Source organism: Medicago truncatula, chromosome 7 (genome assembly GCF_003473485.1).
Source record: "Medicago truncatula cultivar Jemalong A17 chromosome 7, MtrunA17r5.0-ANR, whole genome shotgun sequence".
Lineage (NCBI taxonomy): Eukaryota > Viridiplantae > Streptophyta > Magnoliopsida > Fabales > Fabaceae > Medicago > Medicago truncatula.
In genome coordinates this window covers 23,362,820-23,506,998 of record NC_053048.1, presented here as the reverse complement: position 1 = coordinate 23,506,998, position 144,179 = coordinate 23,362,820, and the positions used below count along the sequence as shown (strand labels likewise).

General features: G+C 33.7%; 6 protein-coding genes and 1 long non-coding RNA gene across 8 annotated transcripts; 6 read left to right on the top strand and 1 right to left on the bottom strand.

The window, feature by feature from the left end:
• Nucleotides 1–37,722: 37,722 nt before the first annotated feature.
• Nucleotides 37,723–48,138, top strand: LOC25499910 (nucleolar GTP-binding protein 1). 2 transcript variants are annotated; one of them, XM_013592981.3, is made up of 14 exons: nt 37,723–37,881; nt 37,997–38,127; nt 40,703–40,823; nt 40,907–40,971; nt 41,089–41,202; nt 41,375–41,449; nt 41,850–41,888; nt 41,965–42,036; nt 42,236–42,349; nt 43,199–43,270; nt 43,359–43,395; nt 44,184–44,296; nt 46,545–46,751; nt 47,663–48,138. In XM_013592981.3, the coding sequence occupies exons 1-14, from the start codon at nt 37,809–37,811 to the stop codon at nt 47,738–47,740; spliced, it is 1,311 nt and encodes a 436-aa protein (XP_013448435.1). In that variant the 5' UTR covers nt 37,723–37,808; the 3' UTR covers nt 47,741–48,138. The 2 variants fall into 2 exon arrangements, with proteins under 2 accessions (XP_013448435.1, XP_013448437.1); XM_013592983.3 differs by lacking the exons at nt 37,723–37,881; nt 37,997–38,127 and adding an exon at nt 40,166–40,347.
• An 8,746-nt stretch (nt 48,139–56,884) lies between these two features.
• Nucleotides 56,885–57,688, bottom strand: LOC120576819 (uncharacterized). The gene is made up of 2 exons (XR_005642893.1): nt 57,243–57,688; nt 56,885–57,125 (listed from the first exon to the last, which is right to left on the bottom strand). It is a non-coding gene; the product is annotated as an uncharacterized lncRNA (long non-coding RNA).
• Nucleotides 57,689–75,741: 18,053 nt separating this feature from the next.
• LOC25499908 (SNF2 domain-containing protein CLASSY 4) lies at nt 75,742–80,415 on the top strand. The gene is made up of 4 exons (XM_013592979.3): nt 75,742–76,920; nt 77,015–77,605; nt 77,786–77,941; nt 78,511–80,415. The coding sequence occupies exons 1-4, from the start codon at nt 75,742–75,744 to the stop codon at nt 80,413–80,415; spliced, it is 3,831 nt and encodes a 1,276-aa protein (XP_013448433.1).
• An 11,026-nt stretch (nt 80,416–91,441) lies between these two features.
• Nucleotides 91,442–95,441, top strand: LOC25499907 (SNF2 domain-containing protein CLASSY 3). Its single transcript, XM_039827923.1, has 5 exons — nt 91,442–92,062; nt 92,156–93,100; nt 93,316–93,450; nt 94,025–95,386; nt 95,433–95,441. Exons 1-5 carry the CDS (start codon nt 91,442–91,444, stop codon nt 95,439–95,441), a joined length of 3,072 nt encoding a protein of 1,023 aa, XP_039683857.1.
• Nucleotides 95,390–95,981, top strand: LOC120576888 (SNF2 domain-containing protein CLASSY 4-like). Its single transcript, XM_039827499.1, has one exon. It carries the CDS (start codon nt 95,483–95,485, stop codon nt 95,948–95,950), a length of 468 nt encoding a protein of 155 aa, XP_039683433.1. The 5' UTR covers nt 95,390–95,482; the 3' UTR covers nt 95,951–95,981.
• Nucleotides 95,982–106,023: 10,042 nt separating this feature from the next.
• Nucleotides 106,024–111,519, top strand: LOC25499905 (SNF2 domain-containing protein CLASSY 4). Its single transcript, XM_039827922.1, has 5 exons — nt 106,024–106,572; nt 106,663–107,625; nt 107,757–108,434; nt 108,648–108,791; nt 109,333–111,519. Exons 1-5 carry the CDS (start codon nt 106,024–106,026, stop codon nt 111,226–111,228), a joined length of 4,230 nt encoding a protein of 1,409 aa, XP_039683856.1. The 3' UTR covers nt 111,229–111,519.
• A 3,454-nt stretch (nt 111,520–114,973) lies between these two features.
• LOC25499904 (SNF2 domain-containing protein CLASSY 4) lies at nt 114,974–120,763 on the top strand. Its single transcript, XM_013592975.3, has 5 exons — nt 114,974–116,541; nt 116,671–117,240; nt 117,445–117,588; nt 118,204–120,233; nt 120,546–120,763. The coding sequence occupies exons 1-4, from the start codon at nt 115,162–115,164 to the stop codon at nt 120,163–120,165; spliced, it is 4,056 nt and encodes a 1,351-aa protein (XP_013448429.1). The 5' UTR covers nt 114,974–115,161; the 3' UTR covers nt 120,166–120,233; nt 120,546–120,763.
• Nucleotides 120,764–144,179: the final 23,416 nt, after the last annotated feature.

Sequence of the window (144,179 nt, the reverse complement as noted above, 5' to 3'; positions counted from 1 at the left end):
CGTGATTGTGCCAGTTTTTCACGATCCGCCTGTCAAGAGTATACCTTTGAAGAAGAATGCTGAGCCTTTGGTGATAAGGTTGCCTGGACCGGTACCATATACTTCAGATAGGGCTATCCCGTACAAATATAATGCTACCATAATTGAAAACGGAGTAGAAGTGCCTCTGGTGTCCTTGGCTGTGATGAACAATACCGCCGAAGGAACTTCAGCAGCCCTTAGAAGCGGAAGAGTCCGTCCACCGTTGTTTCAAAAGAAGGCCGCTACGCCTACCGTGCCACCCATTGACAAGCCAACCCCGACTGATGTTTCTCCCGTTAACAGAGATGCGAGCCAACCAGGCCGGTCTATAGAGGATTCTAATCTGGACGAGATTTTGAGGTTGATCAAAAGAAGTGATTATAAGATTGTGGATCAGCTGTTGCAAACTCCGTCGAAGATATCCATTTTGTCTTTACTCCTGAGTTCCGCTGCTCACAGAGATACCCTTTTGAAAGTATTGGAGCAGGCTTATGTGGATCATGAAGTAACTGTGGATCACTTTGGTAGCATAGTGGGGAACATTACCGCCTGCAGCAATCTGTGGTTCAGTGAAGATGAATTGCCCGAAGCAGGAAAGCATCATAATCTGGCCTTGCATATCTCCGTAAATTGCAAGTCTGATATGCTATCAAATGTGTTAGTAGACACTGGCTCATCTTTGAACGTAATGCCCAAGTCAACGCTGGATCAGCTGAGTTACCGGGGAACTCCCTTGAGGAGGAGCACTTTTCTGGTCAAAGCCTTTGATGGAACCCGCAAGAGCGTTCTCGGGGAGATAGACTTGCCAATAACTATTGGCCCCGAAACCTTTCTAATCACGTTTCAGGTCATGGATATTAATGCCTCTTACAACTGTCTCTTGGGGAGACCATGGATACATGACGCGGGGGCGGTGACCTCTACCTTGCATCAGAAGTTGAAATTTGCAAAAAGTGGAAAGCTTGTTACCATTCATGGAGAGGAGGCATACCTGGTTAGCCAGCTATCATCTTTCTCTTGCATAGAGGCAGGGTCTGCAGAGGGGACCGCTTTTCAAGGATTAACTGTCGAAGGTACGGAGCCCAAGAGGGATGGAACTGCAATGGCTTCTTTGAAGGATGCACAGAGAGCCGTCCAAGAGGGTCAAGCTGCCGGCTGGGGCAGGTTAATACAGCTTCGTGAGAACAAGCATAAGGAAGGTCTTGGCTTCTCCCCAACTTCAGGAGTTTCCACCGGGGCATTCTGTAGTGCTGGGTTCGTCAACGCAATCACAGAAGAAGCAACTGGATTTGGCCCGAGGCCTGTATTTGTTATACCAGGAGGCATTGCGAGAGATTGGGATGCCATTGACATTCCCTCAATCATGCATGTTTCTGAGTAATATACCTTGTTGCTTAAGTATCTTGTTTTTTCAAAATAACAATCCTCTCGCTCTGCCCAAAGCGAGAGTGATATTTTCTGTAAGGGCATGTTTGTTTCGGCATTGCCGTTGATTAATAAAAAATTGTCGTTTCTTTCACGACTGCTTTTTTTTAGTGCCTTTTTTTCTTGGAAATAATGGTAATGCCAGAAAAAACCAAAACATCTGTATTTTTCTTATTAATTTCAAAAATCTGCATAAAAACCCTCTTTCTAAAAATCATCCAACCATTTTACGCAGATTGAACTATAATAAACCCGTTGGGCACAGTAACCCTGCATTCCCTCCGAATTTTGAGTTCCCAGTGTATGAGGCCGAAGATGAGGAAGGTGATGACATACCATATGAGATCACTCGGTTACTTGAGCAAGAAAAGAAAGCCATTCAGCCTCACCAGGAAGAGATTGAGCTTATCAACATAGGTACCGAGGAGAACAAGCGAGAGGTCAAGATCGATGCTGCTCTAGAGGAAGGGGTTAAAAAGAAGATCATCCAACTCCTCCGGGAATATCCGGATATTTTTGCATGGTCGTATGAAGATATGCCAGGCCTAGATCCTATGATTGTGGAGCATCGGATCCCCACCAAGCCTGAATGTCCTCCCGTCAGGCAGAAATTGAGAAGGACTCATCCAGATATGGCTCTCAAGATTAAGAGCGAGGTTCAAAAACAGATTGATGCGGGTTTCCTCATGACAGTTGAGTACCCTGAATGGGTTGCTAATATTGTACCTGTGCCAAAGAAGGATGGTAAAGTCCGAATGTGTGTTGACTTCAGAGACCTGAACAAAGCCAGTCCAAAAGACAACTTTCCATTACCTCATATTGATGTGCTTGTTGATAATACTGCTCAGTCTAAGGTGTTCTCCTTCATGGACGGTTTCTCCGGTTACAATCAGATCAAAATGTCTCCGGAAGATAGAGAAAAGACGTCTTTTATCACTCCATGGGGTACTTTCTGCTACAAAGTGATGCCGTTCGGCCTAATAAATGCTGGTGCTACCTACCAAAGAGGAATGACTACTCTGTTTCATGACATGATTCACAAAGAAGTCGAAGTATATGTGGATGATATGATTGTGAAGTCAACAGATGAGGAGCAACATGTTGAATATTTGGCAAAGATGTTTGAAAGGTTGAGAAAATACAAGCTTCGATTGAATCCCAACAAATGTACATTCGGCGTCAGATCCGGGAAGTTATTAGGCTTCATTGTCAGCCAAAAGGGCATTGAAGTCGATCCTGATAAAGTCCGGGCCATCCGAGAAATGCCAGTTCCACAGACCGAGAAGCAAGTCAGAGGTTTCCTCGGACGTTTGAATTACATCTCCCGATTCATATCTCACATGACCGCAACCTGCGGGCCGATCTTCAAGCTACTCAGAAAGAATCAGCCTGTTGTATGGAATGATGAATGCCAAGAAGCTTTTGATAGCATCAAGAATTACCTGCTGGAACCACCTATCCTTGTCCCACCCGTGGAAGGAAGGCCTTTGATTATGTATTTGGCAGTATTTGATGAATCCATGGGATGCGTACTTGGTCAACAAGATGAGACTGGAAAGAAAGAATATGCTATCTACTATCTAAGCAAGAAGTTCACCGATTGTGAAACTCGGTATACAATACTTGAGAAGACTTGTTGTGCTTTGGCCTGGGCCGCTGAACGCCTGCGTCATTATTTGGTGAATCATACAACTTGGTTGATATCCAGAATGGATCCGATAAAGTATATCTTTCGAGTAAACCATTGGAATGATGTGCCAATAATCAAAGTGCAACGCCTTGAAAGACCTTCACATGTGTTTGCTATTGGGGATGTGATCGATCAGGCTGGCGAAAATGTGGTTGACTATAAGCCCTGGTACTACGACATCAAACAGTTCTTGCTGGGCCGTGAGTATCCGCCAGGTGCTTCCAAACAAGATAAGAAGACCCTGAGAAGATTGGCCAGTAGATTCCTGTTAGATGGAGATATTCTGTACAAGAGAAACTATGACATGGTATTGTTAAGATGTGTTGATGAACACGAAGCAGAGCAGTTAATGCATGATGTACATGACGGTACCTTCGGGACCCATGCTACAGGGCATACTATGTCAAGGAAGTTGTTACGGGCAGGTTACTACTGGATGGCCATGGAGCATGATTGCTACCAGCACGCCAGAAAGTGCCACAAATGTCAAATCTATGCTGATAAGATTCATGTGCCTCCGCACGCTTTCAATGTTATTTCATCCCCATGGCCGTTCTCAATGTGGGGCATCGACATGATTGGGAGAATTGAACCGAAGGCTTCAAATGGTCATCGTTTCATCTTAGTGGCAATTGACTACTTCAACAAGTGGGTCGAAGCAGCATCTTATACCAATGTGACCAAGCAAGTGGTAGCTAAGTTCATCAAGAACAACATCATCTGTCGATACGGTGTTCCCAGCAAGATTATTACCGACAATGGTACCAACCTGAATAACAATGTGGTGCAAGCTCTTTGTGAAGAATTCAAAATTGAGCATCATAACTCTTCTCCCTATAGACCTCAGATGAATGGTGCAGTTGAGGCCGCCAACAAGAATATCAAGAGAATTGTCCAGAAGATGGTAACCACTTACAAGGACTGGCATGAGATGTTGCCCTATGCTATGCATGGCTACCGTACTACTGTGCGCAGTTCAACCGGGGCAACCCCTTTCTCTCTTGTATATGGTATGGAAGCAGTTCTTCCTTTGGAAGTGGAAATCCCATCTCTCCGTGTGATCATGGAAGCAAAGTTATCTGAGGCTGAGTGGTGCCAAAGCCGGTATGATCAGTTGAATTTGATTGAGGAAAAACGTATGGATGCCATGGCTCGTGGACAGTCATATCAAGCAAGAATGAAGACTGCCTTTGACAAGAAAGTCCATCCTAGAGAATTCAAGGTAGGGGAACTTGTATTGAAAAGGAGGGTAAGCCAGCAACCCGACCCAAGGGGCAAGTGGACGCCAAACTATGAAGGTCCTTATGTTGTCAAGAAGGCCTTCTCCGGTGGTGCTTTAATCCTTACACACATGGATGGTGTAGAACTTCCAAATCCAGTGAATGCCGATATAGTCAAGAAATACTTTGCCTAGAAATATGAAAAGAACAGCGTGGTAGGTCGAAAACCCGAAAGGGCGGCCTAGGCAAAAATGCGCTTCCCGGTGGATCGAAAACCCGAAAGGGCGGTCCAGGCAAAAATAAGGGACAAAAAAAAAACAAATATGAAAAGCTCGCTGAGATTGTACACAACTCAGGCAAGAATGAGCGTCTCGATGAGCCGAAAACCCGGAAGGGCGGTTCATGCAAAAATGAGATTGAAACAAAAGGCAAGTAACTATATCTGGCCAACCACCGTCTCCCTTGGGGCATCTACAGCTGTTAATGACTATCTTCATCAAAAGCTCCTACGCTTGCGAATTCAAAGTTTCTAGGAAATGTCATGATTACTGTGTTCAATGTACCACCAACCAATAAAATTACCATTTTCCAAGCTTTGTGAATCCGTGGAGTCACGCCTTCGGCTGACCACCACTCTTATACATCAATTTGAGCTTGTGCTTTTGTTTGAAACTCTGCTTTCTTTTTACTTTCAAAGCTATATACAAAACATTTTCTTTCTATTTTGATAATGATAATGCTCGAAACAAACATTTTGAAAATTGAAAAAGTTTTTTGAAAAGCAAACCTGAGCAACAGGGTACATTCAAATGAACATGCATGAGCGAGTGTGTGTTGGTGTCTATTTCAATATATGTTACAAGCAGGTTCTCCTCCAGGATAGTCTGTGGTCAATGGCAAGAATGAAAAAAAACTGAATGAAAATGCATGAAAATGAATAGGCTCGCTAAGTTGAAAACCCGGAAGGGCGGCTTAGGCAAAAATGAGCACCCCGCTGGATTGACAACCCGAAAGGGCAGTTCAGGCAAAAATGGGGCATTGAAAAGAATTTATCTCCCCGGTGGATCGAAAACCCGAAAGGGCGATCCAGGCAAAAATGGGATAAAAAAAAATGAAAATGAATGAAAATTGAAAAAATAACATGCAAAAAGCATTGACCACAGATGCGACGTCCACGATACATCCGGCATTATTTCCAGTAGAGTCTCCCAAGATTCTGTCCACAGCAAGTTGCATAGCTACCTGCCCTCAGCCATGGTCCCGATACATCTCCCAACGACGTCATCTCCAAAGAGGATTTCCAGGAATGTGTAATATAGCACGAGCCACTACGTGCCCAATACTCCAATGTCTTGTCTGTCTCTGCGAAACTGTGTCTACAAACTGCCAACAGTCATGCATTACAAGCATTCATACATACATAATCATGCATATTACGTGCCCATGCATTTAATTGTTATATCATCCATGCATATTGCATTTCCAATGTCAACATCAGTCTCAATTCAATACTCATGTCAGGTTCTCTGTCAAAATCTTGTGAGCCAACAATATCGGTCAATTTCTACCTTTCAAATCAAATCGACGTCAAGTCAATTTCAACCTATATTTTGTCAAAAAAACTAATCCCCTGTGAATTTGTTTCTGTTCGGTCAAGTGGCTAGTTCAAATCCAAGAACAGCTTGTACCTATCAATTTGCTTATGTTATCGGTCGAGTGCCCAGCTCAATCCAAGAGCAGCTTGTACCTGTCAATATGTTTCGGTTTGGTCAAGTTACCAGTTCGCATCCAAGAACGACTTGTACCCGTTTACTTTTCAATGTTATCGGTCGAGTTACCAGTTCGAATCCAAGAACAGCTCGTACCTGTCTATGTGTCTATGATTTTGGTCAAGTGGCTAGTTCAAGTCCAAGAACAGCTTGTACCCGTCTATCTGTTTCTGTTCGCTCAAGTGGCTAGCTCGATCCAAGAGCAGCTTGCGCCTGTCTATTTCGTCTTTGTCTCCGGTGGAGTAACCAGTTCGCATCCAAGAACAAGCTCGCACCTGTCTATTTGCCTTGCTGTCAGTCGAGTGACTAGTTCGGATCCAAGAACAACTCGTACCTGTCTACCTTTTCTATGTCTCCGGTCGAGTGACCAGTTCGAATCCAAGAACAACTCACACCTGTTTGTCTGCTTTTATTTCCGGTCAAGTGCCCAGCTCAATCCAATAGCAGCTTGTACCCGTCAATTTGTTCCTAGTCTCCTATCTACCCTGTTATCTGTTATCTTGTCAATATCTACCAATCCCGCAATGGATACGACATCTTTTGTTAATTCCAGCTTTCGTTTGTCTCGCACTCATAATCCAAATGTTGCATGACATTCATGATATTTGAAAATGTACGAGCGTATTTTTACGTCCAAACACAGTGCAAATGCTAATATTTAAGTATCTTCGTCCCGTCAAGCCAAAGACTCCGTCTCTTGACCCTCCAGACAAAGAAACTTAAATAGGGGCAGCTGTTATACCCTGATTTTGGACCTAAAAATACTCGTTCAAATTTCTTTTTTAACACTAATGTTTGTCAATTCTCTGTTATTTTTCTCTGAATCTTTACTGTCTTTTTAAAACATATTTTACTGCCTCTGTCTGTCTTTTCTTGCATTACAAGTCATTTAAGAACTCTCTGAAACGTCGCATTACTTTTCTTGCATTTTATTTCAAAAAATCATACAAAAGGGTATTTTGGTCATTTCCTGCAGTGGAACCCATTTTAGTCCCTGTGTTTGCCTCTGAGTCTTTTCAATTTGTCTGTACAAATCATTATCGAGTCTTTATTAAGAAAATAATTTCAAAAATTGCATTTGAGTCAATTCGAGTCAGTCTAGTCCCTAGGGGCGTTTTGGTCTTTTCCTATTAATATTTCGACAGGGAGGTATTTTAAAATACCTCATGACATTAATTGGTTCGTTTTAGTCCTTTTGTTGATTTTAATTTTAGTTTCACTTTACGTTTGTCAAAATTACTTTTTTTAGTTCAATTTTATTTTTAAATCACAATTTAGTCCAAAACTTTTTAATTTTTATTTTTTGTCCATTTTTAATTGCTGTCCAGTCCTTTTTTATTTTATTTTTTTGCAGAAAAGGTCCCAGGGGCATTTTTGTCCATAATTTTCGCACACTTCAGTCCCAGTCCAGATGGCATTTTCTCATTGGCCCACAAATACACATGGCAGACTATAAATAGATGTGTCAGATCCAAATAAAAAAATCAGAATCAGTCACATCACAAAAACAGAAATTTCTTTTCTCTCTCCAAAATCAGTTAAATCCAAAACAGAAAATCACCAAAAATTCTCCAAGAACACCAAGAACAAATCTTCACAAAATCAACAAATCCGAACGGGATTCACTCAAAACCAACTCAAATCATCACAAAATCAACAAATCCGAACCGGATTCACTCAAAACCACCGCGAAACATCACATCAACACCAAATCCATACCGGATTTTCGAGCAAAAGCGGCACCACCGGAGCAAATCCGCGCGCGCGCGGCGGAGAGAAGAGGAGGCTCGGATTTTTTTTCTCCGTTTCACGACGACGGTAACACTTTTTTCCCTCGTTTTCGCGCATATACACATGTGAAAAGTTTGTTACGAATCAAGATTTGTAGATCTAAGCTTGTACGTTCGGATTTTTGAAATTTTGAGGCCGGATTCGGACTCTAGAGCGAAAAGGATATCTAGATCCGTAAGCTTTTTTACAAAAAGAGTGAAAAATTCCGAAAGTTCAAACGTAGATCTACGACGAATCTCTCACCCCTTTTTAAAACTAGCACCGGATTTGAGTAGAGGAGGTGGTGACGGAACTTTTGATGTAAAAATTTAAAAAAAAAAAAAGAAGTTCGAATTTTCCGGCGCGGTGGCGCCGCCGCCGGAAACCGGCTGGCCGCCGCGCCGGAATCACCACCACCACCCACCTTCGCCGGCGGGATTTTTAGAGAGAAGGGAGAGCTTCTCTCTCTAAGTGTGACTTAGAGAGAGAAGAAGAAGAAGTTTATGTGATTTTTGTGTGAAAATTCCTTTTTATACTCCCTCCGTTCCCACGCGCGCGCGTGCGTGCTCTTGTTGTGTTCCCTCGCTCTGTGAACCATCAGATCTGGATTGTTCCAAGATCTGATGGCTGCTGTGTGTTTGATTTTGAATCCTGTGTGTGACTTTTTGTGTGGAATATGGTATATCTTCTGTTTGAACCGTTAGATCTTTGATCTAACGGTCACTGTGCTTCCTGCATTTTTACACTATCTTTTGTGCTTTTTTTGGACCCTTGGATCTTTGATCCAATGGCTGTGATGAGATCTTGGGAGTTAGATCTGGACCTCTGGATTCATCCAGCGGACCAGATTAAATCCTGCTGAGCCTTTTTTTAATTGCTTTTTAATTGTGTTTTAAATACCTTTTTTACACTTTCTTGGGCATTTTATGCTTCGAAAAAAATTTCTAAAAATATTTCCCTATCATTTTGATTTTTCCTCTAAGTTTTAGAATTTATTTGCTTATTTTTGCATTTATTTTCTTTACTTTGTTCTTTTAATTCTTGCTCATTAAATTCTATATATGTTTTTGATGCATTTTTTCATATTGTGATATTTTGGCATGTGAAATAATGTGTGAAAATATCTCTAGGAATATGATATAATGCTTTGCTTGTGTGTGCTCTTATGATCCTCACATTGTAGCTTAAATTCAAACCTTTCAAAAATGGCTATAATGAGGGAATTATAGGTCATATGCATGTATGAGTGTTATACCTAAATTCTAGGTGTATTTTTACCACTTTATTTCATTTCATTACTTTTTTTCTCTCTTGCTATTCTATTCAATTTTGTTTACCTTTCTACTATTTTTATGCTTTATGATACTAACCATCTCATCTCACATTTCATTCATCCTATAGTTTTGGCATCATTTTTTCTATTCATTTCTATATCAATTGGGTTTGTAATAATCTTAGATAGATTAGTTCCTTTTAAAATTCTTCACAAAGACCATAGCATGTATCTAGGACAATGTAAAGGACTATGGACTATCTCTAATAATGTACACCGACACAAGCACCGACACTCGCACACACGTTGCATGATTATCGATTTAGGTGTATGTTTAGGAATTCGACGCTTAGTGAAATTTCTTCTTCGAAATAGGCTAAATTTTTCAAACAAACTTTGGAGTCAAAACTCCAATGCCTTTTTGTGAAATAAAAATAAAGATCAAATTCGACATTTTTCTTCTATGCCTTACGGCTTCTCTCCTCCTTTTCAAAAATCATTTTCCAAGTAAAATAAAAACCTCAATCATCTTCTCCCCTCATTCTTCACTCAAATAAAATCTCTTCTTTTCAATAAGTAGGCAATAAAAATAAAGCGTAGAAATAGACTTAGGAGAACGGTTCTTATGGAATACCATAATCGTTCCGGGTGCCTAACACCTTCCCGTAGCGAAAGCGACCCCCGAACTTAGAATCTAAGGGTTTTTTCTCAATTTTGCCCTTCCCAAGAAAAAATAGAGAATATCAAAGATTGAAAGGTTCAAGCCTAATTTATGACTTGACACCCGAAAATCGCGATAACAATAACATTCCTGGTAAAATTGATAATATGAAAGCTCGTTTGGCGGTGTTGGATGAAAAGGGAGAGGTCACATATTTAGGGGATAATGAGGTGGAGGAATTACACGGGCTATCTGCTGAGTTGCATTCTTTATCCCAGATTCATTCTAGCATTTGTTGGCAACAGTCTAGGCTTCAGTGGTTGCAGAAAGGCGATGCCAATTCAAAAAAATTCCATGGAACCATGTCAACTAGGCGTCGTGTGAATCATTTATCTACTTTAGAGGTGAGTGGTGTGTGTGTTGATGATGTTTAATCATTTCTCCGACCATTTTAAAGCCCCTGTGATGGAGCGACCTAGTGCTATGGATTTGAATTTCCGGTTGTTAACCCCACAAGAAGGTGCGATTCTGGTGAATTTAGTATGGAAGAGTTGAAAGCTGCGGTGTGGGATTGTGATAGCTTTAAATGTCCTGGTCCGGATGGTGTTAATATTGGTTTCATCAAAGATTTTTGGGAGGATATGAAATCAGATTTGTTACGGTTTGTATCTGAATTTCATCGTAATGGAAAGCTAATGAAAGGCATCAACAGTACGTTTATCACTCTTATTCCAAAAAGAGATTGTCTTTTGCATTTGAGTGACTACCGGCCCATATCCTTGGTAGGAAGTCTGTATAAAGTGTTGGCTAAGCTATTGGCAAATCGTTTGAAAACTGTTATCGAAAGTGTCATTTCTGAGAATCAGTCTGCATTTGTTAAAGGTAGACAAATCTTTGATGGAATTTTGGTGGCAAATGAGGTGGTGGACGAGGCCAAAAAATTAAATAAAAACTTACTCCTTTTCAAGGTTGATTTTGAAAAGGCTTACAATTCGGTGACAAGTTATTTGAAGAGGAAGACCTAAAAACGACGAAGATCGAAGAAATTGGGCCCTGAAGCTCACAAGAATGCGCCTAGGGCATGGAAATGCATTACTTTGCGCCTAGGGCATGGAAAAATGCATCCATGCGCCCCAAGCATCTCAAATGCAAGGGGTGCAGGCGTAATTTTATTCGTTTTTGTGGGTAATGCCCGCGTTTTTAGCCCAAACCCAGATAGAAATCTCCACTATAAATACTAGCCTTCCTCCTTCATAATTTCACGTTCAGAACCGTGGCAGTTCAAGAGGAAGGCTACTTTGGAGCTTCGGGAGAGAGTTCTAAGATGAACATATGTATATTTTTATCTTTAGTAATTTGTTTTTAGTTACCATGTGTAAGTAAATCTATTTAGGTTAGAGTTCTAAGATGAACATATGTATATTTTTGTTGGATATTTATTTAATTTAATGTCGTTTATATTTTATTTATTCTTTTGTTCGCTATTAAGTTTTCTTAGGAAATAATTTATTTATGTGATAGGTAACCCTAGATTAGGTACTTAGGTTGTGATAGGGCCTAATATTGCTATCATTAAATGGATGCTTATATTTAGATATTTATATCCTTTTACTGATTACTATATGTCTAGGAAGTAAGTGATTATTAACTAGCCAAAGATGCCATAAGAATTGTTGACCCTAGTCGTAGGTAGTTAGTAGGTTAAACTATTAAGACTGAGTGGTGCTCTACCGAACCTAGGAGTTAATTGGTTAGTAATTTGGGAAACAAGTGCCTAGCTAAAGGAAACAAGTTGCAACCTAATAGAACCATTCTCTTGAAACCCTTACTAAGGTAGACGTAGATTAGGGATGCCCGTTTGTAGAACTACTAAGAACGTAGATAGAGTTTGCTTTGAGTGTCATAAGATTCATAGATGGGCAGACCTAAGGGAACCTTGAACTTCATTGCCTTGGGAAACACTGGACAACCAATTTAAGTTTATGTTTCAATTACCGTTGAATTAGCAAGACCCTGCATGTAAGGATCACCGTACGATCGACAGGTTCAGTTAGCCATCAGATGGATAAACCAAAGTAGGTTAGTAATGTTTCAACGAACTCATCACTTGTATAGTTTACCTAAGATAAATAAACGTGACATTACTGTTACTTATTATCTAACAATATATACAGAGAGGATTCGACCTAACCGCTGCTTACTTTTCTGCAAACAAAACAGGTAAACTTACTCTATTGCAAACAGATAAAAATTGCAACCCAACTTTTATACCGTCAACTTACAAAAATAAGTAACATGAATTGTTTGGACGAAACGACAATCCCCATGGATACAATACTCTACCTATCACTTTATTATTTGATAAACAATTTGGTACATTTGTCTAATCCGCTACATCAATGCGTTAAAGTAAATATAAATTAAATGTTTTATGTTTGTTTTATACAAGCTTTGTGTGCATTCTCATTGAACTCAAGATCAATGAATATTATACTCTTATTATGTCGGTCTCTTGTTTATTTTATTTTATTTTGATTAATAATATATTCTAGTGTGTTGTAAATAATTGATTAATTGTTGGAGTGTCACTATATTTGAGTTTTCAATTGTTTATAATGATGCATTTGCATTCTAGTAGTCTTGCATAAAATAAAAACTTGTATTTGAAAAAACTATAACAATTCATGGTACAACAACACAAAACTTGAACATTTTTCTTTTATATTCTATAAATTCAATTTGAAATATATATTTCATGTTTATAACTAAAATGAAAAATTGACAAAAAAAATCATTTAGAATCACTACATAAAAAAATATGTTATTTTTACGAGATTTTTTTCCTTTAAATCAATCAATAGTATATATATAAAAGTAAGGTTTTGTATGTCACGTGTCACTTCCACATTCATTCTCAACATTTTTATTATTTTTTAAAACAAATATTTTATTTTGCATAAATATCTCAACAAACTTTTGATCTTATCCACTCAATATTTCATTTAAATTTTTATTGAATTTCTAATATTTTATGTAGCAGAAATATCTCAACAAACTACATATAATACTTTCAATGAAGTTTACATACATGATCTTATTTTTATATATAACCACTTTCTAATGCTACTTTTTAATATAACATGTTTTCATCTTTTTGTTATTTTTATTTTTTGAATTTCGAAGACAATTTTTAAAACATCTTATACACTTCAACCGATGTTTACACATACACACATACAATACCTTGATTCAATTTTGATCCCCAAATAACCAAATCATAAATTTCATCATTCTATTTTTTATTTTTATTTTCCAAAATTATGACTACAAAATTTAACTCCATTGATGAAGTCAATCAATCAATTATATATAAATAAATTAAGCTATTGTATATCACGTTTCAACTCCACGTTTATTCTCAAAAAAATTGTTAATCTTTTACTTTTATGTGAAGATTTAATTTTGCATAGATATCTTAACAAATTATTTATTCTCTCTCTCTCTACTCCATTATCTGATTAAATAATAATTTTTCATACAATTATTAAAAGTATGATTTTATCATAATTTATTTCAATAGTTTATTTTTTTTCTTTTCAAATTCAATATTTTTTTCGCTTTAACATTTGTTTTGTATATTTTAAATTTTTTAATATTATTTATTTTAATTTGATATAAATATACCAATTTACATTTTTTATAATATTATGTTTTTTATTTAAATAAATTTATTATTTTTTTGAATTTTCTAAATATTTTATTCATTGTTTTTTATGTAGGATAAATATCTCAATAATATAAAGGGTTAAATATCTTTTTAGTCCTTACATTTTGCGCCTCTTTGAAGAATAGTCCCTACATTTCATTAAATGTTTTTAAAATCCTCACATTTTATCTCCACTATCAAAATTAGTCCTTGCTATTAATTCTCTAACGGAATGCTGATATGGCAGTTAGTGGGTCCAATTATTTTAGGGTTAAATATGTTTCTGCTCCCTACATTTTGCGTGACTTTGAAGAATAGTCCTTACATTTTGCGTGACTTTAAAAGCATTTATTAAAATATAAGGACTATTCTTCAAAGTCACGCAAATGTAGCGACCAAAAACATATTTAATCTTAAAATAATTGGGACCCACTAACTGCCACATCAGCATTCCGTTAAAGAATTAACGGCATGGACTAATTTTGTTAACGGGGATAAAATGTGAGGATTTTAAAAACTTTTAATGAAATGTAGGGACTATTCTTCAAAGCGGCGCAAAATATAAGGACTAAAAACATATTTAACCCTAATATAAATATATTATATATTTTTGTTTCGTTTTTCTATATCTTATCTTTTAAAACTTAATTTTTATATTTGCCTAAATTATTTGTGACTTCTTTATATTTATCCTTTAGCATCATATTTCAATTCAAACTTTGACTATAAATTTATTTTCCTTTTGTTTTATTTCCAATTTTTTAATGTTGTTTTATTTTACTTTTATCATGGTTGATTTCAATAAATTTATTATTTTTTATTATTTTTCAAATTGTTAGTATATTTTATTTATTATTTTTTATGTAACATAATTGTCTCAACAAACTACATATAATATGTCCCCGTGAGCTTAGCTTTGTTGGTATAGACAATGCATAAAATATGCAAGGTGTGTGGTTCAAACCCCAGCCACCACAAAAAGAAAAAAAAAAAAAAAAAAACTACATATAATATATTTTTTTTCCTTTCTTTTAAAGGTCTTTGTCATATTTTATCTTTAAAACCTAATTTTTTTAAATTGCTTAAATTATTTGTTATTTCTTTATCTTTTAGCATCATATGCCAATTCAAATTGTAACTACTCACATATTTTTAGGACTATAAAATTAAGGGATTTTTGCTAAACAACTACTCACATAATTTTAGCACAAGTAGAATTACACCTTTAAAATCAACCTTTCTCATTCTTCAGGTTTGACAAATTGCACTTCTATAATTGATTTTTTATTTTTGCAGAAACTTTATTAACATTATTCACACTCTAAATACAAAATATGGAGACTTTAGATTAGGATCATTAGAATGTAAAGAATGTCGAATTTTAAAGAGATCACATTTATTTAATCGATGTGATTTTATGGATGATAGAGCATGCATAAAAATGTTTCTTCGTGAACTTTTACCAGCATGATTTCACATTAACTTAATTATTTTCCTATGCTAATATTTATTTAATTTTATTGTTGGTGATATTCTAGGGGATCAACTCTTCAATGCATTAGCGCAACCCCTTATTTTCCAAATTCATCACCGAACTCCACTTGACTCCTACGGCAATCAAATATTCCTTCACCCGGGTTCTAATTCCTCTATTAGCCATCACTCACATATCCATTCTCATGAGAATTAGTTCAAATAGCCTTCACAAATTTCAACAAAGTTCATCATCAATCACTTGTTCGGCTGTTGATCTTTGTGTGACTGTTTCTATTTTATTACGGTACGTGTTTATTGATCCTGCATCTCTCTATTTTCTTCTTACACGACTATTTGCACATCAGCCTGCCAAAATTGTTGTGAATCATTCAATTGCAGCGATGGATCCTCCTCCTCCCAAACTGGCGCACAACATTTCTTTTGCGCAAGCATTGACTGCATCATCAACTACGATTTCCAATAACGATAATTTGACGCAGCCCTTAATCCATGGTGAATCCGTAAGCATCCATATTACGGAATTGCCACAGGAGTATTAGATGGATAGGACGCTCAGGGAAATTTCTAGTGTTGTGGGCACTCCACTCCTCATTGATAATGCGACTTCCAAGCACATCTACAGTCCCTACGCACGCATACTTGTTGACATGGATTTTTCACGCAAACTCTTTCATGAGATCACGGTTGAGAGGGAAGGTTATGCGTTTAATGTGGAGGTGGCCTATGAGTGGCTTCCGGAATTTTGTACACATTGTCAAACCATAAGCCATGATGTTTCCTCATCTAGGTGGCTATATCCTCGGAAGAACAGTACTGTGCACATCGAAAAAATTGTCCACGGCAAAAAAACCAGATCCATCAACAAAGCAAAATTGGGTTCCTATCAAAGACAATCCGTCCGGTATAGGTTCCTCTCTTGCATTTGCAGAACCACAGAAGAATGTTGATTCGGTAAGTACTGAAACGGAGACACGTACCATTACGGTACAACAACAAGAAATACCAAAGGAACTAGAGTAGCACGCAACCATTGTAGTGGATAAGCCTTCAACATTCGGCCATTGAAGATGTTTCAGATGAGCAAAAAAATATGGGAGATGATTCCTCTATAATTGAAGGAAATTTTGTGCAGCAATTGGAAGACACTGTCGCGAATATCTCGTACTCTTGATGTCTCTCAAATTTCATTTAGTATGCCTCTTACAAATGTTATAGATGTTGTGTCTCGATCTGCAATTATGGTGACTCAGGAGCCTATTATTACAACGGTTGAGCCTTTAGATGTTAATTCTACCCGGGTTGATCCTGATGCAACGGTGGATCCAACGTTACAGAAGGAAATTAATTTTATGAAGGCATGGTTGGACAAGGCTGTAGTGAATGAGGATGTGCCATTTTCCCCAGTTATTTCAAAGTTTCAGAAAAAGAAATTGGAAAAGCAGAATAAGGAGCAGACTAGGGCTATTTATCTAACCCGTTCACAGGGTCTTCTCCCATCTTCTAAATGAATATTATATATTAGAACATTCATGGGGTTGGTAACAATGATTCCCGAATTGCTCTTCGTGACATGTATCGTTTACATAATCCTTCATTGGTTTTTATGAGCCCATGGTAGTTTATGAGTCCATTCCTACTTGGTTTTGGAATATTCCCTGCTTCACTGTCAGTTGATTTTGCTAGAGACAGACATAGGCTTCCTAACTTTAGATTTCCGTAGCTTGTTTTTGTCGTTTATTTATGTCGTTTCTTTTTAGTTTTCAAAGGGTTTTGGCCTAGTCCCCCTTTTTTGTACATATTTTTTCCTTTTTTTTAATAATATTACATATTTGAAGGCGGTAGAGGATGAGGGTTTCTATTGGTCGCCAACCTAGTTGGGATGCTCCAGACTCACCTTAATGCCTAACCTTTCTTTTGGCCTATAAAAAAAAAAACAACTCGTTATACTTATTATATGATATGATGATGTGAAAACTCTTTATAAGATGCATGCGTAAAATATTGTTACACTGACGAAGCATATAAATTTATTCAAAAGAAAAAACATGTATTTCTTGATGTTATTTAATTATTTGTTCAAAGCTTTTAGTAAAAAAATAAGACTTTTCAACATTATCATTTCGATAAAATATAATTACAATAAAAGAATATAATATGAAAATAAATTAGTCAACATAAAATAATTTCACAGTTGATGTACCTGCGTGCATACTCAAGGTGCATAGAAATAATTAATAATGAATCTAAATCATTTGATGTTATCATAACATTGTTCACGTGTCCTACGTGGCTCACTATCTCTTGAGCCTATAAGAACCTTTGGACCCTAATTCACTTTTGCACAAGCTCCCAATATACATTATATTCATACAATAACACACACAACAAATACTTTTTTCTAGTGAGTCTCTCTCTGTAATATGGAGTTTAATCCAAATTGCATAGAAAATGTTCCCTATATCTATGTGGTTTTCCCTCAAAATCATTACATGAAACCAGAGATTCGTACTATGGTTTCTCTTCCACCTCTTAATGAGGCTAACCATCATCGCATTATATACATCATCATAACACATAATAATCAAATCATAATCATCATCATATAACAATATAAATCATCACATCATAATCATCATCTTATAACATCGTATACTTCACATCATAAACATCATCTTATAACAACATGAAAAACAATGTTTAATAAATATTAATAGTTCACATAGTTCCTTATTAACAACTCATTGATAAATGACAACTTAACGACAACGACTATGCAACATCTACGACTTCAACTCGACAATGCAACTACATCTTCTTAATCATGCATGTGGTACCAACCAGGGCATCAAGCCCTCAACATAAAGAGCATAAATACACTCATAGGGCATCAAGCCCTTAACTTAAATAGCAAAAGCTCACAGGGCATCAAGCCCTCAACTTCAAATGAGTATGCATGTACTCAACAACGTACAACTTAAACAACTCCACAACTTATATGACTCCAATATCTTGAAATAACAACTTACAACTTTACAACTTAGACCAACACTTGCAACTTAATGGCAATAATGGTTCAACAACAACAGAAACATCAACATAAACATCTTGCAACATAGCAACATCAATAATAACAACTTGAATGATATAAACAATAATAATTTTTATATCATACATTTTCAACACCTTATATAAATATCTTAAACTAACCAACAATCATTAATCATTTGACTCTCTATAAGTCTATAACTTAATAACAACTTCCATTCATATCCCAAGATCAACTTACAACATAGGTTAAATACTCTTAAACACCTTAATTGAACTCATAGTACTTCTAGTTTTGAGGTTTGGAATTATCCCATAAGTTTTGGATTAACTTAGAAATGGTTATGCTGAATTTTCTTAAGATTTCATTAAGACCTCCTTGGAGTATTTTCATCATATCTCAAAAAATAAAAATCATTTTCAAGTCAAAACAAAGTCATTGGAAAGCTAACAAAATTATCTAAAACTTTCATGTTTACACCAAAGGCCAATTCAAAACAGAAACGTGTGAAAAAAGACGCAAGAACGCGAAACAGGGTATGTTGTCACTGTGCAGCTCGCGCGACGAGTAAGTTTACTCGCAGTGGCGAGTTGCGACAGACAACTCTACGGGAGCAGACTAGTTTTCAGCCAAAAACCCAATTTTTCATCCACCCAAACCCCAAATTTGATAGGAAACTTAACCTATGATTAATCTGCAACTTGGACACCAATTATTACCCTAATTCATCAGATTATCTACACTTAAATCAACCAATTACAACTTCTAAACCTAATTCGCAAAACATCAAAACTAACAACAACTACAAGATTAAACCCTTTTTCAGAATTACACAACCCATTATTATAGAAAGCTAGTCCCACCCTTACCTTATATTAGATGATCGGTCTCTACGAGATTGCCCCTCTTCTCTTTCTCTGACTTCTCACTTTCTCCCTTTTTCTCCCAAAAGCAGTTTGCACGTAATCCTTATTTTCTAATTCTAACTCTCCCTTTTTAAATAAATCTCTAACCTACTTATTTTCTCTTATTTCCAAATCTGCCCTCCAAGTCTCAATATTCTATTCTAATATATATATATATATATATATATATATATATATATATATATATATATATAATATAAAATATTTCTATAACAATTAACAAATATATCACTATAACAAATATATTTCTATAACATATATATTTCTACACCAGATAACATATATTTCTATACCAAATAACATATACTTTTACACCAAATAACATATATTTCTACACCAAATAACATATATATTATACTAATAAATACCAACATATAACATAACAAAATATTACTCATCACAATAAATCGACTAAATGATAAAAAGGCATCTAAACTCAATTAAAATAAATAAATAATAAAATAGAGCGTTACATAAAATATTATTACATTGACGAAGCATATAAATTTATTCAAAAGAAAAAACATGTATTTCTTGATGTTATTTAATTATTTGTTCAAAGCTTTTAGTAAAAATATAAGACTTTTCAACATTATCATTTCGATAAAATATAATTACCATAAAAGAATATAATATGAAAATAAATTAGTCAACATAAAATAATTTCATAGTTGAGATACCTGCGTGCATACTCAAGGTGCATAGAAATAATTAATAATGAATCTAAATCGTTTGATGTTATCATAACATTGTTCACGAGTCCTGCGTGGCTCACTATCTCTTGAGCCTATAAGAACCTTTGGACCCTAATTCACTTTTGCACAAGCTCCCCAATATACATTACATTTATACAATCACACACACACACACAACAAATACTTTTTCCTAGTGAGTCTCTCTCTGTAATATGGAGTTTAATCCAAATTGCATAGAAAATGTTCCCTATATGTATGTGGTTTTCCCTCAAAATCATTACATGAAACCAGAGATTAGTACTATGGTTTCTCTCCCACCTCTTAATGAGGCTAACCATCATTTTGTTTTGGCTTCAATAGGTCATTCCTCGACCGGTCCCTTTCTTATGATCCCAACCCCTTCATTCAAACCTACACACACCAATGAGACTATAGAAGGCGTTGTTAATAATTCTGACTCGATGGCCTTTGTGACAAACAATGGCAAAATGGAAGCCGTGCATGGCTACCTAAACACTAACAAAGACTTTTGGAATTGCTACCAAAACAATTCCCTTCAGTCTGGTGAAACTTCAGAATCCCAACTCCAAGAAATGATGTTTAAGCTCAAAGAACATCTTTATTCCGTTGATAGAGCTCAAAACAATCTCATGGATGTTGATCAAGGACTCGTTCTTAGTGACAAGAACCAACAAAAGAGTGATCACATCAAGAATAATGAAATTTTGACAAAAACTTCAAATACAATCAAAGGCAAATGGACTGCAGATGAGGACAGGTATAAAAATCATTCAAAATCTTGTAATCTCTCTCACAATGATTCATGATTTTTGTTAGCTATTTTTAAATACTCTGGTTATAATAGATGATTACTTTTTTATTTTATTTTATTTTATTCATTTTATCTCAATGTAGTTTGATAATTGTTTTCTTCAACTTGTTATCAATAGTTGACAAATGAAAAATAATTGATTATATTTTTACCATTTTTGTAGCATTCTTGTCATGTTCGTGAGTTTGTTAGGGCCTAAAAAATGGTCATATATTGCTGAATTCTTGGATGGAAAGACCGGAAAACAGTGTTGGGAGCGATGGACTAACCATCTTCAATCAGATATCAGGGTATCTCTCTCTCTCTCAACCATTTTTAGTCCTTATTATTTTAATATTGTTGTATTTTAGTCTTTCTCTTTTACAGACATATTCAATCAGATATCAGGGTATATCTCTCTCTCTCAACCATTTTTAGTCCTTATTATTTTAATATTGTTGTATTTTAGTCTTTCTCTTTTACAGACATATAAACCAAATAATATCAATTTTAAAAAAAAAAACGTATATCCGTAATATTTTTATTTTAACATTAAATGTCATATACTTATTCAATAAATATTTTATGCATTATTTTATAATAGAAAATGTAATTTATCGGAAAAAATTTCCACTAAATCGATATTTACATAGATTTTTGTGAAACAAATATGTAAATATATCTTAAAAATTAAAGTTCTCATATCAATGTTTGTCTTACACCTAGAAATATGTAGGGTTGACCCTACTTTCAATTTTTTTTTTTAAACTAATCATTTACTTGTGCCAAAACATATATCTTATGAAATAATAGTTCTTCACATGTAACCTGCATTAATGATTTTTATCCAAAATCTTTTGTCATTAAAACACTTTTCATGGAATAACTACGCGATTCTTTTAGTTATATGTGCAATATAAATTATCAAGATTAATTTCATATATGTTTTAGATAAATCATACATATGTTGCTTGCTTTAAAATATTTCTTTAACAAATTAAAGAGATGATAATTTTCCTCTATTCAATTTTGTGTGCATCTAATATTCACACATTAAATACAGAAGGGGCCATGGAACGAAGAGGAGGACAAAATTCTGATTGAAGCTCATAAAGAAGTTGGGAACAAGTGGGCAGAAATTTCAAAGAGATTGCCAGGACGCACTGAGAACTCCATTAAGAATCATTGGAATACTACTAAGAGGAGTCTGAAACACAAGATGAAAGAAAATAGGAGCAGAAATGGTTCAAAGGGAAAATTGCTTCAAAACTATATTAGGGAAGTCACTGTTGCTCAAGAATTTGAAAAGGAAATGATGGATAATGTGAATGAGGATTGCAACAATGACTTCAACTATGAAGATTGGACAACTCAAGAAGATGATGTTGGTGGCTATGTTGATGGTAATGAAATGAAATATGGATATGGCATAATGGATTACGAGGTTGGAATCTAGATGTTGTTTGAGTTTTCAATGAAGGACACATAGTTGAAATAAAAATCTTGTAGAAAGATTAAGGGAATAAAAGATGTCCAATCACACCCGAATAATAATATATTGCACCGTTTTTTAAAAAACTTTGAAATCTTTAAAGATATCTTGGTATATCAAATTAAACTCAGGTTTTGTTCTAGTCCCCAAAATACATGTTTTTCTTTATATTGACTATTTTAGTATATTTTGTGGGTTTTTTTGGTGATTGATTGGGATTGGAGGCACCAACGTAATTTTTATGTCTTTTCTCTATAGATGTCTTTACACCGCAATAGCCTTCTCTTAAAAAATTATAATTTTAGCCTTCTCGCCGCCGCCTCTCTCCGACATCCCTCTTCCTCTCACCGCCACCACATCATGAGGAAGAACCAACACCACTATCTCTCCTCCTTTCTTCTATGGCAAAAAAAAAAAAAATCAGCAACCCTCTATCCATTCTTTCTTCTTCTTCAAAAACAAACAACAACCAGCAAATCTCTCTCAACAGTCAATAACAACAATAAATTTCATCCCTGCAAATAACTCAAGAAGGTAGTGACAAACTAATTTAAATAAAATTATATGTTTTTTTTATTTTGAATAACTAATTTTACTTTTATTAAAATGATTTATAAAATATTTAAAATAATTAAAAAAATTAAAATTTTTAATTTTTAATTTCAAAAATGTCATGCCATGTGGACACTAGTACACAGTCAGTGTGTGCCACATAAGCATCAGATTGCCACCTATCACTTTAAATGGGCTCAGGGACCATTTTGAAAAACAAAATTTTGCAGGGATGAATTTCAATTTTTTTTTTACCAGGGACCAAAACCCAAACTCGCTATATTTGCAGGGATTAAAAGCATATTTTAGCCTAAAAAATATATTTACTTGACAAAAACATATATATCATTGCAGAAAGACGAGTAAACTATGATAGATGGTCAAAGTACAAATAAAAGGTTTAAAATATGTAAAATTTGAGAAATATGAATCATAATCTTAGTAAACTTAATGAATGTGTACAAATTTTGTTTATTTGTTATTTTGGTGTGAGAGTGTTAGTAATATTTTGAGCATGTACTAAGTAAAAGTGGACTTTGTATGTATATTTCACATATCACATTTGATTAATTAGATTTCAAAATTGAAAATCGAAAACACAAACCAATCTAGTTCAATTTCCTTCAATTCAATTTAGTTTTTTAAGTGAACAATAAAATATTGGATATTTTTTGCTTCATTGATTTTTTCCTAACCGTTCACACCCCCTACATATTAGGATGATCGAATGTTTAGTTCTTTTATTTATAATGTATGGATTTTTAATAAAGAGAATTTGCCTAATCTTATTGGAGCCAATATGAAATTATTGTTTTTTTTGGTGTAAACTTAGATGTCTCAACGTTCTGTTCGTGAAACTCAAGTTATCAACCTAATTCATTACTTTCAAAATTATTGTTCATTTTTAATGTTAAACAACACAAACGTAGCATGAGGTAAAAAATAATACATGCATTGAGTAGCAGTTGTCGTCGTTCATGCTGTCGTTGTATTGTAGTTAAGATGTATGCTCATGCCCTGTGAATGCCTTAACCATTCAAATTGAAGAGGGCTCATGCCCTGGAATGCCTTGTCATTCAAACGCATTAAATGGTACCACATGCATGTGCATTGTTGCATTTTGTTGTCGAGTCATAGCAGTGTTGTCATGTCATTGCATGGGTCGTTGTTGGTTGAATATGTTGTTAATGTTGTTGACCATGAAATATATATGTATATTGAAGTATTGTTGATATTTAGGGTGTTAGATTCAATTGATGAATTATATATCTAATATTGTTGTTTGTGAATCTCACCCCTTCTGCTTGAAAATGTTGTCCTTCGTATGGATAACTTGCAGGTGATCCAGAATAGTAGAAGTGGTGGCTCAAAGTGTTTTAGGGCTCTAATACGTAACGTGATGGGATATTGTTGCTATATTTTCATTCCTTATGTATCAATTTTTGAAACATGTTAATGGAGCCTTTTTTTTATTGAACAAATGTTGATGACTATTTATGTTGAGGCCTTTGTGCCATAATTTATTATTGGAGAATTTATTGTTGGATGTCTTATGCTAAGTGATTGAAAAATATTCCGCTGCAAAGTATTGATATTTTATCAAGGTTGATTTTAATAAATAGTATTTTATTCGATTTAAGAAATTTTGAAAAGCAGTGTGACATGCCCGTTTGTTTGTTGAACTCTGATTATTTTATTTAATATTTAGTTGTTGGGATAACGGGGTGTTACAGACTACATAATGCAATACGTAAGGAATAGAAAAGCATGCAACAAAGTTTCCATCCCGTTACGTATCAGAGCACCTAAAGACACACGTGAGAGATAGTCCACTCACGACATCAATCTAACAGCAGCTTAAACTCGATCACCTGTAAGTTACTCATACGAAGAGCAACATTTCCAAGCAGAAGGGGTGAGATTTCACAAACAATAATATTAAGCATATAATTCAACAATTATATTTAACAACATAAACATCATTATATTAATTAGTAATAGTAATTCTTCATATAATGCTTCATTAATAGTCCAATCTACTTCTAATCATCATTAACTCATAACAATTTAAACAACAACATAATCATCATCTCATGATAATATAAACAACAACATAATCATCACATCATAAACATCATTTTATAACATCATATACTTCACATCATAAACATCATCTTATAACATCATATACTTCACATCATAAACAACATCATAAACACTTCATTAACGACACATGGGTACGACACGACTTCAACTCGACAATGCAACTTAGACATCTTACACATCTTGAACCTGAAGGTGAGAAAAAACACAAGAAGGGGGGGTTGAATTGTGTTTTCTTTTTCTCTAGAAAATTCTTCTTCTGAAAATACTTTAGAAGCAGGTTAGGAGTGCTTCTGATGTGATGTTCAGAATCAGATATGCAGCGGAATAAAACAGAGCAGAGAAAAGAAAGAAAGACACAAGCAATTATCCTGGTTCCTTCCACAAAACGGAAGTAGTCCATTCCCCCTTGCACTTCCAAGGAGATTTCACTAATAATCACAAAGATTACAAATGCTCAATACTCTCTAAGTATGAGACTTCTCAAAATGCTCAAGCACGCAAGCAAGAGTCTTCCAATGCTCAAGCACTAAAGCAAGAGTCTTCTAATGCTCAAGCACGCAGGCGAGAGGCTTCTATTCAAACAAAAATACAGAGAAAAATGTTTGACTTGAACACTTGATATACAATCAGTGGTGTTCACAATACAATGCAATAAAGACTTTAGACTTGTGAATTTCTAAGATGTATCAAATCAGTGCAGAAATTCAAGGTGCTTTTTAGAATCAAATTTGGCAGAGTTTTGGCGCTTTTAACTTGTGTTGATGTCTCTTGCCAATCTTCAAGTCCTCACTCCTTTATATAGAGGTGTGAAAGAGACGTTGAGATTTTTAGCACGTCTAAAGAGTCGTTGAGTTCCTTTGATCATCCACCAGTAATCTTTTGCCTGATTTGGGTGTAGTCCTTTGAAGAATCAGCTTCAAATTCATTCCCATCTTGAAGGAACATTTCTGCAGGCATAGCTGTTGTCTTGTCTTGTAGCGTAGACAAAAACAGAGTAGTGGAGGTAGTGGTTGTACACTTGTACTTTGTCAACTCTGATGAAGAAGGACAAGTATCCAATGCGTTTCAAAAGACCGTTGATGCCTCCCTTTCAATTCTTCGTTCTCTTAGACGAGGTTGAAACGAAAAATAGCTCCTTTGAATCTTCAGTTTAAATTTACTAATCAATTGCAGCTTCTGGTGATGATATAGCTTCTGATGAAAATGTGTTTCTGATGCTCTTTTGCTTCTGATGAACTTCTGCTTCCGATGACGTCATTTCTTCAGAGGCACGTTGTTACTTCAGAAGTACTTCTTTGCTTCAGACACAGTTTTCTTCAGATGCTTCGAATTCTTTTGCTCTCCATTGTTCTTCCAAGGCCTATTGAAATTGAATGACTTTGCATATGGTCCTGTACACTTGAACAATCATTAGCAATAATCAATTGACAATTTTTAATACCTTGTTATCATCAAAACTCATTAAGGTTTATTGTGAAACACATTTTGTTCCAACAGAACCATCTAGACAAAATGCAACTACGACCTCTTAATCATGCATATGCTACCAACCAGGGCATCAAGCCCCCAACGTATTGAGCGTAAATAGGCTCACAGGACATCAAGCCCTCAACTTACAGGGCATCAAGCCCTCAACATAATATGTATAAATATACATTACAGGGCATCAAGCCCTCAACTTAAATGAGTATGCATGGACTCAACGTCTTACAACTTAAACAACTTAGACATCTCATATGACTCCAATAATTTGGATCAACATTGTAACACCCTGTTTTCCCAACATAATAATTTTTGCATAATAATAGTCAGAGTATTCACATAAACGGGATATCACATTCTTTTCTTAAAATCATAAACTGAATAAATAACTATTTATCCTTTAAAATTCAATAACAAAATCTTTAATACTTCGCAGCAGAATTTATTCAATAACTAAAACAGTCTTTGGCACGAAGGCCTCTTCATAAATGTCTCATACAAATCCAATCTAAAAACATAGTCATAAATCTTCAAAAACAATACGTAAGGAATAGAAAAGCAATAACAAAGTTCCCATCCCGTTACGTATCTGCGCACCTAAGACACACAAGAGAGAAACCTCACACGACATCAACTATTCTTGGTTACCTGCAAATTACTCATACGAAGAGCAACATTTCCAAGCAGAAGGGGTGAGATTTCACAAAACAATAATATTAAGCATATAATTCAGCAATTATATTTAACAACCTAAAATCATCATAATATTCATCATAGACAATAATATATCATATATCACATCTTTAATAATTAATATAAAGAATCTTAGCTTTATCAACTTGGCAACTTAAACATCTTTGACTCGACAAATGCGAATCCGACTTGACTATGCAACTTAGACCTCTTATATGCATGTGGTACCAATCCAGGGCATCAAGCCCCCAACGTATTTGATCGTAAATAGGCTCCCAGGGCATCAAGCCCTCAACTTTAAAATGCTAATGCATGGATTGACCTCTTAAACATCTTAAATCGACAAACTCTTGTATAATCCAATAATTTGAAACTTCATCATCTTAATCAACTTAGACCGACTCATGCAGCTTAGTTAAATAACAATCAGCAACTCAGCAGTATACAAAATAGCATGACATAATAATATCAAATGCAAGTCAGCAACGTCTCAATTATTAACATATAATTCAAGTAATGCATATACAATTATATCACAATATAACAACATCAAATCATCATAAATCAGCTTCACAGATCATTATTAATATTATATGTAATATTCATAACTACCCCATGGTTCAACTCTCAACGACTCGTGCGACAAAGATCGCAAAATCCTAAACAAGCATTCTGTAAATAGGTCACTCGCGAGGCGAGAGCCTCTACTCGCCATCGCGAGTTCAGGTCAGATTCTCAAAGTTTTATTCTAAAATCTATCCAGGTTCAATCTCATTCTACATTCTTTCCTAATCATTATTAAACATGTTCAGGCACTCAAAAGCATCTAAGGATCAACTCAAAAGTCAAAATCACGAAATTTGGATAGCTCTCTGGTCATGCTCGCTATGGCGAGCTGCGACATGCAACTCACGAGGCGGGTAAGGTTGCTCGCATGGCGAGCGATGAAGTTCATCACTCGCCGTGGCGAGGATCATAGCTCGGGAGGCGAGCGATGAATGTCGCTACGAGCAGAGGTGCAGTTTTTCACAAAAATCACTAACTCTCATGATTTTAAGTTTAATCTTGATTCCAGAATTCATCATAATCATTATCTAAGGTCTACAGACAATCTCTACATCATTCTAACAACTTTTCACCGTTTAATCATCAATTCCATCGATTTTAACCTACTTTTCAATTTCCCTAAAACTCATTCTACTTCATGTTAAACCTAACCATTGATTCACATACTTAACAGAATTGCAAAGTTAGTCTCACCCTTACCTTAACAATGAAAATCGCAGCTCTCTAGGTGCTTCTCCCTTCTCTTGGCTTTTTCTCCCTTTTCTCCAAAATTGATCGTACGTTATGTTTTTTCTAAACTAGGTCTCTCCTATTTATAAAAATCCTTAACCTACTTATTTTTCTCTTATATCCAAATCTGCCCCCCAAAATCTCAATATTTTATTCTAATATATATATATATATATATATATATATATATATATTTCTACACCAAATAAGAAATATATTTCGACACCAGATAACATATATTTCTACACAAAATAACATATGTTTCTAAAACAAATAACACATATTTCTACAACAAATAACATAATGTTTCTACAACAAATAACATAATATTTCATCACCAAATAACATATATATTATACTAATAAATACCAACATATAACATAACAAAATATCACTCATCAAAATAAATCATATAAATCACACAAATCATATAAGTATATTCTAAACTCATTAAAATAATCAAATAATTAGATAATTCAAAGAGGGTGTTACAAACATCTTACAACTTAAACAATTTAGACCAACACTTGTAATTTGATCAATATTCAACAGCAATAGAAACAGTACAAGCAATTCACAAAGACCAACATTAATGAAAAGCATCAACAACTTAAACATCATACATTTTCCACATAAGGAATATAAATATTTCACATAACCAACAACAACAACATATGCAGCACATAAACATCTCAAAATATAACAATATCAAACGATAATCAACTTCAACTTAAAACATCTTATATAATTCACATAATGCATATACAAATATTTGACATTACTATCAACATTAAATCATGTTATAACAGATTCATAGAACATCAGTAATATTATATTCAACCTCCGTTTCTACCCCAAGGATCAACTCATAACATCTCGTGCGAAAAAGATCGCAAAACCCTAAACAAGGTATTTTGTCTTACAGGAACTCGCGAGGCGAGGGACATTACTCGCTATGGCGAGTTCAGGAAATTGGCATTTGCCTTGGCGAGTAAGCTGCTCGCCTTAGCGAACAAGAACTGGGTGCTCTCGGGAATTTGACACTTTTCACCCAAAAATTCATTTTTAAACTTTCTCACATTTAATCTCAATCTAAAAACTTGATTAATCATTATTGTACATATTCAGACACTCAAAATCATCTAAAGTTCGACTTAAGGAGTTAAATCACAAAATCAGGTTTCCTCACTGGTCAAACTCTCTATGGCGAGTGATCTGCTCGCTATGCCGAGTGACTTCTGGGTTCACTCGCGAGGCGAGCGATGATCTTCATCACTCGCGAGGCGAAAGGTGCTGCTCGCTATGGCGAGCGATGAATGTTAGCTCGGGCAGATTGCAGATTTTTACGAAAATCCACCTAAACACATGGTTTAAACCTTAAAACTGATTCCTATAATCATCTTATGGATTATCTAAGGTCAATTCAACAATTTCCCACCATCTAATCATCAATTCTCACTCTTAACCCTAATTTCCAACTTTGAACATTAACCTACAATAGCTTAGAGATGGTTCAGTTCCGGAATCCGAGAGAAATGCAGCACTCTTTGCTGAGCAACAACTTGTAGTGAAAGTGCCACGTAGTGACTCTCTAGAAAATCATCATGATAGTCAAGTGGAATTAGCCTCTAACGATGGTTTGCAGCAGCGTTTTGGAGTCACAGAACCTGTAGCCGTGAGGACTGGTACGGTTTCTTCTGTTGTGCATGCGGTGCAGCCACCAAATAATAGGCGCTCTATTTCTTGTCCGACTGGTGGTGCTCGACCTATTCTCTCTGGCCCTTGGAGTTCGGAATGGTTGAGTGAGCATAGTCACGGTGCAGCGGACTTTATTTTTCGTGCTCGCAAAAATATGAGAAAAGCAAAGACAAAAGTGCAGCAATGTGAAGATCAAAATAGTGTCCATGAAATTGTTATAAAAAAAAGAAAGGTCGGGGCTTTACTTCGTCATAATGTTTCTAGTCTCAAGAAAGTGGCACGGTTATCTTCCAAAGACCGCAAGGAAGTTCTCAAAGTGTTAAAGCAACGTAGTCGTAGACGGAATGGAAAGCTTAAGGTTACGAGTTCTAGTGTTTTGGGTAGTAAAGAAGTGTCAGGTGGAGCTTCTTCCTCATCATCTGTTAATATGGATTGGCATCATTGGGTGACTATGAATGGCATCATTGGGTGACTATGAATGGTAATGTGTGTGATATTGGTAAAGCTATCGGAGTACATTTTAATGGGGACCCGGATAACATGTTTAATTTGTTGTCAGGTGTGGGTCGAAAGTCGAAGATACCTAAGATTGTGAAGGACCGTGAAGGTGATAGTGTGGTTGAGGGGGGGTGCTGATGAGATGGTTGGTTGGTGGGGGTGGGGTTTGTGTTTTTAATGAAGTTATTATCGTGGAATGTGAGGGGGTTGGGGGGAGTGGAGAAAAGATAAGAGGTTCGTAAGATGGTGGGGGAGAAGTGTCCGTCAATTGTGTGTATACAAGAAACTAAGTTGCAGTTTGGTGATAATTTTTTATGCACCTCTTTATGGGGTAGCACACCTCATGATTTTTCATATCGTCCTTCAATAGGGGCGTCTGGGGGTTTGTTGACTATCTGGGATTCGTCGGAGGTTTGGTCTTCTGTTAGTGCTGCACATGTGTTGTTGGTACATGGTCGGTTTGTTCAGTCTCATGAAGAGTTCTATCTGTTTAATATTTATGCTCCGTGTGACGGGGGGAAAAACAGCGGTTGTGGGTTTCTTTGTCAGCTCGGCTTGAATCTCTTAGGGGAAAGAAGGTTTGTGTTTGTGGTGATTTCAACGCTGTTCGAAATGTGGAGGAGAGAAGATCTATTAGAACCGCTCAGGGTTCATTGGATCATGTTCACTTTAGTCGCTTCATTGATGATAATGATCTGGTGGATTTACCGTTGTGTGGTCGTATTTTTACTTGGTATAAAGGTGATGGTTTGTCTATGAGTCGTTTGGATAGATTTTTGCTTAACGATGAGTGGTGCTTGGTGTGGCCGAATTGTATTCAGGTGGCACAATTGCGAGGATTATCTGATCATTGTCCCTTGCTTTTGTCAATTGATGAGGAAAATTGGGGTCCAAGACCCTCTCGTATGTTGAAGTGTTGGCAAGATGTTCCTGGGTACAAACAGTTCGTCACAGATAAATGGAATTCTTTCAATGTCACAGGTCGGGGTGGTTTTGTTTTGAAAGAGAAATTGAAATTCATTAAATTAGCTTTGAAGGAGTGGCATATTAATCATAGTCAGAATTTGCCGGGAAAAGTCGATACTTTGAAATTGTGATTGTCATAATTGGATAAAAAAGGGGAGGAGTCAGTTTTGTCAGAGGATGAGATCGAGGAGATGCATGATATTACTACTGACATCCATTCTTTTTCCCGGATTCACACTAGTATTTGCTGGCAACAGTCTCGGTTACAGTGGTTGCGTGAAGGAGATGCAAATTCTAAGTACTTTCATTCTGTTTTGTCAAGCAGGAAGCGCAAAAATGCTATTTCAATTATTTTCGTGGAGGGTGTGGCGGTGGAGGGGGTTAATCCTATTCGTCAGGCGGTTTTTTCTCATTTTGCGTCTCATTTTAAAGCGTTGAATGTGGAAAGGCCAAATGTCGATAACCTTCCTTTTAAGAGGTTGTCTTTTTCAGAAGGAGGGAGTTTGATTAAATTATTTTCTGTGGAGGAGGTCAAGGTGGCAGTGTGGGATTGTGACAGTTATAAGAGCCCGGGTCCTGATGGTGTGAATTTTGGCTTCATTAAGGAGTTTTGGAGCGAGCTGAAGGATAATATCATGTGTTTTATTTCTGAATTTCATCGGAATGGGAAATTAACTAAAGGTATAAATAGCACTCATACCTAAAGTTGACAACCCTAAAAAACTTAATGATTTTCGCCCAATTTCTTTGGTGGGGAGCATGTATAAGATCCTTGCGAAATTACTTTCTAATAGATTGTGTTTGGTTATTGGAAGTGTAATTTCTGAGTCACAGTCTGCTTTTGTTAAAGACAGACAGATCCTTGATGGCATTCTTATTGCTAATGAAATAGTCGATGAGGCTCGTAAGAGTAAAAAAGAGCTTATGTTATTTAAGGTTGATTTTGAAAAAGCTTACGACTCTGTTGTTTGGTGTTACCTTGATACGGTTATGGCTAGAATGGGCTTTCCGACTTTGTGGAGGAAATGGATTAAGGAATGTGTTTGTACAGCAACAGCGTCTGTGTTGGTTAACGGTAGTCCGACACCTGAATTCCCCTTAGAAAGGGGGTTGAGACAAGGAGATCCTTTATCCCCGTTTCTTTTCTTATTAGCAGCAGAAGGCTTGAATGTTATGATGCAATCTATGGTTGAAAATAATATTTTTTCTGGCCACTCTATAGGGGTGCATGATCCCATGGTTGTTTCCCATCTTCAGTTTGCAGACGACACACTTCTTGTGGGAGTAAAAAGTTGGGCAAATGTTCGTGCTTTGTGGGCTGTTCTTCTTCTTTTTGAGGCGATGTCGGGACTAAAAGTAAACTTCCATAAAAGTTTGTTGGTGGGGGTTAATGTTACAGATTCTTGGTTGAATGAAGCAGCGTCTATGCTTGGTTGTAAAGTGGGAAAGGTTCCCTTTTTGTATTTGAGTCTTTCGATTGGTGGTGATCCGAGGCGATTGTCGTTTTGGGAGCCAGTGGTGGCTAGAGTTAAAAAGAGATTATCAGGGTGGCGTAGTAAATTCTTATCTTTTGGTGGTCGTCTGGTTCTCCTTAAGTCTGTCTTGTCCTCTCTTCCTGTCTATGCTTTTTCCTTCTTCAGAGCACCATCAGGTATAATCTCAACCCTTGAATCTTTATTTATAATTTTTTTTTGGGGTGGGAGTGAGGATCAGAGGAAAATTTCATGGGTTAGTTGGAACAACATTTGTGCTAGTAAAATTAATGGTCGCTTGGGGGTGAGGAGGATGAGGGAGTTTAATGTTTCTCTGTTAGATAAATGGTGTTGGAGGTTATTAGTTGATAAGGGTAGTATGTGGTATAGGGTGTTGGTGGCGCGTTATGGTGAGGAGGATGGGAGGTTGGTGGTTGGGGGCCGGAGTGTTTCTTCGTGGTGGAAGGAGGTGGCGAGTATTCGTGATGGGTTAGGTGATGTAGGTGAAGGGTGGTTTAGGGACAATGTCGAGCGTAAGGTTGGAGATGGGGTAGACACGATGATTTGGCTGGATCCGTGGGTGGGAGATGTGCCTTTGAGTGTTCGTTTTGGGCGTTTGTTCGACTTAGTTGTCAATAAATCTATTTCGGTGGCAGATATGTTTGAGTTAGGTTGGGACGAAGGGGGGGAGGCGTGGCAGTGGCGTAGGCGGTTGTGGGCATGAGAGGAGGAGTTGTTAGGGGAGTGTAGGATTTTATTGTCTGACGTTTCCTTGCAGCTTAATACTACAGATCACTGGGTGTGGAGACTTGATCCGTCGAGCGGATACTCAATTAGCGGTGTTTATCAGATGCTTACCAGTCAACCGGTCCAGACATCCGAAGTTCTAGCGGATTTAATTTGACATAAACAGGTTCCTTTGAATATCTCTATTCTTGCATGGAGACTCCTACGGAATAGATTACCGACGAAGGATAATTTGTGTGTGCGTGGTGTTCTTCCTCATGACAACCAGCTTTGTGTGGTTGGTTGTGGTGATTTTGAGACTGCTCAACATCTGTTTCGCTCTTATCCGTTTTATGTTGCCTTGTGGGGTCAAATTCGGTCTTGGTTAGGGATCGCTACAGCTGAGCCTCTTTGTGTGTCATATCATTTTTATCAGTTTGTGTAACGCCCACTTTCGTTTAATCGTTTATTTAATCGAGTTTAGGTGATTATATTATAATTATATAATATATGCATGATTTTGGTATGTTTTGATGATTTGATTGATGACGTGATAAGTTATGAGTTTTGGAGGATTTGATTATGATATGAGATTTATTTTATTGATAAATAGAATAAAGATTTGAAAATAATATAAAATATTTAGTTGAGGGCTGTTTTGATATTTTAGATAGTTTTGGGGGAGAAAGTGAGATAAGATAAGTTATTAGAAAGAGGTATAAATAGGAGAAGACCTAATATTTTAGAAACTCATTGTACGTGAAAACTTTTGGAAAAGGGAGAAAAAGCTTAGAAGGGAGAAGAGCATAGAGAGAGCTGCGATTTCTTCATAACCAGGTAAGGGTGAGACTAATAATTCAATAATGTTATTTACTGTAATTCTGATGATTAGTTGACAAAGTTAGGATTGATTTAGAGAAGTTTTGGAATTAGGTCAAAACCCTAAAAATTGATGATCAAACGGTAAAACTTGTTTAGATTGATGTAGAAACCTCCTTTAACCTTAGAACATGTTTAGGATGGATTATGGAATCAAAATTAGGCTTTGAACCATGTTGTGTGATGGATTTTTGAGAAAAACCCTAGTCTGCCCGTGCTTCTGTTCATCGCTCGCCACGCGAGCCCCCTTCCCTTCGCCTCGCGAGTTGTTTGGTGCAACTCGCCATGGCGAGCAACCTTTCCTCGCCTCGCGAGCTTAGGCAGAGTGCATGTCATATTTCGTGTTTCGACCTTTTTAGTTGAATCTTGTATGCCTTTGAGTACCTGAACATACCTAGTATTGATTAGGAATGAATGTAGGATCAGAGGGAACCCAGAACAACCTTAGTTTGGGAGTTGAGTGGTACTCGCCATGGCGAGTAAGTACTCTCGCCTCGCGAGTACAACCAGGATGAACTTGTTTATGTGTTTATGCGATCTGTGTCGCACTTGTTGATCAAGAGTGAACCCCTAACTGGTAATGAGACCTAGTGATGTCGTTTAATGCAGACTGTAGAGTTGTTTAAGTTATATTAATATTAATTGAATATGAACTATTGTATTGTATATTCATGCAAGATAAGAAGATGTGATAATGATACAAATTATGTGCTTTGATATAATGATATCATCTTGTTATGTGACCTGTTTATGCTGCTTCCGTTATTTAACTAAGTGCATAATTATATGATGAAGTTTAGCTCCAAATTATTGGATGCATGTTGATAAGTTGATTACGATGTTTTGTTCATATGTGTCCATGCATAGCATATCATTGAGCTTAGTCCTCACCACGAATATTAGTAGCTTTGTCCTCCGCACGTTTTATAGGAGCTTTGTCCTCCGCACGATTAAAGTATATTAATACTTATGATGACGATTGGTACCACATGCATATAAGGAGTCTAGGAGCATTGTCACATTGTCATGATTAAGATGCCTTGTTGATAATGAATGAATATGTGATTATGTGATAAGTGTTTATTGATTATGTTACGTTGTTCATAATGAATTGGATATATGATTACGTGATAACTGTTTAGCATTTATGCAAAGTTAATAATGGAATGATTATGATGTTAATTTATGATTCGCAATTACATTGATTAATGTTATTTTATTATGAAATCTCACCCCTTCTGCTTGAAAATGTTGCCCTTCGTATGGGTAACTTGCAGGTGATCGTGCTTAGTGTGCAGTTGCCGTCGTGAGTGGCCTTGCCTTCACTGTGTCGTCTAGGTCGCTCTGATACGTAACGGGATGGGGTTTTATGCTATAACATGCTTCATTCTCTTACGTGAACTGCCATGAATATTTACTGTTTTGATTAACTCTTTTGAGATACTTGTTGGGCCTGCGTGCCAAAACGTTTCATGACTTATGGTTAAGATTTTCCGCTGCAAATGTTTAAGATATTGGTTAAATCATTATTTAACTGTTGGATTACGTTATATGTGATATCCCGTTGTTTGATGTTTACTCTGATAAATGTTATGTTTTTAAAGAAATTTTAAATATTGGGAAAACGGGGTGTTACAGTTTGTGTATTCCGTAGGGGCCTCCCGTACTTTTTGCTCTTTCTTGCAACTTATTTGGTTGTGCTCTGTGGGGGTTATGTGGAGTGAAAGAAACAGCAGGGTTTTCAAAAATAAGGACCATACCGTTCACCAATTGGTAGAGAAAATCAAATTACAGTCTTTCTGGTGGATGAAGACTACTAATTTTTCTATCCGTAATAATTTTCATATGTGGTGGTTAAGCCCTTTTGTTTGTTTGGGTATTGGCTAGCTTGTTCTTTGGCTATTTTTTGTCCTTGTTCTATTGGCTACATTTTGTCCTTGTAATTGCTTACTTTTGAGTTTTCTCTAGCACACCTTGTGCTTGAGATTTCTCTTTTGGTTTCTAATATATATTCCATTTTTGCTTGTTAAAAAAAAAAAAATAACCTACACATGTTAAATCTAATCATCAAAATTATCGGCTTAAGAAGATTGAATGTTAGTCCCACCCTTACCTTAATCAAAATCGAAATCGGCAGCCTCTCTTGATTTTCTTCTCTTCTCTTGACTTTTCTCCCTTTTCTCAAAAACTGGTTGTACGTGAAAATAATTCTATACCTAGTTTCTCCTATTTATAACTTCTCATCTATTTTATCTTATTTCCACCTAATCCCCTAAATTCTCTAAATTCTCAAAACAGCCCCACAACTTAATCTTATTATATTATCAAGAATTATTCTAATAAATAATAAAATAACACTACTTAATTAAATAACGTCACACCACATAATCATTTAAATCACATAAATACTAAAAATAGACTCTTAAACTTAATAAAATAATCTAATAAGTAAATATGGTGTTACAAAAACCGACCTTTTATTACTTATGGGACCAAAGCGATACTAAATAAATTCTTAAGGGACCAAAAGAGATTTAAAGAATAATAAATACATTTAAAAATTTATAGATTATCTTAAATATAATTATTTTTCGGTTAATAGTGTTTTACCTCCTTGTAATATAGGTCATTTTCGGTTGTCCATACTGTATTTTTTGTTTTGTTTTCGTCCTTGTAATTTTTTTTTTTAGGGTTAATAGTGCTTTACACCCATGTAATATATGTCATTTTCGATTTCCCCCTGTAAAATATTTTTCTAAAATTTCATCCTTGTAATTTGAAGATTTTTTTGTTTTGGACCTTCATGAAAAATTTCACTCCCTGTAATTTGAGCAAATTTAGGTTTATCCCCTTGTAATTTGAGCAAATTTTGGTTTACCCCTTGTTAATTTGAGCAAATTTTGGTTTACCCCCTGCCATATCTTCGATTTTGTACAGTCAAAATTCATGAAGGTCCAAAATCAAAAAATATTCAAATTACAAGGATGAAATTAAAAAAACCTTTTAACAGTTAAGAAATTAAGGAGATTCTAATAATTTAGAGAAAGAGAATTAATTAATTGAGGAGATTCTAATAAATGGCAAAAGTTTATAAAATTTCAGTTAATTCTCTGAAATTAAAAGCAAATTTTGGTTTACCCTAGTAATTTGAACAAATTTCAGTTTATCTCTTGTCATATCATCGATTTTGTATTTCGAATCAATTTTTTTTTTACAAGGACCTATTTCAAAATTTCCTTTTACAAAGAGGCAAAACCGAAAATCACATATGTAAAACACGTTAACCCATTGTTCTTAAATGAACCGAAAATAACATATATATTACAGTGTAAACCTTAATTTAGAGAAAAACCTTAAAAAAAAAAAAAATTAGAGAAAAGGAACACTGTTCTGTCCCTCTGGTGTTGTTGTTAGGAAGGTTTTTCTATCTCCGAAAAAATGAAAGCTCCTTCCACTCTTTTCCTCAAAACCCATTTTCCTTCTTCAATTTCACTCCTTACAAACCCCAAAGGTAAATTTCTTCGATTCTAAATAAGTTATTCCTTTTTCTTCATTTTATCGTAACAATTTCAATATCATAATGTCTATAGTTTGGTTATAATTGATGTGCGTTGATAATAATGCAGGAAAGCTTAATGCTAAATTGCTTCCACACTTATGCTTCTGTAAGAGTATTCAAACTAGTTCTTATGAAGTTGCTAAAGGAAGTTACGTTCCCACTCCTACTTTGGAGCAGATAAAAGAGAATAATATGATGGTATGTTTTGCTTTATTTGAATTACGGACACTGACACGTCGACACCAGTAAAAATTAATTAATTGACTGTAATATATGTGTTTGTGTCGTGTCAGTGTTGGACACGGGAGAAATCTTCTATCAGAAGTGTCAGTTGCTTGGCCGGTCTATTTTATATGTTCATTAGGAAATAGTGTTCAAACAAGAATTTATTCTCTATCGGTGAATTCATGATTGGAAGTTGATATTGTTGATTAGGGGAAAACATTTCTTTGTTGTTTGGTAGCTTAGTAGGATGCTTAGTTGAGGACAACCGAGCGAGGAAACCCGACTGAGTGTAGAATTTATAAAGGAGAAAACTTATACACAGTTCCATATGTGCTGTTGGAACTGTTTTTCAATAAAACGATGACAAGTGGCTTTAATCAATCCACGTCAGACCCATAATCTAATCTCCTGTTAATTCTCTTTGGCTTCCATTAATGGCGATGAAAACTGAAAACTACTACCTAGTCACCGCTTGTTACAACTCCTACAATCAACATATTAATGGTACCTTAAACCTGCAATCTGATTTTAACAAATCCTCAATGTGTTTGACATTTTGCTTCAGTTATTCGTTTTCCTTTCGGTTTGACAAATCGCTTCAGAATTTGATTTGGGTCTCTATACTTCTTTTTGCGGCTATGCCATTGCCAAATCAAACAAATTGGTTGCTTTAGTTGAGTGCCATTGGCGAAGACAACGATACCCAATATTCTCGTTAACGGCTAAAACTCACCTTCCAATACCGAGCGCATGTTAGCATCAGATTATGTTTCCAACACCAAACCATGCTCCGGCAGCGGAATCGGAAGAAAACAATTATCTCACAAAGAATGAGGATTCCGACACAACAATTGGTTTAGGTGGCGATTCCGAGACAATGGTTGGTTTGTGGTGAGTCTAGAAGTGTCAATTGGATGATATTGGGAGTTGCTGTTTGGATTAATGGAAGCAAACACGAACTAACAGAGATGACTTGACAATGGATATGACGTACATTAATTAGTCCACTTGTCACAATATTATTGGAAACAGTTTGAACAGGACCTAAAGAACTGTTTCTAAGTTATGTCTATTTATAATTTCGTTTCACCTTACAGGCTCTATGCTTGGAAGACTGCATGTCACGACTCATGTAATTGATTGGTCGAACCTAGAGCTGACATACTAGGTCAATAGGCAAAACAGGGGAAAGAGGTTTAGAGTATGTGTCTGGACGTCTGCATAGCACCACCCCGCACCGGAATATCTTCCCTCGCACTTGTGTTCAATTCTTCAATCATTGAATTCAGGAAATATCTTGGGATTTATGAGATTTCTGATTATGGGCCTTGTCCCAATATGGGTTTGACTATCAGGGTTTAGGGAGGATTTGAACACCTTGATACTACAGTGACCTAGATTTTTGGCCTTGGTCACTGATTCTGAGGATTTAAACACACGTGATAAGATTAACATGAATTGGAAGTTATAATCTGAAGACCTTATATAACATTAACTCCATATTTGTTCATGCTCTTTCGAAGCTTTGTGTCATTATCATGTTATTTCAACAATGTTTAAACTTCCTTTATACTTTGGAGGAACCTTTTAGGAAATTTGGTTTGATTTATGCCAATAATTAGCACACTTAGGAGTATAAATTACTTTTATCGCATACTTGTGGATATTAGATTATTTTGTTTATCGGGGATATATATTTTTTGTGTGTGTTTGAACTTTGAACTACTTGCATAGCTTCAGTGTTTTGATGTATCTTGTTTAATTTGTTTTAAGGTGATTGGTCATGTTAGGACATACCAATAGAAGTCTAATTGAGAACACTGGAACTGAAAGTTAGTTTGGTTAAAGGAAGTAGAGCAAGATTGAAGAAAACTACCAACACAAAAAAAACTTACTCTGTATGATTAATTGGAAATTTGATTTTCAATAGAAATAATTGGCATTGTTTGATCCTTGAAACTGACCCCACCTAATGGGATAAGGTTTCGTTTTTGTTCTCTATTTTTATTTTTTATTTTTTTTTGTCTCGATGTATACTGGGGAGTGTGGATAAATAAGAGGGAATTGTTGCCACATATGGACATTATATTGAAACAGAGAAGAAGGGTGCTCTTGGACATATCTTATTGTAAAGATTGCCGTAGCTGATTGGCCCAACTGTAAAGTTGTTGCCGCGTGACTGTAAAAAACAGGGTAAGGTTACGTACAATACACCAAAATGGTGGAACCCCTTCCCGGAACTTGCTTATGTAGGAGCTTTAGTGAACCAAGCTGCCATTTTTTTTTTACCTTTGACCGTGATCTCTTTGGCCAATCACCGGGCATGATTTTTTTATTTTTATTTTTTTATTTCTGCTTTATTTCAAGGATGCTGAGTTTTCACTGTTTCTGTTATACATCTTTTTTAGGCTATTTATGTTTGTGATATTAATATTGTCAGATTGAAGTGTCATTGTTACGTTTTGACTTTAACATTCAGACTCCATTTTCTGGGTTTTTAATCTATTATCCAATGTCTTATTCCCTCTTTCGAGTGTTTTTAATCTAGGAAAAGCCATCTAGAACATTTGAATCTGTTGGAGCATTTCAAAAGTTGCCTATAGTGATGCCATCTGTTGACATTCTGGGGTCAGCACTGAAAAAGGCGAGAAGGATATCTGCAACAAAAGGTTCTTGGTTTTTGTTCTTCAATCCCAAATAGACTTTTTTCTGTTTGTATCCTAAACGCTGTGGTTGACACTAATTTTTGTAGGAATTGTCAATATTGCAAAAAGAGAGAAAAACAAAGGTGCAAAACAACTTGACGCGTTGATGAAAGTATGTTCTTAAAATTTCTGATATTGTCATGATTGAAGCTATAATGTCAACTTCAACTTCTATTGTCCATTTTATAAAAAAGCATGTTGCAAAAGTTAATGTTAAAGCTCATCTTAGGAACTTGCTGTTCCATTGAGGACGTATGTGGAGAATTTTCCTAACAAAACACACCTTCATCCTTATGAAAGGTCTCTTATTGAGCTGACGCTTGGAGATGGGTACTATGAAAAGGTATGTCATGAGAATTGCAGCGCAGCACCTTCATTGTCCTTTTTATGATGCTTGGACGTATACTGTTTTGACTATTCATTATTCCCATTTTAAAAGGCCACGTGAATAGTTGAATACATACAAACTTGTTTTTTAGTCATTTTCTAATTGTGGATTTAAAATTGTTCAACAGGTGCTAGGGCAGGTAGATGGTTTGAGGAAGAGGGTAGTATCTGTTGGAAAGGAACATGCTTCACTTTGTGCTAAGGTTTTATTTAGCAATATACATTTTGATTTTGACCCGTTACTTTGCTGGGTGATTTTGATGTTTTCATTTAGGAAGTTTTAGTAGGAAAAATTATGAACCCTTTTGCCAGGCCTAGATGTCATTTGTTATTTGTTTGTGTTGAATCAATGAATATCTTATCTTCACATATATACGACTTTACGATGTTTCAAATTTTCAAAGAGATCTTTATATGATTTTTGTAGTCTCATTTATTTCATCCTAATGGTAGGTACCATTGCCCTTGTCAGTTTTATTTTTTCTGCAAATAAATTCTTTTGAATGGAGAGTTCTGATGTCTCTTTATGTAATTACCTTTTTACTTTGGTGAATTTTTTTTTTGTCGTCCTTTGCTCTAACTTATAACTTACCATGTGGACAGTCTTTGACAAAGCGAGAAGCAGAGGAAAGATTGACCGAGGTGAGGTGTATATCTTGTGAAGGAATATCTGGTTTCTAATTTCTGTGATTTCACAATATATGTTGATGTTATGCAGGGTCTTAAAATAATTGAAGAGAGTTTTGGTCAAGAACGGAAAGTTGTTGACGATTTGTTAAATATAGCGAAGGTAATCTGCTTTCCAACATCTGAAATCCTCATTGATCTGTCTATCTGTTTTTTTTTTTGTGTTCACCCGTGCACTTTCTGTAATATACACATCACTATGTCTAATTAGGTGGTCAGTGAATCTGAATATTTTTTCTTTCAATTATTTGCCACCCGAGCTTAATCCATATCATCTGCCTGATTGCTGATAAATGTTTCAGACTCTGAGGGCAATGCCTGTAATAAATTTGGAAACACCGACTCTCTGCCTTGTTGGTGCCCCTAATGTAGGCAAATCTTCTTTGGTCCATGTACTCTCTACTGGCAAGCCTGAGGTATGCAGCTGAATTTGAATATTTGTTTGTTAAAATCCTTCTTACACACCCTGCTTTTATTTTAAGCTTCTTAGATGGCTTGAATTGAAATATTGATCTGGCCAAGGTAACCAGTCCGTAGAAATTGTGTTTTATGCATCTCTCTCATTTTTTTAAGGGTCTTCCACAGTTCCACTCATAAAGGTTATAAAAATTTTCACCTTCTATACAATAAGTTCTTTGTAATAGGATGTAACCTTTCATTGAAAAAGCTTACTCAAACATATCTTATGGAGAAGAATCTTGAAATGATAAAGGAAATACATTTTAGTTTATTTAATCTTCCACATCAGTCTGAACCACACCAACCCAAAATTCAACCCCGAGTCAATCATGTTTCTCAACCATCTCTATCTTCTTTTGAAGCTGACTCTAAGTTAATTGGAGTCAACCTTCTCAATGATGTGTGATTTGGAAAAAATCTAGTGTACACAAACAGGTCAAAAGTCATTCCAATTACAAAATTAATACATATTCAGGTCTAAGAGTCCAGTTCAACTCTTCAAATAAGGTAACAATTTTCAAATGTTAGGCTTTACGGGATATGAAGTTGAAACCCGGACATCTTAAGATGACCTGGACCTCCCAATTGCCATTAAAAAAGAATTTAGAAATGCACCAAGTTCCAAATTTCTTCATCATTATCATCTTTTGTTGATTGTTGTCTTTATCAGATACTAGCCTAAGCTAGATTAAATTCAACAAATGTTTTGCTTTGGGCTTCAGCAGATCTACTTATTTGCTGAAGATTACGCTATCCGTATAATCTTTTCTCATGCTTACGCCTTTCCTCCCTACTTAACATTTCAGATTTGTAACTATCCCTTCACAACAAGAGGAATTCTTATGGGTCATATTGTTTTTAACCATCAGAAGTTTCAGGTTAACAATATAATCTTTGACTTATTTGCTTTTTTATCGCATAACTACACATCACATAGTTGTAATGGCATGCCTGATATGATTGTAGGTAACAGATACCCCAGGCCTGCTGAAGAGACATGACGGTAACATTTCTTTTCTTTTTTTCGTTTCCTTCAATTTTTTAGTAGTATATGCTCAACTTGTATGTCAAACCTTTACATATCCAAGGTTTTCTCAGTAGAAGATTTCTTCCTCCATTCTTGGTTTTCGAATTAGTTTTAGGATTGATTTTAGGATTAACTTGCTGTTATCTAGAATGTTAATTACTAATTATATTTATTCATTTCTTGATTACGGATTATAGTTGCCTTGCCGTAACTGATGGATAATTTTTGGAACATTTTTTTCTTTCTAATACAACAATGTTTTGTCCATTTTCCTTTGGGCTATATTGTTCTGGTGTGGTGTTTTGGAACAAAATGACTAATGAATTATCTTAGACATTCCTAAAAGCTTGCTCAAACATTGAAGAAATAACTGTTTGCAATAAAGGCCAACTGACTTCGATAGGGGTTGTTTTAGGGTAGTTTTCAGTTGATGGTAGGAGCAGGGTCTGAATGTTGATTTCAATGAACAATCAAGTATTCTAAGTATAGAAGTCCTATTACTAGTATAGGAAAACAAAATATCCCCCCCTGCTCTTACCAATAATCCCTTGATTTAGGATATTTTTACCGGTTTAACCTAATTGCAGATTGCAAACTAACTACAGATTCTTATACTATTTAATATGGGTTGTTGGCAGATGTTAGTTTTCCTGTTCCTCATAATCATTTCTAGTAAATGATAATTGATTTCTTGGTCTTTAGTGTAGTTTTAGCATAACCATTCTATCCTTATATAATTTGTTATTTGTGTTTTGTATTTGTAGATGACAGAAATAATTTGGAAAAGTTGACACTTGCTGTCCTTTCATATCTACCAACAGCAGTTTTGTATGTTCATGACCTTTCAGGGGAATGTGGGACCTCACCTTCTGATCAGGTGTGCTTTTATGACAATTGAATTCTTAAAATAAGCAAAAATTAAATGTGAAATTGATCGTTTTGTTTTTTGACAATGTGAAATTGATCTTTAAATGGCTAAAATGATTTTTTTGAATAACTCAAAATTAGCATTAAACCTATCTTCGTTAAATAGCTATCAAGAGGGTTTTCTGATTCATTTTTTAAATTTGTATTGCAAATGTGATTTGCTTTGAACAACTGAATTATAAGTCATGACCTTCTAACTGCTACAAAGTTGAATTATGTACTTTCTAGAGTATGTGGCCTTGCTCAAACTTGTGGTTGTATTTAAGTAAGACATTAATCAAAGGCTTCTATTTATGTTTGAATACAGTGCTTCTTCATTCTAATGTATTTGGGGCAGTCATCTTTTGGATATTATCCATGAAACAAGATTTCCACCTATAAATACACAATACATCGAAGTGGAACGCCTATCAATTGGTGATCCTGCCTAATCTGCATCATATAATCCAGTATTTGGGTGCTTTCATGCAATACGTATTGCCGCGTCCCAATGATCAATATAAGGCGATTGCATAAGTTGACTAACTACCCCAACTGCCAAAGAAATTTCGGGTGTGGTAATTGTTAAATAAATAAACTTTCCAACCAATCTTTGATATCTCTGAGTATCTTGATAAGCCTCTCCTTGATAAGGAAGCAACTTATGATTTGGATTCATAAGACTACCAAAAATCTACAATTTAGTATTCTTGTTTCTTTAAGGATGGCTAACGCGTACTCATCCTACGTGAAAAGACAATTCCATTCTTCGATTGTGCCATTTCTATACCTAGAAAGTATTTGAATTTCTCAAGATCTTTGGTTTGGAAGTGATTGAAGTGCTCTTTCAACCAGAAATTTTTGTATGGTCATTTCCTATGATTCAATCTAAACATAAACCACTAAATAAACATGTTTTTTTAGTAGAAGAATGCATTTTTAATGTCCAGTGAATTTAATGGTCAGTGTAGGATAGCAACCATGGCAAGAAAAAGACGTACCGAAGTAATTTTTACTACAGGAGAAAATGTATTTTCAAAGTCAAGACCATAGATTTGGGTATACGCTTTGGCCACCAATCTAGATTTGAGACGATCGACTTTTCCATTTCGACCAACTTTGATAGCATACACCCATTGGCAACCATCACTTTTCCCCCTTTGGACTGTAGATTTCGGGTCTAGCTTTGAGACAATTGACTTCTGCATTTGGACCAACTTTGTTAGCATGCACCCATCTGCAACCAACAGTTTTCTCCATTTGAACCATATATTTGGGTATACTCTTTAGCCACCAATCTAGCTTTGAGATGACCAAATTCTCCATTTGGACCAACTTTGATAGCATACACCTGTCTCCAACTAACAGTTTTCTTCCCCGGAGGAAGGGGAATCAACTCCCGTTTACAACTATGTTCAAGATCCTGTACTTTTCAATCATGGCTTGTCTTTGTCGCTGTCATGGATGATCAAGTTTCTCACAAACATCTTTAGGAATTATAACAAATGATGATGAATACACAGATTGAAACTAAGAAGAAAACCAGTAATAACTTAAAACATTATCGATAGGGTGAGGATTTCGGGTAGATCAAATATCTTTCCTTAAAGAAATGGGAAAATCAAAATTTGTGTCAGGTGGCTCCACAATATGAGTGAATGATTCGGCAAGACATGATTCTTCAGGTAATGTTGGACCAGCATCATATACTTGCCGCTCATATGTGACAAGATGAGCTTGGACCAGTGCTTGTGTTTATATAGTTTATGAAGAGCAATAATCATTTGGGTGTCTATTGTGGATTGCATTCCTTGCTTATCGTTGTCTGCTGGCTCGTATCTATGTTGGAGATTTCAGAGAAATTTGGATGCTCCTTGTTATGTTTGCAAGTTTTTTGCTTTTTTGTTTTCTGAACTTTCATGCAAATGTAGATGGGGACACCACAATGATAAATTAAATGATAATAAATTTTCTGTTTAAAATGTCTTGTGCTAATTTCATAGTATTCATTATTGTTTTTTATTTTACAATTCACATCTTATATTAATTTGAATATTTATTTTTATTTTTATGAACTATTATGTCCATTTCGTGTCCGATAATTTGTAAAGTATGTATATCCCATCTTATCCATGTACCACATCAGGTTTATGTCTTTTAGGTCTTTTTGCAAGTTGCCTTTCGTTAAGACGTTTCTTTGATGATGGTTGCTTATGCAGTATTCAATATACAAAGAAATCAAAGAAAGGTTTGATGGACATTTATGGCTTGATGTTGTCTCCAAAGCTGATCTGTTGAGGACGTCTCCTGTGATATATGCAACAGAAGATCGTGATCTCACACAGCATGAGCTGGAGAAGTACCGTAAATCAGGTCCCGATGGAGCTATTAATGTGTCTGTAACAACAGAGGAAGGAATACATGAGGTGAGAAAAATCTATACTAAATTTTCATAGAGGGTAATAGTTGGTACTTGGTATTATGTATGTAGAATTTTATTATTTTAAGCCTAAGAAATGTCCAATAAAACAGAATTCTCATACCAAAGACCTGTAGATGTGATAAGCTCATAATAACATGAATAGTATTCATAAAAGCATAGTCATATCTGACAGGAAAACAGTTTTTAGTTATTTTTAGCCTTTAAGTTCCGCATTCAATTTTTTTCTTCCATTTCATTTTCTAATAATGAAATTCCTTTGTATTTTCTTCTGATACTCATACGATGATAGATTTTCTGAAAGTTTGTAGTATCATGATGGACAATAAACTATAACCACTTTTTATTCCTATTAAATAGCCATAATATTAAGGACGGGAAATTACCTATAATACACCGCTAGATTAACTAACATTCTTTAAGGTCCTCACGAATGTTGTGTACACTGCATCCTTTTGAGGGAAAATATGGCAATAGACAATTTTTTTTAGATGATATAAGCCAGTTTCCTCCCGTGTATTCTTAACCAACTCTCTAAGATTTAGCGCCTAAAATAGTGTGATTTTGGGTTTCACTTTCGATTTAGGACTATGAAAGTGTAGCCAAGAAAGACACACTTGTAGGACTAGCTTAAAAGTCTATCAAGACTGGGACTGTAACTACATGACTTGGCGCTGAATAAAGAGAATAGAGAACTTTGAGATGTGCGATAATGGAGTGAGAGCTCCATGTAGAAGCTTATTTTTTAGTAATCTTTGTTACAAACTCTAGCAAGATGCCGATTCTATATTGAAGTTTCCTTACTTTTTTCTGGTGATTGACATTTTGCTTTTTGAATGAGGTGAAGTATAGGGATAAAGTTGATCAACTATTTCGGTTATTGTTTTTATTGTGTAGCTGAAGCACAGAGTGAATGAGCTTCTCAATTTACAGATGACAAAGATCAAAGATGCAAGCAACAACCAGGAGAACTAGAGAAGTAAAAGTTGCCACTCCAAAATTTATGAAGAAATTTTCCTGTCAAATTGGGAGGTTGAAATCTTCATTTGTAAAATAAGTTAAACAAGGTCACTATGGCAGCCTCCAAACCGGAAAACTAACAAAAGTGATTTCAAGCCTCATTAATGTCAGCAAGGAAACAGGCATTGTAAAGTAAGTAAACTGAGGAGTGACACTCTGAAACTTGCAGAAAGTTGATTGTTACAGAAAAGTATTTTGAGGGGATCTTTGGTTGTTTCAACCATATTGGACCATCTTTAAGAAACAAGAAATGCTTGTTTCTTGACTGCCTTTCAAGTCCATCTGGTTGTAATCTTGATGTATCTTAAATCCATTGTTAGGTGTCATCATTAATTTATTTTTTAAACAACAAATATTAGTATTGTTAGTATTATAAACCCACTTGGGTTGGTCTAGTGGCATTGGCTTGGGATCTGGAAGTGTGCTCCTCCTCAAGGTCTCAGGTTCGATTCTCTCAAGTGCCAATTTGGGTGGGTCAATTTAGCTTCTTCAAAAAAAAGTATTGGAGTTGAGCTTTTTTGGTTAAGGGTTGAACCCTCAAACTCCTTATGACATTAGTCCTTAACTCCTCCACTCCAATCTCCAAGTCAACGTTATAAGTTATAACTTTGAGTTGCATCAATTATTGATTTATTTAAAAATAGTACCAGTTACAAGAGCTCATTTTTTTTATCATTGTTTGCGATTGCTTTGTATTTTAAATCCATGAACATGCTAATCTAAAATAAATTTCAGGGTATATCAAATGTTAATGACGTAAAGAAAAGTTTAATTATTGGATTTAATAAAGAAATGTTCACTTTAGATAAGAGTATAATGTATGAGCAAAGATCCAAAAGAGTGGGCTATGAGAAAAGTTGGAGGTGCAACAAGCAATCCCCTATCCCTTCAAGCTTATAAAGCAACAAGTCTAGTTGCACCACCTAATTTTTTTCTACTATTTCAATCTGTTTTTTCTTTCATGAATTTGATTTCATATTATATGTATATATATAGACACACTTTTGAGTGAACCTAAAACTCATTTTTTTTGTTTGTTTAGGATTTTTAGAAAAATCATTTTATCAAAAAAATATATTTTAACCCTAAAATGAAAAGCTATTAGGATTAACTTTTCTTAAAATCTATTTTTTTCAAAAACAAGGAGGTAACACATGAACAAGTTAAAATTCATTTTTTTAAAATCTAGAGATTTTAGATTTTTTTAAAATCTCTAAATATAATCTCTATGATTCTTTTAACACAAATGGTGCGTTTGTTTCAGCTTAAAAAAAAAAAAAGATTTTAGATTGAACTCATCTAAAAGTGCTTTGTTTTAGCTTTAAGATAAATAGATCTCGTATCAGAAAAATCTAGAGATTTTTGTGAGAGATTTAAAAAAAAAAAAAAATCAGAAGCTATTTGTGTTTGTTTATTTCCAAAAAAATCATTTTTTTAAAATAATAATTTTTAACTAGTTCATGTGTTACCTCCTTGTTTTTGAAAAAAAAAATAAAAATACTAATCTTAATAGCTTTTCATTTTGGAGTGAAAATAGATTTTTTTATAAAATAATTTTTATAAAAATCATAAACAAACACTTAGAAATAACAAAAGTGATTTTTTTTTTTTAATGAAAAGAAATAGATTTGTTTTCAAAACTAATCCAAAACAAACGCACCATAAATTTCATAATGTCGATAAATATTTGTAATTAAAGTCAACTAAATTTTTGGGTTTTTTTCCTAAAAAGAAAAATTGTCTTTTGATTAGAGCTTTGGTGGTGTCCATATATATATATATGGGTGTGTGTGCATTGTCTTTATTAACGGAACTAAGCTCACAGACGTCTTTCAAATAAATAAAATAAAATAATGGAGTATATCCACATATACCTGACCTATCTTTTTTATTGTTATCTATTAAAAATTAAGCCACGAACGCGTATGACTTGCGGAAGGTATGTCAGAGATTATTAAGGACTTCAGTTGACATCTTGATTATAGGCTTCACAACAAAAATTAAAGTATTTTGTTTCCTTATTTTTCTCAACAGAGAATTTAGGGCTTCCTATTTATATGCATATTTTTTTTTTTTGAACCCTTATTTATAAGAATCTCCTTTCCCTAATAATATATTTTCTTGAGTAACGATATTTGAACAATTTTTTTGCTATAATTTTTGGGACAACCTTGTTGTGTTCTCTTTTCATTGGTCAAAAACAATGCAGAGAGAAAAATGAAGAGAGAGAATAAGAAGATAATGTGAGTATGAGAGAGAAAGTTGTACAAAAATTATACAAAAATAGTTGTACAAATATCATTTCTTTATGTTGTTGCACCAATCAATTTCTTCAAGATGGTTCCAATTTCAGAGTTTGTTGTATAGATTGGAGGGTGCTCAAAGCTTATTATGATAATGACTGCTAATAAAAACCAACTTATTGTGAGATGGTCAGAAATATTCACGGTTTATTAGAAGTCGTTATTATAATAAGCTTTTGTGCACCCTTTAAAGATTGAGTCAATATAAAAGAAATATACTTTAAAGTCTTACAATACGGTAACTTTTCTTCTTTTTATTTTTCATATTTCTATTAGAATTTGTCACTTTGATCTATGCTGTTGTTACTTAGAAAATTTATTTATTTATTTTTTTACTATTTTTCATCACAATTTGTTTCAATTTTAATATGCGTTACTTAGAAAAATCTTTAAAATATAATATAGATATAGAATATATATAGTATAGATACTAGCAAAAAGAGTGTTCGACTTTCCACTCTTTTTATTGCGTTAGCGTTTGAAAATTATGAACAGTGTTTTGTATGAAGTTTTGATTTTGATTATAATTTAAAATTTAGATGTTTGTTGCTTTTATAACAAAGCAAACTAACCAGGATTGTATATTTCAATGGCACCAACAATATAACAAAAAAAATCTAATTTTTTTAACGCATCAACCATCTTTATTATAAAAAAACTTGTATAGTTGGGAAAATTAAAAAGTAAATATACATCATCTAATTTGTTGCACTTTTTAAAGGATAAAAGAAAATACATTGACATATATATACTCATATCATGTTTGTTACACTTTTATTTTAATATTTGAATTTACTCTTATCTATTTGTTATATGTGCAATTTGTATTGAAAGTTGATTGTAATTTTGAAAAGAGAAAAATTCAGCCCAAAAGAATCAAAACATTTTTTTTTTTTTTTAGCGAAATCAAAACATGTTATTTTCTTTATATATAGTAGAGATAAATATAGTATAGATATAGATTTTATTTTTAATCTAACAAACTTTTCAAGTATATTTTCTCAAAAAAAAAAAAAAAAACTTTTCAAGTATATTTTTTCTGAAATTATATGAATTGTATCTATTATTAACAAAAAAAAAATTATTGTGAACCGAGAGTATATTTTACGAGTCTGGATCTGCTCCAGTAGTTATCTCCTCCAGTTTCCCAATCCCTTGCTTAGATGTATGACAAGTGGCACATACAAAATCAATGGTTGAGATTAAAAAATAAAATCAACCTTCCAGTCCTCTTCTACTTCTTCTCCCTGTCACGTTTTCTGCTACCCTTACCTGCTTCATCGCCGCTGCGACGACCTCATTCCACCGAGAGTCGCCGACATTGTATGTCTGTATCGTTATTTTTATGGTTTGAATTGATATTTGCACCCTAAATTGAGAAAAGGGAATATGCAATGGGACTTGAGAAGCTAATTCCACCATAAATTAAATTTGTGATGCAACGGTGATGATAACAAGCAAAATCATTAGTCTCTCGCGGTGGTCGCATGGTGGCTGTGATATGACGACGATGAAGACGACAAGCAGAGATGGTGTGAAAATTGTAGTTTTCATGAGCTACATCTCTCTTGGAGTGTCTCTGTTGTTTTTTCTTTCAGATGTTTTATGAGTAATAAGAACAAAGACACGGTGGCGGCGGATCACGGCAGAGTGATTGGTCTTCATGGCAGTCCTTAAGTCGTGCGAGGGAAGCAGAAAATGTGAGAGGGAGAGGAAGAAGAAGAAGAGATGGTACGACTGAGAAGAATGGGAACAAATGAAAGGTTGAATTTTCTTTCTTAATTTCAACTATTGATTATTTCCATGCCACGTGTCACATATCTAAGCAAGGGACTGGAAACTGGAAGAATCAAATAATGGAGCAGATCCGAACTCATATTTTACCATCTGATCAACTGCGATTGGGTTTTTAAATATTATTAATAGGATTAATATGATTAATATTATTTATATATTTTATTTTAAATATAAATCAATCAATATCTATATTTTAGAGATTAATTTTCATGGTTAATTTTTTTACACGTGCATTCAATCAAATAATAACACCGCATAAATATTTATAGAGATATTTTAATAATCATACCGAACAAATATTTTTAGAGATATTTTAATGGCAAGCCTTAAAAAGAGGCATAATGTTGTGATTTAATTGAATACGTGTATAAATTAAATTCCATATTTTATTTTCAAATTTAAGTCAATCAATATGTAAAATTAGTACAACTCCAAAGATTTAGTCTATTGATAAAAATACTGATATTCTTTGTTGAATGGTAAACTAGTAACATACCGTGCATCCGCACGGGTACTGGTTGGTCGAGGGTGAATTTGTTAGTATGAATTTTACGATTAATAATTTTTTTTTGAGTAAGTAATAAAGTAAAAAACAATCATTTAAATGAAATAATGAAGTACATTTTAAGGAAAGAAAAAAGTAAATGGTAAAAGTGAAGAAGTTGGAAATAGAAAAAACAGGTGTTATATTATTAAACTAATTTTTGGTTAGTAATATATGTTGGTTGGCCCATCGAAAGTGTTTTTATAACTTGGTTTGAAAGTTATTTACAAATTGAAATCACGTTAGAGGTTCCACATAGTATCAATTTTGATATATTTTGATCTATGATGTAAAATTAATCCAATGATGAATTAAATTTATAGTATTGCAAGTAATGTGTTTTTTAGTATTTGCTAATAAGTAGAAAATGGAATAAAGTAAAATTTGAATAATCTTGAATTGAATTGTTGGACATGGGAATAATAATAATCCATTAATGTTGTACAAAAAGATTACATAATATAATATTAAACATGGTAATCACATAATTAGACATATGTATATTATTACATGGTGCAGTACATTTAAAGCATAAAAATGTTACATGTATAACAATTATGTAATAAAAATTTGAATCTGATATAACGTCCTGGAATAAAACGGCTTCTTTTACAAAATAATTTTCATCGATATCCTAATTGTATGATTTTTTTGTTAGCATTGGTTGTAATTATATCAAACATTTGGTTATGTCCATAATCTCCACATAAAATTATTTGATTGCATACGTTGTAGCTGAGATAGTTTCCAAAATCTTCTGATAATTCCTGGATGAAAAAGGTAATATATAAATTAATCATAGATTGAGTTATTAAGAAAAATATCATAATTTAAACTTAAGGAAGAGCTAACCATTTTTGATTTGGCTAAGTGAGATCCCATTAGTTGGATATCAAAATATTTGGTTTGGTTTGGTATTAAACTTATGCTTTGAAATAAAGGTATTTTAGTAACACAATTGATGGAATTGTAACCTACATATTTAAACAAATTGAAACCAAAATATGCCAACACAACTTCAACATTATCTGGTATATTGAAGGTTCTCTGAAAATATTGCCAACCGTCAGTTATCATAGGATTAAAAATGTTATTTTGTATGTTCATTCTCATATAAGATTCATCTTCTGTTAAAATATCCCAACAATGTTCAAACCGATTTCCAAATTTTTTCACAAATGTAGGATCTACTTCAACATTTTTCTGTAAGTAAATAACATGATTTGTATCAGTTTAATGTAAGTTTTAATAAATGAATGTAAAATTAAGTATAAAAAGAAAATATGGTAGTTATGTATATATAAACCTGGTCAAATAAACTGGCTGTAGAAACGTAAGCAATTGGACCACTTAGAAGCATATCTTCTATGGAAGTCATTGAAAGTTTATAGTAGCAAGCAGTTTAATTTGATGTATTTGTAAATTGAAACTTATGTAAGAAATGGATTCGTTGCACATCCGTTTATATGTAATTTGTTAGCTCACATATTACTCTTATATATAGTCAAGGGAAAGATTAAAGAAAAATTATGTAATGAATAATGGTATAAATGTAGGGATTAAGAGTGGTTGGAAGTGAGAAATATAATTAAATGATTTGGTTGAGCAAGCTAGCATGTGTTAAATTGATGTGAGGTATGATAAGAGGTAATAGTAAATTATAGCAATTGGCAGTGTGTATATTAAAGAGGAGTGTTTTTTTCGAAAATTTTAATTTGTATTATTGAATGGTAGCATTGATTTTATTGTGACTAGGTATATAACCCGTGCGTTGCACGGGTTTGATTAGAATACATAAAATATGTTTATAAATGAGAAAAATAATAGTTTTGGTTAATTAGTATAATCACTTATATAATTTAGTGACAAAATTTGTTTTAAAATTATATAAAAAAAATAAGAGAATTGTTTAGAAGACAATGTTTATTGGTTTAGATAGTAAATTTGATAAATATATGTTTTCAAGACGATTAATATAGTTGTTCTTGGTCCCATAATTTTGAATAACTTTGGGTGATAAATATTTTTTTTATTGAATATAATAAATTTGAATATTTGATAGATCTATTGAATTATTCTTTGATTTAAAAAATTACTATTAAAATATTTTAAAATTTTTCTCACATCAATTGAATATAGAATACATGGAATAGATAAAAAATTACTTTTAACATAGACGATGTGTCATTCATTTGTATTAGAAATTAAAGTCAAAATCATAAAATAAAATAGAGATTGTAGTTAATGGTTTAAATTTATTTTTGTTGAATTGTTTTTCTTAATGAATTGTCCTACCCTATATAATCAATAAATTTTAATCTTTAGCATATACATTCATTTATTGTTTCCTACGCAAGCAACTGCATATGTGTAACTTGCATCATATTCTTCAACCATGCTTCTCTATATCTTTATTATTATTTTTTATGAAAAAATAGTTGACACTTATCTTGACGTTTATAAACTAAAATAGTGTTTTTTTATATATGTAAGATATAGTCTTCCATATTTAATTTGTAATATTTGAATGAAAACAGATTGAACTTTTACTTCCTCATGTTCTACATTGTTGATATTTATATAAAGATTCTATTTTTAGACTATACAAAAAAAAAATAGTTTTAATTTATTCCGTCAGTGAGTAAATTGAGTCATATCATAAAAACCCAAAAATAAAAGGGACTAAATTATTCAGTCACCGAGTAAATTGAATCATATCATAAAAACCAATGAATAGTCAAGAAATGAAGAATGAAAAAGAGGAGAGAAAAACTATAATATAAATATTTTATTGACTAAATATAAAATATTTTATAAAATTATATTGATCATTTTATTTTGTCATTTGTACTATTTTTCTACTAATATCGTTTTACCATTCAATATTATGTTCTATAATATTTTTCCATTCAATATCATGACAAAAACATATTCATATTTTTAGTTTTGGTTAATTAGTTTACCATTCAATATCTAATAATATTTTTCTACTAAAAAATGTAAATGACAACATTTCATGACAAAAACATATTCTTTCAAAAAAAAAAAAAAAGACAACATGAAAATATTGTCACATCCATGTTGAGGAATAAAATAAAAAAGTTAGAAAAGTAAACTAATAAGCAATATATCGATAAAAAAAAAAAAGTATAGCCAAAATATTTTTTTAATCTAAGTAATTTGAGTCTCTATCATATCATTGATTAGAAACCAATGAATAATCAAGAGATATGCAAATAAGTTAACTAATAACCAATGAATGTATATTTTGCATATTTCTTATTAGCCTAATCAATGTTATTCATTATTGATTAAAAGGCTAATAAGAAATATGCAAAATATACATTAAAAGGGGGTGTACGGTTTCACCTTTCATTAGTACAGCAACATTCACTCATTTTACTTGGGATAATGATACATATTCTAAAATAGTTAATTGAAAGTTACAATGTGAAGCAAGCAAATGAGTGTACACAATATATGAATTAAAATCCCACGTTAATGTAATTGAATAGCAACATATATACACAACAGTTAACTAAAGAATATAAAAAGTCACCAACTAAATAAGAATGAATGAGATTTTTTTGTTGCTAAGAGAAGGTGTGGAGCTATTTTACATGTGCCACATTAGATAGATAGATAGAGATCCGAAGGCAATTTCCGTTATACTTATAAAGATTATTAATTTGTATAATCTCTTCAATTTTGGAACGCCTATGCATGGAATCATTAGAACGGGGACTCTAAATCAGCCCTATATATAATAGCACAAAAGGAGATACTATACTATAATACAGTGAAATAAGAAGGGGTGGCCGATTTTCGTAACTTAAGTTTAACTACATCATTACCATCATCATTCTCCATTATTAATTATTAGATTAGATAGAATTTGAGAGGGATTGAGTCCTTTTTTTTCTTCTTCTTAAATGTTATGTAAGAAAAACAAATTAGAGGAAGCTTATGTAATATATTGACATTCAATGTTACACTAAGTAATTTAAGTGGAATGAAAAGTTTTCAAGAGAGTGGAAAGTTTTAAGGGGTGGAAAGTTGTCTAGTGTTGCAACATCATCACAAAGTTTACATGAGAATGACTCAAGTTTACTTTACAATATAGAAGAAGAAGACATGAACATATAGATAAATAAACAGAAAGAAAGGTATGGAGGATTTCAAAGCAATTCTTGTGAGGTAACAAATATTAGTAGACAAATAAAAACAATAAAACAAACAATTTTATATACTTATACATTAAAATGCATGTAATTAAATAGGTGATAAAATACAAACCTTGTTGCAAAGGAACCCTCTCATATCTAATTTCAAAAACAACGAAAAACGCATTGAAATACAGAATGTAAAGACAATAGGAGTTTTACCATGCAATGTATGGAGTGAAATATACAGCTATATCATAGACTGGGGAAATAAATAAAAGGAATGAGATAATGACTAAAAAAGTAAATATAATTTCGTTGGAATAATTTGAGATATTACAAAAAATTAGTTGATAAATATAACCATCCACCATATTACAAAATCAGCAAAAATAGTTAACATAAAAGTCAAAAGATCACCGATACAAAGTTAAACTAAAATCATAATGAAAAAACTTCTATTTTAATGTATGATGATAACCACCTTTTCACATAAGAAGCACCCTTTCAAAAACTGTCCTTTTTCGAAAACCCTACAAAGAAATGATATCCATTAGATAACAAAATATTAGAAAGAAATGTACATGAAGTTGGAAGAGAAAAATAAAAACTACCAAAAAAAAGAAATTGCTAATATAAATACGATATACCTTATGGCTTATGTATGTGTTTGAATGAAATATGGTTATCCCATGGTTATTTTATGGGATAGACAAAAATCCACCTCCTTCATTCTCCTCCAAATATTCTTCACCCTTTGGAAAAATGAGTAATCAAGTTTTTGCATGTTCTTGCAATGATTTTTATAGAAAATAAAATTATGCATTAAATTTGTTCAATTTGTAGGTTATCAATATAAAATAATGAGTAGTGGAAAGAGCTAAATAAATTAATTGGAAGTTACATAATAATTTGTAGGTTATAAATAAAAAAATGAGTAGTGGAAGGAATCACACAAATTAATTGAAAGTTACATAATAAAGAAGACAATGGAAGTTACATAATAAAGAAGGCAAAAATGAAGGAAAAAGAGAGCCACATGGTGAATGCTTAGAAAATTAGTTAGAGAGGGGGGAATTGGTGAGGTGACACATAAGCAAAGTGTAGCTTAGAATACATGTATATATATATATATAAATAAATAAATATTCTTCACCCTTTGGAAAAATGAGTAATCAAGTTTTTGCATGTTCTTGCAATGATTTTTATAGAAAATAAAATTATGCACTAAATTTGTTCAATTTGTAGGTTATCAATATAAAATAATGAGTAGTGGAAAGAGCTAAATAAATTAATTGCAAGTTACATAATAATTTGTAGGTTATAAATAAAAAAATGAGTAGTGGAAGGAATCACACAAATTAATTGAAAGTTACATAATAAAGAAGACAATGGAAGTTACATAATAAAGAAGGCAAAAATGAAGGAAAAAGAGAGCCACATGGTGAATGCTTAGAAAATTAGTTAGAGAGGGGGGAATTGGTGAGGTGACACATAAGCAAAGTGTAGCTTAGAATACATGTATGTATATATAGATATAGATATAGATAGATAGATATAGATAGATAGATAGATAGATAGTAAGTACTGGGTTCTAATATATGTACTTGAAATGAACAATGAATATGATATCTCCATATTAATTTATTGAAATGATATTACTTAGATTCCTGAAAAATTTTGCTTATGTTATGGCTACTATCACTGCAAAAGTAAAAGAAGATTCCTTACATATATTGATAAGACTTGTCAATAATAATTGAAAAAAAAATAGAATTGTTTAATAAGTTATGAATTTACATGTTATATTAATTTGTGTTAATTAAGTTTTTAGTTTCTGTAAATATTAACGATTTTGTTTTTAATCCGTACAAAATAAAATGTTATTTTTTAGTTCCTGTGACATTTTCCTTAAGCATTTGAAGGACTAAAACTGTTGGTGGAAATTTTTGATAGTGAGTAGGACTGGAAATGAGTCGAGTCGAGTCGAACTTGTCTGAGCTCGACTCGACTCGATAAGAATTGGTTCGGCTCGAAACTCGACTCGAGTTTGAAACGAATCTTTTTTTTTAACTCGAGTTCGGCTCGTTTAAAGTTCGCGAACAACTCGGTTCGACTCGTTAGGTTCAACTCGTCTACTCGAATTGTATACTTCAAAAGCTTTATTTCTTCAATTTTTTTTGGTCAAAAATACATGTATTTGACTTAAAAAATATATATATAAATTAAATAAAACTATGAAGGTAGAAAGGCAATTGCACTTACAACTGTAGCGCATACCATATTTTACATTGTACTCATTATCATCCACTTCTCTTATATATACACTCTTACTCTCTAATATTTTCAAAACACCCGATGTGGGACTATTTGTGTACAAATGTTTGTTTAAAAGCCTTCAAAAGATATTAACTTTTTTCCTCTATCATAACAATTATCGTTGATTATTAATCAAATTAGTAATAATTCCTATGAAAAAAGTACATAATTATTAGAAGAAGCTTGTAATAAATTACATATTATATAACAATATGCAAAATAATATTTTATATATATCAAGCTGGTTCATGAACCAAACGAGTCGAACCATACTCAACTCAAGTTCGACTCATTTATTTAACGAGCTTAATTTTCAACTCAAGTTCGACTCATTTGGTTCGTGAACCAAGTTCAACGAGTCAATTATCGAATCGAACCTTGAACTATTTTCGAGTTGGTTCGGTTCATTGTCAGCCCTAATAGTGAGTAAAATTGATGATGGAAATTTTTTATAGGAACTACAAATTATGATGTAAAATTTTATAGGGAGTAAAATACATGATTTTATTTTGAACGGACTAAAAACAAAAGTGTGAATATTTATAGGGACTAAAAATATAATTAACCCTATTTATTATATATTGATAGCCCTGATCTATTAATTGTTTTGAACAATATATTAAAAATTCGAATATGTTATATTTTAGCATATGCTTTGGTAAGGGTTGTAGTATTGTGAAGAGAATTGAGCATTTTAATTAACGTAGCATAGATAAATAAAAAAAGATTAGAGAAATGAAAATGTACTTATGTTAAAGACAGTGAATTATAGATAATGACGATAGTATTTAAGGAAGTACAGTTAAAAAAAATGATATGGTGAACCTATTGTAGAATTTGAGATAACAGTAACAGCTGAACTGAAATTATGACAGAAGAAATAAATAGTATAAAAACAATTAATGTTGATGTTAGTTAAGAATGAAAACATAATTAAAATCAGTATTACAAAAAAAAAGCATTGAGTAAACCTTCTCTACAATCTTCACTACTGAGAAATAATCAAGGGGGTCTTTTTTAAGTAAAGTTTTGATAGCTTCCATGGTAATGTTTTTGGAATAAATTACAATGGATTGAATTGAAATTGGAAGTAGTTGAAGTTTGTGGTTTCTATAGCATAAAAAAGCTGATGGTAAAAAAATATTGTAATGTACTTTTGTCATATAGAATCTTATCCTATCCAAATTAAATCCGATATTTTTAAAAAGTTATTTGATTATAAATTTAAAAGTGATTAAATTTGATAACTGTGTATGATACATTAGATTGTGTACCATTGATATTATTTGAATGTATAAAGTAAAAATAATCTTTAAAATGTAAAAATAAATATTATTATATTTTTTATTGAGGGAAAAAAAACATGTATTATATATATGTCATCCGTTAAAAATGATTAGGTATAACTCTAAAAGTGGTATATTAAAAAATGAAATTCAGAAGCTAGAATTTTAGTAGTTATAGATGAGAGAAATTATAGTATACCGAATTATTTATGAAATGTTATATAAATGTTAAATTTAATAATGTGTCAATGATGTTTGCAAAAATTGCCCGCGTGATATAAATTATAGAACCGACAACGTCTAAGCAATATGAAAATAAAATGTTTTGGTTCATATTATATTCAAAATAGAATTGTTAAATTGTTATGTTATTGTTGACAGATAGTTGATGTATTATTCTATATATAAGAGAAATTTGAACGTAGGAATGTTATTTTAATTGAAGCAATGTATAATCTAACATTAACATCTTAAAATGCATAAAATAGAAGCAATCCAAAAAAGTTTTTAAGTTGCAGCCAATTAGAGTAAATACCAAAGATATGATACACATCTATGAACAATTTTAAAAAAATTATATAAAAAAACTTGCGAAAATTTATTATGTAATTTAGAAGTATAACGTAATGACTTATAATTATAAGTTAGTTGTATATATTATGGAGGTTGATGATAAAATAACTTGGAACAAATTTTAGAACATAAAATTTATGAAAGAAACTAAGTAATAGGTTATCAAAACATAGAGTAGATATATGAATTATAAAGTATGAACTTAATACATTAAAAATAAAAGAGAGTTGTTTAAATGTAGCAACATAAACCGATAGGAAAGCAAGATATGAAATTGTTCTTAAGTTACACAACCATTAAAAACCAACACATAGTAATATAATTATGCACTTATAAAGTTCATCATAATTCTCTAAAATTCTTCAATCTTAGTCACTGTCATCGTTACCTGCAGATCTCAAAGCAACAACCTGAATATGAGTAGGAGGATTGTCCATTCCAATTCCCAACTTATCCCCAATTTTCAACTTCAGATTCTTAACAAATGAATACCATTATCCTCCTATTGAGTATTCAGGAGGAATTCTGTTGGATTTTTTTATTTTGCATCTAATGATCTGATCAGTTTCGTCATTGATTCATTGACAATGGATTGTGGGAAGTGCTGTTTATAACATAAGAAAAAACAAGAGATAAGAAATTATATTAAGATGATTTTATATGGAGTTTGAAATAATATGAAATACATATAATGTAACTAATCATAACACTCTTTCCTTTGGATATAGCTTTAGAGACATCAGAGAACCATTCAAACGGATACAGTAAGGGCATTAGCTCAGGATTTTGTTGTGCTTCAAATATGAGAGGATTTATATTCATATCTTGCATAGCAAATCCTATTGGAATGTACATGTCCTCTGCAGGTCTTGGTATAGAGATCAATTGAGGATGTACCTCATAATTGGCATCAGCAAGTTTTCTGGCATGTTCATTAACTGGGTAATGTAAGCAATAATATGGAACATCTTTTCCTTCATTGTCAATAATGTGCATATTGAATTGATTAAAAGCATGCTGGAAATCAAAGATAACTTGTTGTGGTTGATGAAATCCACAATATTCTGAAAGCCTAATTTCAGCGTGAATAGTGTTTTCAGATACAATGGTAGAGGTTTCAATCTCAAAGTAATTACCAGCAGGATCTACAATGCATCCATAATTTTCCTCACAGATGACACTTTTCCATTGTTCAACAAAGTCATTAGATATTTGAATTGGATCCTAATTAAAAAAAATGAATTGATATTATGCAAAAACTTATGATTTGTTATTAAAAAATAGAACATTGAAAAAAATTGTAAATTTAAATCTTGGTATTAATAATACCTGATCAGGATAAATGATAGTCTGAAAAGTGGTTGAACCTCTTGATGAACTTCCTTCAGCTCTGGACGAAGTTCCCTCAACATATTGACTAATTATACATTTAGATCAGAAAAAGTCAAATTTTGAAGAATATAATTTGAAAAACAAAAATAATAATTTTATATTAAATTGCCCTGGTAGATAAAGATTCATAACTGAAAAAAGATGAATTAAAAGTATTTATTAATTATATAAATGATTAAAAAGAATTGATCGTGGTTTGATAATTAATTTCTTTTTTTGAAAATCTACTTATAAATAAGATGAAGTAAAAAAAAAACGCATATTAATATCTAAAATTAATTGAAAATATAATGGTTATAATATAATTAACCATGCAATTGATTTATTCGATCGTTGACTCTAAAACTAATTTATAAGGTTATAATATTTCATATTGTGGAAAGAAGGGAACATTGATTCAGTTTTGTTGTCTACTACTATAAAATTAAAAAGATCTTCTTTGATACTGACTTTGATATACTTTAACATATTTTGAAGAATTGATAAAGAGGAAGAAAATGACATTGTTACCTGATTTGGGTTGAAGTAGGGACCATTGTCGCTTTCATCTACTCTTTCTTCACTGAACTGGTGTTTTTGTGTTTTAGAATGATAAGAAACCCTAGATGTAATTTGGCTTTGTAAAAAGAACGGGTCGGTTGATTATCGAACTGTATAATAAGTTATTGGGCCTTGGTTAAATAATGTTGTAGCATAGTTAATATAATATGTGGTCTAAATAGCAAAGTCTGAGAATAATAAGCTGTAATAGGAGTTAAACTAATTAATTGTGCTTATACAATACAGAAATGAACTAAAAATGTAGATTTAGGAGGAGTCAATATTGTTATGAATGTTCAGATAAATGTTGCTTTTCTAACCGCATATGAATGTTCAGATAAATTTAAATCTAATTAGTAAAAGAAATAGTTAAAATATACAGAAATTTCAGTTAGATATATAATATAATTATATTGTTGTTACATATATAGATGAAGAAGGCAGAATGGCAATAGTAGTTTATATTACAAAGACAACACAACTAAAAATTGAATAGAGTACAATTCAACAACGTGTAACAACTTATTTGTGAACAAAAATGATGTTTTTCGCCATTATTGAGTCGCACTTAAATTCCGATAGACTTTTGAAAAGAATGTCATTGTGATAACAAAATGATCTTCAACCACGGATAATAATCACTTTTCTTGTATTGGTATTGACATTCTTTTTTAATTCAAATTTGCAAATAGTTATAGTATTTGATGCTCCACAGACTCAAAGATAGTCATGATTTATGGATTGGAGAAAAACTCCAAAGTCAGGTGGTAGAATCTGAAACGTAGTATAACGACTAAGAAAATAATATGAAAAAACTAAAATTGTCAATTAAAAGTTATTCTATAAACATAACTAAAGATAGAAAGTTTACCAATTTAGAAGTTATTGGCATAGTATCTGGTATTTCAACCTTAAATGTTAGATCTTTAAGACAGGAAGTAGTTAATCTGTGATAACGTGGATATTCGTTATTTGGTGCAGAACCGTTGAAGAGTTTGATTATGAATATACTATTTCCTACATATGTGTAAGACATTAGTGGATTTGATGTAATATTATAAAAAAATTTGAACTTGTCCCAACCGGTTGTAAGGATTGGCATGAGTATAGATTTGTTAAATTCAACTTCATGAACATTTCCCAAACCATCAACCAAGGTCCATTGTTGATCAAGTTCATCAAAAAGTTCAGCAATAGTAATGGAATCTAATTCGCAAAAAACCTGTTATATAAGCAACCGATGTTAGTGCAATATAAAAAAAAATTCTAGAAAATCCAATTAATAATAAATAGTAGCATGTAAAAAAATAAATTAATTAAAAAATAGTACCAATACCTCTGTGCAAACTGCAATGAAGAAAGGTCGATTAGTTTCAGAAGTCATTAATGGAGCTATGCTGCAATTAACTGATCTTTGATTTTGTGGTAGTTCACTAATTGATGAAGAGCTTGATTCCATTGCTACTGGTTATTGGGCTACGATGAAGTATTGAAGTTGTAATTATAGTGTCAATATCCAATTAAAATTTGTATTGTCATCCCTGAATAAAAGATATTGAATGATCATTTCACATAATATAGGACCTTACATATGTAGACTTAATTGTTATGAAATAAATTAACGATCAATTTTATTAAGTAAATAGTTATTTGTCGGCATTTATATTTTAGAAAATATGATTTCTGAAGAAAAACACATCATTCATTGTTTATAAGAATGATAGTAATTTTTTTACATATTATTGTATAAAATAATCAAAGTTCTCTATTATGAGGGATAAAAATAAATAAAAAAATATTTCGTTTACACCGATAAAAAATGATATTTTTCTTAAAAAAAATAACTGATTTACCTATAAAATTGAAGGGTTGGTGTACCGGTACACTCAAATATGTGGGTGTACAGTAGAATTTGCCTAATATATTAAGGTTGATAATAAAAATTGTGACATATATTGTGAATATATATATGTCCTTTAGTCAGAACACAGGGTAATATATATTGGCAATATAAAAGTTAGCATGCTGTATGATTTGGAGTAAATAGTAGAAGAATATTAATTGTTGATGAAGTACATTTATCTTGGATGGTAGCTATAAAAAAAACTGTACTTAGATTCCAAAACTGTATATCTGTGATAATAATAAGCATGTGATTCCCTTTTTATTATATAGAAAGAATAACGTTATATATATTACTTAATTATATAAGTATGTTGATTATGTTTCGTAGTAGACGTATTTCATTTTTATAATGAATAAATGTAAAAAAAGAACTATAGATAATACAATAATACATTAAATAAGTGTAGTATAGTTTTTAGGGAATATATAAAAATAAAAAATATAGTATTGTTTTTATTCCCTATATAAACTAATGATACTATTTTGTTGGTATAAAATTTTCCGCTAATCTGATTTTGTTAGGGAATCTTTATTTGATTTGTTTTTGTATCGACTAAAAGGAAAACTGAAAGTATTTATATTAACCAACTATCATTGTTCTGAAAATATATACTGTTATTTTTTACCAAGTAATTATTACATTACATGCATTTTAATAAAACCTTATTAATTTTAGTTGCCTAACGAATGGTAAGAAGACACTGGTTAACATTCTCCATATGTATAGTATACATTATGTTACTTATTTTTTAAACTTCATACCATATATTAAATTTTACAATGAATGACCATGCAAAGTAACTTTTTTGTTGTTGTGACAATACATAAAGGAAAAAACATATGGCAGTGTGCACAACACAGTTGTATATTCTTTGTAAAAAGAGCTGGGAATTCGAAAAGCATTTACGTGAATAATTCTAATCATATGTCAGTGTGCACAATCCATGTTTGTAGGCATGCGTACATATATAATTAAAATATAGAGAAAATAAATGTGGTATTTTAGATTATATTTTATTGGTTTTTAAGTATAACCAAAGATTGAATTTATAATGTATTCAATTAATAATGTATGTGGTCTATATTATAAAGTAGAGATGTAGTAGCTATGGTTTTTTTTGTTGTACACTGGTATAAATAATTATATACTGGTAGATGTATGCGTGGTTTATTTTTTATTTGTTTATTGCCTAATAGTGTATTGGCTAGAATTCATGTAATTTAATGTGAAGAATTGGTGTGTCCAGGGTTAGAACTTAGCCCCTGCAAAAAATATGTAACTGTCTCTACTAACTTAGGTAAACAAATAGAAACATGTATGATTTTTATTATAAACCAAATTAATTAATTTAGGGTTAAATATGTTTTAAGTTTAATAGTTATTTTAGTCCCTATAAAAAAATTATTCACTAAGTATTAGTCCGGTCTCAATTAATATTTGTTTAATTTATGATTAAAGTCTTGAGTTTTTAAATGGTTTTTGACATATGTGCTAAGAACATTATTAAAAGTTATGTTTGAAAAAATTGTCGTAAACTTTTATTTAAATGTCCGGATTTTGTTAATTTGATATCTAACTTTTGGCGTTTTTAAACTTTCATATTTAATTAGATTGATGTTAAGAAATTATAAATTTAAGTAAATGAATGTTTGCCATTTCACCTTAAACACCATAGATTTTTGACCAATGCTATCAATCAATGTAACACCTCGTTTTTCCAACATAAAAATTTCATTTAAATAATCAGAGTAATCATCACAAACGGAATGTCACACTTCTTTTCTTAAAAACATAAATGGAATAATTAACTAATTTTCCTTCAAAATTCATTCAACATAATATTCAATATTTCGCAACGGAATTTATTCAACATCTAAAATAGTCTTTGGCACGAAGGCCTCATCATAAACATCCAAACTAAAACATAGTCATGTAAATTCATAATCAATACGTAAGGAATAGAAAAGCATGCAATAAAGTCCCATCCCGTTACGTATCAGAGCACCTAAAGACACACGTGAGAAGGAAACCACTCACGACAACAACTACAGCTACTTATTCTAGATCACCTGCAAGTTACTCATACGAAGAGCAACATTTCCAAGCAGAAGAGGTGAGATTTCACAAACAATAATATTAAGCATATAATTCATCAATTATATTTAACAACATAAATAACTCCAACATATTATAATTAATAATGCTTCATTAAACACTTTATTAAAATATAACAACTTAATAATTCATGGACACAACTCTTCAACTTGACTCGACAATGCGACTTCAACTTGACTATGCAACTTAAACCTCTTAATCATGCATGTGGTACCAATCCAGGGCATCAAGCCCTCAACGTATTTAAGTATTAATATACTTCAGGGCATCAAGCCCTCAACTTAATTGAGCAAAGGCTCCAGGGCATCAAGCCCCCAACATGAATGAGTATGCATGGACTCAACAACTTAACATCTTAGAAACATCGACATTTTATACTACTCCAATAATTTGGAACAACATCTTTCATCTTAGACCGACTCATGCAGTTTAATTAATAGGCAGCAGCACATTAACATATCCAGATATAATAACATCAAGTGATAATCAACAACAACTTAAACATCTTAAATAATTCATATAATGCATATACAAATATATTACATTACTATCAACATTAAATCATATTATAACAGCTTCACAGAACATTAGTAATACTATATTCAACCTCCATCCCTACCCCAAGGATCAACTCATAACATCTTGTGCGACAAAGATCGCAAAACCCTAAACAAGGTTGTCTGCCTCTGCACAGCTCGCGAGGCGAGGGACATTGCTCGCTACGGCGAGTTCAGAAAATTGGCATTCGCCTTGGTGAGTAAGCTGCTCGCCTTGGCAAACAAGAAACTGTGTGCTCTCGGGAATTTGACATTTTTCACCAAAAAATCCATTTTTAAACTTTCTCTTGTTCAATCTCAATCTAAAAACTTGCCTAATCATTATTGTACATATTCAGGCACTCAAAATCATCTAAAGTTCAACTTAAGGACTTAATTCTCAAAATCAGGTTGACACACTGATCAAACTCGCTATGGCGAGTGATCTGCTCGCTATGGCGAGCTGCAAGGTGCAACTTGCGAGGCGAATGAAAAGTGCTCGCGAGGCGAGCGATGAAGTTCATCACTCGCGAGGGCGAGGATCATCCCTCAGGAGGCGAGCGGTGAATTCAGGCTCGGGCAGAATGCAGATTTTTACGAAAATCCACCTAATCTCATGGTTCAAAGCTTAAAATTGATTCTAAACATCACCCTACGGATTATCTAAGGTCTGTAAACACTTTCTACATCAATTCTACCATTCTACATCATCTAACCATCAATTCTCACTCTTAACCCTAATTTCCAACTTTCAAAACTAACCTACACATGTTAAATCTAATCATCAGAATTATCAGCTTAAGAGAATTGAATGCTAGTCTCACCCTTACCTTAACAAAATCGAAATCGCAGCTTTCTTGGTCTTCTCTCCTCTTGCTCTCTCTTTTTCTCCAAAACTGGTTGTACGTGAAAACTAATCTGACTTAGGTTTTTCTCCTATTTATCTCTTCCCATCTATTTTATCTTATTTCCTCTTTTTCCCACAAAACTCTCTAAATTCGCAAAACAACCTGTCATACCCCAATTTTTGACCTAAGGTCCCATCGACACGCGTCGTCTAACCCTGATCAGTCTCACATTTCAGTGAAAATTTCGGCAGGGAGGTGTTTAAAAATACCTCATTTTTTCAAAATCAAGCCCTTTTCTCTTTTTATCTTATCTAATCTAATTCCATCTTTTATTCTTTTTAATTAATTTCGATTTTATCTTTTTTTATTTATTTAAGCTTTTTTTAATCACTTCGTTTTAGTATTTATCTCCTTCTTTTCTTTTTTTCCTTTTCAATGTTTACTTTTTATTATTATTATTATCCTTTTGTCCATAAGTCCAAAGAACGGTCCAAGTTCAAGCGTCTCAATCACAAACCGTCTTCTTTCATTCATCCTCATCCTCACCCAATCTACACAGCCTATCACACGACTCAGAGGCAGTTCCAATCCAGTTCACGCGCATCAGTCACAAGTTCAGGAACGGAAATACCTTTTTCTTCTCCTCAAGCCACAACTTTTATGCTCGTATTAACAAACCCTAGAATCTGACCCTCACTCTATAAATAGAGACACTGCATCGCACAACAAAAAAACGCACAGAAGCAGAGAGGAAACACACACACAGAAAGTCAGAGACGCGCACAAGAAGCATGATCACGCAGCCGGAGTCCAACCGCAAACCTACCGCGCCGTACAACATCAAAACCTTGACACAACAGCACCGGCAGCCGATTCCAACATCAAGGAGACCGTGAAACGCTTCAAAACAAGCCGATTCAACACCGTTCAAAAATCCGAATTAAAAAATTCTTCCCTTTTTAGATCTAGGTTGAACCGTGCCTGTTTTGAAAATTTCAGACATAAAATTGGAACCAGAAGAAGGAATAGAGTAGGTTTAGAAAAAAAAAAAAAAAAAAGGGTTCCGGCCCGGTGGCGCCGCCGGAACCCCCTTACCTCTGCCGGAGATGATGAAGATTCGCCGGAATCTTCATATAGGAACCTAGAAAAGAAGAACACAGATAGGAGAAAAGAGAGAGCTTTAGTGAGAGTTTTTTTTTTTTTTTTTTTAAGACAAGAGAGAGAAATTCATGTTTGAAATGAAAAAACCGGACACATCACATATATATATATATATATATATATATATATATATATATATATATATATATATATATATATATATATATATATATATATTGTTCCGAACCGGTTCGGTCCTCCTGAACCGAACCAGGCTTGAATCGGACCGGTTTAAGCCCAATTCCCCAACCGTAAGGCCCAACAGCGCGCCTCTGTTGCTTTTCAAAGCCCATTTTCTGTTTCACTTACTGCACACCCCCCTTGATGCTACCTGCACCTCCCGTTGCTGTAATTTTATTTCTCTCTTTCCAGTTAGCACTGCATTAATTATCATTCATTTTTATTTATTTAGATTTACTGTTCCGCTTTTATTTTTATTCGTTGCATACCTGTTTCTATTTTAGTCATTTATTTCATTACATGGAACTTAGAATGTGTAAATAGGCTTTAATGTAATTTATTTTTATTTTTATTTTGTGCATAGAACTTAGAATGTAAATATAGGCTTAATGTAATTTATTTATTTTATTGCAGACCTTATAATGTAAATAGGCTTTTATGTAATAGTCGTAGGTGCATGGGTGTGTGTGTGGGTGTATGCTTTATTTTTATGCTTTTTAGTTTAGGGTAATGGTCTTTGTGGTGATCCAACGTCACTACAAAGTACCTACGCTTTTACTTTCTTGCTCCGTTAGTTTTAAATTTAGTTATTATTATTAAAAAAAAAAAAACAAAAACATGCAAATAACAAAAATCACAAAAAAACTTTTTTTTACAATAAACCTTAATCCTAAATCAAGTGATCGTTTATTTTATTTTATTTTTCTTAATCAAACTTCAATCAATCTAATCATACTTTGAGCCCATTTTCTTTAATATAAAAAATACAAACAAGCTTATTTTGCCACTTGGCTTTTATTTTTAAAACCTTTTTCAAAACTAATAAAAAACACACAACCAATCAAACGTCAATTTTTACCCCGAACTACGAGGTTTTGATCCCTCACAGGTACGTAGGCAGAGGACCATGTCCTTTCAAACAATAAAAAATGTAGATATTTAGGTCTTTATTTTTTCCACTTTAATTCTTCTTTTCAAAATAAGCAAGCAAATTATAGCACATTAAATTAAATAAAATCAAGAGGTTCCCGTAGAGTACTACGGACATAAAGGGTGCTAACACCTTCCCTTTATGTAACTAACCCCCGAACCCAAAATCTTTTCAAAATGGGATAGTTTGAACTTTTTTCCCCTTTTTCTTAAAAAATTAAATGTTCAGTCGTGAAATAAATTAGTGAGTCAAAAGCTAATCAAATAGCCTTGATCTCCGAAAAATGACGCGACACAACCCCTCATCTCAATATTTATTTTATTTTCAAATCTTATTCTATTAAATAATAAAATAAGTCACAACACATCACATAATCACTAAAAATCACATAAATCATATAAATTATCTTAATAGACTCTAAACTCTTTAAAATAATTAAATAAATCAAAGCGTTACAATCAACATGGGATATTCTAGGCGATTAGTGATCCCAGCCTGAAATAATGTTGTAATACATAAGTATATAGTCGCGTAGGTGTAACAAATGTGGTGACAGTAAAAATGTAAGTGGTCTAACGCGTGCAAATTACCTCAATCATGTTCAGCCTAAACTGAGCAGCAGAAATTCCCAACAATTGAGAGACCTCACGGTCCCACATGACAAAAGTGCTTTTGGTGCCTTCATAGGATACATCTAGTTCAAGTTTGTACCTTAATAAAAATGTATTTAAGGTCAAGAACTAACTTAACAAACAGCCAAAAACATTGATTATAAATACTACAACTATCTCATTGATGGTGTTATGAAAGAACCTAACTACCTGACAATTTCTGTCTCAATGTTATGTCCGGATTCACATGTGTATGGAGGTTTTTCACCTTTGGCTACCTTGGGACACTTGCAGCAAACCAAGTAATACCAGCCAAAGCTGGTTGAGTTAACTTTTTCAACTCTAACAACAGTGACACAATATGTAATCTACAAAATATGAAGGTAGTTTATAAGACAGTTGCAATATGCAAGAAATGCTAATATGATGTTGCGTATAAAATATATGTATATAGAAATGGCAATAATTGTATGGGAATTAACCTGATCAAGCTGAATAATCTCGTACAAAGGCATGATAAGATTATTGGCAAGTATTTCATCTTCAATATTAAACTGAGATCCAGAAAAGGTTTGTGTACACATGAGCTGACTTTGTGACTGTAGCAGTTCCTGTTTAGGCAAACTAAATGTAGAAAAACTTCATTAAAATTCACAGCAAAGGTGTACAAAACTTACTTTCCCTTGAATAGCAAAACTTACTTCTCCTTGAAAGCATTGATTTCAGCAATATTGTCATTGATAAAAAGCTTTGTAACACCGTATGTGTTGGTAACACTAAGTGGGAATTTACCTAACAACATTTGTTCTTATTCGTTAAATAGATGACATAACAGAACATTAATATTAACTTGTCTAACGTTAGGTTTGATATGAGTAAATATCTAACCTTCCTCCTTGACCTTTTCATATTTCAGCATCACAATAATAGGACCAGCTTCCTTCCTTTCATTGCTGAATTTAATAAACTTTGCAGCGCAGTCCTCCCAAAGAGTACAGTTCAAAGCTATGTCACTACAGAAAAATAAATTGATATGTCATAAATATTAAGCACAAATGTATACATATCAATAAGTATTGTTCCTAAAAACTTTGTTTTTCATACCTTCCGTCTTTGAGCATGAAGTTAACTTGAAGCTTTTTTGAAGTACCCTCTTGCATTTGACAATAACCAACCTCATGTACATATCCAATGACATCTAAACAACAAAGTTTGAAATAACATTTTGTATGTATCTATATTGCAGGAACTAAAAATCAAAGTACATAGGTTGTGAAGTGTGAACTAAATACTTACGGATTAGCAGATCAGGGCACCATCTTCCAGCAGCAATTTCAGCCAAGGGCTTGAACTTCAAAACAACGTCAGGTATCTTATGAACATTGACCTGATCAGCAGTGTTCCACCGGTCCATATGAGTTTGAACTTATGTTCAGAGGCCTTGAACACCAAGTCATTCAAATGGACCTGAAAGTTACTTAAAGTATATGTACATTTTTCTTCAATGATTTTTTCGTATTGAGATTTATAAGCAGTTGGGACCAAGACTTGAATGTCATTTCCCTGTAAAGAAAATGGAAAGCATGTATGATTTATTTATAAATCTAAAAACAGGTTTACGTAAATCTATGAAAAAGTGGTTTATTAGAAAAAAAATGGTAAGTTTGAGATAAAAGAACCTTAGCATCAACAATGACCATTTCTGAGTGCTCCTTCCCATCTTTAACAACAGTCCATTTGTCCAACACCTTCACAGAAAGTTTTCAGAAATCCTTCTTGTCGTTCAAATCAGCAATGAAAGAGATAGGTCTTTCCATATCACCACCTAAATAGGAAAAAAAAATTACTTATTAGGAGTCAAATATGTATAAAATTAACGTTAGATATATGATAAGATGTAAATAAGTAGTAAGAACATTATATATGCCTGAATTTATGAAAAAATGAGTTTATGCAACTGACTAAACAGAAATGTTTTTGGCAGAATAAGAAAAATGAAGGATAGATGAATATTTTTTTTCAATATTAAAACTTACTAGGAAAATGAGAGAGGAAATATTCTGAAATAATGTAGAAACCCTAGCGATCTTTGAAAATGTAAGTTTGAATTTAGAATAGTGAAATGAGTTGGTAGTATAGGTTATAGTGATATATTGAGAAGAGTGAATATTTTGACTGATTGGGTGTCTGAAAGCGTATCATTCAGTAAAGTGAAGTTACAAAAGTTAGACCACTTAGAAAGCAAACGTCAGTTCTCAATTAGATTGCAACCTTTTGTGTGTTTTCATAAGCAAAGAGACCGAAGTATTGTAAACATTGATCATTTGGTTGAATAAAGTAAATTTAGGACAATATTTACCCTTACAATAGCGACATGTCAATCATTCATTAAAGGGCAGAAATTTATTTTCACATGTATAAGATGTTCTTATATTAAGAGAGGATGTAATTAGTACAACTTCAAAGATGCAAGCAATAAACAAGAGAAGTAAAAGTTGCCACTCTAAAACTTATGAAGAAATTTTAATTTTCTTGTCAAATGAGAGGTTGATATCTTCTTTTGTAAAATACGTTAAACAAGCAAAAGTGATTTCAGGCTCCATTGTAAAGTAAACTGAGGGTGGTGAAACTCTGAAACTTGAAGAAAATCGATTCTTACAAAAAAGTGATTGAGGGTATCTTGTGATATATCTTAAATTCATTGTTGGGTTGGGGTTGAATCCTCAAACTCCATATGACACTACTCTTTAACTTCTGTGCTCCAACCACCAAGTCAACTTTACCACCAAGTCAACTTTATAGTCTCAAATGTCATTAATCATTGATTTAATTAAAAAAAATTCCTACCAATTACATGAGTCAATTTTTCATCCTTGATTTGTTGATGAAAACAGATTCCATAAACCCAAAATAGATCAAAATATCATTTAAATCCACGAACATGCATGCAAATCTATACACAATTTTAATGTATATCAAATGTTAATCACCTAGGTATATCAAGTATTTATTTTAAACTTTTGGATTTAGTAAAAAAGTTAACTTTTGGATAAGAGTATAATCTATTTAAAAAAAGCAAAAAGATTTAGGCATGAGAAAAATCGGAGGTGCCACAAGTAATCCCTAGGACTTCAAGCTTAGTTGCCACGATTTTCAGACTATGAACCGAATGTCGAAACATCCCACCTGCTTTTTGCGCATATTGACAAGGCCACCTTCCTGATTAAGACCACATCACCTTCTTGATCTTTTTTTTTTTTGTTGATAAAATTACACCTGAATCACCATAATTATGATCATTCAACCACTCCATGCTCCACGGCCCAAACACAATATAACGAACAACCCTTGGTGGACAAGAACTCATGTGTGTTCTGCGAGGCATATTAGACCCCATACCAATATTATCCTTAGAAGCAAGTATCGAACCAACAACATCTAAAGGTCGTCTCTCATCATTAACTACCAGAGTAACATTATTCAGGCAAGGATCATTAACCTCAAGTTTTTGGCCTTCACTCTCAATCGACTGCACCGCACACGGTGTAGAGGAAGCCATATGCGATACCGTCTCAGAACAACCCAAACATCCTGGAATTACCACGACACTGACATGTGAGGCAGTAGGTGCTTAGCTTTCAGAAGCATCATGTACCTGCACCTCGCCCCTAGAAATGTGCAGGACATTTTGTTCCTCATCCGCAAACTCATCCACAATCTTTTCAACTAGGGCATCAACATTGTTACAACTTCAGGATCCCCGAGAGTTTCCTCATGTTCTGAATGAGAAGATTTAGACCCATCATTTTCTTCAAAAAGGCACCACCTTCTTGTCCCATCTCACAAGATTTGTGAAGAAATAATCAAAAAACTCTTTTGCTTCACCAACTATCGTCATAACATCCATGTATGATAAGTTGTGGATGAGACACCCCATTTGTGCCAACCTTCTTGGACCATTTCCCCCTAACCTCACCTTCCGCGAAAAGGAGTATCGACGTGATTGCCCTTGGAGGTGACGAGGGCCATCACACCTCTCTCTCTCTCTCTCTTTGTACCTCTCATGTCATTCTTTATAATTGTAATAAATCATTTAAGGCATGTTGAAGTATCAAAGATGAAAATTATATCCCGAACCCGGGCCACCACCAAAAAAAGATGAAAATTATATATTGGAAATTGTTATTATTAAAATTTAAAAAATCACTTTTCTCATTAAATATTTAATGTTTCTTAACATGTTTTTAAGGAAAGACATTATCATTTTCAATTGATGTACTTATTTTGTTTCAGATACGTTTACAATTTGCCTAAAAAATAAATTCAGATACGTTGACAATTTATATATTTAATTTAAACAGAATCAAAATTTAACTGAAACTCCTCTTTCTCTCAAGAAAAAACTGAAATTCCTAATAAATAAATAAAACATTATTTATTTCATCAATTATATCTTGTCTTGATTAAAAAAAAAAGGAGCAAAGTAAGTGAATATTGGAATTTGGAAGAGTGATCGATTCCTCTTCTAATTCTTTGTTTAGGTTGGCGCCATCATAACATAACCCTTCTTTCACACGTTTACTATCAAAACCTTTTCTCTCTCTATTTTCTCTCACTTTTTCTTCTTCTTCTTTAATCTCTTTCTGTTCTCTACTAGTAACAGATAACAGAGAAAAAACAACGTTTTCTCTTTTTCTTTTTCTGTTTCTTGTTTTTGTTCTATTTGTTTTGTTTTTCATCTCTTGTTTGTGATGGCTGGTCTTTCTAACAGAACTCGTAGCAAGAATGTTCCATTGTTTGGTAGCATTTCTCATGATGTGTCATTTTATTCGAAACCAAAGCGGCGAAAGAGTGATGAAGATGATAAAGGTATGAACTATGTTTCTGGCAGAACTCGTAGCAAAAATGTGCCATTGTTTGGTTCTCTTTCTGTTGGTGTTTCTTGTTCTAAGAAAAGGAAGGTAAATGAAAAACCTTTTGTTATTTCTATCGATGATTATGATGATGAAGATGTGAAGATGTTTGATGCTAAAGAGGGAAACTTTGTTGAGAAAAAATGTGGTTTGGATGAAGATAACCCGATTTCAATATGTTCTGATGAGTATAGTGAGAGTGATGAAGAACACTCTGTTGGTTTTGGTGGTGATAATGAAGAAGAAGAAGAAAAAGAAGGTGATGATGTTAAAGAGGGAGTAAAAAAGGATGAAAGTAAAGGTAGTGGAGGAAATGGTGATATTGATGTCAAAGATGGGAGTAAATGTGGTTTGGAAGAAGATAACCCTATTACAATAGATACAGATGAAGACGGTGAAAGTGATGAAGAAGAAGAACACTCTGTTGGTTCTGATTCTGATAATGCTGCTGCTGCTGATGATGATGATGTTAACGAAGGAGTAAAAAGCGATGAAAGTGGAGGAATTGACGAGTTTGCTGATAAAGATTCTGATGAGAGTGAGGATGGTGATTCTAGTGATGAAGATTTTAAAGTTGAGGAGCTGAATGAGATTTCTGACAATGATGATGACAGTTCTTCTGACTCTCCTTATGTTGACGAGAAGAAGGAGAAGAAAAAGGATTATAGAAAAGATTTGAATATGGTGGAGAAGTTGATTAGAGAGGTGATGGATAGACAATGTGGAATTTCTGAGAAGAATAATGAGAATAGTCCATCTTCCACAAGTACTGATGAGTTGGAACATGCAGATCATGCTAGTGTTTCCTCTAGTACCTATGTGAATGGAGTATCAGAGGCGCTGAAAGCGAAGAGTGTTGATGTGGAAGTGAAAAACATCTCTGATGAAAGCGTAAATGTTGAAGCGAATGCCAAATCCAAAGAACAGAAGAAGGAATCAGATAAGCAGGGGGAAGAGAATGAAGTGCTATGGGATGAATTGGATGCAGCCCTTAGAGAATCAGAAGTGGTATCTAAGGTAAACCTCCTCTTTAAGCACATTTAAGTTGAACTTTTCATATTCATTTTAATTTGTGAACTATAGGGCTGGTTATTCTTCTTCTTCATACCAGAATGAAATGTCAGAGGGGAAAAAAGCAAAAAGTGTAAACGTTGCTAAAGTCGAATTCAAATCCAAAGTCAAATACAATGCCAAACCTAATAACAGTGTCAATGTTGCCGACTGTGATAAAGGAAAAGAACATTATGTCAAAGGTTTAGATGTTGGAGGAGTTTCGTTGAATCAAACGAAGGAATCGGATAAAGAGAAAATGATGGAGAACAAAGGAAGGGACTATAAAGGTATAGCTAACATCCCTATTGTGAAGAAGAAGAAGGAATCTATTGATAACAATGGTTTGAATCAAAGCTTCAAAAGCTCACTTTTTATGCCGAAGGAGTTGGGTTTACTTGAACTGCTTGGTAAATGCCTCTGGGACGACAAGAATACTGTTAAGGATGATTCAATTGTGTTGGAGATGAAGGATATTGGCGTTGATCTGCAAGATATGCAGAAACCACCGACTTGTGTTAAGACACCTCATGAACGGATATGGAGCCTTAAAAAGGTGGAAAAGGTGCTAAAAACGAAGGAGCAGGAAGAGCAGGAACCGTTATGGGATGAATTGGATACATCCCTTAGAGAAGAAGATGCTGTATCAAAGGTAATCCTCCTCCTCTTTTAGAATATTTAAATTTGTAAACTATAGGATTAGTGCTTAAGCTGATTTTGATTTTTAATTTACATTGTTTATATGTTTTAACTTTGATCTAAATGATATCTATAAGATACTCAATAAGATTTATAAGGAGAAATTAGTTACATAGTGTGTTTCTATCTGCAGATTGGAAATTTTAGGACAAATGAAGCTACACAAGAAACAAACGGAAATCCATCATCTCGTTGTGAACATGACACTTTGCTTGACGAACAGATTGGTATATATTGCAAATTATGTGGTGTGGTTATTACTGAGATCAAAGATATCTCACAACTAGTGGTAAGGAAGGTTTCATTTTGATCATGTACAATAACTTGGTTAATTTTTTTTATTTTGATCTAGTGAAAATTTAACAAACTATTGTTATTCTGCAATACGCGGCGATTCATTGCTAAGTGTTGTTAATTGCGACTACAGCGGCGCTATTTTGAATATAACGTGCTATTTTTTGTGCTCCGCGATTGACTACTAATACACATTATTTTGTTTTGAATCGTGATGCCTAGATAGTACTAGTTAACTATATTCGCATTCTTTTCATTTTCTCAAGATATGTACACACTGAAGATTAAATTTGGAATTTATTACTTGTGGATCCATATTGTTTAAATAAGTTTGTTATCTGCTACACCTGATACTAAACAAAAGCAGTTAAGTAGGCATTATTTGCACCCTTGTGATAAACATGGTTTGATCATTATTATTTATATAAGAAAAATTACTTGCTTAATCTATAAAGCACCGACATAGACAAAAATACCTAAAAATGTACTGATATATGGTTATAACTAACAATGACTGTATAAGAGTCACTGAATTTTTGCATATTTGTTTTGTACATGACACAGTATGAAAGAGCTTCGAATGAAGGTTCTGGAAGAAGAGTTTCATTTGATGATTCGGTCAATCCCTCACTCTTTGATGGCTCTCAGTTCAATGTTTCTGATGGTGATTCAGATGATAATTACTTTCATAAAGAGGGCACAGTTTGGGACCTAATTCCTGGTGTGAAACAAAAATTATATCCTCATCAACAAGAAGGCTTTGAATTCATTTGGAAAAACTTGGCAGGAAATACCAATCTTCGCAAGTTAAAGAAAGCCGTTCCTTGCAGGGAGGGTGGCTGCATTATTTCCCATGCTCCTGGAACCGGAAAGACAAGGCTGACTGTAGTATTTCTCATGGCTTATTTGAAAGTATTCCCGAAATGCTTGCCGGTTATTGTTGCTCCTGCGAGTTTGTTACATACTTGGGAAGAAGAGTTCAAAAAATGGGACATTCCATTTCACAATTTGAACAATCCTGAGTTATCTGGTAAAGTGCATGATGATGTTGTTAATTTGCTTAATTGGTCTAATTCACAGCATAGTATGGATACAATGCGGATGGTGAAACTGATTTCGTGGTACAAAGAAAAGAGCATTCTTGGAATCAGTTACAGTTTGTACATGAAGCTAGCCGGAGGAGGAGGGGAATCTGACGATGAGAGAGGGGAGGATGAGAAAAAGAAAAAACAATCAAGTGTGGCGAAAAGAAAAGAAATTATGGGAAATGTTCTACGTCAAATTCCTGGTTTGTTGGTGCTTGACGAAGGACATACGCCAAGAAACAAAAAAAGTGGTATTTGGCAAGTTTTGTCGGAAGTTCAAACACGAAAGCGAATCATCCTTTCTGGAACTCCTTTCCAGAACAACTTCATGGAACTATACAACACTTTGAGCTTAGTGAAGCCTTCTTTTCCTAATACGATGCCACACGAGCTGAAAATGTTTTGCCAGAAGAAGGACCATAAAAAAGCATCTAAAGAATGGATTTGGGAACCGGTTCCTGAGGAAAAGATCAAGCAGTTAAAATTGCTTATGGATCCCTTTGTTCATGTTCACAAAGGCGCGATCCTTCAAAAGATGCTTCCCGGGTTAAGAAAATGTGTGCTGCGTTTGATGCCGGACAGCTTTCACAAGAAAATTCTTGAGGGGATTCAAAGTTCAAAGAATACACTGAGCTTTGATTTTAAGGAGACACGGGCATCGGTCCATCCGTCTCTTCTGCTCGAACGCGACCTTTTGGAAGAAGAGGAGTCTGTTCTCGACAAGGACCGGCTAGAGAAGCTTAGATTGAACCCCTACGCAGGCGTCAAAACAAAGTTTTTGGTGGAGTTTGTTAGACTTTGTGCTGCTTTAAATGAGAAAGTTCTCGTGTTCAGCCAATTCCTCAGTCCTTTACGCTTAATTATAGAGCAGTTATTAAACTCGTCTTTAAAATGGACGATGGAGAAGGAAGTCCTCTTCATTTATGGAGAGGTAAAGGACAGGAAGTCCTTAATCGATACCTTCAATGATGAAAACAGTCAAGCGAAGATTCTCCTTGCAACGACAAAAACTTGTTCCGAGGGAATCAGCTTGGTTGGAGCTTCAAGGGTTGTACTACTCGATGTCGTATGGAATCCCTCTGTTGAAAAACAGGCAATTAGTAGAGCTTATAGAATTGGGCAGAAGAAAGTTGTCTACACATACCATCTACTCACTGAAGGAACTAGAGAGTGCGATAAATTTCGCAAACAGGCCAAAAAGGACCGGTTATCTGAACTAGTTTTTTCGGCTAAAAATGACGATAATAATGAGGAGTTGAGGAGCTGTGCAGCGAACATTGAAGATAGAATTCTTGATGAGATGATTCGGCATGAAAAGCTCAAAGACATGTTTTTTGAGTGTTTGGTACAACCGAAGGAGCGAGAATTTGAGTCTTGGTATTGATTATGATGAATGTTAACTTTTCTATCAGTCCAGCCAGTTCTTTACAGGTAAGATCATTTCTGGTGGATCAGATTCATTTAGGAGTTTTGTTCTTATTTTTTGTAAGCACTCATGATGAATCAGTGAAGGATTATTGAAACATAAAAGCGTAGTTGGTCTTATGTGCACAACCAAATTAGTATTGCACCGTACCGTGAACAAACTTATTTTCCACCATTGAATCATTAAATTTCATCATATTTAATTTAACAGTGCGATTTATTGATCATATGATAGAAACAACTTTGTGCATGGTGCACCATAGACTTGGCCTCACAACTAAACAGATTGGCAAATATATTTGTACATCAATAACATAAATATTGTCATTGTTCCTTAATATACATTAGTTATAGTTTTAATTGAAATTTTTTTACTATAGTTTGGGATAATAGGGTTTACACTTTGAAGGGAAATTATTGTTAAAACAAAATTTTACCTCATCTATTATCACTGTAATCTTTTTTTTTAATCGGATTATCACTGTAATCTGATTTGAATTATGGTTCTTGATTTTCCAGGGGACTAAAATGTCTGCAAGAGCATATGGATAATGTGCAAAGCTTGATTGGATCAGCATATTCCTGCATATAACTAACTATCAGTATCTTGAAATTCAGAACAATTTGTCTTGATTGACTTTTAACTTAATGGAAATGTTAACGAGTGTCCCCGGGACTCTCTTTAAACACCTAAAGTAGTCAGATTTTATGAAAGTTTGTGCATTTATTGCATTGGAAATTGAAGAAGCAAGAAGAATAAAACCTGAAAAGGTCTTAAAAGGGTGATAAACTATTGAAAAAGGAGTGGGGTCATTAATAAGATGTGTAGAAACCTATAAAAGTGGGGCATTAATTACTCCTTATCTTATGCAATGTTGCACAGGTTAGAAAAACTATTTTTTAAAAGAATAATTTCCTCATTAGGAATGCTTAAAAAGTGCCCCGGAACACTAGTTAACAAGACCATTAACTTAATTATATATTTCAACAGTTTATGCAATTAGTTTAACAATTTAATTGCACCATAAACATAAAATTTTCCATTTTATGTTTTCTTGTCCTCTTATCTTTAAGGGATTTAAAGATAAGAATTATAACTATATATATATATAGGATTTTTCTATCATGTGCAAATATATATACCGTACTACCTAGTTATCTGTTTAAATTAGAGAAAGAGGGCCAGTTGAATTGAAAATCACTCTTGCAGTGTTTGGATAAGGAGTAATTAATGCCCCACTTTTATAGGTTTCTACACATATTTTGGTAAGCAAATATTTTTAACTTAAATGCATGCCTTTTCTCTATACTTTTGAAGTATTCATAACTTAAATTTGGAACAATCATAGTCACAGCTCTTTCTCTCTATACTTTTATCTATCTATCTATCTAGATATTGGATTTAATATTTAGGATAAGCATAAATTGATTCAAATATTACAACTTACCCTTCTTGCAACCAACTTTAATTGAAAATAAAAAAAATATTGTAAATGTTGAACCATACATACATTATTGGTGGTGTAGCTAGTGACTATAATGGATTGACAATTTGACATTATGATAAAAAAAAAAAAAGGCTACTTTTTTCAAGAGTTAGAATTTCAATGAAGATTCATTTTGGGGGTTTTTTCATGCTGCTACATTCATTTTTATTTTTAGAGTTGTGTTATTTGAACATCATTTTATATGACAATCTTTGCAACAACCAAATTTTATAAAGAAAATGAGTGATTGACACAAAAACCAAAGTAATAGAAAGAGAAGGTAAAAATATAATGTGAGTATGAAAGAGAAAGTTATCATAAAAGTTGTTAAAAAATGGTTGTTCAAATATTTTTCTCTTATGGTGTTGTTGATATTGATATGATAGGACTTTCTATTTTTCGTTTGTCATTATTACTGAGCAGTTTGCATCATTGAACTCTACTTATTGTTTACTTGGATGGTTCAAGAATATTGTAAAAAAAAATTGCTAAGGATAATGTAATAGGCAAAAACTGTCATGTTTGAAAGATAATGTAAGTTTCTTTAATCTTAATTCAAGTATATGAAACGTATATAAGATACTAACTACTTATATTTGCCGTTAAAGATCCAGCCTTAACATTTGTTACATGTTGCAATGAGAATTGAACTAGACAAGTTTATGGAGTACAAGAGTCGGGTCATCCAAACTTTCAATTTAAGGCGTATTTGATGTTCGATAAATGTCAGTGTGATTGTTGTATCTTGTGGAGTATTAGCTTTGAATCAATCGCATCAGATAACTCATACCGTGGTAAAATAGTCTTAAATCCAGTGATTTTTGTACCTTTAAGTCAAATTCGATAAATTTTACTTACTCTCTATTTTATTTTATTTTATTTAGATTTGTATTAATTTGATAATGATATTTCTTGTTGTTTATTACTTCATAATAATTATGTCTAATTTTTTCAACAATTATATTTAAATATTATTTTTTCTTAAATCGTTACTAACATCAATTTGTCTTTTTTGAACTCAATACCTCCAAACTTCTTATTTCTTAGTTTAAATTAGTTGAGCTACTCAATCCTTCAATCAACGTGTCTAATACCAACACCAACGTCTTAATTGATGATTAGTAGGAGACTATGGATTCAACCTTATTCCCTGAAGTTCATCCACCTCATTCACAATATAAACCTCTCAAAAACACATATTCCACTTTGGTAACTTAAAGTTTTGATTATGTTAATGACTTTTCTCGATCTTTCTTCTAACTAATCATTCTCTTTTATTGAAAAAGTAATTTATTTTAAGGGTCTTGTTAACGAATGCTTCACAAGGCACTCTTTAAGCATGCTAAATTAAGGGGGATGTATTGGATTAGGATTCTATGAGATTTTAAAAAACTTTTTAATTATGAAAAAGTCTTGTGGTATTCAATCAAGACTTTTTGCAACTTAAAAAAAGTCTTGTGGTATTCAATCAAGACTCTTTGTCATTTTTAAAAAGTCTTGAGGTATTCAATAAAGACTTTTCATCACTTAAAAAAAATATCGTGGTATTCAAAATCATTCAAATTTCGAAGGATTGTTTAATAAATTGGATTTTGTAGTGTAATTATAACAAGAAAAAGTCTTTCATGAAAATATGAGATTTCTTGATATTGTTTTTTGGCTTAAATATGTAAAAGGTCCCTGTAAAAAAAAAAAATCTTCGTAGCTGTCTTATTCATACATCATGTCATCGCCATGCTTGCTTTAGTATGCATCATTGTATTCCTTTACCGTCTTTTTCCTATTTTAAAGTACATGTCACATTTTGTTTCCCAAAATACACTCTGAATCTATAATGCTCTAAAGATAAAGATTTTGGATTATTTTCTATTAGACCATTCACAATGGTGAAGTCTTTACCATTTTAGATCTACTATCTAACAGATACTTCTATTGTGGGGAAAAATTTGGGGGTCTTCTAAGATCCAGAGTCTAACTTAAGACCCTCATCTTTTAGTGATCCCCACATACTTTTTTTATTAAAATAATATGTTAGTGGTGGAATGTAAATGATGAAAAGTTAGTGTGAGACCCATTTTGTTTTTTTGCCATAAGGTCTTCATTTGAGTGAATGAGTACCTATTAGATGCTATTATTAAAAAATAATTAAAAAATAATGTATATAAGTGGAATCCATTTAAAACCTTCAAGTTGAGGATCTCCATCGTGGATGCTTATTTACCTACTACTGTCTGTGGTCCTATATTCCTACGTCAATCATCAAATCTCAGCCTACATATTTGCAGAAAGTGCTAATTTAACATCCATTATTAAACAAAAAATATGTGCTAGTTAGCATTGAACATTGAGTTTGTTGGATTAATTTTTAAGTTATAAATAAATTTGGAAAATACTAACACAAAGTCAGCTAATGGTGTTTAAATAATAATTCATCTTACTCTTGAGAAATCAATTTGTTAAATGATTATTTGTAGTTGATAATTGTAACGCCCTATTTTATTATTTATTTATTTTATTGAGTTTAGATGTCTTTTTATAATTTAGTCGATTTATTTTAGTGAGTGATATTTTGTTATGTTATATGTTGGTATTTATTAGTATAATATATATGTTATTTGGTGTAGAAATATTATGTTATCTGGTGTAGAAATATATGTTATCTGGTGTAGAAATATATTATGTTATTTGGTGTAGAAATATTATGTTATTTGGTGTAGAAATATATATTATTTGGTGTATAAATATATGTTATTTTGTGTAGAAATATTATGTTATTTGGTGTAGAAATATATGTTATTTTGTGTAGAAATATATGTTATGTGGTGTATAAATATATTTCTTATTTGGTATATATATATATTATAGAAATATATATATATATATATATATATATATATATACATATATATATATATATTATAGAAATATATTTGTTATAGAGATATATTTGTTATTTGTTATAGAAATATTTTATATTATAAATATTAGAATAGAATATTGAGACTTTGAGGCCAGATTTGGAAATAAGAGAAAATAAGTAGGTTAAGGATTTATATAAAAGGGGAGAGTTAGAATTAGAAAATAAGGATTACGTGAAGCCTGTTTTTGGAGAAAAAGGGAGAAAACCAAGAGAAGAGAGAAGTCAGAGAAGAGAAGAATCTTGTGAGAAGAGGAGTAATCTTGTAGAGTCCGATCATCTAATTTAAGGTAAGGGTGAGACTAACTTTCTCTAATTCTATAAGTTGTATAATTCTGAAATTGAGTTTAGCATGTTATATGTTGTAGTTATGGGAATTTTGGGAATTAGGTTTTGAAGTTGTAATCGGTTGTTAATAGAGTAGAAAATCCGTTGAATTTGTGTAGAATTGATGTTCAGATCATGGGTTATTTTTAGTGCAATGTTTTATATTGTTTTGAGTGCCTTAACATGTATAGAAATGGTTTGACAAGTTTTTGGATCAGATTTGGGCATAGGGGAGTTAAAATTGGGAATTTGGGGGTGAAAAGTGGGTTTTTCCCGAGTTGCTCTCTGACAGCACGTCATGTTTCATGTTCTTGCGTCTTTTTCATACATTTCTGTTTTGAATTAGCCTTTGGTGTAAATATGAAAGTAGTAGATAATTGAGTTAGCTTTCCAGTGGCTTTGGTTTGACTTGAAAATGATTTTTAGTTTTTGAGAGATGATGAAAATACTCCAAGGAGATCTTAGTGAAATCTTAGGAAAATTCAGTATAACCTTTTCTATGTTAATCCAAAACTTATAGAATAATTCCAACCCTCAAAACTAGAAGTACCATCACCATGAGTTCAATTAAGGTGTTTAAGAGTATTTAACCCATGTTGTGAGTTGATCCTTGGGGTAGGAATGGAGATTGAATATAATATTACTGATGATCTGTGAAGCAGTTATAATATGATTTAATGTTGATAATAATGTAATATATTTGTATATGCATTATGTGAATTATATAAGATGTTTAAGTTGATGTTGATTATCATTTGATGTTGTTATATCTTGAGATGTTTACGTGCTGCCTATGTTGCTGTTGTTGGTTATGTGAAATATTTATATGCCTTATGTTGAAAATATATGATGTTTAAGTTGTTGATGCTTTTCATTAATATTGTTATGTTGTGAATTGCTTGTAATGTTTCTGTTGCTGTTGCATATTGATCAAGTTGCAGGTGTTGGTCTAAGTTGTAAAGTTGTAAGTTGTATTTCCAAAGTGTTCCAAAGTATTGGAGCCTTAAGTTGTTAATGTTGTCTAAGTTGTTGAAGTCGTAGTTGAAGCTGTTGTTGGTGACTGTTTATGTTCAGGTGATTTGTGAGAGGTGGTGTACTCTTACGTTGTTGTTTTATAAGAGGTGGTGTACTCTTACGTTGTTGTTTTGTGAGAGGGGTGTACTCTTATGTTGTCGTATTATAAAAGGTGGTGTACTCTCACATAGCTGTATTGTCAGGTTGACGTTGTCATCGTCGAATCGTTGAAGTTGTTGTTGATGACAAACCATGGAATATTAATGATTATGTTATCGTTTATATTATTATAAGATGATGAATATGTTGTTGCTTATATTATTATAAGATGATGATTATGTTGTTGTTTATATTTGTTATGAGTTAATGATGATTAGAAGTGGATTGGACTATTAATGAAGCACTATATGAAGAATTATTATTATTAATAAACAATGTTTATGTCGTTTAATTTAATTGTTGAATTATATGCTTAATATTATTGTTTGTGAAATCTCACCCCTTCTGCTTGGAAATGTTCGTATGAGTAACTTGCAGGTGATCGAGTTTAAGCTGCTGTTAGATTACTGTCGTGAGTGGACTAACTCTCACGTGTGTCTTTAGGTGCTCTGATACGTAACGGGATGGGAACTCTGTTACATGCTTTTCTATTCCTTACGTATTACTTTATAAAGTTTATGATTATGTTTTTAGACTGAATTTCTATGAGATATTTATGATGAGGCCTTCGTGCCAAAGACTATTATTTTTAAATGTTGAAATAAATTGCGCTGCGAAGTTTTGAATATTTATGTTGATTGAACTTTGAAGGAAAATTAATTAATTATTCCATTTATGATTTTTAAGAAGTGTGACATTCCGTTTATGTGGATTACTCTGATTATTTAAATGAAATTTTTATGTTGGGAAAACGGGGTGTTACAATAATTTATGTAACACCCTCTTTAATTATTTGATTATTATTTATAGAGTTTAGAGTCTATTATATGATTTATATGATTGATGTGATTTAAATGATTATGTGATGTGTTGTGATTTATTAAGTGGCTTATTTTATTATTTAATAGAATAAGATTTGAAAATAAAATAAATATTGAGATGAAGGGTTGTTTTGTGAATTTAGAGAGTTTTGTGGAAAGAGGAAATAAGATAAAATAGATGGGAAGAGATAAATAGGAGAAAATAGGTTTAGAAAAGTATTCACGTACAACCAGTTTTGGAGAAAAGGGAGAACAAGAGGAGAGAAGAACCAAGAGAGAGCTGCTAATCGATTTTCTTAAGGTAAGGGTGGGACTAACATTCAATCTTCTTAAGCCTATGATTCTGATGATTAGATTTAACATGTTGTAGGGTTAGTTTTTTAGAATTGTAAATTAGGGTTAAGAGTGATAATTGAGGATTAGATGATGGAAACTTGTAGAATTGATGTAGAAAGTGTGTACAGACCTTAGATAATCCATAAGGTGATGTTTAGAATCAGTTTTAAGCTTAAAACCATGTGTTTTGATGGATTTTCGTAAAAATCTGCATTCTGCCCGAGCTGACATTCATCGCTCACCTCGCTAGCAATTTCCCCTTGCCTCGCGAGTTGTACCTTGTAGCTCGCCATAGCGAGCAGATCACTCGCCATAGTGAGTTATTCAGTGAGTCAACCATGATTTTGAGAATTAACTCCTTTAGTCGAGCTTTAGATGGTTTTGGGTGCCTGAACATGTATAAGAATGATTAGGCAAGTTCTTAGATTGAAATTGAACATAGGGAAGTTAAAAATGGAATTTTTGGGTGAAAAATGTCAAGTTCCCGAGAGCACCCAGTTTCAGTTCGCCAAGGCGAGCAACCTTTTTCTGAACTCGCCATAGCGAGCAGAGTGGCTCGCCTCATGAGCTGCACAGTGTCAGACAGCCTTGTTTAGGGTTCTTGCGATCTTTGTCGCACGTGAGGTTTTGAGTTGACCCTTAGGTTAGGAATGGAGGTTGATTATAATATTATTGATGTTCAGTGAGTCTGATATAATATGATTTGATGTTGTTAGTAATGTGATATATTTGTATATGCATTATGTGGATTATATAAGATGTTTAAATGTTGTTGATTTTCATTTGATATTGTTATATCTTGAGATGTTTATGTGCTGCCTACGTTGCTGTTGTATAATGAATAAGATGCATGTGTCGGTCTAAGATGCAAGATGTCGTTCCAAAGTGTTGGAGTCCTAAGTTGTTGATGTTGTCCAAGTTGCACACGTTGTTAAGTCCATGCATACTCATTTAAGTTGGGGGCTTGATGCCCTGGAGCCTTTGCTCAACACGTTGGGGGCTTGAACGCCCTGGAGCCTTTGCTCAATTAAGTTGAGAGTTTGATGCCCTGGGAGTATATTTATGCTCAAATAAGTTTAGGGTTTGATGCCCTGGATTGGTACCACATGCATGATTAAGAGGATTAAGTTGCATAGTCATGTCGAAGTCACATTGTCAAGTCAAGTTGTTAAGTTGATAAGTTGTTATGTTTTGATGAAGTGTTCAATGAAGAATTATTATTATGATGTGTTGATGATGTTTATGTTGTTAAATATAATTGATGAATTATATGCTTAATATTATTGTTTGTGAAATCTCACCCCTTCTGCTTGGAAATGTTGCCCTTCGTATGGGTAACTTGCAGGTGATCGAGAATAAGTTGTTGTTAGTTGCCCTTGTGAGTGGTTTCCCTCTCACGTGTGTCTTAGGTGCTCTGATACGTAACGGGATGGGAACTTTGTTATTGCTTTTCTATTCCTTACGTATTATTTTATGAAGTTTCATGACTATGTTTTTAGATTGGATTTTCATGAGATTGATGAGGCCCTCGTGCCAAAGACTGTTTTAGATGTTGAATAAATTCCGCCGCGAAGTATTAAATATTATGTTGTTGAATTTTTAAGGATAATTAGTTAATTATTCCGTTTATGTTTTTATGAAAAGAAGTGTGACATTCCGTTTATGTGGATTACTCTGATTATTTATGTGAAATTTTTACGTTGGGAAAACGGGTGTTACAATTTCAACAATCACAATTAATATTTAAAACTCATTTATTAATTGATGCAGATTCTGCTGACGTGGTGGAATGTGGGACCAAAAGTGGAAGAATCTGAAATTACAGGGACAAAATCTAAATATTTTTTTTACAGGAACTAAAACCGAAATTCGCTAATATTACAGAGACGAAAAGAGGTATTTACCCAACAATTAAATATGGTTCTTTGAAAAACCAATTAAATAAGGTGAATTCTTACCATGAATTTTGATTAAAACTAACAAAAAAATTTATTTTATTTTTATATAACATAATATAATATAAAATACGACATAATTGGATGAATTTGAGAGGTACCTAAGAGTTACCAAACACCCCCGAAAAAAAAAGAGTTTACCAAAAACATTCTAATTAATTATAATTAGGGGTATTTAGACAAAAGGAAAATTAAATAAAAAGAGAGAGATACAAGGACTGTGGGATATGAAACCTGCCTCAGCTACAACACAAAAAGGATACATCGATATAAAAAACAGACTTAGTGGATCAACCTTAATCTATCATAACAAAAATCTACAAATTACGGCACAATCCAGAGAACCCGCGTACAGGTGGGAAACCTTGTTACAAAAAATATGAGAAGTAAACCTCTGCCAATAACATGTTGGACTTAAAAACGGCGAATGAATCGACCGCCAACACAAAAATACAAGTGCCAACAACTCCATGAACAAAGCAACAAGCATAAAAGCTCTTTTGAGCATCAAATACCAGAGTGTAGGCAGACAAGACGACTTGAAATCTGCAGATCTCAACAAACCTGAAAACATCAGAGAATTGAAGCAGTCAGGCCACCAAACACAACAAGATTCAAACATACACGTAAGAACTCAGATCAAGGGACGAGTCCAATAAACTAGTAATCAGACCCTTTCGGGTTAACAAAATCATACCCTTTCAAGTTTTAGAAACCTACCACATCAAAAAGAGGCCAAAAGTCTTCAACCACCCAATCTCTGATCACGAACATCACAAACAAAAAATGAAACTATACCAAACACCGATGAAGAACATCCGGTAACACACTCCACCATCAACCCAAACAAACACCAACCATCAGCCACAAAAACTCGACCTACCAACCCTCCTTCGACACGAACAAGAACCAACACCAAAAGAAGGCGCACCAACCCAAACCTGAAAACACAAAATCAAGAAGTCAGAGACCCTTTACAACAGCGAAATCACACTCCTTCACCACCGGTACAGAAGGAAGCAAACAAAAAGAGAAACCGGTCCAAAAAACAGGATCTGGCTCCATACAATCAAAACCATAAACCCCCTAATAATAGGCCCGACCAAACCATCACATCCCTATTAACAACGACGAGCCAGAGGAACGACGACGGAAAAAGGGTTAAACATGTGGATATACCACCACTAGAAGAAAAGAGAGAGAAACCCTGTCGAAAAAGGTACGATGTTGCGAAGGAACAAGACCCTCGTCCACCACCATCGGTTGATGCTACATAGCGGTGGCAGGTTTAGATTTTGGAAGATAATTATAATTAGTTGACCAAACCTCGATTAAAAAAAAAACCTAAAGTAACCTAAAAAATATATAATCCAAAACTCAATTGTTAAAATTCAGAAATAAATTCAAACATTTACAATTTGCCTCAAAAATAAAAAGATACGTTCACACACATAAAAAAAAATTATATTAATCAGAATAAAAATTTAACTAGAATTAATCTTTCCTTCAAAAAAACTAAAAAAACTTAAATATCACCTAAAAAAAACTTAAATATACATTCAAATCAATAATAAAAAAAGAAAGAATCTATTTACTCATTTATTATATTGCTAAAAATAGGAGTAAGTAAATAAAATAAAGAGTGAATAATATTGGAAGAAGATCTTGGAATAATATTTAGTTTGATCGATTTTTCTTATAGTTGGCGCCATTATTGCACTTTACATATATAGCATTCTCTTCACTTTCTCACTTATTTATTTTCTCTATCTACTTCTTCCATACGTTTTCTATCGATCTCTCTTTCTCTTCACCAACGTGTGATTCTTTTTCCTTTGTGAACTTTTTTATTTATTCAATATATATCTTCAAACCCGTTTCAATATAACCCTAACACAGACAAAGAGACATTAAACGAATACAAGTTGTTTCTTGTTCTTGTTTGGTTTTTTTGTTGTTGTTGTTTGTGATGGCTGGTTTTTCTAGCAAGAATGTTCCGTTATTCGGTGTTTCGAGCAGAACTCGTAGCAAGAATGTTCCGTTGTTTGGTTCTCTTTTACTTGGTGGGTCATCAAAGCGGAGAAAGAGTGATGAAGAAGATAAGGGTTTGGAATATGTTTCTGGTTCTAAAAAAAGAAAGATGACTGAAGAACCTTTTGTTGTTCCTGCAGATGCCGAGGTAATTTCCATCGATGATGATGAATATGAAGATGTTGGTGAAGAAGGGTTGGAACATAGTGATGAGAAGATGTCTGAGGGTGGTGGTGAAAGTGGAGGAAGTGATTTTGATGCTAAAGATGGAAAGTTTGTTGATGAAAAGTGTGGGGCACAAGATAACCTGATTTCGATAAATTCAGATGAGTATGGTGAAAGTGAAGAACACTCTGTTGATTCTGATCCTGATAACGAAGAAGAAGAAAAAGAAAAAGAAAAAGCAGATGATGTTGTTAAAAGTGATGAAAGTGGGGGAATTGGTAGGTTTTCTGATCAAGGTGAAAAGGTTATAATTGATTTGGATGATTCTGAAGAGAGTAAGGAGGATGATTCGGATAAGAGTGAAGCAAATGATTCTAGTGATGAAGATTTTGAAGTTGATGAGCCGAATGAGATTTCAGACAATGATGACGATGACTGTTCTTCAAGCTCCTCTTATGTTAATGATGATGATGATGCTGAGGACGAGGAAGAGGAGGAGGAGAAAGAGGGTTATAGGAAAGATTTCAATGTGGTGGAGGAGTTGGTAAGAAAGGTGAAGAGTCAAAAAAGGGGAATTTCTGAGAGTAATAATGAGGAAGTAAATGTTGAGAATAGTTCATCTTCTGATAATGATGATGAGGAGATGGTGAGAGAGGGGAAGGATAAAAAAAGTAGAATTTCTGAGAGGAAATGTGAGGAGGTAGAGAATGAGAGCAATCCATCTTCCACAAATATTGATGAGTTGGAGCAAGCCGACCATGCTAGTGTTTCCTCCTGTACCATTGAGAAGAAGGGTAGTTCTTCTTCTAAGCTGAATGGAGTACCAGAGACACTGAAACGAAAGAGTGTGGAAGGGAAAGTGAAAAATCTCTCTGATGAATGTGTGAATGTTGAAGTGAATGCCAAATCAGAAAACAAATCCAAGGAAAATGTTGGCGACTCTGATGGAGGAAAAGATCAATTTGTTAAAGGCTTAGATGTTGGAGGAGTTTCTTCATTTCAAATAAAGCAAGAAAAGATGAAGGAATCAGATAAACAGAAAACAATGGAGAACAAAAGAAGGGATTATAAAGGTAGAGCTGACATCTGTAATGGTGAGAAGAAGGAATCAACTGATAACAATGGATTGAATCAAAGCGTCAAAAGCACACATTTTACGCGCAAGGAGTTACGTTCACTCGAACTCCTTGTTAAATGCTATTGGGAAAGAAAGAATTTCATGAACAATGATTCAATTGTGTTAGAGGTCAACGACGATGGTGTTGATCAGCATCATACACGGCCACCACCAGTCTCTGTGGAGACACCTCGTGAACGGATATGGAGCCTTAAAAAGGTGGACATCGTGCAAAAGACCAAGGAGGAAGAGGAGGAGGAACTGTTATGGGATGAATTTGATACAGCCAGTAGAGAATCTAACGCTGAATCCATGGTAATCCTCCTCTAAGAACATTTAAATTTGATCTTTGCTTTTTAGTTTTAATTTTAATTTTAATTTGTGAACTATAGGACTAGTGCATAAGCTGATTTTGATTTTTAATTTAGTTTGTTTATATCTTTAAACTTTGGTGATCTAAATGATATCTATAAGATTCTGAATGAGATTTGTAAGGAGAAATCTGTGACATAGCGTGTTACTCTCTGCAGATTGGAAATTTAGGAGAAAACGGAGGTCCATCATTCCACTGTGAACATGATACTTTTCTCGATGAAGAGATTGGTCTATTTTGCAAATTGTGTCATGAGGTTGTTACTGAGATCAAATATATCTCACCACCCGTGGTAAGCACTGTTTCATGTTTATTTATGTAAAATAACTTAGATAATTTTTTAATTTTGATCTTGATAGCGAAATTTGAAAAAATGCTATTGTTCCGCAATAGGCGGCGATTCAATATGAACTGTTGTCTAATTGTGGCTAAAGTGGCGCTATTTTGAACATACCACTATATTTTCTGATCCTCGATCGACAAACTGATTCACATTATTTTTTCATTCTCAATACATTAAAATTCACAATACAAGTTATAACTGAAGAGAAAGGACCGATTGCTGAGATATCCATGCTTGGTATTATTATGATTTTTAAACCAAGCTTGGTAGACTCTAAACCAAGCTAGTTGTTGGTACCTTATAGTAATTTCTTTTCACTATTGAGTGTTTGCATTCTTTTCTTTTTTGGTTGACTCTAAATAGAAGTGATTGACGATAACTATATACGTTGATGTAGTGTTTATTTCCATAAATTTCTTGTTTTGAGATTCAAGGCCTATGCTGTATGTTTGTTCTGATTGACTGAGATATATGTGATAAAAGGTATTGATTTTTTTGCATACTTTTTTTGTACATGACACAGAATGATAGATGTCCCGATAAAGGTTCTGGAAAGAGGGCTTTATCTGATGATTCAGTAAATGCCTCGCTATTTGATGGCTCTCAGTTCAATGTTTCTGATGGTGATTCAGATGCTAATTTGTTTCTTGAAGGCTCAGTTTGGGACCTAATTCCTGATGTGAAAGAAAAATTATATCCTCATCAACAAGAAGGATTTGAATTCATTTGGAAAAACTTGGCAGGAAACATTGAGCTTCAAAAGTTAAAGAATGCCGATCCTCGAAGGGAAGGTGGCTGCATTATTTCACATGCTCCTGGAACTGGTAAGACAAGGTTGACAATAGAGTTTCTCAAGGCGTATTTGAAAGTTTTTCCGGGATGCTTGCCGATTATTGTTGCACCTGCAAGTTTGTTGCTTACTTGGGAATATGAGTTCAAAAAGTGGGAAATAGGTGTTCCATTTCACAATTTGAACAACTCTGAGTTATCTGTTAAAGATCATGAAGATGTTTTTAATGCAAATAATTGGTCTAATACACGGCAAAGTACAGAGGAGACGCGGATGATGAAACTGATTTCGTGGTTTAAAGCCAAGAGCATTCTGGGAATCAGTTACAGTTTGTACGAGAAGATAGCCGGAGGAGGGGAATATGGAGATGGAGATGAGAAAAAGAGAAAACGTGCAAGTGCGGACAAGAGAAAAGAAAACAGTTGTATGAGAAAGGTTTTACTTGAAACTCCTGGTTTGTTGGTTCTAGACGAAGGACATACACCGAGAAATAAAAATAGTCTTATTTGGAAGGTGTTGTCGAAAATTCAAACGCGCAAGCGAATCATCCTTTCTGGAACTCCTTTCCAGAACAATTTCTTGGAACTATACAACACTTTGAGCTTGGTGAGGCCTTCTTTTCATAAAACGATACCGCAAGAGCTGAAAAAGTTTTGCCAGAAGCAGGAACGTAAAAAAGCTCCTAAAGAATGGAGTTGGGAACCGGTTTTTGGCAACACAGCAGGTAATACTTCTGACGATAAGATCAAGCAGTTGAAATTGCTTATGGATCCCTTTGTTCATGTTCACAAAGGCGCGATCCTACAAAAGAAGCTTCCTGGGTTAAGAGATTGTGTGCTGTGTTTGAAGCCGGATAGTTTTCATAAGCAAATTCTTGAGAGTTTTAAAAGTTCTCAGAACTCATTCATCTTGGAGAATAAGCAGACACTGGCGTCGATCCATCCATCTCTTCTCCTCGAGTGCAAATTTTTAACAGAAGAAGAATCTTTTGTTGACAAGGACCGTCTAGAAAAGCTTAGATTGGACCACAATGCAGGCGTCAAAACAAAGTTTTTGTTGGAGTTTGTTAATCTTTGTGCTGCTCACAATGAGAAAGTTCTCGTGTTCAGCCAATTACTCGATCCTTTACGCTTGATTATAGACCAATTAAACTCTGCTCTTAAATGGACCGAGGGGAAGGAAATTCTCTACATGTCTGGAGAGGTTAGGGACAGGCAATCCTTAATCAATAACTTCAATGATGCAAACAGCCAATCGAAGATTCTCCTTGCATCAACGAGAGCTTGTTCCGAGGGAATCAGCTTAGTTGGAGCTTCTAGAGTTGTGCTACTCGATGTCGAATGGAATCCTTCGGTTGAAAAACAGGCCATCAGCAGAGCTTATCGGATTGGACAGAAGAAGGTTGTCTACACATATCATCTGCTCACTCAAGGGACTAAAGAGTGTGATAAATATTGCAAACAGGCAGAAAAGCACCGGTTGTCTGAACTAGTTTTTTCGGCTAAAAATGCCGATAATCATAATGAGCCGAAGAACTGTGCAGCGGACATTGAAGATAGAATTCTTGATCTAATGATTCGGCACGAAAATCTCAAAGACATGTTTGTTGAGTGTGTGGTACAGCCGAAGGAGCGAGAATTTGAGAGTTTTGGCTATTGATTATGATGAATGTATAGGCCAAGGACTAACTTCAGAGCTAAGATAATTTCTAGTGGATTAGATTCAATTAAGAGTTTTGTTCTTATTTTTTGTTAGTACTTAAGATGAATCAGTGATTTTTTTTTTGGTAAGTACTTATGGTGAATCAGTTATTTATTTTGATCATTATTGTCATTGATTTATTTATTTTTTTGAGGGAATTGTCATTGATTTATTATTGAAACAAAAAATACAGTTGACCTAATTGCTATCATTTTTATTAGATTTAACTGTAACTAATTTGTTTTATTTAGTTCATGCTTCTAATGTAACTCTTTATTTGGTTTTACATATTCTTTAACATTGATCTATTTGAAAAATTTAAAGCAGGCTTGTTAAATTGAACAAAATATATTTCATAAGTTAACAGATTAATGGTGGTTTAGGAGGTGTGACTTGGAACTTGGTTTGTTCATATAAATAATGCCATTGTTACAAATTTACATTTGTTATAGTAGTTTCAATTTCTGTCAAAAAAAAAAAAATAGTTCTAGTTTAATTGAAAAATTCTATACTATAGTTTACACTTTGAAGAAAGGAAATTAATTAATAGTTACAGAACTATTATTACAAAACAATTTGCATCATTGAATAATTAATTATAAGTTTATTTAATTTAACACATTATAATTGCTCCAGGTCTGTTAAACTTCAAGGCTGCAAAAATGCAAATACTACAAATGAATTTTAAATTTTTAACATGTGGCAGCTTTCTTTGTTCTTAATTCAAATATAAGAAACATATATAGGACCACTAACAATTGTATTTGCGGTTAAAAAAAATCCAATCTAAATATTTGTTACATGTTCAAATGAGAGCTGAACTAGATAGGTTTATGGAGTAACAGGAGACAGGCCACTCAAACTTTCAAATGAAGATGTGTCCTAGTTTACCAGGTTTGCTAGGACCCCGTTCGTCTCCGGCGGTGGTGAAGTTCGAGGAGACGGCGACGGAGGAGGAATGTCCTCCAAGTGTGGAAGAGGTGGAGGCAGCGTCGGCGTGTTCAGCGCGGTTGTAGTGCGAATGCCGGTCGTGGTATCGAGGATTGCGTCACCTTCCTCAGGATTCACTGGTTCGAGAATCGGAACCATTTGACTTTGGAGAACTTGGATCGTCGAACGCGGTGCTTGAGACGTGGCGGAACGACTCACGGAGGTTCTTCTGCAAGTTCCAGCCATTTCTTCGGAGAGAGGAGCAGTAGTTGTTAACCATTGTGGTGGAGGAACGTGTACCTGAAAACGGTTACAGCGGAGATGCGCGTAACAGAAAATGGTTTTGGTGGAGGATCGTTGGAACGTGGAGGTTAGTTAATGATCCCCTCCTTCTAGCGCCAAACGATCTGTCCGGTGAGAACGGTTGAATGGTAACGAGGGCAGAGAATGCTCCGGTGTGACGCTAACGGCTTCTGGTACGGCGGCAATGAGTCTTCGCGGTGGAACGAAAGGTGCATGCGGGCACGTTAGCACTCTGACACTCAAGCCAGTAATGGAATTGAGAAAGAGTGTGTAAGAAGTGTTGTGAAAAGTGATGTGTCCCTTAAAGGTGAAGCAAGTTCACCCTTATATAGGCGCGCGTTGGCCATAACCGTCTCCGGATTATGCGGTGTGTGATTAGGGATGGAGCAGGACACGTGCAGGGTGATCCTTGTGCGAGGGCACACTCCTATGTGGCACGGTGCATGCGAGTTGGCGTGCTCCTTCAGACGCGGAGCCTTAAGGCGGTGCAAGTTTGACCACGTGTCATTGTGTGGTTGGTATTTTGAACATATAACTTAACAAAACTCTTAAGATATTGTTTTCTGTTTAATATCTTTCAAATTGTATTTTGAACATAGTTCTGTTTTCTGTATTAGACAAAATAGATTTTAATTTTAAGGGTTAATAGTGTTTTTCACCCCTGTAATCTAGGTCATTTTCGGTTTTTGCTCGTATAAAATTTTCGGTTTGAATTGCATCATTGTAAAACTTTTTTCCCAGAAAACACCCCTCCCCCTTCCAACTCAGCAAATTCGCTTACGTGGCGTTGATTTGAAAAAAAAATTTCATTTTTTTTTAATTGGCCACGTGTAAAAAATATATCCACATCAAATTTTATTTTTAAAATATTTGAAAATAAATTTTAAAAAATAAGAAAAAAAATCCAAAAAATCATAAAAATATTCAGTTTTTTTTCCAAAAATTTAAAAAATCAAAAATTAATTTTTAAAAAATTCAAAAAAAATATTAAGATTTTTTACGAACTATAAAAAAACAAAAAAATAGTCATATTTGTTTCCAAAAAATTGGATTTTTTTTTCAAAAATTATAAAAAAATCAGAAAATATAATCATATTTTATTTAAAATTAAAAAATATTTTAAAAAATTCTGGAATTTAATTTTCAAAAAAAAAAAAAAAACAAATGTTCAAAATTACAAAAGAGGTCAGATTTTTTTTTTCTGCATACAAATATAGAAAAAATTCAGATTTTTTATTCCACAATTTTAATAAAATATTGGGAAAGAAATCGTTTCATTCCACAAATATAAGATTTATGATTTCTTCTATTTCAGTTTTAGCAATGTTGAATATGTGTTGTTTTTAACGTGCTCTACCAATTTAATAATTGGATATCTCTGTTTTTTTTTTAAAGAAAGATAAAAATTACATTTGCACTTAACTATAAAAATTATTCTTATAGGTGGTAGGGTTGAAAAAAAATGTGTGATATGTATGGATTGCATGCCACAATAGCTAAAAATATACGAGATAAGGAGACACTATAAATAAAGGAAACAAAACAAAATTGGTGACTTGTGGAATATTCCAACATAAGGAATAGTGTACAATTATTTTGCTAGCGCAATAACTCATTAGTGTCAATATTATTTAATCCAATTTACACTCAAATTTACACAAAAGCCTTTACGACACCTAACATTATTATTTTTGAATTGTGGACAATCTTTATCAATAACACAAGGAGGAGCTATATTGAAATATTTAGAATCATATACCGCCAGGACAAGAAATATGGAAATAAATAGAATCGCAACATAAACAAACTTTAACATTTTAACCATGTTTTTTCCTTTCTGCATATAAATTATAGGATATGACTTGATCTATTTATAGTGTATAAAATTCATGTTCTTGTAATAAATAATTAATTAGTTTAAAAATTTATGAAGTTTTAAAAACCGTTCATAAAATTAGAATCATTCCTAAATGCATATACAAGTGTGTTGTATTTGTCCCTTCAGAGATAGGAGTTAATAATTGAATATTACTAACTAACTTATCATTAATTTTTTAACCTTTCGTGATAGTAAAGGATGAAATTATTTTTTTGGACAATTGTAAGGTTTGTTAGAACCACACAGATTAAGAGAACAATATATTTGTATTATGTTTTAAAGATAATGATGACAAATTTAGAAAGTGCACCAAACCTAACATGGAACAAAGTAGTAAGTTATCGTCTCTACATGAATGTCATCAACTAAGAAATTCACTATACCTATTTCACAACAAGAAAATATGTGATTTGGTATGACGGGTTTTGTTGCTAGAAAAGCAGTTAATGGGGTTTAAGTGGTTTCACTTTTAATTTGTGTGCTCAATGCGAGTAGTCGTTTGAAGAAAATTAAAAGAGTTTGTTTCATAGGTTAGACATCGATTAGGATTATTTGAATCCCCTCTGTCTTCTTTGTCGGATTAATACAACAGTCAATACCAAATATGATAAAAGTGCTTAATAAACGATGTGTCGATTAAAAACCCATGATTGATTTGTAGAATCGTCTATATATAACTATGCTTAAATAGAGATGTACAAAGTGAATTATATAGTGATGAATCATTAATCTAAAATTATACATACAAACCCTAATTTTTCATATTAAGATAAATAAGAAATTCTCAATTTTATTTCTTGATCGGAACAAAGCAAGGTAAGTCAGCTTTTTACTAAATCATATATATCATATAGGTTATCCCTATGAGCTTATTTCTGCCTAAGCTTTGCAATAAATATAATTAGATAGGAGTTAATATCATATAACTTGATAATCATAATAATTGAATATTATTAACTAATTTATCATTTATCTTTTAACATTTCGTGATAGTAAAGGATGAAATTTACAATACAAAGAAAGATTGGAGATTTTAGATGGGAAATGAGGAAATGAGGTTCTACCTGCTTTTAAAACAACATGCAGCGTGAGTTAACTCACGCATATTTAACACTAGCGTGAGTTAACTCACACAGGGATAATTTTGGAATTTTAGTTGGGAATGAGCAAAATGTGTTGGGTTAGAGCAGAATTCTTTCTTCATAGATGTGTAGAGTTTGGGAAACAACTCTAAATCTTGTTGTTCCCACATCAAAGGATTTTAGAAAACAACATGAAAATATCAAAATAACCTCATTTCATGGTGCTTCTTAGCTTTGTGCTAAGTGTAACCAGCAATTTCATGGTTAACTGCTGATGAAAATTGAGGTTAAATTTGTCATTTCATGGTGCTTCTTAGCTTTGTGCTAAGTGTAACCAGCAATTTTCAACAACCTTATTAAAATAGGGTGCAAATATCCAATAAAGAATGGGATTTACTTTTCCCACCATATCACCTTCTCGCGCACCCTATGTTTTTTCACAAAAATGCCCATGTGATTTTCGGATTTTAGAATTCGAAGTGAGTTTTTCCTTTTTTATAGGATGAAAAAATTAGTCTTTCAACAATTCGGATTTTATAATCCAAAAACCTCAAAAAATAGTGTGTGTTCCTTGTTTTTTTCAAATTATAGAATCCGAACACCATAAACACCATTTTTCAGGGAAAAAACAGTTCGGATTATATAATCTGAATTGTATCAGCACAAATTTTGGGTCTGTTTGTAACATGGATAACCAGTTTACAGACAATATTAATCTTCCTAACTCTCATCCTTCTATTTTTGGTCATTATTAGCTGTTCTTAATAAATAAATAAAAAAATCTGGTTTTCAGGCTACTTGATCAGATTGCTCTGAAACTTCCCAAAAAATTTGGTTTTCACCCTCAAATTTTGTCACATATTCATGGATGATTGTGAGAGGTGACAATTTTGAGCAAGAGATGAAAAAGGGGTTTGAAAAAATTTATTTGAAAAGGACAATTTTGATATTAACACTTAATTTTGATTAAATCTAAGTGTAATCGGATATTTTTAGGATGTCATCGGGAAAAAAAATCAATCATTGATTCCTCTTAATTCTCTCAAGCACATCCACCTCGTTCAATATATTTTTTCTTGAGAAAAGTCCAATTTTGGACCTTGCCAAATTTTATACGGGTCAAATGAGTCATCAACAAATAAAAAAGACCCTATTAATCCCTAACAAAATTCAACCGAAATAATATAGTCTCCTCTGTCAATATTTTTCTCCAGTTTTTTTCTTCTTATTTTTGACTCTAATGTGGTAGTCCATTTGTTTAGTGCTTACAAAAATAAGGGACATTTAAGTTCCTACCAAAAAAATTGGGAAATTTGATCCCCATACAAATAAAAATAAAATATAGTCATTATTTTTCGATTTCTTCATGTCAAAAAAATATAAAATGCAGTTTGTTTTAAGAGACCAAATCGATACTTTTATCTTTTTGTCGGTCATCTTCTTTGTTTGAACAGTCGAGTCGTGGTCGCTGACACTTGCTGAAAACAAAAAGGTGCAAGGAAAACAAGATGCAAGAAATCAAAACAAAAGGATGTGTTAAACATGACCATTCATTCTCATATAGTAAAACAAGAAACAATTCATTCTCTTATCTTGAAAACCTGATATTTTTTGTTTTATTTTGCTTTTTTTTAACAAGAGACTAATTTATCTCTTAAAAATTCGTTTAATTTCATGTTGGCACTTAATTGACATAGTTAACACCACATAGCTAAGCTAACTTACACGTGTTTAATGATAAAAACTGATTTAAACACTAAATTGTCTCGGTTTAATTTTATAAATGATTAAATACGATCTTTTTATTTGTCGAGGACTAATTTAACTTCTACAATTTTTCAGGGGTTAAAATGAATCTTCCCTTTTTTTAATCAAACCTCGTTCATAGTAACCACTCTAATGTTTATTTTTATTTTGTTTTAAGGAAGAACCACCCTAATGTTGGCCTCCTTGAATTTGCCTAACCGGACATACCAAGGGTTTACTTTAAACATACCAATCTATCATATCAACAGTCTCACCAAAAAGGGTAAATATATAGGTAGCAATTGAGTACAAACTTTTCCATTGGACAATTCATTTGAGATAGTTGATTTACAATCATCTGTGTTAAAAAATAAAATAGAATTTTACATTTTCAATATAATATTGGACACTTTTAAAAAATGAATGGCTCGAATATTATTGAGTGTGAAAAGTTTCAATTAAAGATAAAAATACAGTGATGCTTGTACACAATTCTCTGAACTACTTTTACTAATGAAGGTAACTAGTGATTACAATTTATTGACAATTTGACATCACAAGTATTAGTGGCTAGTTTTTGGTGCAGCTAGATTCATTTTCGTTTTTGTATCAAAATGGTATTGATATTGACATGGAATTTTTTTTCTTTTGTTTTTGTCATTATCACTAATTCTTAGCAATTTGCATCATCAATGACTCTAGTTTTCACTTTTTACCTATTCATTACTACTGTCATGTGATGCTAGCATGTACTGTTGCTATTATTAATTTATTATTACTCTAACTTAGAAGCATATCACTTTTTAGTTTTTATCAAGAAAAAAATTGACAGTTCATTAATTTGGTACGTATTAATAACTTTGAAAATTAAGAATAATTGCAAGTTCATTTAATATCACTCAAAAGTACTAAAATTGATCCTATTAATCTTTAGGACTCTAAATGCAAATACAATAAATGGAATTTAAAATGGTAGCACTGAGGTTCCACATTTGAAATATAATTAATGTAAGTTTTTTTTAAGAAACAAGAGGTCTTAAAAGTCCACAAAAAGAAAACTACAAAGAAATTAAACGTTGAGTCGACACACCAGTTTTATCGGCTAATAGAAGAAAAAGAAATATCATGCTAGATGCGTTAACTAATATATCACACTATCTACATATATGGATATCACAAAAAATATTTGAAGAATAATTATTTGAAGACAAATTTTATAAAGATTAAAACTAAGATATATTCATAAAAATTAAAAACTTATTTGGCGCTATATTCGAGATCAAACAATTTACTCCCTTAAAAGAGAGAGCTCTTATTCCCATCATTCCCTTAACGATACTAGTTTTCAAAAGAGAAGTGTTATTTGAACGAGTCCATCCATCTTTGCTCCATTTAAGTTTGCTCCAATTACCCCATTTACTATTATGAATGTGTGACATGTGGAAAAACTAAAATTAAGGGTTAGGATTAAACGATTTATGAAAAACATTTTTCTTCCTGATGCACAGCAACAACACAGTACACACTCTTCTGGGAAAAAAAGAATAAAAAAATACAGTACACACTCTTCCTCTTCCTCCATCGTCGCCGCTACCGCAACTCTTTTCCGTCCATACTTTGGCGGCGCTATCCCCTTCTTCTCCACATCAAGTTCGGATTTTCATGACTGCACACACTGAATTCAGATCTTATAATATGCTAACTAAATCAGGTCATATTTCTTTTAAAATCAAAGAAAGAGATTTTGCTAAATTTTGTGTTAATTGATGCCATTACATTTTCCCTGTTAGCCGAACCAGTTGGGTTTGTTGTTAAGAATTCTATTTCTTAATGATTTGAAGATTTCCATTGAATTTTCAAAGACAACAACACCTTGCCACAAACAATAGCGACGACGTTTTGGAAGGACGAAGCGACAATGGACGGTGAATGGTGTGACGGCGAGTCTGACGATGAGTTGTGAGAGGAGGTGTGGAACAGACGGGGAGAACGCCGACGGTGGATGGAGAGAGCGGGGTTGCGGCGACGAAGATGATGAAAGGAAGAAGAAGAGGCGTGCGTGAGAGATGAAAAGAGAAAACTGTGTTTTGTTTTTCATTAAAAAGTACTTTTTGTAAATCTTTTAATCCTAGCCTTTAGTTTTATTTTTGACAGATGTCACACATCTGTAAAGTGAAAAGGAGTAAATTGAGGCTTGCTAAATGGAGCAAAGATAGACTCTGTTTGAACAACCATTTAGTTGACAACTTTTGAGACAATCATAATTTACAAAGAAAAAATTGGTATTTGCCCGAAAACCAAAGCATAGAGAGATAAAGTAAAAAGTAATGTGAGTATAAGAGAGAAAGTTGTTGCAAAAGTTGTCACAAAATGAATGTTCAAATATCATTTCTCTTTTCAAAACTACAAAAGTAACATCATTAACCTTGCCCCCCTTATTCACGATATAGCCTCTATAGAGTTGGCTCTAACACCATTATCATTTATTCTAACAGAATTTTCAACTTAATAGAGAAAACTTTGAAAATATCCTAATTGAACATATTAAGGTGTACCATTAAACATGCTAATCTATCATATTATCTATCGAACCAAAACGATAAGGGTTTTAATAACTAGTGTCCTCAGAATAATGGTTAAAGAATTTACAATTAGAAATTTTGTCTTGAAAATATAAGATGTTACTTTTGATCGAGTAATAATCACACAACTTTTTCATAAAAATTTACTTGTTTTGGATGCTTAACCAATGCCCTTAGAGCACCAGTTAGCATTCTCCAAAAGATAAATATAGGTATCGATTGAATGGATTTGGATCTTCTAAATCGTATTGTATTGACATGCAATCAACAATATAAATAATTTGACCGTTTCCTTTTCCATCTTGTTAGTTTCTCACGTATTCTGCGATTTTCGGTTTTTACAATGTGAAAAGTGATGGTGACCCTCTAAAACCCTTCAAACACATTATAAAACCCTTAGAAGCCTCCATTTTTTCGATTTTATAATGAGAAATTCTTGTGTAGGAACGAATCTAACTATCATTCTTACAAATAACAAATTAAAACATGACACGTCATTTTTTTTTTCTTTTAACCATAATTGGTGGTGGTGAATACTAACTGCAGATAATGGTTGAGAGAGAGGAGGAGCAGTTATTTTTCATTTCTTAAATTATTTCCAAATTATTTTAAAATAAGGGTGGAAAAGGAAATCCCTTTCAACAAAATATAACACTGAATGATTCAAATACATAATCTTAGTACAGTTTAACAACATTATAATTTGTGAACCCAAACTCAACCTGTCACGAACAATCCAAAACTCAACAGTTCAGAATTCGCATATGTTTATAATATTTAATTTAATTTGATTTAATTGAAAATCCTCTTAAATAAATAAGAGAAACAAAAAAAAAAAATCATGCATGTGTAAACTAATTTTACAACGACATCCACTAACAATAAAACATTTGATAGATATCTTTAAAGAAAGTTACAACACATCCATACATAATAAGATCATTGGTTCCATTCATATTGAACGACAATCTAAAAATATTTTACACCGTCGGTGTATAGTCATTAACCTCTTTAAATAAGTACATTCAAATAATCAAATGAATTAAAAAAGCATAGCAAGATGATTGGTTCCATTCATATAAGATGACAGTGTAAAAATATTTTACACCGTCGGTGCATAAGATCTTGGAATATTTATTTATTTAGTTTGGTGTTCATAAGTGAGGTTTTCCTCATATAGTTTGGCGCCAGTTACACGTCTCTCTTTCTCTTTGCTCTATTTGTGTTACACACCAATGTCTGATTCTTTTTCTATTTACATGTTTTTATAGTATTTCATTACATCACTTTCCTAACATTAAACTTCATCATCCTTAGACAACACTCTTTCTCTCTCTTTTTTTTCCACTCACTCAAATCAAACACACTTTTCTTTTTTCTTTGTTCTTTGTTCTGGTTCTGTGGTTTTTCTCTGTCTGTTCTCTAAGTACTAACATATAACAGAGAAAGAACAACGTTTTTTCTTCTTGTTTTTGTTCTGTTTGTTTTGTTTTTCATCTGTTGTTTGTAATGGCTAGTGTTTCAAGCAGAACTCGAAGCAAGAATGTTCCATTGTTCCGTTGTCTTCCACTGAAATCGAAGCGGCTAAGAAAGAGTGATGAAGATGATATGGGTTTGGATCACTATGTTTCTCGTTGTAAGAAAATGAAGGTAAAAAGAGAAACTTTTGTTCTTCCTAAGAATGTTAAAGTTATTTCCATTGATGATGATGTGGGGATGTTTGATGCTAAAGATGGAAGCTTTGTTGAGAAAAAATGTGGTTTGGATGAAGATAATCCGATTTCAATAGGTTCTGATGAGTATGATGAGAGTGATGAAGAACATTCTGTTGCTTTTGGCGGTGATAATGAAGAAGAAGAAGAAGAAGAAAAAGAAGTTGTTGATGTTAAAGAGGAAGTAAAGACTGATGAAAGTAAAGGAAATGGTGAGTTTGATGATAAAGATAAAAACTTTGTTGATTTGGATGATTCTGCAGAGAGTGGTGATGATTCTGATTCTGTTACTGATGAGAGCGAGGATGATGATGATTCTGAAGATGAAGATTTTGATGTTGATAAGGTGAATGACATGGATGATAATAGTTCTTCTGGCTCTCACTATGATGATGAGGAGGAGGAAGAGGTGGAGGAGGAGGAGGAGGTAGAGGAGGAGGAGGAGAAGGAGAAGAAAAAAGGCGGTAGAAAATACTTGAATGTGGTCGAGGATTTGGTTAGAGAGGTGATGGATAAACAAAGTGGAATTTCTGGATTGAATGATGAGGAGATAAACGTTGAAAATAGTCCATCTTCCACAAAGAATGAGGAGATGAAGGATAAAAGTCCTTCTGTAAACAATGGTGAAATGGAGCATTCAGATTATGGTGAGGAGATGAGCGATAAAAATCCTTCTGTAAACAATGATGAAGTTGAGCATTCAGATTATGGTAGTGTAGCAATTTCTAATGCCTTTGAGAAGAAGAAGGATTCTTTTGTACACACTGATGAAGTGGAGCATTCAGATCGAATAAAGGGTTCTTCTTCTTCTTCAAACCAGAAGGAAATATCAGATATACAAAGGGCAGTGCAAAATGTCTCTGATGATGATGTAAATGTTAGTAAAGCAAAAGAAAGTGTGAATCTTCATGATGATCTTGATGTTGTAAATTATGACGATGTAAATGTTGGCAAAACCAAAGAAAGTGTGAATGTTCGTGATGATTTTGATGTTGTAAATGTTACCAAAGCCAAAGAGAGTGTGAATCTTTGCGGTGATATTGATGTTGCAAAAATCAAAGTCAAAGTTGAAGAGAATGCAGACCCTAATGAATGTGTGAAGGTTGCTGATTCTTATAAAGGGAAGGAAAAATATTTCGGAGGTTTAGATGTTGAAGGAGTTTCTTTGGTTGAAACAAAGGAAGAAGAGATGAAGAATGAATCAGTTGTGTTCGAGTTCAAGTATGACGCCTTTGATCGACGAGATAGGCAGCCACCACCGGTTATTGTGGAGACACCCCCATCGATATGGAGCTTTAAAAAGGTGGGAAAAGTGCCAAAGACCAAGGAGGATGAGGAGGAGGAAGTGTTATGGGATGAAATGGAGATGGCCCTAAGAGAATCAAAAGCTGTATACAAGGTAATCCTTCTCTTTAGGAACATTTAAATTTGAACTTTGCATTTGTTATTAATTTTAATTCGTGAACTATAGGACTGGTGCAACTTAAATTATTTATATGTTTAAACTTTGGTTCTTCTTTTTCATACCAGAATGAAGCATCAGAGGCGAAAAAAGCAAAAAGTGTAAATTTTACCAAAGCCAAATTCAAATCCAATGTCAAATACAATGCCAAACCTAACGACAGTGTGAATGTTGCTGACTTTGATAAGGGAAAGAAAAAATATGTCGCAGGTTTAGGTGTTGGAGGAGTTTTATCGGCCCAAACAAAGCAAGAAAAGATGAAGGAATCAGAGAAACAGAAAATAATGGAGAACAAAGGAAGGGACTATAAAGGTATAACTAACATCCCTATTGAGAAGAACGAATCGGATAAAGAGAAAATGATGGAGAACAACGAAAGGGACTATGAAGGTATAGCTAATATCCCTATTGAGAAGAAGGAATCTATTGATAACCATGGTTTGAATCAAAGCGTCAAAAACCCACATTTTATGCCAAAGGAGTTGCGTTCACTCGAACTCCTTGCTCAATGCTATTGGGAAAGAAAGAATACCATGAACAAAGATTCAATTGTGCTGGAGGTCAATGAGGATTGCGTTGATCGGCAAGATACACAGCCACCACCAGTTTCTGTGGACACACCTCATGAACGGATATGGAGCCTCAAAAAGGCGGAAAAAGTTGAAAAGACTAAGGAGGAGGAAGAGAATGAAGTGATATGGGATGAATTGGAAACAGCCCTTAGAGAATCAGAAGCTGTATCCAAGGTAATCATCCTCTTTAAGAACATTAAAATTTGAACTTTGCGTTTTAATGTTAATTTGTGAACTATAGGACTAGTGCTTAAGATGATTTTGATTTTTTGATATAAATTGTTTATATGTTTAAACTTTGGTCTAAAAGATAGCAGTAAGATGCTCAATGAGATTTGTAAAGAGACATCAGTGACAGAGATTAACATAGTGTTTTACTATCTGCAGATTGGAAATTTAGAGACAGATGAAGCTAGTGGAAGTCCATCATGTTGTAGTGAACACAACATTTTTCTAGATGAAGAGATCGGTGAATTTTGCAAATCATGTGGCGTGGTTATTACTGAGATCAAATATATCTCACCACTAGTGGTAACCTCGGTTTCATATTGATTTATTTAAAATAACTTTGTACTTTTTTATTTTTATCTTGATTAGTGAAATTTGATCAAACCACTATTATTCTGCAAAATGTGGCGATTCAATGGAAAGGGTTGTCTAATTGCCGCTAAATCAGTGCTATTTTGAACATACGACTATATTTTACGATCTGCAATTGCCGTTATAATTTATTGCATCATACTGTAATTTAATCCCAAATCTCTGATTTGATTATGAAATTTGCTTAATCTATGAAGCTCCGGCATAGACACAAATACTTGACACTATACTGATATGAGACATTGATAATAATTTAAGGAAAACAACAAATAAATAGGATTACATTTTTTACTACATTAGCGACAGTTAGAAAAGATCGGAGGGAGTAGTTAAGTATTTTCCCGTTTATTTGTTTTTTTCTCAGGTTATTTCAATAAATTTGTTGATGTTAGATTCATATTTTGGCATCATGCTGTTATAATGTTTGATAAGAGGCACTGAATTTTTGCATACTGTTTTTCACGTGACACAGATTGATAGATTTCTCGGTGAAGGTTCAGGAAAAAAGGCATCATTTGATGGAGTAAATGTTTCACATGTTGATGGATCTCAGTTAAATGTTTCTGATAATGATTCGAAGACTAATTTCTCTCGCAATGAAGGCACAGTTTGGGACCTAATTCCAGATTTGAAACAAACTTTATATCCTCATCAAATAGAAGGCTTTGAATTCATTTGGAAAAACTTGGCAGGACACACTGAGCTTCAAAAGTTAAAGAATGACGATCTTTGCAGCGAAGGTGGATGTATCATTTCTCATGCTCCTGGAACCGGAAAGACAAGGCTGACCATGGTGTTTCTCAAGGCATATTTGAAAGCCTTTCCCAAATGCTTGCCAATTATTGTCGCTCCTGCTAGTATACTACTAACTTGGGAGGATGAATTCAAGAAATGGGACATCGGAGTTCCATTTCACAATTTAAGCAATCCCGAGTTATCCGGTAAAGAGCATCCTGATGCGGTTGAAACGTTTGATATGTCTAATACACAGCATGATGTTCATGAAACGCGGATGGCAAAACTGATTTCGTGGTTCAAAGAAGCAAGCATTCTTGGAATCAGCTACAATTTGTTTGGGAAAAAATGCCAAGATAAGAAAAAGCACGAAAATGTGAAGGAGAGAGAAGGAAACTGTGATATGCGAAAGGTTCTACTTAATTCTCCTGGTTTGATAGTTCTAGACGAAGGACACACGCCAAGAAATCAAAGAAGTCATATTTGGAAGGTGTTTTCGAAGCTTCAAACGCAGAAGCGTATCATCCTTTCCGGAACTCCATTCCAGAACAACTTCTGGGAGCTTTACAGCACCTTAAGCTTGGTGAAACCTTCTTTTCCTAACACGATACCGCCTGAGCTTAAAAGTTTTTGCCAAAATCAGGGATATAAATCATCTAAAAAGTGCAATTGGGAACCAGTGTTGCTCAACAAAACAAGAGACCCTTCTGATGATCAGATCAAGAAGTTTAAATTGCTAATGGATCCCTTTGTGCATGTGCACAAAGGCGCAATCCTTGAAAGTAAGCTTCCCGGGTTAAGGGACTGTTTGGTGACTTTGAAGGCTGGTAGTTTGCAGAATGAAATTCTGAAGAGCATTAAACGTTCTCAAAACACAATATTTAACTTTGAACGTAAGGTAGCATTGACATCCGTCCATCCATCGCTTTTCCTTGAATGTGCTCTTTCAGAAGAAGAAAAATCTGCTCTCGACAAGGATCATCTGGAAAAGATTAGACTGAACCCACATGAAGGTGTCAAAACAAAATTTTTGTTCGAGTTTGTTCGGCTATGTGATGCTTTTCACGAGAAAGTTCTTGTGTTCAGCCAATTCCGTGCTCCTTTACAGTTAATTAAAGACCAATTAAACTCGGCTTTTAAATGGACTGAGGGAAAGGAAGTGCTGGTCATGTCTGGCGAGGATCCTCCAAAGGTCAAGCAATCCGTAATCCACAGCTTCAACGATGAAAATTGCCAAGCAAAGGTTCTACTTGCATCTACAAAAGCTTGTTCCGAGGGAATTAGCTTAGTTGGAGCTTCAAGGGTTGTACTTCTGGATGTTGTGTGGAATCCTTCAGTCGAAAGACAAGCTATCAGCCGAGCGTATAGGATTGGTCAGAAGAAAGTGGTATACACATACCATCTGCTCGCTGAAGGGACTACCGAGGAAGAAAAATATGGTAAACAGGCCGAAAAAGACCGGTTATCTGAGCTCGTTTTTTCAGCAAAAAATGCCGCCAATAATGATGGTAAGTCCAAGAGCTCTGCTGTGAACTTCGAAGATAGAGTTCTTGATGAGATGACTAAGCATGAAAAGCTCAAAGGCATATTTGTTAAGTGCGTAGTATTGAGGAAAGAGCGAGATGTGGTCTGAGAGTTTTAGCCGTGGATCCAATGTCGTGCTTGGATACATTTCTGTGTTTGCATTGCAAGAATATCAATCAAATTTTCAATCAATTAAGTTTCTGTGTATAGACCAAGGACTCAAATTTTTAATGCAGGCATATTAAATTGTTAAGTAAAGCAATTTCTTTTCTAGTACTTACAACTTAGGATATATATTACTATCTGTTATGTAATGTAATTCCTTTGCTAACTTTCTATTTTCTTTGTCATTATTAGTACTAAGCAATTTGCATCATCAATGAATTATAGTTTTCACCTACTCACTACTGTCATGTAATGCTAGCATGTAGTAACTTGGAAGCAAAACAATTCATTTAGTATTAGCTTTTAATCACTTTGAAAATTAAGAATAATTGCAAGTTTAAATATATATTTTCTAAATTAATGCAAACCTTATAGCTAGAACAATATTACCTGTTACAATAATTATTGATTCTCTTGAGAGAATTTTTTCTAAATTAAATTTATTAAAATTTTATGTCCAATTTACTATGTTACTGGATCAATTAAATCTATACTACTAATAAAGTGGGTGCATGGAATTTTTTGGTGCAGCCTATTTTTAATATATCAAAATTACTCTAAAATAAATTTATTCTTTTTTTTAGTCGAGTAGTTCAATGGCTAGAATTCACTTTATAAGATTCATAATTTTCCCAAAAAGTAGCAATTGAGTGGACCAACCCTTTAGTCCTCATTCACAGTACTCCATAAGATTCAATATCTTTTTCGATTATTCGATTGGACTTTTTTAATAATTTACCTAACTGAACATACAAAAGTGTGCTATGAAACATACCAATCTATCAGATCAACAGTTCCACCAAAAAGGTAAATATTGGAAGCAAGCAATTGAGTGGACTGTCCAAGCAAAATTGTAATCGGGATGATCGGATAGACCAAATTTTAACCTAGATTCTGATTTATTATTTTTTAGTGTATATATAAAATATTGAATTTTAAATCTAGATGTTTGATAATTTATTAAGAAGATAAAATGAAATATTTTAAATCAAAAAATAGGTTATGACTCAGTAATTACAATCCAACATACAACCTTTAGTTAGACAACAAGACACAACTATGAGTCAAACACTTAATGAGGTTATTCCATCAATGATGATAATCAAACGGTAAATTTGGTTTTTGGCTATATAGTGCGAAAAATTGAAACGTGACCATCACACGATACATGAGGGTAGTCGTATTATATTTTTAAATAAATGAAAGTAAACATAAGTTATCATCTGAAGCATATCTAAAGGTTAATATTTATTCGTTGTTTTTCGTAGATTTACTTGTCACTAAAAAGTTTTTCCCATTTTATTTTTGTGGTTAACAAAGTTGTAAATCGGTTGATGACACAATTCAAATTTTATGTTACAAAAATCATCCTCTAAATTTTTTTATTAAAAATAGTGACTATTTTTTATTAAAAATCCTCATCTATATCAAGTTGTCGCCTATTGTTCTAAAAATATCAAATATGGTTTTTTTCTACATTTTTCTTACAATTAGTTATTATTTTTATATCAAAAACAATTTTTTTATCATCTAATTCGTTTAAATGTGATCTCCATTTTCTTCGTTGCAAAATCGAATTCTACTTATCATTAGGATAAATTATCATCAATTCATCAAGAGTTAAGTTAAGTCTAAAAAGAAACGTGTCTTCAAATATTGAACATGCTTTGTTAATGAACAAAGCTAAAGTTTAACAACGTTATACTAATTTGTTAACCAAAACTCAAGTGCTAAGGTCAATTTAAGAACTCTGATTGAAGATATTATTATGAAGTTGCAACCTAAAAATGCAGGGAATTTCATAGTTCTCAAAAAAAGGTAGCAATTGAGTGGACCAACCCTTTAGTCCTCATCCACCTCATTCACAAAATGGAACCACATAAGATCAAAACCTGAATCTGAATGAATGAGTATACTTTGGTGAAAAGAAAAAGGTGTTTATTGCTAAAAAAAAGAGCTGCAACCTAAAAGAAAATTGTTGCAGCCTGCAAGCTATAAATAATGAATAAAGATATGAAAAGAAACAAAAGTAAATAAGAAATTGTGGGAAATGAAGATATGATCCTATATACTATAAAGAAAAAGCTGTAATGATGATTACTTGAGTTAACAAAAAACAAAACTGATAAAAAATGTTGATCAGAGAAAAATGAACAAATAAGGAAACCTAGGAAAGTAGCAAGAGAAAGAGGTGGAAGACAAGTAGTACATTGTGAAGGGGTTTGATTTGAATTGTTAGAGAATTGGAATACTCTCACAAAGTAGTAATTGTGGTGGTCGGGGTTTGAATCTCAGACCTTACATATATTATACATTGTTCTAACCAACTGAGCTTAACTCACGAGGACAAATAGACGGACCTATATACACACATAAAATTTAAAAGTATTATAATTTTTAATACCTCTATGTATTAATATTTGCAAAGAAGATAAAATTTTACACTGCCATAATAATACAATCCATCTTAGCCAAAATAATACTTTATATTAGCCAAAATAATACTTTACATTGCCATAATAATACATTATATTAGCCAAAAGAAAATATTAGTAAATTTTAGAAGATGGTTACATGAGTAGAATACAATCCATGTTATCTTGTTGATTCCTTTTTATCATATCAATTCCTTTAACTATTGACCATAATCATTTAATTTGAACTATTATTTTATACAAAAAAAAATCACTTTTACAACATTCTTGTTGTTTATTTGACGAAGATTGTTTTTAGAACTTTATAAAAGTGACCAACTTAAAAGATGTGAGTTTAGGTTTAATATAAAGTATGCTTTTAAATAGACTTTCAGGTTTGATAAGCTTTTGAAAAGGTCAGACTCGGGTCTTGAAAATTGACCTATTATGGGCCAAAGGCTAGACTCGGGACTAAACTTTTTAAAGTAGGCTAAACTCGGGTCTTCAAAAGTCTGGCCCCGCTTGGCTTTTTCCCACGGCTAGTAACACATACTTAATCCGATCATATTTATAAACTAAAAACTACTTTTTAAGTTCATTGAATAACTAATACATCTGATGATATTTATAGAGCAAATACATTACTTATTCATTGAATAACAAAAAATGTTTTTTGTTTATAAATATGATGGGAGGAAGTATGTTTTAATGGTCAAACAGACGAGTATTTTCTTTTCATCCGTGTAGTCCTCTGTTCGACTCTCAAAATTTTCCTTTTACTTTATAATTTTTTAAAGTATAAATATAAATTTAAATACCCAAATTCTAAAAGTTTTATTGAGTAATCAAAGTGGTTATTGTAATTAAAAAATGGTTAACAACTTATATTTTTGTGTTATAAAAACCATTCTCTACATTTAAAAAAAAAAATCATAAACACTCAAGATGTCACCTATTGTTCTAAAAAATATGGTTTTTTATTTAATGAACAAAAAGCTAGTAAAGTTTAAGAACGTTATAATTTGTAAATCAAAACTCAACTGCTAAAATTCAAATACGTTTAAAATATTCAATTTAACTGAAAACCCTCTTAAAGAAATACATTGAAATGAATTAATAAAGGATGACCAAAGTAAAGTTTATACTAACATGTGTATATATATATTTTTTATTAAAATACTAAAAATAATAAATTAGTCAACCTAGGAAAGAAGATCTTGGACTATTTTGTTTAATTTGATATCAAATCAATTCTTCTTCTAGTTTGGCGCCATTTACACGTTTCTCTCTCTACTCTGTCAGTGTTAAAATCTTTTTGTAGCATCTCATTTCATGACATCACATTCTTAAAGTTAACCTTTTCATCCCTTCAAACACTTTTTGTTGTTGTTCTTTTTCTCTCACTAACATATTAAAACATTTTTTCATTTGTTTTGTTTTTCCATTGTTGTTTGTAAATTGTAATGGCTGGTATTTCTAGCAGAACTCGTAGCAAAAATGTTCCATTGTTTGGTTGTCTTCCTCCGAAATCGAAGCGGCGAAGAAAGAGTGATGAAGAACCTTTTGTTATTTTCATTGATGGAGATGATGATGGTGATGAAGATATGTATTTTGAATCTGCTTCTGATTCTAAGAATATGATGCTAAATGAAGAACCTTTTGTGGTTCCTGAAGGTGCCAAGGTAATTTCCATTGAACATGATGATTATGGTGGTCAAGATGAAGAAGGGTCAGTGCAGCAATGTGATGAAAACTTTGTTGGTGATGAAGACAACCCTATTTCAATACATTCAGATGAGTATGGTGAAAGTGATGAAGAACACTATGGTTCTGATTCTGATGCTGCTGATGCTGATGAAGTTAAAGATGGAGTGAAGAGTGATGCTGATGCTGATGTTAAAGATGTAGTAAAAATGGATGCTGATGATGATGCTGGTGATGTTAAAGACGGAGTAAAGAGTGATGAAGTTGGAGGGAACGGTGAGTTTTATGATAAAGATAAAAGCTTTATTGATTTGGGTGATTCTGATAAGAGTGATAGTGATGATTCTGATGAAAGTGAGGATTCTGGTTCAGATGAAAGTGAAGAAAATGAGACCAGTGATGAGGATTTTAGGGTTGATGAGATGAATGAGATTTTTGGCAATGATGATGACAATTCTTCTAGTTCCTCTTATTTGAATGAGAAGGAGGAGGAGGAGGAAGAAGAAGAGAAGAAGAAAACGGGTGAGCCGAAATACTATTATGCGGTGGAGGAGCTGGTGAGAGAGGTAATGGATAGACAAAGTGGAATTTCTGAGAGGAATGATGAGGAGGTGAATGTTGAGAATAGTCCATCTTCCACAAATATTGATGAGTTGGAGCATGAAGATCATGCTAGTGTTTCCTCCTGTACCATTGAGAAGAAGGGTAGTTCTTCTTCTAAGCTGAATGGAGTATCAGAGACACTGAAACCAAAGAGTGTAGAAGGGAAAGCGAAAAATCTCTCTGATGAAAGTGTGAATATAGGAGTGAATGCCAAATCAAAAAACAAATCCAAGGAAAATGTTGGTGATTCTGATCGAGGAAAATATCAATTTGTTAAAGGCTTAGATGTTGGAGGAATTTCATCAGTTCAAAAAAAGCAAGAAGAGATGAAGAATGAATCAATTGTGTTGGAGTTCAAGTATGATGCTGTTGATCGACGAGATAGGCAGCCACCACTGGTTCCTGTGGAGACACCCCCATCGATATGGAGCTTTAAAAAGGTGGGAAAAGTGCAAAAGACCAACGAGGATGAAGAGAATGATGTGTTACAGGATGAATTGGAGACAACCATTAGAGAATCAAAAGTTGTATCCAAGGTACTCCTTCTCTTTAGGAACATTTAAATTTGAACTTTGCATATTAATTTTAATTGTGAACTATAGGACTGGTGCTTAAACTTAAATTATTTATATGTTTAAACTTTGGTTCTTTTTTTTTCATACCAGAATGAAACATCAGAGGGAAAAAAAACAAATTATGTCAAAGGTAAAGACAATGCCAAACCTAAGGACAGTGTGAATGTTGGAGGAAAAAAAAATTATGTCAAAGGTTTAGGTGTTGGTGGAGTTTCATCGGTTCAAACGAAGCAAGAAGAGATGAAGGAATCAAATAAAGAGAAAATGACGGAGAATAAAGGAAGGGATTATAAAGGTGTAGCTAACATCCCTATTGAGAAGAAGAAGAAGAAGGAATCTATTGATAACAGTTGTTTGAATCAAAGCGTCAAAAGCCCACATTTTACGCCAAAGGAGTTGCGTTCACTCGAACTCCTTGCTCAATGCTATTGGGAAAGAAAGAATACCATGAACAAAGATTCAATTGTGTTGGAGGTCAATGAAGATTGCGTTGATCGGCAAGATACACAGCCACCACCAGTTTCTGTGGACACGCCTCATGAACGGATATGGAGCCTCAAAAAGGTGGAAAAAGTTCAGAAGACTAAGGAGGAGGAAGAGAATGAAGTGTTATGGGATGAATTGGAAACGACCCTTAGAGAATTAGAAGCTGTATGCAAGGTAATCATCCTCTTTAAGAACATTAAAATTTGAACTTTGCGTTTTAATGTTAATTTGTGAACTATAGGACTAGTGCTTAAGATGATTTTGATTTTTTGATATAAATTGTTTATATGTTTAAACTTTGGTCTAAACGATATCAGTAAGATGCTCAATGAGATTTGTAAAGAGACATTGATTAACTTAGTGTGTTACTATCTACAGATTGGAAATTTAGAGACAGATGAAGCTAGCGGAAGTCCATCATCTTGTTGTGAACACAACATTTTTCTCGATGAAGAGATTGGTGAATATTGCAAATCATGTGGCGTGGTTATTACCGAGACCAAATATATCTCACCACTAGTGGTAAGCAAGGTTTCATGTTGATTTATGTAAAATAACTTTGTTAATTTTTTATTTTGATCTGATTAGTGAAATTTGAACAAACCACTGTTTGTTCCACAATACGCAGTGAGTCAATGCCAAGCGTTGTCTAATAGCGGCTAAAGCGGTGCTATTTTGTACCTACCGCTCTTATTTGTGATCCGCGATTCACTAACCGATTCACATTATTTTGTCTTTCTCAATATATGTAAAAGAGAAAAATTTGGACTAATTGCTGTGGGATTCATGTAGTTTAAATATGTGTTTAGTTTGATTCTATCATGATTTATGTCATTATTCTGTCATTATGCTAAATGGTAGTAGTTAACTATACTTGCATTTATTTTTCTCAAGATATGTACAAACTGAAGAGGAATTTAGAATTTAATACTGTGGGATTTGCTGAACCATGACACTAAATAGTATTAGAAGTATTTTTGAGCTCTTATATTTTTTCCAGTTATGTAAATACTAATGAGTAAAACAGAACTTGATTGTTGAGGGATCCAAATAATTTGCATAAATTTGTGTTTACTTTGGTTCCATTTATGATTTATGGCACTGAATTTTCACATACTTGTTTTGTACATGACACAGATTGATAGATTTCCCCATGAAGGTTATAGAAAGAGAGCTTCATTTGATGATTCAGTAAATGCCTCGCTCTTTGATGGCTCTAAGTTCAATGTTTCTGATGGTGAATCAGAGACTAATTTCTCTCATAATGAAGGCACTGTTTGGGACCTAATTCCTGATGATGTGAAAGAAACCTCGTATCCTCATCAAAAAGAAGGCTTTGAGTTCATTTGGAAAAACTTGACAGGAAACATCGATCTTCACAAGTTGAGTAAAACCGATCCTCGCAGGGAGGGTGGCTGCATTATCTCCCATGCTCCCGGAACCGGAAAGACAAGGTTGACTATAATGTTTCTCATGTCATATCTGAAAGTGTTTCCTAAATGCTTGCCCGTTATTGTTGCACCTGCGAGTTTGTTACTTACTTGGGAAGATGAGTTCAAAAAATGGGACGTTGGAGTTCCATTTCACAATTTGAACAATCTTGAGTTATCCGGTAAAGAGCATGGTGATGCCGTTAATTTGCATAATTGGTCTAATGCACGGCCTAGTAAGGATACAACGCGGATGGTGAAACTGATTTCGTGGTACAAAGAAAGTAGCATTCTCGGGATCAGTTACAGTTTGTACGAGAAGCTAGCTGGAGGAGGGGGGGAATGTGATGATGAAGATGAGAAAAAGAGAAAACAAGCAAGAGGAGTGCGATCCAAAAATAAGAGAGAGAAAAAATACGCAAGTACAGAGAAGAGAAATGGTTATATGAGAAAGGTTTTACTTGAAGCTCCTGGTTTGTTGGTTTTCGATGAAGGACATACACCGAGAAGTGAAAAAAGTCTTCTTTGGAATATGTTGTTGGAGATCCAAACAAACAAACGGATTATACTTTCTGGAACACCTTTCCAGAACAATTTCATGGAACTGTACAACACTCTGAGCTTAATGAAGCCTTCATTTCCTAATACGATATCCCTCAAGCTAAAAAACTTTTGCCAGAAGCCGAAACGTAAAAAAACATCGAAAAAATCCAGTTGGGAACTGGTTTCTGGGAATTCTTCTGATAATGAGATCAAGCAGTTAAAGTTGCTTATGGATCCCTTTGTTCATGTTCACAAAGGTGCGATCCTTCAAAAGAAGCTTCCCGGGTTAAGAAATTGTATTCTGACTTTGAAGCCGGACAGTTTTCAGAAGCAAACTCTTGAGAGCATTAAAAGTTCTCACAACATTTTTATCTCTGAGCCTAAGGTGACAATGGCATCTGTCCATCCATCTCTTTTGCTCGAATGCAAACTTTTGGAAGAAGAGGAATCTGTTCTCGACAAGGACCGGCTAGAAAAGCTTCGATTGAATCCAAATGGAGGTGTGAAAACCAAATTCTTGGTGGAGTTTGTTAGGCTTTGTGATGCTGTTAACGAGAAGGTTCTTGTGTTCAGTGAATTACTCGGTCCTTTACGCTTAATTAAAGACCAATTAAGCTCTTCTCTTAATTGGACCGACAAGGAAATTCTGTACATGGATGGCGTGGTTAGATTAAAAGAAAAGCAGGAGCTAATCCATAGCTTCAACGATGCAAACTGCCAAGCAAAGATTCTACTTGCATCGACAAGAGCTTGTTCCGAGGGAATTAGCTTAGTCGGAGCATCAAGGGTTGTGCTGCTCGATGTTGTATGGAATCCTTCGGTCGAAAGGCAGGCTGTCAGCAGAGCCTATAGGATTGGACAGAAGAGAGTTGTCTACACATACCATCTGCTCACTGAAGGGACCACAGAACACCTAAAATATTTCAAACAGTCCGAAAAGGACCGGTTATCTGAGCTCGTCTTTTCGGATAAACACATTGATAATGATGAGTCCAAGAGTTGTGCTGTGGACTTTGATGATAAAGTTCTTGATCTGATGCTTCAGCACGAAAAACTTAAAGGCATGTTTGTTAAGTGCTTGGTTCAGCCGAAGGAGCGAGATTTTGTCGAGAGTTTCGGCTATTGATTATACTTTAGATGAATGTCAACTTCTAAAGTTTTAGTCTATAGGCCAAGGACAAACAACTTTCAAAGGTATTACAGGTTTTACATTTTCTTTTAGTTTCACTGATTTCATTTATTATTACTATCTGCAAAATCACCTAAATTGACACCGGAGAGAATCGATCCTGAGACCTCGAGGAGGATTACACCAAGTCGATACCACCAAGCCAACTCAAGTGGGCACATCAGTTATATTTTTAATTAAAATTCTAAACTGTAGTTAGAGGTAATAGGGCTTACACTTTCAAGGAAGAAAATAATCATTAGAGTTCATTTTAACAAAACTTTACCTCATCAATTATTACTGTAATCTTATTTAAATTATGATTCTTGATTTTTCAGGAGACCTCTATGCCAGCTGGGAAAAAAAAGTCTCCAAGAGCACATAACATTATATTCAAATTCTTATTTGTTATTTGCATATTTTGTATTTAAAGAATGCTATAATTCACTTCAATATTACACTGTCAGTGTATTGAAATGGAGAGCAATGCTACAATTTTTCTTCTGAGAAGCATTGAATGCTTTTCCTTAACATTACACTTTGAGCAAACACCTCTTCCAACACAATTCCATTTACATCAATTTCTTGTGTTCAAATTTCATCTCCTCTCTTTATTATCATTTTTGCCATTTCAGTGCTTCTTTTCTGCAGCCACCTGAACAAAGTACAGCTACATCATAAAAGTTCTGAGCTACTACAAGCAATTCATGAAACTGTAAATTTTCCAGGCTGTTTGAGAGGTATATTGATTTGTCTTGTATGATATAGTCCTAAATATGGTAATCTAGACGCAATATACATTGGAAACTACTACTTTGTTTGGTACATGTAAATTAAAAATATGGCTTGTCTTGGTCCCTTAGTATTTATTTAGTATTGCTTTGTTCCCATAAGTAATAAAATGTCCATTTTGGTCCCTTAACTTTATTGAAAGTATCGGTTTGGTCTTTTCTGTTAATTTAATGCAAAAAAACGTTAAATTTTGATCCCTTCTCTTATTTAATTAGTATTAGTTTGGTCCCTTAACTTATTTAATTAGTATTAGTTTGGTCCTTAAACTTAGGGTGCGTTTGATTTGTTAAAAAATGAAGGACAGGACAGAACAACTCTAATTGTCCAGTGTTTGATTTGTAAAACTGTTTCAGGTACATGACAAACTAGAGGCAAGGGATAGGACAAAAACTCATATTTTTGTCCCTTATCAAACCACAATACAACTTTTTGTCCCACGTACAAGTTGTTTAGGGTTTAGGGTTTAGGGTTTTAGTTGTCTAAAATACCAAAATAGCATTTTGTCCCTCAAAAATCGTATAAAACAAAAAAATTACTCAATGCCATAAAAAATTTGTCATGTGCTGTTATGCGCTGTTCTGCCTTGTGTTGTACTGTTCTGTCCAGTACTTACTGTTTTGCAAACCAAACACACCCTAACGTTTTTTTGAATTAAATTAACATAAAGAATCAAAATGATACTTTAAATAAAGTTAATGGACCTAAACGGACCTTTTATTACTTATGAGACCAAAGCGATACCAAATAAATACTTAAGGGACCAAAAGAGCATTTAACCCTTAAAAATATCTAAATATCTATCTGGTACATATCTTCCAAAACTTATGGTTATTTCTATGCAGCATGCTTTGATATCAAGTGACTATGAATGAGGCTATTAAGATTTGATATCAAGTACAGAGGTTATGTGCAAAATCAACTACATCTAAAACGTCCAATCTAGATTGGTTGATTAGACAATCCAAATTTAATTTTATGGTATAATTTGATTATTATTTTTTAAATATAAATACTCTCTCCATAATAAAATATAAATAATAGTGATAGTTGAAAATTCAATGCCTGTGGGTAAAAAATTAATCCCCATACATCAACTTTTCAATTATCTTTTATACTTATATTTTATTTCAGAGGAAATAGTTACTTAAAATCTGCCTAAATATGATCGGTATGTGCGGCCACAAAGTTGTGGTGGTACACACCACATCGAAATTGAGTACACATTAGGAATTAGGTTTGCCTTAAATAATGTGGTTACACTTTTTTGTCGATTTACAAAAGTTTTATGAAGTAACTTTAAAGTGAAGAAATATATCGAGTCTAAGGTAAAAAGGATCTTAGGACTTAAAACAATTAAAAAAAATTATATTCATTTGTCTCTAAAAAAATTAGCAAGTTCAAACTTGAAGTGTTTTGACTAAATACATGTAATTTTTACCAATAAATCATAGTGATTTACAATTCACATTCATCCAAAAGATCAATAACTTCCCTGTGTGCAATCTGATCCTATTCATTGTGAATCACATTTAACATTCATCCAAAAAGAGGGTTAGCTTTTTCTTACAAATAAATCAAATTTCAACATGCCAAAAATATGAAAACATTGGTCAATGAACTAACTTGTAAAATTAGGGGACAAGAAAACAAGGGAAACTCATAGACACACTTTCTTTGCAATTTCAAATTAAATTATAATGACACTACTTTAAGAAAATTTCAAATTAATTTGGTTTATTTTGAAGTGTAAATATTTAATAGTTGTTATTTTCAACACGTAATCTAAAAGTGGTCTCTGTCTACTATCTATTCTTTGAGCTCTCTAATACAAAATCTTTCTATTTCTATGTACAAAATCTCGTCTCTGCTGTGTTCAACCATATCATCCTATTCAGAGTAATCAAGTAGTTGGCTTTCAATTAATTAGAGTCGTGAGTTTAGCTCAGTTGGTAGGGATATTGTATTTTATATGCAGAGGTCGGGATTTGAACCACGGACACTCCACTTCTCCATAATTAAATTGTGCGAGTTCTAGCCATTAGACTACTTGACCAAAATAAAAATTAGAGTAGGTCATTAAAGAGTTAAATCTATATTTTGATAAATAAATGTATTAATGTTTTTCTTTTAAAAAGAACAATATAATATTATATGTTCATGTATTAAAATATCAAATCAAATATATGTTCAACAACAAACACACCTTTAAACTCCAATTTTTTTTATTGCAAATGTTAATATTTAGATATTAGGGATGACTATTTTAGTTGAGACTAGAGATGATTTGTTTCTAAAATTTCAATTGGATATTAGTTAATTGCAAAGCTACAAATTTGGCTTTTTTGATTCCTTTTATTTTTTTATGGAAGGCTTTTCTAATTGAAATTTATGAAAGGTATTTACATCAAAACACACGATGAACAAATGAATCAAAGAACGCCATTAAGCAGTTAATCCCATAAACATTAAAGGATTAACCCACCAACGATGTACGTAAAAAAGTAAACAAGAATTATGAGCTTTCATCCATGAAAATGATAAAATTTTAACTTTGTAGATCAAGTGAGCAATCGTTTCCTCCTTTTGGTGATAATAGGGGGAATTCAATTCTTTCCAAAACACAAGCAAGTCAAACGATATGCAAAGAAGACTTTATATTCATAGACCATCCCCCTAGCGCACTAAATTGCACAATATGATCGGTAAGATATGAGGGGTTAATTGAATGTATACCCAACCAATGTTACAATACCACTCAATCGCTATCAAAAATCTCAACCCATAAATAAATGATTCATATTCTCCTCTAGACCACAACTACTAGCAAAAACATTCAAATGAGATTGAAGTATACCTCGCCTTACTAGATTCTCTCTTCTAGGGTAATGGTTTTGCAAAAGCGTTCAAGCAAAGATATACACTTTTAATGGTACAAATTTATTCCATAAAATTTTATGAAATTCATCTCAATTATGTTGCTCCACCGCCGTCAAATTGCTACACACGACTAACTGTGTACTCTTTATCGGGCATGAGTTGCCAACTCCACTTGTCTTCCACACCAACATGAAGAAAAATGTTAGTTAAAAGCACACAACACTCCCCCAACATCTTCTCCTCCAACGCAAATAATCGACACCACTAATTCCAAGCCTTTCCCCCTAATCGCCAATCTTTAAGTTTTTCAATTAGTCTTTAAAAATATTTAAGTTTGTAACAAATTAGTCTTTAAGTTTTTTTTTATTTATATAAATTGGTTATTTAAGTCATAAAATTATTTTACAATTACCCTATTTTCTTCAAATTCAGTTAAAAAGTACTCATGTGGATGTCCAATGCTAAGTTGGTGGGTCCAAATTCACTGCTCTCTCAAAACTAAGGTTCATAGGTGTAGTATTCAATCTTAGTTTTAAATGAAACCAATCGATTACTTGATTTATAATGTTGTTCATGAAACATTTATGTGAAAATTATGATTGAATTTAGAAACAAAAAGGAGAAAATATGTGTAGGTAATCATCTTTGATATCATAAATAATTTATGGATTTGTCACCTCAATGTTAAATTGTAACGTGGTAGCGTAAGTACTTGTTGAGGAAATTGAATGAAAAAGTGTAATAATGTAAATATTTTATGACTTGAAAACTAATTTATTATAAAAAGAAAATTAATGGACTAGTTTCCTAATAAACAAAATTAAATTACTAGTAATTTTTTAGAAACATCTAACTTAAATGACGACAAGAGGTATTTGACCCTTAATATTATTTTTTCCCATTGATATTTTTTTTTCGGTTACATTTTTTCCATTGATATTAATAACAATAATTAAAATACACAGTCACAAACAATTAGGGTGCAAATATCCATTAAAATAGGGTGCAAAAATTAAATAAAATAGCGTTACATGGGTTGGACTTGCGGCCTGAACGAAATGGTTTCATTTTCTTAGATGTGGAGGAGGATTGCTTTTTACGCCCCCAATATCTCTTTAGGCTCCCTAAAAATATGAAAATAACTTTTATAAGACGATACGTAAATACCGGTAGATCATTTTATTTTTTCACATTTTGCACCTTCGGTCTGTACATACCGGCTGCACATTTTCACATTTGCACATTTAGCACATACGGTAGTTACAGTTCGGAGGAACATTTTGAAATTTATATTTTACACCTCCGGTATATTCATACCATACTCCAGGTAGTAGTTATATATAAAAGAGTGCAGTTTTTTAGCAGTTATTTTCTATCGTGCACTCAGCTTTAATATTGTTCTAAACCCTGCATTTTTTGGGCAATTTTGTTGTGTTTTCATTACAATCAATAAAACAAATAGCGTCAATCTTCACTCAAGTTTGCTTTTTTAACTAATGAGAAAGAGAAATAGAGTCAGTTATTTTCTATGCAGCATGCTTTGATATCAAGAACAAAGGTTATGACCATGAATGGGGTTATTAAGATTTGATATCAAGTACAAAGCTTATGTGCAAAGTCAACTACATCTAAAACGTCAAATCTAGATTGGTTGATTAGACAATCCAAATTTTATTTGTAAAATTTGATTTATTTTATTAAATATAAATACTTATTTTCTTAAAAAAAATTATAAATACTTAGTTTGAAATCTGTCTAAGGCCCTGTTTGGTTTGAGCTTATGAAAAATAGCTTATGTATATAAATAAGCTTTTATTTTAATTTATAAGCTTTTACTAACGAAAATTGTATCTTCATAAACGGTTTTTTCATAAACTACCTTAAAAACTTATAAATAATACATAAAAATTTATTTAGTTGCATAAGTTGTTTTATATAAGCTCAAAAATAAGCTAATCCAAACGAGCCCTAGATATGTTTGGTATATGTAGCCACAAAATTGTCGCGGCACACACCGCATCGAACTTGATTACACATTAGGGATTAGGTTTGGCTTAAATAACGTGGTTACACTTTTTTTGTTTGAGGGAATGTGGTTACACATTTTTGTTGATTTACAAAAGTTTCAGGAGGTAACTTTAATGTGAAGAAATATATCCGAGTCTAAGGTAAGAAAGATTTCAAGCCTTAAAACAATTACAAAAAAATTTATATTAACTTGTCTCTAATAAAATTAGTGTAAGACCCTGTAATTTTCTTTTAACATATACATAGAAATTTTGTTCTATTTATGTTTAAGAATGGTTTATTTTCATTTTATTTAAATGACTTTAACTTGAGAAACTCTAATTTTGGTATTTTTATGACTTTCTAGTTTCAAAGTCAAAACTATTTTAAGGGTATAACAATGTAACATCCCTGATTTTCATAAGCTATATTTTCATGTATCTATGTGTGTGTATATATATATATATATATATATATATATATATATATATATATATATATATATATATGTTCGTTTTATAAATCACTAATTCTTATTTTAACTAATTATACGAGTATATATGTGCTAGTAATTATTGTGATATTTTTGGGTACATTAACCTAATGATAAATATGTATATTTATATTTTAATTACTTATAGCCATTGTCTCACTTTAATTTGATTATTTTTGAGAAAAATATTTTATTTGTGAATAGGAACACAATGCATAGATTCAGTTTTGGTTTATGAAAATTTGAAAGTGGTTGTAAATGAGCAAATTTGTTTTTTGTTTTAGTAGCCTTAATTAAGTAGAATTTTGTTACTACCTTCGTCCCTAATTATAGAGCCCTTTTGAAAAAATAACGGGAATTAAGATAATGAATATTTGTATTAAATATGTTTGTAATTATTATTGTTTTTACAATTTTATCGTTTAAAGAGATGGTTGATTTATGTTTTCAATATGTTATTTATTGCTGATTGAAGAAAAAGATGTATAATAAATATGAGCATGTATGTAAAGATATTGTAAAATGAATAGTTTAACTTTTTAAAAGTCAAAATATTGTTGAATTTAATGTAAATATATTACTTTTGGTTCCTTAACCATTGCCATGAGGGCACCGGTTAGCAAGACCCATATTTGTATTCTTGTTAAAGACCGAAGTAGTTCATAACATGATAATTATATTTATTGGAAATTCTTATTTTAATAAAAAAATTAATGCTTAATTGATCATTTGATCTCTTAACTTAATTCTTTTTTTCAAATTGATTCTCTAACTATTAAACGTTTCAATTTGGTCCTTTATTTTTGTTTTCCTCAATCAATTGGTCATATTTCATTAATTCTAATCGGCTAAAAATGAAGACCGTTAGATAAAGGAGATTCGTAAGATGTAACGGTGTATCACCAACACATAATTAATTTTAGGCTAAAACGCACTTTTTACCCCCTAAGTTTGCAAAAGTTGCAATTTTGGCCCCCTATTAAAAAAAATGGCAAAAGTGATCCCCTATGTTTACCCCCTTTTGCAAAACGTCAATTTTGACCCAGTCAACCCCATGTGGCACGCCACCTGTGTATTTATTATTTTTTAATTATTTTTTAACAACTATTTTCCACGTGTATTAATGCAGAATTATAAAAAAAAAAATGGAACAAATAAAGATTGGCACGTGCAAGCTTAACAACTATTTATACCAATTCCTTCATATTCTCTTTCCAAACAAAATCAAATCTTCATCTTCCTCTTCCAAACCTTATCTCCATCTTCTCTTATTACATCATCCTCTCCTTTGTTTTTCCAGAAAATTCCTTCCAAGAACTTCCGACCCAAACCTTCATCTTCATCTTTTCTTATTTCATCCCTCCCTCCATCTCCATTAGTGGATCTTGTTTTTCCAGAAACTTTGAAAATGTCTCAATATTCATCCTCAAGCTTCAATGGGTTGTCGACATTGAAACAAAAAACTGGATTGGTTTGTCACTGTGGTGTGGAATCTCCTTTGGTGACTGCTTGGACAGAAGAAAACCCAGGAAGGAGATTCCATGGATGTGGAAGATTTTTCTTGAGGAGGAAATGCAACTTCTTCCGTTGGTTTTGTAACATCCTGTTTTCCCAACATAAAAATTTCGCATAAATAATCAGAGTTTTTCAACATAAACGGAATGTCACATTCTTTTCTTAAAATCATAAACTGAATAAATAACTATTTATCCTTTAAAATTCAAATACAAGATCTTTAATACTTCGCAGCGGAAATTATTTCAATAACTAAAACAGTCTTTGGCACGAAGGCCTCTTCATAAATGTCTCATAAAAATCCAATCTAAAAACATAGTCATAAATCTTCAAAAACAATACGTAAGGAATAGAAAAGCAATAACAAAGTTCCCATCCCGTTACGTATCAGAGCACCTAAGACACACGAGAAGGAAAGCTCACACGACATCAACTATTCTTGGTTACCTGTTAGTTACCCATGGTGGGCAAATAGAAGGGGTGAGATTTCAGAAACAATAATATTAAACATATAATTAATCAATTACATTTAACAACATAAGCATCATCAATCATATTTAACAACTCATAGACAACATCATGTAATCATCATAATATTCATCATAGATAATAATATATCATAATTCACTTCTTTAATAGTTCATATAAAGAATAACAGCTTTAAACAATTTCATGATTTAACAACTTAACAACTCGACAACTTGATAACTTGACAACTTGACAACTTAACCTCTTGACTATGCAACTTAATCTTCTAATCATGCATGTGGTACCAATCTTTGAGCGTAAATAGGCTCCAGGGCATCAAACCCTCAACTTTATTTGAGCGTAAAAAGGCTCCCAGGGCATCAAGCCCTCAACTATGAAATGCTAATGCATGGACTCGACCTCTTAACATCTTAAATCGACAACCTCTTATATAATCCAATAATTTGGAACTTCATCATCTTAATCAACTTAGACCGACTCATGCAGCTTAGTTAAATAACAACAGTATATTCACATATAATTCAAGTAATGCATATACAATTATATCACAGTATAACAACATCAAATAATAATCAACATCTTAAAACATCATATATACATATAACACTTCATCAATCATGGACAATATCGTATTCACAACATATACATTCATATACTAATTCATCAATCATATTCAATTATTCATTGTGACCTACGTGCAGTAATATGACTATAACTCTAGTTCTATAAATTCTTTTGAAGTCAAACCAACGGCATTAGAAAGCTAACATTTATACCTACAACTTTCGTGTTTACACCTAAGACCAATTCTGTACCAATCAATACTAGTTTTCATTTCAAATTCGGACAAAGTTGTGCTGAAATTCATAAAAATTCATTGTGACCTCCTTGGAGTATTTTCATCATAACTCCTAAACCAAAACTCATTTTTACGTCAAAACAAATCCAGTGGAAAGCTAACAAAATTATCTACAACTTTTGTTTTTACACCAAAACCCAGTTCAAAACGGAAACGTGTGAAAAAGACGCAAGAACATGGAACAGAAGATGCTGTCACTGTGCAGCTCTCGGGAAAAACCAATTTTTCACCCAAAAATCCCAATTTTGACTTTCCCAATGCCCAAATTTGATTCCAAAATTTGTCTAAACATTTATATAGATCAAAAGAGACTCAAAATCATATAAAACTTGACCAAAAACATTATTTTAGAAAATCATCAATTAACCACTTTTAACCCTAATTCTCAAATTCTCAAAAACGAAAACCTACAACATATTAAATCCAATTTTCAGAATCAATGACTTAAGATTATTGAATGTTAGTCCCACCCTTACCTTATAGATGAAAATCGCAGCACTCCTAGGTCTTCCCCCTCCTCTCGGCTTTTTCTCCCTTTTCTCCAAAATTGATCGTACGTTATGTTTTTTCTAAACTAGCTTTCTCCTATTTATAACCCTTTTTCTATTTTATCTTATTTCTCTTTCTCCCCCAAAACTCTCTAAAATTTCATAACAAACTCTCAACTCAATCTTATTTCTATTTTCAAATCTTAATCTATTAAATAACAACATAAGCCACTTAATAAATCACATAATCAAATAAATATATTTTAAACTCTTCTTAATAAATTTTAGACTCAATTAAATAATTAAATAAACCTAATAATTCAAAGAGGGCGTTACAAGTTTGATCCTGAAGTTCCAGATAGACAGAAGAAAATCATTAGTGGGCTGTTGAAGAAAAACAATAAACTGAAGAAGAAGGAAAAAATACTCTTGAAAGTGATAGTCATATTAGTGGTTTTGTTGGTCTTGAGTGTTGGTGTAGTTTGCTATAAGTGTCTTTAAGTTTCTGCTGTTTAGTTTATGTTGTTTAGGTGTAATTTTATGCATTTTCGCTTAATGTTAGTAACTTAATGTGTTGTTTAAGTTTGTGTAATTTGTTGAAACACTATGTGTTGTTAAAGTTTGATGTAATTTGTGATAAAATTAATCAAAAGTGTTTGTATGTTTGGGTTAATATGGCAACTGTGTTACCTTATTGAACAAAAGTGAAATGCTAAAAGCTATCTTAAATAAGCACATAGAAATAGCACCATAAAAGTAGTTATCATTACATGCTAAAAGGTTATACACCAAAGGTGCACTTAACATTACAAACCAAAAAACTTGCCAGGCAGTACTTAGCAGAATTTCATGCCAAAATAACATCCCAAAATTACATAAATATTGCAAAGAGTACTTATGAATTACATAGGTCTCATAACTTAGCAGTCTAACTTGGCCAAAATAACATCCCAAAATAACATAAATATTGGTAAGAGTACTTATGAATTACATCCCAAAATTACATAAGTCTCATGACTTTAAAAAGGACTAGTTCTTGTTGACAGATTGTTGAGTTCCAATTTCATCCACTTTCCTCTTGACTCCTGTTGTCCTTATCTTTCTTGGCACAAACATTGTAGCCTCACCAACAGTTACATGCTTCCCACCAGTAACAGAGACTGATTTAGCAGCAGTTTGTGTCACAGTCTTGCTCACACCAGCTTGAAATACACCACCAGCATTATTCCCACCAGCATTACTCCCACCAGCTTGAAGTACACCACCAGCATGATTCCCACCAGCATTACTCCCACCAGCTTGTGTATGCTTCTTAGCTTTGCCTTTCCCTTTATCTGAATCAGTCTACAGAAAACATACACAACATTCATTCAAACTCATTTCATATCATGTATACACAACATTCATCCTAAACAGTTCACAAGATTCAATCATACCTTGTTAGCTCCCTTAGGAAGCTTCCTATCTGCACCAGTCTTTCCCCCACAAGTTCTCTGATTATGGCCTAACTGTAACGCCCTAGTTATTTAATTAATTATTTTATTATGAGGAGTATATATATATATATATATATATATATATATATATATATATATATATTATATATGATGTTTGGTGATTTATGTGGAGTTTATGCATATGTTTATATTTTATGTGGGTGATTTTGGGTGATTATGTGGTGTATTATTTTATTATATGGTTTATTTGATAATAATTAGAATAAATATGAAATATTAATTATTTTGGTGTTTGGGGAAATAATAGGAGTTATTAGAAATTGTGGGGAGTTAAGTGTGATTAGGAGAGAGTTACTCTTAAGTGGAAGTTAAGAAAATAGAAAGTGGGAGTCAGAAACAGTTTTACGTGAAACCAAGCCAAGGAAGAGAAAACCAGGAGCAAGAGAGAAGAACTAGAGGAACCCCTTGTTGCTGTGCATTTTTTCATTCTGAACTAAGGTAAGGGTGGGATTTACTTCAATAGTGTAGAATTTAAAGTCTGATTTTGAGTTTAACAGGTTTTGGTAAAAATTGGGGATTTTGGGTTTTATGTGGAAATTGTAGTTTTTGGAGTTGTAAGAGTGAATTTGATGTTAGAAATAGGTTCTAAGTGCATACAGAAAGTTATTTTGCATCTGTAAACTGATTTGGGGAGTGATTGGAAGAAAAATGGGATTTTGGGGAAAAACCTGATTTCTGCCAGTACAGAAGTTCATCGCTCGCCTCACGAGCATTCATGCTTCGCCTCGCGAGTGAGCAACTTCATCACTCGCCTCGCGAGCAGTTCAACTCGCCATGGCGAGTAAACCCAGATAAAATGTGATTTTTGAAAAGTTGTTATAAGATGTTTTGGGAATGGTTTAAGGTACCTAGACGATAATAAAGATGAATGGTGGAAGTTTTAGGTTAAAAAGATGAATAGGGAGCTTAGAATTGGAGTTTGAGTGAGAAAATGTCACTTTTTCCCGAGAGTATCTGATTTTCACTCGCCTCGAGTTCGCCTTGAACTCGCCATGGCGAGCTAGTGTTTTTGTGAACTCGCCATGGCGAGCAGATGTGCTCGCGAGGCGAGCTACTCAGTTCCTGAATGTTGATTTTCGTGCATGAGTGGTAGTACCTTGATGTTGTTGGATTTGAGCATAGTTATATAATTATGCATTATTTTGATTGATTGAATTGCTGGATTTGATGATGATTAATGATGATGAATGCATTGTATGTTTGAGTATTAATCATACATGTTATTTAAGTGGAGTCACATGGAGTTGCATTGCATGGTCAATTGTATGTAGGTATACACAAGTAGGTCCATTGCATATGCATAAAAACAGCGGTGAGGGCTTCGGTCCTGGAGTACTAGTTGCTCAACAGCGGTGAGGGCTTCGGTCCTGATGAATGCTTTAACCATTCAAAAGCGGTGAGGGCCTCGGTCCTGATTGGTACCACATGCATAATTGCATTTCATTAAGAAGTCTAAGATGGTGTCTTAGCAGTGGTCATGTCATTTGCATGAGTCTCGGTTGTTATTCCAGTTATTACCTGGTTGATGTTGATGTTGGATATACATTCATATAAATATGTATTCATTGTGGTTTTGGTGTATTGTTGATGTTGTTGAAGTTATGTACATTGTATACATACCTGTTAAATGGATGATTATGATGATGTGGTTGTATCTTGTGAATAGTTATGAATATTTACAAAATGTTATATTTGAAGTTATAGGGTGTTAGATTCAATTGAAGATTTAATATCTATATTGTTGTTGTGAATCTCACCCCTTCTGCTTGAAAATGTTGCCCTTCCTATGGGTAACTTGCAGGTGATCCTGAGTAGTCGGTAGTGGCTCATTGTCGTGTCTAGGGCTCTGATACGTGGGATGGGAATATTTATATTATTTTATTGTTGTTTTCCTCCTATGTATCAAATTTTGGAACTTGATGATGTGGCCCTTTGTTGGTTGACTTTTGTTGTTTAGGCTTAATGCCAGGATATTGTTGGAGATTTAAAACATTGTTGTTGTTACTGAAATGCAAACTTTCCGCTGCATGTTTTTGGAAGTTATGAATGATGTTGAATTAAATAGTTTTATTTTCTATTTAAGAAATTTTGAGTTGGTAATGTAGCATGCCCGTTTGGTGTTTAACTCTGATGATTAATTGTTATTTTATTACTTTTGGGTAACGGGGTGTTACAATTTGGTATCAGAGCAGGTTGGTCCGTCCGGCCAAGTAGTAGAGTCATGTTGAGCCACCTAGGATAGAGTGTCAACTTTATTGTTGCTTTTTGTTGTTGTTCTGAGATGTTGTTTGTCATGTAGAATCTCGAGATGACTGGAAGTAGTGATGCTGCTCTTGTTGCTGCGCTTGAGGCTGTAGCTCAAGCTGTTCAACAGCAACCTAAGGTTGAGACTGGTGGTGATGGAACCAGGATGCTAGAGACTTTCCTGAGAAATCATCCACCAACTTTCAAGGGTAGGTATGATCCTGACGGTGCTCAGAAGTGGCTGAAGGAGATTGAAAGGATATTCAGGGTCATGCAGTGTTCCGAGGTTCAAAAGGTGCGGTTTGGGACGCACATGCTAGCTGAGGAGGCTGATGATTGGTGGATTAGTCTGTTGCCTGTGTTGGAACAGGATGATGCTGTGGTTACCTGGGCTATGTTCAGGAAGGAGTTTCTGGGCAGGTATTTTCCAGAGGATGTCAGAGGTAAGAAGGAGATTGAATTTCTGGAATTGAAACAGAGTGACATGTCTGTCACAGAGTATGCTGCAAAGTTTGTGGAGCTTGCCACATTCTATCCTCATTACAGTGCGGAGACAACTGAGTTCTCCAAGTGTATCAAGTTTGAGAATGGCCTGAGGGCTGACATCAAAAGAGCCATTGGGTATCAACAGATCAGAGTCTTTTCTGAGTTGGTTAACAGGTGTAGGATTTATGAAGAAGACACTAAAGCTCATTATAAGATTATGAGTGAGAGGAGGGGTAAGGGACAACAGAATCGTCCTAAGCCTTACAGTGCTCCTACTGACAAAGAAAAGCAGAAGATGGGTGATGATAGGAGGCCCAAGAGGAGAGATGCTCCAGCTGAGATTGTTTGCTACAAGTGTGGTGAGAAAGGCCACAAGAGTAATGTTTGTGGAAGAGATGATAGGAAGTGCTTCAGGTGTGGTCAGAAGGGTCACAGTTTAGCTGAGTGCAAGCGTGGGGACATTGTCTGTTACAACTGCAATGGGGAAGGTCATATCAGTTCACAGTGCCCTGAGCCGAAGAAGACTAGAATTGGTGGAAAGGTGTTTGCTTTGACTGGTACGCAGACTCCTAATGAGGACCGACTTATCAGAGGTACTTGTTTCTTTAATAGTACTCCTTTAATTGCTATTATTGATACTGGTGCTACTCATTGTTTTATTGCTATTGAATGTGCATATAAGTTGGGTTTGGACATATCTGATAGGAAAGGGGAAATGGTTGTTGAAACTCCAGCTAAGGGTTCAGTAACCACTTCTCTTGTTTGTCAGCGGTGTCCCATATCTATGTTTGGTAGAGATTTTGTGATTGATTTAGTGTGTCTGCCGTTGACGGGTATGGATGTAATTTTTGGTATGAATTGGTTAGAGTATAATCGAGTTCATATCAACTGTTTTAGTAAGATGGTACATTACTCTTCTGCTGAAGAAGAAGGTGAGGTTGAGCTTCTGTCTACGAAACAGATGAAACAGTTTGAACGTGATGGTATCCTGATGTATTCTCTAATGGCACAATTGTCGTTAGAAAATCAAGCTGTGATAGATGGTTTACCGGTAGTGAATGAATTTCCAGAAGTATTCCCTGATGAGATTCCTGATGTGCCACCAGAGAGGGAGGTTGAATTTTCAATTGATCTTGTTCCAGGAACTAAGCCGGTGTCGATGGCACCGTACCGTATGTCAGCTTCTGAGTTGGCTGAGTTGAAGAAACAGTTGGAGGACCTGTTAGATAAGAAGTTTGTAAGACCCAGTGTTTCACCTTGGGGAGCACCGGTGTTGTTGGTAAAGAAGAAGGATGGTAGTATGAGACTGTGTATAGATTACCGTCAGTTGAACAAAGTTACGATCAAGAACAGGTATCCGCTTCCTAGAATTGACGACTTGATGGATCAATTGGTTGGTGCTAAGATTTTTAGTAAGATTGATTTGAGGTCTGGTTATCATCAGATAAAGGTGAAGGATGAGGATATGCAGAAGACGGCCTTTAGGACACGTTATGGTCATTACGAGTACAAGGTGATGCCTTTCGGTGTTACTAATGCGCCTGGTGTTTTTATGGAGTACATGAACCGAATTTTCCATGCTTTTCTGGATAAGTTTGTTGTGGTGTTTATTGATGATATCTTAATTTATTCCAAGAATGAGGAGGAGCATGCAGAGCATCTGAGAATTGTATTGCAAGTGTTGAAGGAAAAAAGGTTGTATGCTAAGTTATCAAAATGTGAGTTCTGGTTAAATGAAGTGAGTTTTCTGGGTCACATTATTTCTGGTAGTGGTATTGCAGTGGATCCTTCAAAGGTTGATGCGGTATCACAATGGGAGACTCCGAAGTCGGTAACTGAGATTAGAAGTTTTCTGGGTTTGGCTGGTTATTACCGCAGGTTCATAGAAGGGTTTTCGAAGTTGGCTCTTCCGTTGACACAGTTGACCTGTAAGGGTAAGTCTTTTGTGTGGGATGCTCAGTGTGAGAGTAGTTTCAATGAGTTGAAGCGAAGATTGACGACTGCTCCTGTTTTGATTTTTCCTAAACCAGAAGAACCGTTTGTGGTGTACTGTGACGCGTCTAAGCTGGGCTTAGGTGGTGTTTTGATGCAAGATGGTAAGGTGGTAGCGTATGCTTCTAGGCAGTTACGTGTTCATAAGAAGAATTATCCTACACATGACCTGGAGTTAGCTGCGGTGGTCTTTGTTTTAAAAATTTGGAGGCATTATTTGTACGGTTCCAGATTTGAGGTGATCAGTGATCATAAAAGTTTGAAGTATTTATTTGACCAGAAGGAACTGAACATGAGGCAGAGGAGGTGGTTAAAGTTACTGAAGGATTTTGATTTTGGCTTGAATTACCATCCTGGTAAGGCCAATGTGGTAGCTGATGCTTTGAGTAGGAAGACTTTGCACATGTCTGCTTTAATGGTGAAAGAGTTTGAGTTGTTAGAACAGTTCAGAGACATGAGTCTTGTCTGTGAATTGTCACCCCAGAGTATACAGTTGGGAATGTTGAAAATTGATAGTGACTTCTTGAACAGCATCCGAGAAGCTCAGAAAGAGGATTTGAAGTTTGTTGATTTGATGACTTCTGGTAGTGACATAGAGGACCGCGATTTTAAGGTTGATGATCAAGGTGTTCTGAGGTTCAGAGGTAGAGTTTGTATTCCTGACAATGACGAGTTGAAGAAGTTGATTCTTGAGGAGAGCCACAAGAATAGGTTGAGTATTCACCCGGGGGCTACAAAAATGTACCATGATTTGAAGAAACTGTTTTGGTGGTCCGGTTTGAAAAGAGATGTTGCTCAGTTTGTTTATGCCTGTTTGATTTGTCAGAAGTCCAAGGTTGAGCATCAAAAGCCTGCAGGGTTGTTGACACCGTTAGATGTACCGGAGTGGAAGTGGGATAGTATCTCTATGGATTTTGTAACGAGTTTACCGAACACTCCGAGAGGGCATGACGCTATTTGGGTAGTTGTCGACCGGTTGACGAAGTCGGCACATTTCATTCCTATTAATATCAGTTACCCGGTAGCTCAGTTAGCAGAGATTTATATTCACAGTGTGGTGAAGCTTCATGGTGTTCCGTCTAGCATTGTGTCAGATAGAGATCCGAGGTTCACTTCTAGGTTCTGGAAAAGTTTACAGGACGCCTTGGGTTCGAAGTTGAAGTTGAGTTCGGCTTATCATCCTCAGACAGATGGTCAGTCGGAGCGGACAATTCAATCATTGGAAGATTTGTTGAGGGTGTGTGTGCTTGAGCAAGGTGGAGCTTGGGATAGTCACTTGCCTTTGATTGAGTTTACTTATAACAACAACTATCACTCGAGCATTGGTATGGCACCGTTCGAAGCCTTGTATGGTCGGAGGTGTAGAACTCCTTTATGCTGGTTTGAGTCGGGTGAGAGTGTTGTGTTGGGACCGGATTTGGTTCATGAGACTACTGAGAAAGTCAGGTTGATAAGAGAAAAGATGAAAGCTTCGCAGAGTCGACAGAAGAGTTACCATGACAAGCGAAGAAAGGATCTTGAGTTTCAGGAGGGTGATCATGTTTTTCTGAGGGTCACTCCTTTGACGGGTGTCGGTCGTGCTTTGAAGTCGAGAAAGTTGACTCCTAAGTTTATCGGACCGTATCAGATTTCAGAGAGAATTGGTACAGTGGCATATAGAGTTGGTTTGCCACCACATCTTTCGAACTTGCACGACGTGTTTCATGTTTCTCAGCTTCGGAAGTATGTTGCGGATCCTTCTCATGTGATTCCGAGGGATGATGATGTGCAGGTTAGGGACAACCTGACAGTTGAGACTATGCCATTGAGGATTGATGACAGAAAGGTGAAGTCCTTGAGAGGTAAAGAGATACCTCTTGTGAGAGTCGTTTGGGGTGGAGCGACTGGTGAAAGTTTGACTTGGGAGTTGGAGAGTAAGATGCGGGAGTCGTATCCGGAGTTGTTTGCTTGAGGTAAGATTTCGAGGACGAAATTCTGTGATTTGGGGAGAGTTGCAACGCCCTAGTTATTTAATTAATTATTTTATTATGAGGAGTATATATATATATATATTATTATATATGATGTTTGGTGATTTATGTGGAGTTTATGCATATGTTTATATTTTATGTGGGTGATTTTGGGTGATTATGTGGTGTATTATTTTATTATATGGTTTATTTGATAATAATTAGAATAAATATGAAATATTAATTATTTTGGTGTTTGGGGAAATAATAGGAGTTATTAGAAATTGTGGGGAGTTAAGTGTGATTAGGAGAGAGTTACTCTTAAGTGGAAGTTAAGAAAATAGAAAGTGGGAGTCAGAAACAGTTTTACGTGAAACCAAGCCAAGGAAGAGAAAACCAGGAGCAAGAGAGAAGAACTAGAGGAACCCCTTGTTGCTGTGCATTTTTTCATTCTGAACTAAGGTAAGGGTGGGATTTACTTCAATAGTGTAGAATTTAAAGTCTGATTTTGAGTTTAACAGGTTTTGGTAAAAATTGGGGATTTTGGGTTTTATGTGGAAATTGTAGTTTTTGGAGTTGTAAGAGTGAATTTGATGTTAGAAATAGGTTCTAAGTGCATACAGAAAGTTATTTTGCATCTGTAAACTGATTTGGGGAGTGATTGGAAGAAAAATGGGATTTTGGGGAAAAACCTGATTTCTGCCAGTACAGAAGTTCATCGCTCGCCTCACGAGCATTCATGCTTCGCCTCGCGAGTGAGCAACTTCATCACTCGCCTCGCGAGCAGTTCAACTCGCCATGGCGAGTAAACCCAGATAAAATGTGATTTTTGAAAAGTTGTTATAAGATGTTTTGGGAATGGTTTAAGGTACCTAGACGATAATAAAGATGAATGGTGGAAGTTTTAGGTTAAAAAGATGAATAGGGAGCTTAGAATTGGAGTTTGAGTGAGAAAATGTCACTTTTTCCCGAGAGTATCTGATTTTCACTCGCCTCGAGTTCGCCTTGAACTCGCCATGGCGAGCTAGTGTTTTTGTGAACTCGCCATGGCGAGCAGATGTGCTCGCGAGGCGAGCTACTCAGTTCCTGAATGTTGATTTTCGTGCATGAGTGGTAGTACCTTGATGTTGTTGGATTTGAGCATAGTTATATAATTATGCATTATTTTGATTGATTGAATTGCTGGATTTGATGATGATTAATGATGATGAATGCATTGTATGTTTGAGTATTAATCATACATGTTATTTAAGTGGAGTCACATGGAGTTGCATTGCATGGTCAATTGTATGTAGATATACACAAGTAGGTCCATTGCATATGCATAAAAACAGCGGTGAGGGCTTCGGTCCTGGAGTACTAGTTGCTCAACAGCGGTGAGGGCTTCGGTCCTGATGAATGCTTTAACCATTCAAAAGCGGTGAGGGCCTCGGTCCTGATTGGTACCACATGCATAATTGCATTTCATTAAGAAGTCTAAGATGGTGTCTTAGCAGTGGTCATGTCATTTGCATGAGTCTCGGTTGTTATTCCAGTTATTACCTGGTTGATGTTGATGTTGGATATACATTCATATAAATATGTATTCATTGTGGTTTTGGTGTATTGTTGATGTTGTTGAAGTTATGTACATTGTATACATACCTGTTAAATGGATGATTATGATGATGTGGTTGTATCTTGTGAATAGTTATGAATATTTACAAAATGTTATATTTGAAGTTATAGGGTGTTAGATTCAATTGAAGATTTAATATCTATATTGTTGTTGTGAATCTCACCCCTTCTGCTTGAAAATGTTGCCCTTCCTATGGGTAACTTGCAGGTGATCATGAGTAGTCGGTGGTGGCTCATTGTCGTGTCTAGGGCTCTGATACGTGGGATGGGAATATTTATATTATTTTATTGTTGTTTTCCTCCTATGTATCAAATTTTGGAACTTGATGATGTGGCCCTTTGTTGGTTGACTTTTGTTGTTTAGGCTTAATGCCAGGATATTGTTGGAGATTTAAAACATTGTTGTTGTTACTGAAATGCAAACTTTCCGCTGCATGCTTTTGGAAGTTATGAATGATGTTGAATTAAATAGTTTTATTTTCTATTTAAGAAATTCTGAGTTGGTAATGTAGCATGCCCGTTTGGTGTTTAACTCTGATGATTAATTGTTATTTTATTACTTTTGGGTAACGGGGTGTTACACTAACTCCTTACACCTTCTGCATCTCACAGTTTCTTGGTTTCTTTTCCTCATCCCACCAGCACCAGATGATTTCTTTGGTTCATCATTTGTCTTCCTCCTCAACTTCTTTGGTCTACCAGGAGCTCTCCTCATTTTAGGTGGTAATATGGGATCACCAACTACTTCTGGCCAAAGCTTTGGTCCATTGGATGGCAAAATCAGATTGCTATAGCAATCTAAGAAAGTTTGTTTCCTGTACAACATAATCAACAAAATCAGCAAAGTTTGTTTTCATTTAGTAAACAGTTTGTTGTTTGTTAACAACATAATTACCTGTACCAATGGGCCACAAAATCAGCTGGATTCTGGTTATTAAACCTCATACAAGCAATAGCATGAGGGCAAGGTATGCCAGTGATGTCCCATTTTCTACAAGCACATGACTTATCTTTCAGAGTAACTACATACTTATCAATACCTTTACCCACAGAAAATGAGGAGTAATCTCTGTCCCCATTCCAATTTGGTGACCATCCATCAGCATCCCTCTTATTTTTGTCTATAATTTTTGCAATCATAGGACAAATATCACCTTCATATCTTAACATATAATCTCTCAGCCTCACAATTCTCTTTGTTAAGTAAAACTTCAAACCCTCAAATAAAGAAATGATTGGATACTCTCTGTATTCTAATATGGCACTGTTAAATGCTTCACACATGTTATTGACTTGTAGGTCGCAACATGTGTATGCACTATACCCAGCTCTAGACCACATACCTACTGCCAACTCACTCATTTCCTTCCATGCAGGTTCACTCAACTTCTTCAGATTTTCCATAGCTTTCTTGATCTCAGGCTCAGTTGTTGCTCTTGCAGCAATCCACAAAGCTTCCTTTAGGTGCTCACCACCATGTCTCTTCCTCCAATTTCCATACAAATGCTTCACACAAACTATGTGTTCAACATGTTCTGATGTAGCAGCAATTGTGTTAACCAGGCCCTTGTAGTAAATAAATCATTGGAATGTTAGTAACTTTGCATATATTGAAACACAACAATAATTAATGAATTTAAATGTACATATTGCTACCTTTTGTTGATCTCATATAAAGGCCCATCTTTTATGTTGAATACCATTCAAATCAGCTAGGAACAGATCTAGAAACCAATCCCAAGATTCCTTGGTTTCAGCCTCCACAACAGCAAATGCAATGGGCATCATCTGATTATTCCCATCTTTACCAATTGCTGACAACAGATGTCCTGCATAGCTACCCTTCAAGAAACACCCATTTAGACCTATCAATGGTCTGCAACTTTGAACAAAACCTCTCTTGCTTGCATTGAAACACACATACATCCTCTCAAACAAAGGACCCTCAAGACCAGCATTACACTTTATCTTCACAGTACTCCCAGGGTTACTCCTACGCAATTCCTCAGCATAATTCCTAAGATGAGCATATTGCTCATCTATAGCACCATATCACTTTGTCATCGCCAACTTCTCAAACCAAAAATAGAATCAAATCTTCAAAATAAATCTGAAAAAACAAAACCTGCAACAAACATGGAACCTAATGAATGAAAAAATTGAACCCAACTCAACATGTGTCATAAAAAATGAAACCCCTGTCTGAAAACGGAATACATCAGTGGCTGCACAGATTCGAACGTCAAGCTTATAAAAAAAATGAAAAAGGGTTACAATCGTTTGAACCAAAGCAACGTCGCTTAAATCAACGGGAGCTAGAAAAGCTTCCAATGTAGGTGATCTTCGCCGCCGCAGCAATAAGAAAATTGCCCCTGAAGCCATTTCAATCACAAAATGACAATTCTAGGGTTTCTGAAACCCCTTTTAAAATTCCACTCTAAGGAAAAACAATCCTGAAAACCAGATGATAATTTTGAAAACTAAACACTTTTATGGTAAAGAGGACAATTATTTGAATGTTGAACACTATGAGAAGAACAAATAGATAAAGATGGAAATAGATTGAGATTGAGAAGAAAAGAAAAAAAAACGGCTGAATATGCGTATGAGAGGAAAACAATGAGTAAATAGTCAATTTCTCCCCTGAAATTGTAAGTTTCATCAATTACCTTCCTGAAATTAACAAAACTTCAATTACCCCCTTGAAATTTCAGAACGTTAGTCAATTTACCCCGTCCGTCAAATTTTTCTGTTAGTGAACATGACGTTTTGCAAATACCCCCCTGAAGTTTTGCACTTATGTGCAAAATGCCCCCCAAACTTAAAAATTTATAGGCTTAAATGCGCTTTTGGTCCCTTAACTATTTATTTGGTATTGCTTTGGTCCCTTAACTAAAAAAAAGATTGTTTGAGTATTTTATCTTTATCTCCGTTACCTGTTTTGGTCCCTTCTGTTAAAAAAAATTAAAAAAACCGTTAGGGTTTATATTACATCTTCTTCCTTATCCTTCCATCATCTTCTTCATGATCTTCATCATCAACAACACACCAACCTACAAAAAAAATTCTTTTTCATCATTATCTTCATCAAATCTATAAACATAATCAATTTCATAACTCAATCAACAACCAATTTATTCACTAAAAAAAATCACTTTAATTTACCAAACAACAAATTTTTTTAAAAATCAACACATCTCCATGCCAAAATAGTTGTTTTCAATAACCTAGCTTTTTTTGTGAGATAACACTTATGACCAGAACTATACCTAGATAACACATAATAAGTTTTTGGTTCAGCCCTACTAAACCTCATATGAAATGGACACTTAGGCATGCATTTGACAATGACTCTTTTTCTCTCATTTTTCTTAACATAAACACTTTTCCTACTTTGTAAAGCATACTCTTTAATAGCTGCTTTAATTAACTCAGCATTAGCAAATACTTGACCTACCTGAAAGCTAACTTGCTCATTCTCATTCAAAACAAACTTATTCAATTTTTTCTTACCAACACCATCATCAGATGAAGAGTATGGACTCTCTAGTTCCTCTGAATCAGCATTGTCATCCTCAAAATCAGAGAGAGTAGTTGGAGCAGGGTTCCTAGGTGATTGAGCAGCAGCAACTACAATAGGCAACACACTTGAAGATGGAGCAGTAGGATTCAAAGTGTGATCAGGCAACACAGATGTCCACTCCCAGTCTTCATCATACTCACTGTCATGCTCTGATAACCCTTCAACACTTCCTTCTTCAGATTGTTTCTCTTCACCACCTTCACCTTCCTCTTCACTACTCCCTTCACCTTCTTCTTCACTACCTTCACCTTCAACTATGTATTCACCATCTGAGCTAGATCCTTCACTACCTTTCACCTCTCCTACCACCTCAACATCACTGTCATACCTACTATCCAATCCTTCAGTTACTGGAGTCTCAACATAAAAATCAGCAGCTACCTCATTCTCAAACTCATTAATGAACCTCACACAGTCTCTATCTGTTTTCAGCAACCTTAAACCACCATTCAAACTTCCACCAGGTATAACATACCACAGCTTATAGTCACCTTCCACACCTATCTCCCTTACTAGTTTGTCCAGATCTATGAGATTCACCTCATCTGTGTTCCACTCACCCTCAAAGTCGTGAACCTTACCACACTTATATGCAAAATCAAGGTCACAACTAAAGTAGCCTTTGTAATGAAACCTTATCTTCAAGTAGTTGCCAACAGCAAACCTAGCAATAAATAAACCAATATACGTATAAGGGAGTATTCAAATACATACGAAATTTACAACAAGTTACACTAAAAATACGATTTGAATAATTTCAATACTGTATTTCTACCGTATAATATACGATTCTCGTACGAAATACATCCCACCAACCATTTTTTAACTCATAACTATGTTGACTTCAATAAAGGAGTAGGACAAACAAAGCAAAACAAAGGATAACTTACTTTGAGACATCTTTGTCAGGAATCTTCTCTGGGACCACGTTTTTGTTGCCTTCCGAAGTTTCACCAAACTTCATCGTTGAAGAATCGCTTGCCCACTTCATCTTCAACCTTCACTTCACTCAGTTGCTATTTTCGGAGTTTTGCGATTTCGACTGTGAATGTTGTGATGGATGC

Bases quoted from the DNA above. Each gene is read 5' to 3' on its own strand.
- LOC25499904 (XM_013592975.3), top strand. From the start codon at position 115,162: ATGGCTGGTATTTCTAGCAGAACTCGTAGCAAAAATGTTCCATTGTTT. The intron at 116,542-116,670 runs GTACTCCTTCTC...TTTTCATACCAG, and splicing joins AATCAAAAGTTGTATCCAAG to AATGAAACATCAGAGGGAAA. The intron at 117,241-117,444 runs GTAATCATCCTC...TACTATCTACAG, and splicing joins AATTAGAAGCTGTATGCAAG to ATTGGAAATTTAGAGACAGA.
- LOC25499905 (XM_039827922.1), top strand. From the start codon at position 106,024: ATGGCTAGTGTTTCAAGCAGAACTCGAAGCAAGAATGTTCCATTGTTC. The intron at 107,626-107,756 runs GTAATCCTTCTC...TTTTCATACCAG, and splicing joins AATCAAAAGCTGTATACAAG to AATGAAGCATCAGAGGCGAA. The intron at 108,792-109,332 runs GTAACCTCGGTT...CACGTGACACAG, and splicing joins AATATATCTCACCACTAGTG to ATTGATAGATTTCTCGGTGA.
- LOC120576888 (XM_039827499.1), top strand. From the start codon at position 95,483: ATGTCTGGAGAGGTTAGGGACAGGCAATCCTTAATCAATAACTTCAAT.
- LOC25499910 (XM_013592981.3), top strand. From the start codon at position 37,809: ATGAAAGCTCCTTCCACTCTTTTCCTCAAAACCCATTTTCCTTCTTCA. The intron at 37,882-37,996 runs GTAAATTTCTTC...ATAATAATGCAG, and splicing joins ACTCCTTACAAACCCCAAAG to GAAAGCTTAATGCTAAATTG. The intron at 41,450-41,849 runs GTTTTATTTAGC...CCATGTGGACAG, and splicing joins ATGCTTCACTTTGTGCTAAG to TCTTTGACAAAGCGAGAAGC.
- LOC25499908 (XM_013592979.3), top strand. From the start codon at position 75,742: ATGGCTGGTCTTTCTAACAGAACTCGTAGCAAGAATGTTCCATTGTTT. The intron at 76,921-77,014 runs GTAAACCTCCTC...TCTTCATACCAG, and splicing joins AATCAGAAGTGGTATCTAAG to AATGAAATGTCAGAGGGGAA. The intron at 77,606-77,785 runs GTAATCCTCCTC...TTCTATCTGCAG, and splicing joins AAGAAGATGCTGTATCAAAG to ATTGGAAATTTTAGGACAAA.
- LOC25499907 (XM_039827923.1), top strand. From the start codon at position 91,442: ATGGCTGGTTTTTCTAGCAAGAATGTTCCGTTATTCGGTGTTTCGAGC. The intron at 93,101-93,315 runs GTAATCCTCCTC...TACTCTCTGCAG, and splicing joins AATCTAACGCTGAATCCATG to ATTGGAAATTTAGGAGAAAA. The intron at 93,451-94,024 runs GTAAGCACTGTT...TACATGACACAG, and splicing joins AATATATCTCACCACCCGTG to AATGATAGATGTCCCGATAA.